At 38.7% G+C, this 129153-nt stretch overlaps 6 protein-coding genes and 1 non-coding gene across 14 annotated transcripts; 3 read left to right on the top strand and 4 right to left on the bottom strand.

The window, feature by feature from the left end:
* Positions 1 to 29961: 29961 nt before the first annotated feature.
* MBF1C (multiprotein bridging factor 1C) lies at positions 29962 to 30538 on the bottom strand. Its single transcript, XM_078571942.1, has one exon. The coding sequence runs from the start codon at positions 30479 to 30481 to the stop codon at positions 30026 to 30028; it is 456 nt and encodes a 151-aa protein (XP_078428068.1). The 5' UTR covers positions 30482 to 30538; the 3' UTR covers positions 29962 to 30025.
* Positions 30539 to 31966: 1428 nt separating this feature from the next.
* On the bottom strand, positions 31967 to 40498 carry KAT3 (potassium channel protein). The gene is made up of 13 exons (XM_078571941.1): positions 40059 to 40498; positions 37326 to 37541; positions 37084 to 37245; positions 36439 to 36496; positions 36055 to 36372; positions 35755 to 35994; positions 34882 to 34980; positions 34757 to 34789; positions 32918 to 33103; positions 32758 to 32835; positions 32618 to 32675; positions 32374 to 32520; positions 31967 to 32262 (listed from the first exon to the last, which is right to left on the bottom strand). The coding sequence occupies exons 1-13, from the start codon at positions 40241 to 40243 to the stop codon at positions 32159 to 32161; spliced, it is 1884 nt and encodes a 627-aa protein (XP_078428067.1). The 5' UTR covers positions 40244 to 40498; the 3' UTR covers positions 31967 to 32158.
* Positions 40499 to 41233: 735 nt separating this feature from the next.
* On the top strand, positions 41234 to 43467 carry LOC144700532 (FCS-Like Zinc finger 10). 3 transcript variants are annotated; one of them, XM_078571943.1, is made up of 3 exons: positions 41234 to 41274; positions 42600 to 43138; positions 43204 to 43467. In XM_078571943.1, exons 2-3 carry the CDS (start codon positions 42627 to 42629, stop codon positions 43316 to 43318), a joined length of 627 nt encoding a protein of 208 aa, XP_078428069.1. In that variant the 5' UTR covers positions 41234 to 41274; positions 42600 to 42626; the 3' UTR covers positions 43319 to 43467. The 3 variants fall into 3 exon arrangements, with proteins under 3 accessions (XP_078428069.1, XP_078428071.1, XP_078428070.1); XM_078571945.1 differs by having other exon boundaries at positions 41256 to 41274; positions 42595 to 43138; XM_078571944.1 differs by lacking the exon at positions 41234 to 41274 and adding an exon at positions 41621 to 41704.
* A 21044-nt stretch (positions 43468 to 64511) lies between these two features.
* Positions 64512 to 91643, top strand: LOC144700533 (RAD3-like DNA-binding helicase protein). 4 transcript variants are annotated; one of them, XM_078571948.1, is made up of 23 exons: positions 64513 to 65616; positions 67142 to 67389; positions 74020 to 74095; positions 80622 to 80703; positions 80812 to 80962; positions 81069 to 81231; positions 81632 to 81808; positions 82298 to 82416; positions 82498 to 82543; positions 84097 to 84241; positions 84319 to 84473; positions 84624 to 84715; positions 84789 to 84896; positions 85029 to 85097; positions 86225 to 86311; positions 89678 to 89737; positions 89926 to 90041; positions 90142 to 90199; positions 90315 to 90420; positions 90818 to 90900; positions 90986 to 91222; positions 91301 to 91446; positions 91517 to 91643. In XM_078571948.1, the coding sequence occupies exons 4-23, from the start codon at positions 80627 to 80629 to the stop codon at positions 91596 to 91598; spliced, it is 2277 nt and encodes a 758-aa protein (XP_078428074.1). In that variant the 5' UTR covers positions 64513 to 65616; positions 67142 to 67389; positions 74020 to 74095; positions 80622 to 80626; the 3' UTR covers positions 91599 to 91643. The 4 variants fall into 4 exon arrangements, with proteins under 4 accessions (XP_078428075.1, XP_078428074.1, XP_078428072.1 ...); XM_078571946.1 differs by lacking the exon at positions 64513 to 65616 and adding an exon at positions 65981 to 66938 and having other exon boundaries at positions 73956 to 74095; XM_078571947.1 differs by lacking the exon at positions 64513 to 65616 and adding an exon at positions 65982 to 66938 and having other exon boundaries at positions 73956 to 74095; positions 90824 to 90900.
* A 13304-nt stretch (positions 91644 to 104947) lies between these two features.
* TRNAQ-CUG (transfer RNA glutamine (anticodon CUG)) lies at positions 104948 to 105019 on the bottom strand. Its single transcript has one exon. It is a non-coding gene; the product is annotated as a tRNA-Gln (tRNA).
* A 535-nt stretch (positions 105020 to 105554) lies between these two features.
* Positions 105555 to 108203, top strand: GLB3 (hemoglobin 3). 2 transcript variants are annotated; one of them, XM_078571953.1, is made up of 4 exons: positions 105555 to 105763; positions 106860 to 107005; positions 107358 to 107502; positions 107977 to 108203. In XM_078571953.1, the coding sequence occupies exons 1-4, from the start codon at positions 105627 to 105629 to the stop codon at positions 108029 to 108031; spliced, it is 483 nt and encodes a 160-aa protein (XP_078428079.1). In that variant the 5' UTR covers positions 105555 to 105626; the 3' UTR covers positions 108032 to 108203. The 2 variants fall into 2 exon arrangements, with proteins under 2 accessions (XP_078428079.1, XP_078428080.1); XM_078571954.1 differs by having other exon boundaries at positions 105559 to 105763; positions 106875 to 107005.
* A 393-nt stretch (positions 108204 to 108596) lies between these two features.
* On the bottom strand, positions 108597 to 112379 carry LOC144700535 (TSL-kinase interacting protein 1-like). 2 transcript variants are annotated; one of them, XM_078571950.1, is made up of 8 exons: positions 112320 to 112379; positions 112188 to 112252; positions 111186 to 111357; positions 110871 to 111109; positions 109845 to 109950; positions 109473 to 109757; positions 109018 to 109089; positions 108597 to 108944 (listed from the first exon to the last, which is right to left on the bottom strand). In XM_078571950.1, exons 3-8 carry the CDS (start codon positions 111333 to 111335, stop codon positions 108813 to 108815), a joined length of 984 nt encoding a protein of 327 aa, XP_078428076.1. In that variant the 5' UTR covers positions 111336 to 111357; positions 112188 to 112252; positions 112320 to 112379; the 3' UTR covers positions 108597 to 108812. The 2 variants fall into 2 exon arrangements, with proteins under 2 accessions (XP_078428076.1, XP_078428077.1); XM_078571951.1 differs by having other exon boundaries at positions 108597 to 108702; positions 108772 to 108944; positions 112188 to 112375.
* Between the last annotated feature and the right edge of the window lie 16774 nt (positions 112380 to 129153).

A 129153-nucleotide genomic window follows, 5' to 3' on the forward strand; every position in this document is an offset into this window, starting at 1 on the left:
ACCGTTTTTGAACTTGAATCTTGAAATATGAAACAGAGAGTGAATCTCCTTAAAATCTTTCTCTTCCTCTTGGAAACTCTCAGTCCAAAGTGGTTACAGCTCTTTGACGTGAAGAGAGATTAAAGGAGGCTGGGAATAGATAAAAGGACTAAAGACTCACTTGGAGGAAGACACCGCCATAGGAAGGTTTGAAGCTGCTGGAGACCCCACAAATGACCTGGTATTTCGGTAAGTCAACATCTACCCCAAAGTAATATTTGAAAAATTATATTCGAAAAATATAGGAGACAAACACAAACAACCAAAGCACGAATTTCACATCGATTGTGGAAAACTTTTCTTTTGCACATTCCATCAACAAGTTGGTATGCATCTTCTTCCAGGCAGATTTTGTTCACTTCTTTTATAAATTTTATAATTCAATAAAAATCTTAAAATAATACCTAACAGCCATAAACAATTACACATCTTATTCTACTTCTTGCTTATTAGTAAACAAAAACTATTTGCATTTTGCATAAAAAACATCTGATAACTATCATTCACTTTAGTATTTTTACAAACATATTGAATGGTCTCTTAATTACTTGATATTTTTGTCTTTTCCAAATAATCCTTAATCTGTTTAACTATTTCTTTTGGATTCTACTCAGCTATCTCCAGATATTCTTTCCTATATCTTGTTTATCCTGATTAAAAAAGAGATAAATAGTCATTAGTTTTATCCTCCTAAGATCTCTTATCCCTTTCTGCTAGTTCATCAACTAATTCTATCTCTATGAACCAATTCTTGCAGAGACGACCTTACTTTCTACTAAACTTCTTGAGTAAGATTAACATTTATTAAACATTATTTGATTGAATCAAAATTAATCATAACAACACATCAAAACACCTAGTTTTGGTTTATCACTCTCTATCTCTTACTCAATCTCTCTCTCTCTCTCTCTCTCTCTCTCTTTTCTTGTCTATCTCCCTTTCTCTTACCTCTCTATCGCTGACTCTTTCTCTCTCTCTCTCTCTCTCTGCCTCGCTATCTCCCTTTCTCCCTGGTTCTCTGTCTCTCTCTTTGGTTATTTCTCTTCACTCCCTCTCCCTGCCTCTCTTTGGCTCTTTCTCTATTGCTCCCTCTCTCTGCCTCTCTCTAGTTCTTTCTTTCTTGTGCTCTCTCTACCTCTCTATCTCCCTTTCTCTATGGTTATTTATCTCTCTTTGGCTCTTTCTCTCTACGCTCTCTCTCTCTCTGCTTCTCTATCTCCCTCTCTATAGTTCTATCTCTCTATTTGGCTCTTTCTCTCTGCTTCTCTATCTTCCTCTCTCTGGTTCTTTCTCTCTCTCTCTGCCTTTCTATCTCCCTCTCTGTGGTTCTTTATCTCTCTCTCTTTGGCTCTTTCTCTGTAAGCTCTCTCTCTCTCTCTCGCTGATTCTCTATCTCCCTCTCTCTAGCACATTTTCTCTTACTCTCTGTCTTTTCTATCTCCCTGTCTCTATGTCTCTTTCTCTCTCTCTCTCTCTCTCTCTCTCTCTTTCTCTTTTTTTTTTTTCTCTCACTGGTTATTTTGGTGAAACACGTGACCACGCTCCACCATCCAATGCAAAAACACCACCTGATAAGGAGAAGACCCTAGTTATGATTTGTAGCCATTGTCAGCTCCATGTCAACGATCCCAAATTTCTTTATTATTGATCTATAAATAGTTTATTGATGAGTGAACCACATTTTTTGATTGTTTTTTGAATAAAGAAAAATAATCCTCAAGAGTGAGCTTGAAACCCTCCCCCTCCTCTAGCATTGTCTTAGCCTAGGGGGCAGAGATAGGAAGGAACCTATCCCACCACCATCGCCCAGATCACACTTTCACCGTCGCACCCAAGCGGCGGCCATCACTAGGCCTGCGACGTCAAATTCATATCCGCATTGTAGTCATCATGCCCATGCTGCCTCCATTACGCCCACACCACATTCATCGCACCTGAAACACCATCGTTGCGCCATGCCGCCAAAATCCCACATCGCCCTTGCGTCACAGCCATCCCATCCATGCCATCACTATAGTAACCACACTACGATCACCTGGCCCCCGCCATCACTGTTATCGCTGTGCCCACACCATGGCTGCCATTATGGCCATGGCATTGTTAGTCCTGTGGTGTTGTTGCATCAAGCTTCCACTTTCACCATCAAACCCGCGTTGTCGCCATCAAACCCTCTAAAGGGGTCAGGGAGCATCGACATCCTCCACCACTGAACTAACCTAAAACTAAATCCCCCTCGCTGCAACGCGTGGACCTAAAATTGGGAATCGATCAACCATTTTTTTTGGACAGTCGAAGCTCCGTTGTTTGGCGGCGTATCGTCGCCAGCCTTTCAGAACTGAGTAGAAATTGTCCAATAAATCCATTGAAAGAAAAAGCACCCATAGAAAATTACTTTTTCTAGGAGATCGCCATAGCACCCCCTGCCGTCGCTCGCCGACGAACGAGCCCCCACAGAGGCTGGAAGTGCAATTATGATCTCCCAATAGGTTGAAAAAATTGCTAAAATCTTGGAGCTTTTGTTTTCACTGTGATGGTTGTAAGACAGTCCCCCCTTACCCTCGACCAAGGCAAGGGGTTGCACCGTCATCGACTTCTGGGGATTTAAATGTTTGATTCGGTCATGTTGATTTGTGCTATTTTTTATCCATCCTTAAGATACCTCTAGTCATCCCCACCACGTCCGTCCAGTCATCCTACATCATCTTTCTCTCCCTCCCTCATTCCCTATCTCATTCATTGTCTCCCTGCCTCCCTCTTTCTTTTTCTGATTTTCTGTTTCCCTCCCTCTCTCATACTCTTTCTCTCCATATCTCCCTGTCTCTATATCTGATTTGATGTCTTCCTCTCTCTGTCTAACTCATTCACTCCCTGTTTCCCTATTCCTCTCTCTATTTTTCTGTCTCCGTCCCTCTTTTTTACTTATTCGCTCCATGTCTCCCTCTTTCTCTCTCTGACTTGCTGTCTCTCTTCCTCTCTCTTACTCACTATCTCCCCCTCTTTCTCACTCTCTCTCATTTGCTGTCTTTTCCACTCTCTCACACGCATTCTCTCCCTCCCTCTTTTTCTCTCTCTCTCTCTCATTTGCTATCTTTTCCCCTCTAACAGTCATTCTCTCCCTCCCTTTTTTTTTCTCTCTCTCTCTCTCTCATTTTACATCCTCCCTCTCTCACACTCATTCTCTCCCTCTCTCTCTCTCTTTTCTCTCACTCTCTGCCTCTTTCTCTCCCACTCTCTATGTTATTCTGTGCCCCCTCTTCTCTCCCTCTCCCTATTCCTCTCTCACTCTCTCCATTTAATGTCTCCCTCCTATCGCTTGGTCTCGCTCTTCCTCTCTAACTCTCTCTATACCTCCCATTCCCTCTGTTTCTCAACATCCCTCTGTTTCTGATTCTCTCTCTCGCCCCTAATATTTCTCTTTTCCTCAGTTTCTCACTCCCTTCCCTTTTTTATTTCTCTATCTTTCCCTCTTGCTTTATCGCTATATTTCAATCTCTTAATAACTAAATGTTGATTTAAGAGGTCAGACAGGATACTTATAAAATAAGAGGCAGTGAGATGAGGGAAATATGAGGTAAGAAGATAATGGATACATTTTAATAAAGATAGTAAGAATATTAAGAGGAAATAGGAACAGTAGACAGCGATGATGAGATACAGAGAGATAAGTAGAAAGGAGTGAAGAGATGATACAATGAGAAATGGTGATATCAAGATAGTGTGTCTATGCATAAGTGGATGTAAGTACAAACGTCTAGGTACAATGGGATGGTGAATTACAATGCTATTTATGCCATAAAAATGACGAATATGATGACAAGAGTCAGAATGGAAGGGCTAGATGGGTACAAACTAAATAGTGATGATAAAAAATGAAACAATGTAAGGCAGGGGGACTAAACCTAGGTCCACATGCTTTACCAGGACAATGGGGATTTGTAGAAGTAGGTGACCTCTTCCTCTTCAATGGTTCTACTCCTCAATCACCCCATAAACGATGGATGAACCTTAGGCATCTCTCGACTCTCATTCTTTTAATTTCTTTAAAATTTAATAAGCAAGTTCAAAGATAATTCTTACATTGTTCGGCACCTCCTCTTATATATTAAAATGCATATATCGATAGAGGGAATAAAGATGAAGATATTCAAAGAATTTAGCTTGATCAACCTCTGAGATTGCCAAGAATCAAATCTTGATTTTTTAGAATCCTGGTTATTGATTTTATGTAAACTATTTAAACCCAAAATTGGGGTTTAATTTATCGGCCTTTTGAATTTAATCAATAATAATATAAACTTGTATTCAGATAAGTGAATTTAGCAAGTGGGTCCCCATAGGTAGGGGTAATTACGGACTTAATAGTTTATAAATAACGACTAATCATATGATAAACGTATAAAATATGGGGTTGAGATATGAGAAAATGTAAGGCAAGAGGGTGATGAAATTAAGATGATTATAGTAGATACTAGACAGTGATGATGAGGGATTTTAGAATAACAAATTAGAATGGATTATTCTAAGGGGGTGACAATAACCAGATAAGAGAGTAAAATGCCTTTATTGAACAAAAAAGTATTTTGTAATTTGATTTCTTATCCACTCATCTATCATTCCCTAAAAATGTAATTAATTACTTTTTCACCTTGGATTATTTTAAGGGAAGTTCATGTTTAAAACTGTAATCCTTTTTTCCATTGATCTATGAAAATGCTAATCAAAACTATGGGCCAGTCTCATCTACATGTAATGGTGTGACTCATGATAACATGCATTTTAAGTAGCTTAATATGACCATATTTACATGCTTTTTTGAATTTAATTAATCGTATATTTTATTTGAATTGAATTAATCAAGCTTAAAATAATTAAATTCCTTTTAGAATAATATTATGAATTTTCTGTATTTTTATGTCTTTTTGGAGATTTTTATGACAGTATATTCTGCAAAAGAACAATTTTTTGAGTCATAATATGATTTTTTTGTAATTTTTTGACATTAAATTGGGGAAAATATGAATTTTCTGTGTCGAAACATATATATATATATATATATATATATATATATATATTTTGGGCTTTTATTTTATTAAACATGAATTTTAGAATATATTTTGAGGTTTTTTTACTTAATCTGGCACATGTGATGTGGACTAAGTAGAAAAAGCTCTTTTGTAGCATTAAATACGTTACTTGGCCAGAGAAAGAGATGATTAAAATATTGATATTTCTCTCTCCTCTCTCTCTCCTTGGAATAATAAAAAATGACGGCCGGGCAACGTGGCAGCATCATAGAGTGCCAGGTGTACACGTGGGGCTCATGTGTACACGTGGCACATGCATGTCACATTTCAATTGGTTTAGAAGGATAGATTTCTGACGTGGCACACGCTGATGTGTCGCCACAATAGCTGCGACAAAAGCTATTGCACAATATATATAAATAATGAAATATCATTATTCCTTTCTTATCTTTTTTTCGAGCCGAGACGTGGCGCGAAGAGAGTCGTCGATCGTGGATGATGAGGAGGAATATCAGCCAATCATTGCATTTAATGCACATAAGATACAAAACCCTAACAGAATGACATGATGCCGTTGATGAGAATGGGGAGAGAGAAATATTTGAAGTAATCAACCTCTAGAAATCATCCAACTTCTAGGTTTGATATCCGACGATCTAGAACTCCGATCGAGCAGAAATTTTAAGGGCAGCTTCGTCTTTTTGTCCTCTATCCATCCATACAGTTGGATCTATTTGATACTCCAATCTTTTCAAAAACATCTTTAAGCTCACTTCTTCCTTGTGAGGCTGATTGAAGGAAAGTGAAGTTTTGAAGGTCCATCAAGTGTTCCTTTGTGTCTCAAGTGCTTGGGGAGGTTCAACAGAGAAGTGGGGAGGTTGATGTACAACAGGAAGATGTTGTGATCCCGATGGAATATACGGATCTAAGGTTAGCCTTTTGCCTTACATTGAATCAATTCCAACACACTTAGTTAGTTTATCCATCTTCGCCATCTATCACCTTCATCCATTAATATCCTCAATTCACTCCGTCATCGTCCCCTACCCATTCTCAGCTTAACCTTCATTTCACGTGCTCTCTACACCGTGATGATCTTGTCACACATCTCTCTCCTTCCTATTTTAACCAACACATACATTACTACGTCTCTCATTTCTACCATTGGTCTACCTCATTCTCATCATCTTTTTTTCACTGTATCCACTCACGTTTATGCCGCCTACCACACCGTTTTTATGATCCCATCTTGTTTTCCTTTCTCCTCCATCTTAATCCCAGCTTAGTAAAACCCTAATTAGCCATTTATCATATCATTGTCAACTCTCATCACACATTCACTACCGTATACTTAAGCCCTCTCATCTTTGCTTCACCCCATTGAGATCGTTCTTTCCCTAATATACGTTCCCTTTGGAGACAACCCGTACTCATCACTGAATAATTAAATTATTTATGAGTATCGGTTATAAATTTTATTGATTAAAGTCAAACTCTCAACGACGTAATTTTTACCCAAATTTTGAGTAAAATACTTTTAATAAACAGAAAAGTATTTAATATGATTTCTTATCCACTCATCTATCGTTCCCTAAAAATGTAATCAAATAATTTTTCACCTTGGATTATTTTAAGGGAAGTTCATGTTTACAACTGTAATTTTTTTTTCCATTGATCTATGACAATGCTAATCAAAACTGTGGACCTGTCTCATTTACATGTAATGGTGTGTCCCATAGGATCATAACTTGGAATATTCATGGTCATTTGGGTTATCAGGAGATCATGTGGGAGTAGCAGGAGACCATGCGTACTTTTTCGAAGTGAGGGATCTGGCTAATTGTTGGTACCTGGTGTTGTGCGGCTGCTGTTGTGCGAGGAGTGTGTATGTGTTGGGATGTGAGCACATGTGTGTTGGTAGGTTGACGATGACTGATTGTGAGATGTAAAGGGATGAATCCGGTTCCTAAGTAGGTTATGGAGGATAAGAATGGTCAATGTCAGGAAGGAAGTTGCACACATATCAGTTTGTGTTTTTCCTAGCTGAGTGGTGATGGTAATACGTAACTCATGAGTCAACCTTAGAAAATATATTATTGAATATATGATTGGAGAGGAATTGATATGTTGAAATCAATTTCTCATAAAAATACCTATTGGTATGAGAAGTTATAATAGATGCAAATGGGAGAGAAGAAAAGAAGGGAGAACAGGTCCAGCTCTCATATGATGTGGAAAGCACGGATGTATGTCAAGGATTTGATGTAAGAGAAGTTATATGGGCCTCATATTACATCAACTCCCATAAACTTTAGATTTGTATCTCACTAAGTGGGACCCATGAAAAATTATTCCAAATCCACATTTTAAGTCACACTTAACCTGGCATTAGAATTCCTTTGACTGCCTTAAATGGGCTTTGGACGTCTTTGGGTGGTGTCTTGGAATTTTTTCCTGGGCCTGGTTATTCCTTGCATGTTCTTTCCTTCCCCAAGTTATGTTTAATTCATTAGAAATTCTACTATATACCCTTTCGTTCAATCATACATAGGTGTGAGAACCATACACCTTGACTTCAAGGATGTCAACCAAGATTAAATAACAAAATTAACTCATATCATAATAATAATTTTATTAAATAAATAATTTGTGTATTTCATCACTCACCGTTAATTCTACAATGCTTCATGTGCTGAAGAATTATTCAAGGCACTAAATTTTACAAATACATTCATAAATGCATGATTACCAAATAAAAAGATAAAATGTTAAAGGAATGATGAACTATGGGTAAATATTATGACATAATATTTCATGGATATTAGTAACCAAGTTGAGGAACACTCAAAGAAATTCACTCTGATGTGAGACTATAGGGTCAAGGAAACCATTACAATTGTGACCAGTTTTCTTATAACCAGTCTGGTACATCCCAATCCCATTAGAAATCTCACAATGAAAGTTAAATTGAATGACATAATTAATAAATAAATGAAGTCAATAATTCATGATCCACAATCATCGATTCATTCTATGATTAAAATAAAAATCTACTCGTAAAAAGTAATAAGAAAATATACAGAGAATGAAAAATATATAAGCTATTGTATTGAAAGAAGTACACATGATTTATTTTCATGGAATTATCACAAATAGAGAGTCAAAATATAGATTTTATGAGCATAAAATTTAAAATCTATTGATGCAGTTGATTTCCATTGATTTTTTATCCACATGAATATTACTATAAAAGGATTTAGAAAAAATGACCAGAGTTTTTGGGTTTTTTCTCTTCCATGGAAGCAATTCTCATTCCATGAATATCTACTGGTGTATTTACCAATCAAGCCAAACAAATAAATTGTTTTCTTCCTAAAGTGATTCAACATTTCATCTCATATTTTCTGCTAGAGAAAAAGAAATAAATTATTGATATAAGCATATTTAACAGATTCAAAAAAGAAATATTGATCGCAAAAAAATCCTGCTGACAAATATAAAATGAATATATGTGTCATTACCCAACGAGGAAACATACTAGTTTTATATTCATATTTTTTGTTAAAACTTTTTTGATGTAGATATTTTTTGACAAATGAAAAATATTTAAACACTCTCTGCTTAGGAACCTTATTATGGGCCTCCTAAAGTGGACACTTTTTAAAAGTGATATTTCATTTTAATAGGAATTTCTATGATATATAGAGTTTATTATTGATATTTGTCATCATAATAAATAGAAGATAGAAAAATTCATGGTCTAATTTATTGAAGTTTTTTTAGTATGATGATAATAAAATAATTAAGTATTTGCTACGTGTAACCTAAAAATGCATGCACTTTTGTACATGTAATTTATGACTTGTATCATCTTTAATTTTCTTCTATCTATGAAATTTCTATTACCTAAGGAGCACATAGACACAAATGAATGCAGTTTTTAACATATTTTGGGTGAAATTGTGAATCCTTTTTAGCCATGAAAGATTATAATGGATTTGATGCAGATATAGAGTAATCAAATAAATATAAAGGAAAGATTACTTTTTAACTGAAAAGATAGAAATATAAATGAAGGATGTGAACAAAAATTCCTTGATCATAACCTTGATATCTTTTGAAACCACATTACCCCACTTTGTGATGTTCATGTGTAGATCCTAATACACGGATGAGAGCCTTGACTTCTTATTGTGATCAAGTTATCTGATAGGTTTTAATTTTCTGGTATAATAGATTCTATGTGCATGATAGTCCCCTCTCAAGTCTTTTCACTCATCCAGGATAATAATCAATTATATGTTTAGGGAAATATTCCATATGAGTTGCATGTGTAGTCGTAGAATGCATGTGTGAGTTGCATAGTTTGTACCATATAAAAATCAATTATCTTTAATGCTTAAACATGTCTGAACTAATGTAAACCCCTTTACTTACAGTTGAGTTTGCACAATCCACTTTAAGCATTCATCAAAATACATATTTAGGCATTTTACTGAAAGGCACTAAGATTTAATCATCAAGGGTTGTTTTTTTTAAGGCCCCCCTTCCCTAAAATGTTTTTTGTGGTGGATGGAAGGAAAGAGGGAGAAGAGTAAATTTGCTTCTAAAATTTCTGCTCGGTCTAACTGTTGGATCATGAGATATTGAGCTTGGGCTTCGGAAAAATCTGAATCATTGGATTTTTTCTCTTTTCTCCATAGTGTCATTACCATCACCTGAAGTCTCATGCTTCTGAATATGCAATATTTTTACAGGATTGACAAAGATCTTCAAACCCAATTATCCAATCCTATAGCAATCTACAACATGCCCCAAACCATGAGTTTAAGAAATTAATCAAACTTTTAATGTATGACATGGTGTAAGGCCCCAAAGTATGTGGCATGCTCATACGGAAGCCTGTGTGCGATCTGTGTGGGGAAACCAAGGATACTTGGACTCAGGGTCACAAAGACTGAGTCTTTCATGTAACCGCAACACACACCATGGGTGGTGACGTCCGTCTTTGATCTTGAAACACAACGGTCACATGGTGCTCGTGCTTGTCATCTCTCACAAGTGATAGATAAGGGGGAATCCTGGCACAGATCACCAATTTCAACACTGCGATTGATGGGTGATACCCTGCCAGGGGGCAGGGCCAGACCCCTTTAATATCAAGCTGCGTGAGTGCTGCGACGGAGGTGGCCATGGCATGCGGAAGTGAGACACATGTGGACACGTGGGGTGATGTGGCAGAGCGTGAGCGCCAAGTATGGCGGCAACAACAAGGACCGAAGTAGAAGAGGTGTCAATGTGGGTATTGGATGTGCATGGATAATCAAGTATGGGCTCTAATCATGGGGTAGTACAGGTGGATGTTGAGGCATGTGGTATGATTGAGTGGCTGGTGCGCTCGGCCTAGCGGGCACGGTTGGTGCAATGGTGTGCCTATAAATGCACGCATATGGCTTTTGATCCCCAAGGCATAGGAGCTCTACAACCCAGCAATGCAGGCTTTGCCCCATCTCTACATTCATGTATGGGGGTAATGCCCATGTAATGGCTATGCCCACCAATGTATGGGTTTTCTTTAATCTGAGCATTGTTGTTAGTTTTAGATTTGACCATGTCACACATGGCCATACAGATTGTTGTGACACATAAGCTGATGGGAAATGTATAAAAATTTTTCTCTAACTCTCTCCCTTTGTGTTTTTGACTTTTATATTATTCTCTCTCATATTCATTTTTTTCTCTCCTCACCCAGCCACTTTCTTTGACTTTCTTCTCCACTAATCTCTCTCTTGATATATGTTCTTTCATTCTCTCCACCGTTTATCATTATTGACTTCTATACCACTCTCTTCCCTCACTCATTCTCTTTCTTCTCTTATCTATAACTGCCAAATTGACTTTTCTCAAAACCTCTCTTCCTTAAATTTCTACCACGATTTTCTTCCACTTACTCCCTTAATCCCATGTCTTCTCTCTACCACTTTATCTTAAACAATCCACCATTTTATTGCTTTTGTACGTGCATATTTTCTTCTCCTTTAAAAGGGCTATGAGAGTATCTATAAGAACACTTTTGATTGAGTTTATTGTGAATTTTTTTTTATTGGAGAAAGGTGATTCTCTGGTAATAAAGACAATGGAAATGACTATTGTAGTATTCATCTTCAACATTGATCAGCTCCTCTTGGGTTCCTTCCTCCCTCTCTTCCATACCATATCATCTTCTATCATCTTCTTGGCATCTTGTGTATCTCACAATAAACTCTTGATGACATTGATCACACACTTTCGTCTCACCCCCATAATCTCCATCTCACCTCTCATTCCTCTCTTCTTCATACCTTCATCCCTTCTCGCGCTACACAGGAGCACCTCTCTCTCTCCAACCGATTCTTTCACTATCATTATATTTGTTTCCCATACTATCCATAAGCTCCATATCAACATCAATCAGGACCATTCAGCATCAGAACAGCCAAACTATTTGCGCCCTTCTCCAAGGTACCTAATGACGCCTTAACTTTGACATAATTGTTGGTTCATGATAATTGTTGATTTGCTCTAACTTGGTTGTTGACCTTATGGATCTCTTTGTGTTAAACTTTGATTGGGTTTTTGGACTATCATAGTCATTCCCTAGCTTTTCATTATTAAGTCCCTACTTCACAAATTTAATCCCCTTCTATTGGATTAAACCCATTGGGATCACCCTGAAGTAATATTTTAACTCTATCACTTGGTATTGATTCAATAATTGCACAAAGTTTGCTATCTTGTCCCACATCAACAGCACTTATCTATTTTTGGAATATATAAATTTCCATGGGTGTAGGAATTTGGAAATAGTGAGAGGTAGGTAGATCACTTATATTGAGTACAAATTTAATATTATGTGATTGGTCTATGTGTTGATGTTTTAAATCACATTAAGTGCAATTTCATTTGGATTTTTCTCATCGAGTTACTGATAACATGCAAATTACTGTAGATATAACATGTTGTTAAACTAGGCCCATTAGCCCTTCCCTCTCCTACCTAGTCCCACATGGGATAAGTAACCAACTCTCTCTATCTCCATGCCTATATAAATGTGTGTACTCCTCTTTTACTATTCACTCAAAAACAAAAAAAGAACAGTATTCACATGGAATCAGAGCATTAGCTTGCTTCGCCCTTCTCCTCTTGTGCCTTCCAACATATCTGAGCACCCCTCTTCGTGTTGTTGGTTGCTTCTCTTCGTCAAGGTACAAAGTTCCTCCAGCCATCTCTCCTTCTTCCTCTCTGGTAGCCCTCTGACAACCCTCAGGTCCTCTTTTAGTTGCCCTCTAGTTGTCCTTTGACCGCCATTTGGCAGACGACCATCACTCACCCAAGAAACTATCGCTCCCTACTAGCCGTCATGCCTTACCAGGTCTCCACGGTGGCCGCTTGCTTTCTATGTTGCTTTGCCGGCTGTCTGTCTTCCAAGCCACCCTTTGGCCGCCTTATTGACTACCCCTCTAGTTGTCTCCTCTACTGCGCTCCCAAGTTATTTGGTCTTCATTTAGATTGTTGTTCACATTTGGTGCATTTGAATCACTGATGTCTCATGTACCACAAGCGACGTCAATTTCTCCATTCAAATCCACTACTCCTTATCATTCCATTAAGGCACAACTCACTCTCCCAGCCTATGTATTAAATTGACACAACTAGGCCTCATGGGCCTCTGACTTCGAGCATTTTTTCACCTCCCTAAATATACTTTAAAATTTGGCAGAGGATCATCTTGTAGTCACATCTCCCACCTTTGCCTCATGAACACAACTTGAATCAGCCATCCTTACGTGGCTAATAGTCCATCCTTTCCTGCAAGCTGCAAGCAAGGGGACTCCACTCTTCATACTCACTTTGCCAAAGTCCAAGCCTTGATTCAGGAGTTAGCCATCTATTATCCACCAACCACTAATCTACGTATTTTTGAGCGATGTTGTCAATATTTCATATCTGATACGTACTTGGTTGGACTTCATCTATGCATCTCCACTCACATTTGGGGCACTGATAATCTCAATTTTAGGGTTTAATTCGTCGTTGGTAATTGAGATTATTCAATAAAAATTATATTTAACTGTACTTAAAAATACTTAGTTAGCGATGAGTATGGTTCGTCTCCATAGGGAACGATAAATAAGGAATTAATTTTGTACCCTAGTGATGATCAATGAGAGGATAGATGAAGACCAGATTGCTGGAGATGAGCAAGTGATATCGGTTAAAAAAAATACTTAAGTTATATGTTAATTTAACTTAAAGAAGAGAGTAAGTGAATGTGACGGACACGGTGATGAATGACGGTATGAACGAAAATAGAGTTAGGATGTGGAGTGTTACAATGGCGAGGATAGAGATACAAGAGAAGAGAGTAAAATGTGAGTGAAGATACGATGATAAACCCTAGTTACATCAACTTATGGTGTCAAGAAAGAGACAACGTAAGGCGAAGACACTTACCTTGGGTCCCTACGTTCTGCCAGGAACACGACAATTTACATGTGCCAGTAAGCTCCCCCTTTTCTCCAATGCTTCTCCCCACACACCAAGGAAACCAAGAACACTCTTGATGGATCTCAAAACTAAGTATCTTTCAATCAGCTTACACAAGTAGGAAGCAATTTCAAGATTAATTTTACAAAGATCCAGGCCTTTGTTTATTGATCAGAGGGTATGGATAGAAAAAGAAGGGAAGAATAACCAAACTTGAAAATTTCAGCTCAATCAGAGTTTTAGATCGAAAGTTATGGCCGTTTGAAGTTGAAGAAATCCTAACCCTTGAAATTTTCTCTCTCCTCGTCACCGTCGTCATTTTTTTGTTCACATTGAGAAGTCAAAGCGCTCCAAATTCTATCCTTTTTGTATTCTGTGTGACATTCGTTGTTTTTTGCTTCACATGAACTTAGGAGAAAGAAAAGACAAAATAAAAACAAATAAAAAAGGATAAGATTCTCGACTGACGTGGCGGCATGTGAGCGCGCGTCACATCAGCGCGATATGGCTTTTTTCTAAATATTTGGTGGACACGTACGCGCCACATCGCTGTCGTCAGAATCAGAAGAGAGAGAGCAAAAGTTAAATTTTGTCTTATTTGTCTCGGTCTTCGTAGCATTTATTTCAAAAAATCCATCCTTTTTTTCATTTGTCCACGTTGTGTCCTACATCAGAAATTCAAAATCTCATTTGTTAGCAATAATTGCAATCATCGCTTCGCAAATCACAAAGTGATGATTGCGTGATAACATGATTGGCTGACGCCAATCATTACAATTATTTCTAATTTGTCGGTGTTCGACAAATCGAATGGTGACATGTGGCGGCACAATATAAAAGAGCTTTAAAAGTTCATATTATTTAAAATAAAAACACAAAAAATACATATAAATAAATATTTTGACTTAGAAAAATCATATATTTCCAACTTTAATGTGAAAAAATTCAAGAAAAATCATATTTTGTCTCAAAAATTGTATTCTTTTAGAATATGTGGTTAGAAAAATCCCAAAAAAATGGATAAAATTTAGAAAATCATTCTAAAAATAGATTTAATCATTTTAAGCTTGATAACATACAAATACGAGTAATTTAATGCAGATAAACATATAAATATAACCATATAAGGTACTAAAAATGCATGTTATCAGGCACCATCCTCTTTGGTGAACGGGTACTTGATATTTCTCATATCTTTTACATTGATCTTCGTTTGACTACAAGTACATCACATGTTCCGGCCTTTGAAGTGACAATGTCTTCGTGGAGTATGATGCCCTTCGATGCTCTAATGGTCTTGTGGCTCTCCAAGCTCCCTTCACTATATTTGTATAAAAAATAAAGCATTCAAATATTTGATCGAGCATTCAACTCTTACATATCATGTACTGATGAACTTTTTCTATAGTTTATTTTGTGAATCAGATATTTTAATGACACTAATACTCATTCTGCTGTAAAACTCAATGAAATAACTTTTGTACCCATAAAGTCCATACCTATGTGTATGTGAGATTCACAAGCATTCATACATTAAAAATGTATCGCATATCATCGAAAAAAAAATATTAAGAAATCTTTGGTACTATCTTATTTTATTAATGATTATTAGATACTTTTAAATTTTATTTTATAAAATACTGATAAAATTTAAAATTTTACCACAAAATGATTGTGAATATGTTCAATCTTTTGTACAATGAGTCCACGGTTTTTCAATAGGAATCTTAACAGACATTAAACTTTTTCCATGAAATTATTTTGTTTGAAATATGCATAGAAAATAAGATGAAATAATGAGTATGAATTTAATTAGGTGGTCAAAGGTCTTTAATTGACCAAAAAAAGAATTAATCAGAGAAACAAAGATCCACATATTCAATGGATTAATTGTAATATAATGTATTTAATTCTTCATTAATGTTTTCATTTAAATATCTAATCATGTAATATTAGAATTTTCTTTATAGATTGATCTAAATTTCAACCTATTCATGGATTTAGATATTTTATAGAAAAGGATGGAGCCTTTGGTTTTGGCAGAAAGTTCTCCCTTGATAATAGATCATTTTGTGTAATGTTGTGCCCGATGGATTTTAAAAGATCTCAGTTTTCCAGTGAGTACAAGAAAACTATCTGGTTTTGCTAATTTTTCTGACGGATCATGTACATTGACAATCTATGAACGAGCAAGGAATAAAGGGGACAATATATTCATATGTATAAAAATAAATCATGTCTGACCAGAATGAGATGGCACTGCTTTCACTTGTTCTTGAGCTTGTGCGTTAGAACTTTATAATCAACACGTCCAATGCACCAGATTATTATTTTTTATGTTGACTCAATATGTTATAGGTCTACCTGGAATGATTATATGCCTTCTTGTATGCCCATAGACCCACTAAGCCTTAAACAAATTTTCCTCATCTGACGACTCTTTAAGCAAGATATCTAATCTGATTAGCAGATTTCTTAAGCCCACTCATTTGGCCATACTTTACATCTCACTATAATAAATTACAATAAATTATATCATTAAAAATAATTAAAATCATTAAACAGTTAAAGACTCTAAGGATATTTAAGATTATTTTTACCTCATTTCATTACATATAATTTATATTTATTTATCTAAAAACAATATAAAATGAGGAAATTTATGTTTATGTATAAATATTTCAAATATATAAATTAAATGATTATATTTCATTTACTATCATTTCACAATTGAATTAAAAAATGATGATAAATGGCATTTTAATAAATACTATAAATGTATTTTATCAATAAAGATAACATACTTCCTTTGGGCATGAAGTTTAGTAGCATCACAAGTGGGTTAAAAAACATTTTGTTACAGAAATTTTAAGTGCCAAAATCATATACCCAGGATGATAGTAATGATCATATATTTAATTTGTTTCAATATAGATACTGGTATCTGAATTAAGAAATCCAATAAAAATGTGTGACATTATTGATACCATATCTGTGTTTTATTGTGATATTTTTCCTCTATTATGTTTTTCCTCTAAGTCACGTATATTTGGAGAATGATTAAAATATTCTTTTAATGCAAATAGATTAGACACTAACGTCTTATTTGCTATGTGAATGATCATCATTTATGAAGGAAAAACCATCCAATTTTGAAGTCAACATTTTTTGGTCTGATCCATTGAACTTACCGACTAAATTCACTATGTTAGGGTATTCCATGAGCATAAGTGTTGTGTACATATATGTGATGGTTCTGATTTCAACACATCCATACATTGACTCTAAGTGTATAGCCTTCAATATTAAAATTCATTATAATACATGTGTGATGCTTATAATGAAGTCTATAAACATATGTAATGACTTGATTTATGTTAAGATCATAATACAGAGATCACAATTCTTCATGCATATATTCTAACTATTCATATTCTGGAGAAGGAACTAAGAACTAGTGTATAAGACAAGGTTCAGATAGAGGAACCATGTATCATGGTGGGGTTATACTCCAAGATTACATCCAAATCTTTTTTTGTTAAGTAACAAGGGTATTTCTCAGACCAAGTTGTGTGGTTGGTGGGGGTATACTCCAGGCCGCATGAGCATTGGGGACCAAAATATGATGGGATCTTACGATGAGTTGCAAGTCCCATGAGATGGGTGTTGGGCTCTAGAGCCCTTGACATGGTTGAAAAAAGAAAATGATTCGCAATGGAAGACTTGAACGAATCGAACGACATCATTAAAACCATTGAAACGAGTACCTTACCATAGATCGCGCCCGTGATTTCTTGGATCCTGGAGTGAGCCAAGTTGAGCTACTCAAATGTGCAGTTGCTAGATGTATCCACATGATGCTCGGCACATGGGATCTCCTCTTTATTGTTGATGAGCGCCGTTCTTTCTCCGTCGGCATTGTTACATCATCTCGGTCACATCGGGAATGGAGAGGGGATGTTGGGAGATGGGAGAAGAAGGGTAAAGGCCCCTCAACAATTCTGACCTGGGTGAATTTTGTTTAGGGCCTTCCCCTATTTATTATAAGTGGGTATTTTTCATAAAACCCCCAAAACTTAAGTATATCTTCTAACATCCAAAAGACCATTTGCGTGTGACCCGCTAGGCCCATGTATCACTCTAGTTAACGACTCTAGTGGCCCAATAACCTTTATTGGCCTTCTAAATTAATTAACTATATCAACATATAGATTATATAATGTTGGATTGTTTTAACCCAATCGATAGGTCGAATCTCCAACACGTGGGGTGCCAAGCTACACCTTGTGCTCTATAAGATACAAAGGAGTGTGTATCGACTCAGTCATGGAACTTGTTTGTTATCGATTACCATGTATGTATAGTCCCTCATCCACTTGATGCTCCTTAGATGACTTACCCTAATCGTCAAGCCCTAATCGATCATCCGAGTTAGTATTGATGCATTCAGAAATCATCGGAGAACTCTTCTCCGATATTTCACTGCCTTGGCCAAGGACTTCATCAGATCATCTTCCTTGAGCTATCACCTCTTATACCGAGGGTGGACGATCACATCTTGACTCTCAATCGTCTCGTGAACTTCTTGATGTACCCAAACAAATATCTTTTAGAATCCCATGATTAGAGACTCGTTGGCCATAGTCAAAGTGCAACCGTCCGTCCACAAGACGTCTTTGGTATCTTAAGTCTAAGGACCACTTATACAACCGCGACATGAATCGACCTGATTCATAATTTGGTATAATACCATTCAGGGATTCGTACAAATCAATTCAGTGAACTCTTTCCACTAAAGAGCAACCACTATCTATCCTTAGTGTCTCCACACTAATGGCTATGGGACCGGCCATACTCATCATATGAGTGAGGCTAGATAGTGTTATTCTATCCGGATACTTTGATGTCCTTCTCGCATATCCTTCGAATAGAAATATTTATAACACATGCTTAAAGACTAGTGATCTCCGTATTACGATTTCATAATAATTCACTAAGTTCGATCATGTATTCACGGACTTCATTATAAGCATCACATGTGTACTATAATGAATATGTTGTATTAATGAACATGGAACTAGATGTGGAATGTGTGATTGGCTTGCTGGCCACACATATTTCCATCAATGGGTGTTTGATAATGTGTATTATAATTTTTATGAGTATAATAGAGGTCATAGTACATATGTTGAAATTCTGATTCCCACTAGGAGAGAGTTAGTTTCTCTACTTTCGTAGACTTGAGGGTTCTATTGAATGATGCATTTTAGTGGGAGCTAAATATTTTGATGAACTTAGGATCTGTTTGAACTATTAATTCATTAGAAATATCTCGCGCAGGCAAAGATGTCATTGAACAACTCAATATGTGCCAATCCTTTCACTTGCACTAACTTTACTAACTAGCACAGAAATTTAAGGATTTTTATTAAGTGTGAGCACATAGCCTATGTCCTGGAGAGTGATGGCCCATCTGAGCTTGCATCAAATGCAAATAAAGGAGAGATATTGGAGTATCAAAAGCAAAGATGATTTTATCACAGTCCAATGCTAAATGCTAGCTTCTATGCATAATGAGTTGTAGAGACGACACGACGTTATGGAGCCAAGGACTATGTTACCTCATTTGGTAAAGTTGTTTGATAAAGAAAGTGGAAATCAGAGATATAAGATATAAAAGAACTTATTCAAGGCTCTCATGGCCAAATCATGTTTGGTACAAAGTCATGTACTTACGATGATTGAGGTGATAGAAAGGTTGGCAATGCTGGGAGTTGAAGTCCCTGTCCAAATGAGCACATACCTCATTCTCTGGTCCTTGATTCATTCTCCCAGCTCATTGTTAACTTTAACATGAAAAAGATTCAGACCACTCTATAGGAGCTGCTCAACATGCTTACCACTAACAAGGACAATCTTTGGGAAGACAATCCCCTGGTGCTCCTCATTGGTTAAACTAACTAGAAGAGAAAGACAATGTGTGCTGTAAGGAGAGACAAAGGAAATAAGAAAGTGAAAGCACCATCAAAAAACAAGGACAATAGCAAAAATGGCACATGCTTTCATTACGAAACAAAGGTTCATTGGAAGAGGAACTACAAGAAATACCTGAACGAGATAGCTCAAAAGAAGCATGGCGATGCTCCAGGTATCTATGTGATAGATACTTATCTTTTAGAAATTATACATCATGGGTATTGGAGATTGGATGTGCTTCTCATATCTGCACTGACTTCCAGGTGCTGACAAGTAGAAGAAACCTAAGCAAAGGTGAGGTAAAGTTGAGGGTGGGAAATGACACAAGAAATGGGGTTATCATATTGAGGATAGTGAACCTCAAGCTTCCATATAAAAATTCCATGTCTTTAGAAGACTTCTGTTATGTTCCTAGCATAATAAAGAACATGATTTATGTTTCTAGTTTGGGAAGAGTTTGGTACACTGCGACCATAATGAACAAATGTTGACCCATTTATTGCATATGATTAAATTGGTTTTTTTTACAGTGTTGGTAAGTGATATGTATTTGATGAATGTTTCTTGTTATAGTCTCCAAGTAGATGCTGCTCTTAAGAAGAGTTAACGATGTATGAACACAGCCTTCTTATGGCACTACCATGGTGGGCTTATTGGAAATGGAAGAGTACGTAAGTTTCGTAAGGATGTATACTTGGGTTCATTTGATATTGAATCGTATGCAACTTGTGAATATTGTGTTACTGATAAACTACCCAAATCACCATTTCCAGGGAATCAGGAATGTGCCAAGGGCATTTTGGAACTTTTACACTCAGATGTATGTGGTCCTATGTATGTCCAAGCGAGAGATGGTTATTCTTCCATTTCTTTCATCAATGATTTCTCCAGATATGAATGGGTATACTTAATGAAGTATAAGTCCAAATATTTTGAGAAATTCAAGGAGTTAAATAATTAACTAGAGAAACAATCTGGAAATATTATTAAAACAATTTGATTAGATTGAAGAGTAGAATACTTGAGCTCATAGTTCACTCAATCTATGAAGGATAATGGCATACTAACTCAGCTAGCTCCTCCATACACACCACAAATGAATGGGCTATCAAAACAGATAAATTGAACCTTATTGTACATGGTGATATCAATGGTGACCTTCTCAAAATTACTAGTGTTCCTATAGTGACACGTGCTTGAAATAGTGACACGTATACTGAACATGCTACTTAGCAAGCCAGTAATTTCCACATCATATGAGATATGGAAACTTTATGAACGCTAGAGTATGTGGATGTTTTGTCCATGTGAAAAGGCATGATCTAGGGCTGAAACCAAGGGCAGAGCTGTGTAAATTTTTGGGTTATCTAAAAGAAACACATAGATACTACTCTTATTGTACCCCGGAAGAAACATTTTTTGTTTCAAAAAAGGCCATCTTTGTAGATGATGAATATATTCTAAATGAAGATAGTGGGATTAAAAGTAGTCTTGGAAGAAATTCCAAGACAGAACACAAATACTATCTCATCTAATGAGCACTCAATTCATGAATATGTTCTATTAAATACCCTATATCTACATAAGTCAGGAAGAATCGTGACATAATCTGATCTCTATATTGGACATAGAGCATCACGTGAAGTTGAAACACCACTTCTTCTAACATACGATAATGTGGTTCAAGATTCTTACTCTAAGTGATGGCAAAAAGTAATGGATTCTGAATATCAGTCCATTCACCAAAATCAATTATGGTACTTGGTTCACCCTCTCGAAGGTTTAGTACCTATCAGATGTAAGTGGATATTTTTTAAAAAATAGATGTAAATAGACAAGTTGACACATATAGGGTAAGATTAGTTGTGAAAAGTTATCGTCAAAGGCAAAGAGTTGGCTATGATGAAATATCTTCCCCCATTTTCATGACAAAGGCAATAAGAATTCTTCTTGTCAGATTTGCACACCACGACAATGATATCTAGCAAATGGAAACCTTGAGGAAGAATTGTATATGATACAATCCGAGGGATATGCATCCAAGGAATTCCTAGATTAGGTGTGGAAGTTGCAAGATCCATTTATGGATTAAAGCAAGCTTCGAGGAGTTAGAATATCAGATTCTCAAAAGGAAAAAATCAAGGTGGAACAAGTTCCCCACGATGCGTATATGATGATTTATATTTTAGACATCGATATGTAATCATTTAATACTTCTATTGCATAGAAAGTGTTTTCTAGTATTCAATAAACACACTATAAATCAACATTAAACGTGTCGAGAACATCATATGGATGGATTGATATACTAATTATCGCCTAACGGTCCCCACTCCAGGAATACCACAGTGCCTTGGCTTGGGTACTTAGCTCGGGTACTTTGAGCATCTTCAATATGATTGAGTGGTCAAGATGTGATAATCGATCCTGAGTATAAGAGGAAAAAGCTCAAGAAATGCGCTTCAATGAAATCCTTGACAAAGTCAATTGAATATTGGGGAAGCGATCTCTAATTATTTGTAAAGCATCTTTACTAAATCAAATGATGAATTAGGTTTTTATAATGAACCATACTTAAAGTCATCCGAGGAGCATTAAGTGGATGAGGGACTACATGTACATGAGAGAGGCACTATACTCCATATCTTCTAGAGCATGAGGTGTCGGCTACTCGAGTTAATATTGATGGTATTAGGCAACTCAAACTATATTGATACATGGCCTCAAGGGTCACAGACAAATAGTCTTTTGGATGTCCAAAGATGTACTTAAATGTATGGGTTTTGAAGGAATTCAACATATCGATCGTGTTACATAATTATTTTATTTATATATATATTGATATTTTTATTTAATCAGGTTCAAGAATAAATTTTATTGATCCATTATATTTATTTACCAGATTGATTCGTAATTATAAATGGTCACATGCATAAAATCTTTGTCTTTTGGTTAATATACCAAAATTTAAGGAAATTTTAAAACTTTTCCTAACTAGACCAAATGGTGAGAAAATCTTCTCAGACTTCAACTGACTATATTCAAGATAAAAACATGGGTACCAAGGAATATGAAGATATTGTGGATATGATGAAGGCAACTTTCGTATGTAATTTAATGTCGTTGTAATTTTAGGTTTCTAAAAATCAAATAAATTTGTCAAAAATACAGAAATTCACTCAGTCGTAGTTAGAGTAAGGTTATCTCCATAGAATGTGAATTTAATAACTGAATTATAGTGAATGAGCAGTTATAATGCTAATAAAGATAGTGAGTATACGAAGAAATAAGTAGTTTGCAAGTAGAAGGAATATTAGGTGAATAAGAGAACTAGATAGGAGAAAATATCTGATCTTATTTATATATTTTTATAGATACTAGAAATAATAAAGAAGTAAGATATAATATATTATAGTTAAGGATGATATTATTGTAGGTATTGGAAAAGGTATAGAAGGATAAGATAGATAGAAGAATTAATTTTTGGTTTAGTTTAGAAAAGCTTAAGTGAAAAGTATACTGATGAGAGAAAAGAGAGATTGATTTGGATATATACATAGATCTAGATATTTATACTTTAAAGAGAAAATGTGATCTCTAATTCAGATGGGAACTAAGGAATTAGTTGAGTTGTAAAGAAAAAGAAAAAAAAGGATAGAGAGGCTGATAATACTAGGTAGAAAAATCTTAAGGTGTTTTAATAAGTTTAATACATATACTTATTTTAGTTAGATAGTAATAAGTGATGGATATTATGTGGCCTTCAAGCCAGAGCACACCACCATGTTTATTTAAGTTCATTGAATAAAATAATAGGTTCATTATTATTCCAGTGTGATGTTTATAATAAAGTCCATGCATATGTGCAATGACATAATAAATTATGATGATATCATAATACAGTGATCACAAGTATTTAAACATGTATTGTAAATATACTTATTTAATGGATTATCGAGATGGACATTAAATTATCCAGAGAGAATAGCACTAACTGATCCTACTTATAAGAAAAGTAAAGCTGATCATGTGGCTATTAGTATGGCAACAAGAAGGATAGATAGTAGGTACTCTTTCGAGAAAGAGTTCACTGAATAGATCTAAAGAATCCCTGAATGGTGTTTGATAAACTCAAAATTAGGGTAAAAATTACATCATCGAGAATTTGAGTTTAATCAATAAAATTTATAACCGATACTCAAAGATATTTTAATTAGTAAGTGATGAGTACGGGTCTTCTCCATAGGGAACAAATATTAGGGAAAGTATGATCTCAATTGGGTGAAGCGAAGATGAGAGGAATTGTGTATACAATAGTGAATGTGTGATGAGAGTAGATAATAAGATGATAAATGGCTTATTAGGGTTTGATTAATTTGGTATTATGATGGACAAAAAAGGAGAGTGAGATACGATTGTAACAACATTGTGGTAAATGGCGTAAACGCGAGTGGATATGGTGATAAAGGTAGCGAGAATGAGGTAGTCGATGGTAGAAATGAGAGACATAGTTATGTATGTTGGTTGAAATAGGAAGGGGAGAGATGTGTGACAAGATCGTCACGGTGTAGAGAGCATGTGAAATGAAGGTTAAGGTGAGGCTGGGTAGGGGACGATAATGTAGTGGATTGAGGATGGTAGTGGATGAGGGTGATAAACAAACTAAGCGTGTTGGAAACAATTCAATGTAAGGAGAAAGGTTAACCTTAGATCCCTATATTCTGTCGGGATCATGGCATCTTCCTGCTGCAAATTAACATCCCCACTTCTCTGTTCAACCTCCCCAAGAAATTGAGACACCAAGGAACACTTAATGGACCTTCAAAACTTCACTTCTTTTAATCAGCCTCACTAGGAGGAAGTGAGCTTAAAGATGTTTTTTAGAACGACAGGGGGCTCAATTTATATCCAACCATATAGATGGATAGAGGACAAAAGACAAAGGTGCCCTTAAAATTTCAGCTTGATCCGAGCACTAGATCGTCGGATATCAAACTTGGAAGTTGGATAATTTCTAAACGTTGATTTACTTCAAATATTTCTCTCTGCTCATTCTCGTTAGCACCGTCAAATCATTATGTTAGGGTTTTGTCTCTTCTGGGCATTAAATGTGATGATTGGCTAAGATTCTTCCTCATCATCTGCGATCGATAGCTCTCATCGCGCCACGTGTTGCCCTGGGAAAAAGACAAAAAAAGAATAATGATAGTGTGTTTTAAATATATTATTTTAATAGCATTTGTCGTAGCTGATGGGGTGCCATATCAGCACATGCCACCACAGTGATTTCCTCTTCTAAACCTAAAGAAATGTGACATTGCCACGTGTACACGTGGCGCTATGTGATGCTGCCACGTCGTCCTACCGTCATTGTTGACTATTCCAAGGAGAGAGAAAGGAGAGAGAAATAATAAATACCTCCTTTTTTATCATATCTTTCTTGGCCACGAAACAAGTTCATTGCTAAAAACTACCTCCTTTTTTATTAGTCCACGTCACCTGCGCCAGGAAAATTAAAAAAAACCAAAATATATTCTAAATTTCATATTAAAAAATAAAATCCCAAAAAATATAAATAAATACATATTTTTACTTAGAAAGATCATATCTTCCCAAATTTAATGTTCACTAATTCCAAAAAAATCATATTCTTACTCAAAAATTTATTTTTTTTCAGAATATTCTTTCAGAAAAATCCCCAAAAATACATAAAATACATAAATCTCAGAATATCATCCTAAAAATCATTTTAAGCTTGATAACATGCATATATGATTAATTCAATACAAATAAACATGTAAATATGATCATATTAAGCTACTAAAAATGCATGTTGTACCTAAAAGTCAATCGGGTTGATTCATGTAACACTAGTAGACAAAAGGCTATTATTTGACTACAACTTATGAGCCTCTAATCATGGGATTCAAACAAGTGATAATTTGGATGTAGTAAGAAGCTCATGGAGGTGATTGAGTGGTTAAGGCAGGATCATGCGCCCTAGTATAAGAGCAAATTGACTCAAGGAAGATGATGCAGCAAATCCCTAGCCAGGGTAGTGAGGATATTGGAGAAAGCATTCTCCAATGATCCCCGTTACTCATCAGTACTAATCAAATGACGGATTAGGGTTTGATGATCAACCATACCCTAAGTTGTTCGAGAGTCTCACGCGGATGATGGATTATACATATACAGTAACCAATGGTGGTAGAGGTTCCATGAGAAACTTCAAACACTACTTCATTTCTTCTAGAGTATGATGTGTAGCTTTGCACCCCAGGGGCTATAAACTTAACATATCGATTGGGTTAAATCAATCTTTAGTTCATTTATCTATATTTTGATATAGTTAATTAAAAAGGTTGGCCAATAATTGTTATTGGGCCATTAAATTTATTAACTAGAATGATACATGGGCCTAGAGGGTCACACGCATAAGATCATCGGGCGTTGGCAAATATATTTTCCTTTGTGTGGTTTTCTAAGAAAATCTAAAGTAAACTATAAATAGGGAAGGGGCACGCATTTCAAGCATTTAGGCCAGCCATAATTGAGAGCCCCCCTTTCTCCACTCTGCTCTCTTCTCCCCTCGAACAAGGAAAGTGTCTTCATGGTGAGAAGATCTTCAAGATTTTTAAGGAGAGTTGAAGAAGAAGAAGAGATGGAGACCTAAGAGCAATATGATGACGTGTATACTTCTAGAGGCCAAGCATGTGAACAGCTTTAGAACAATCTTAGAGTTGGAAATTCAAGTGTGGAACAAGGTCCCCATAAGGTACATGTTTTATGGATCGATTGAGAATCAATTAACATGCTTCTGCATCATGGAATCATATTTTCCACGGTTGAACCAAAGCATAGAAACCAACAATAAGGTGTAGATAGTAAAATATCTTTCATAAATAATTTTTAGATTTTTTTAATGAAACAAAATCGCCAGATATATCAGTATTTCTGTCGACACCTTGCAGGTGCTCGACATAATGCCTCAATGAGGCCTCAAGGTAAAATTGAATTTGAATGTATATGTTTTTAATACTTTTTATAAAGTAAAATCAATAAAAATTTTGAGAAATCAATGTCTACTTTGAATGCACTCTTAGTGCTCAACAAAATGCCTGAATGAGATCGTGACACCAAATTATGATTGAATCAAGCTTGATAAATGACTGAAATATCTTGAATCAAATTTATAGTACTCTAATACCAAGTATCAAACAGATCAAGCGAAGGAAATATTGGATCCCCCCTGATTCAGACGAGCAAGATTGGGGAGCGCTGATCACCTCCCCTAAAGTTGATGTGCTTTCTTCATTGTCCTCCTTTGTGTTAGCATAGATCTCAGCTCCCTTATCTCTTCCATGAAGCTTCCTTAAGCTGTTTGCACTAAGCCAGAGTTGCCACGATCCCACAATGTGCTTCAAAGCTCAAGAGGGACCTCTACCACCGTCTTCCTTCCTGCGATGAAGATACCTAGTTTAGTCTTCAAAATCTCCCTTTTTGAGGGGTCGAGAGAGGGTTATCTCGAACACCTCAAGGGTTCAGGTTTGATCCAACATCTCTCCAGGGGCCGTTGGATCAACCTGAGATCCCCTCCGCGACAGCCTTCTCTGGCCGGCCAATGAGGAGAATGACTGGGGGCAGATAAAGATAGTATTGCCTCCCATCTATTCCACCCCTTAAAAAGGTTCAACGGCTGCAATTAAATTGCAACAGTGGACTCATTCTCAATAGGTGTACCCCCTTTGGCCACATCAGCTGCTTCATCACCCTAGCTCGTCATCCATCTTCCTTGTGATTCACCTGTTTGTGTGGCCCCTCGTCCGCGTGAGCCGCGCCACTCAATTGGAAGGCCTGAAAAAGAAATAATAAAATTTTTAGATATTGCGAACAGACCTAACCATCTGATCTTCCTTAAGAAAATCGAACGGTTGAGATCATGTCCGTCCACTCAAAAATGACCTGAAATTACACAGGCTTCCGGCTCAGTCGGTTTGAAGCCTAATTACAATTTCTCCTTTCATTTCTTAAGATTGTGGCGTGTTAGGATTCAATCGCTTGTATTACTTCTCAGCCCAGCTTAATGTGGATCTGAAAATTTCTTAGTTATCCCATATTGGAGAAATAAAGAGTACGACACACTATAGAAACACCATTTTCCTTTAACTTTTGAAATTACTGGACTTCTATCGCATGCATGTGCAGATTTCTTAGATGGCCCTCCGTGGGCCTGTTGTTGGCCCTTCATGGGGCCTATCTCTATGCTTAGTGGGCCAACAGTTGGGCTCCTTGTGCGGCCGTACTCGCCGACAGCTGGCCGGCATGAGAGATGTGTGCTTGAGTATCGTATTGAGTGCCTTCGGCTCGTCCTTAGCTGGCCAGTCAAAAACCCCCTTTATGTATTTATTTATTTATTTATTCTTTATTGAATCCACTTACAGTTTATGGCCATAGTAATTTCTAAATATTCTCTAGATGGGATGAAAATGGTTTTCAAGCAGTAGGTAGGATTTTAGTGACAAAAATGGCCATATTAGATTTTCAACAATAAATGCATGGAGGGAAATTTTATATGAATATAAAGACATAATTAACAAAATAATGCATCTAATAATTCTAAAATGTGTATCTTTGTACTACTAAAAACCCCTTTATCAGATAGATATAGAGGTTAAGCACTTAACAGATGAAAGAGACTTATCCAAGGAACCCACTGATAGTAGGACCTATTCCACACAAGGTGATAAAATATCTGCTGATATGTTTTATTTTTTTCATCTCAATTATGTGAATAATTTTGGGTCACCAATCTAGCATTATAAATCAAACAAATAAATAATTTTGGGTTGTCAAGATTAAAATATCTAGGTATTTAGTATGTTAATTTTTAGTTATTTATATTTTCTAGATTTTTATGTATTTGTATGAATCATTTTGACATGTTTACAAGGGCTAAAAAGTTTCAAATGATGAGAAAACGAAGAATCAAACATTCAAATATATACCATGCAAATATCACTCATTTAAATTATCTATATAACTTAAGAATACCGAGGTTTTTCATTGGTTTTACAGCTGGAGCTTCATCGGAATTTTCACTGTTATCATACTTAATGTCATGAAAGAAATAAATAAAATAAGATGGTGAGTGACTGCATAAATAAATAAAATAAAATTTTCCATCACGAATGAAGAGTTGGACCTTTTGAATATTTTTTCAAACAATTTTTTAATTGTTTACGATGTTATTGAAATTATTTCAAATTCAAATGTTACGACAGCACTAGGTCCATTTAAAGTTGCAATTATTTAGAAAAATACTCTTCAAGGTTAGTACCAATAAACAGAGACTCAGAAAGGTCGTCAAAAGTGTGTGCATTGGAGTAAATGGGAAGTTTCTTGAAATACAAACTTCACTTGAAGACATATCTGATGTTCCCCATTGTAAAAGTGTTATACCCAAGAGCAAGTCTTGAATTTTTCATTTTTTATGAGAACAAAAATTAAAATGCATATTGTAGTTCAAACCCTTGACAGAATTCCCACCCCGTCAACCTTAACTGATCAGTAAATAATCAAAGGTGTGTATTCTGTAAATGCCAACTGCGCAAAAGGGATGCTTGCATTGATGGGATCAGGAAAAAAATATAGAAGTGAAATGAAAAATACCATTACTCAAGTGGAAATTGTTTTAAGGAAATTAGTATTATTTCTTGTGATAATCCACTCAAATGGTGGTGAAATGGTTTTAAAAATACCCATGCCTTCTCTTATTGTCAAAGTACTTCCTCTCTATGTGATCATCTGCATTAGTGTGTTTCTTTCGGAAAGATGAGGGATCATTATTTTTAAAACATGACATTATCTTCAGAAACTATATTTATAATATTGCGTATAAAATTTTGGGATGTTGAGGATGAAGGGAAACAAGTCAAAGGGAAGTTAACTCAACTATTATTTTTAAAATTTATTTACGTATTTTCAGAATTTATTTATCCATTTAATCGTGATATATTTTATGTTTTTTATGAATACTTTGTCATCTCAGAGGAATTTCTTTAGTTTGTTCATGCTTCACAGATGGATCAATGCCTTAAAGATTTTTTTTAGTTTACAGATTTGGAAATATCAAGACATTGATGTGAAGAATGTAACTCATAACATGGAGTACTTTTTAACGGGGAGATATGTGTTATGGAAATCCAGGCTGAACAATATATTTCTCCTTGATTCAAGCGAAGCCTTGATTATTACAAGTGTTAGGACTCAACTCCAGTAAACCATTAAACATAAATTATTTAAAGAGGGACATGACGGTCCATAAGCTTTATTTGTAACTAAAAATTAAGAAATTGAAATCAGATTTTCAGAGTTAGCCAGATTTGGTTACCGATTCAAGTTATAAAACACGACTTCATTATGAAACAGAGTCATCATCAAGCACTCAAATCAACATATCAGGCTTTGGCGATCCCCTTGCCTCGTAGCTTGACCTCCAAGATCCTCTCCATCTTCGAGAGCACCGCTTGATTCGGCACCGCCTTGCCGCTCTCATACTCCTGAACGACCTGCGGCTTCTCGCAGATGGCCTTGGCGAGATCCACCTGGCTCAACTTCTTAGCAATCCGCGCCTTCTGGATCGCCAATCGCACCTCCGCCGGCACTCGATCCAAGGCGACCGGCTCCGTCTGCTCGTCCAGCTTCCGCGCGTTCACCACGGCCCCGGACAACGCGGACGAAGCCTTCTTGTTAGATCCAGCGTCGTGCTTCTTCACCGTCTCGACCACGGCCCCCGCTCGAATCGCCTGGTTCACCGCCTTCGGATCTCGAAGCTCGGACGTCCTCTGCCGTCGCCTGTTGAGCACGATCGGCTCCCAATCCTGCGAAATCACGCCTGCCGATCTGCTTGGCATCTCCCTTTCGCTCTTCAGCTCGCGATCCTCCCGAAATTTCAAACTGATTTTCTAACTGATCCGCGGGACTATTTATAGGCGTTCGGAGCCGAGATGCTTCCAGAACTTTCAGGCCCGGTGGATGTTTCTAGAGACTCGCCCACATGGCATTTTCTCATTGGATTAAAAAAATGAGGTTTCGGAATAAATTTATTCATTGAATTTGACTTTCTTTATTTCATACGTAATTTATTCAATTATGTGTGGGGCATTATATGAAGATGAAAAGGTTAACTCTAGGGTGCTACAGTTTAGATATCGGATCCGAAAATATAAGATGTCGATATGGATTTGGTCCTAATTTATTTAAGTATCCAGGAATCCATTATTGGATAACAGATTCAAATAGGGGGGAATTTTTGTATGGTATCTGTTTCATATTTTGAATTGATTATCGTGTTTTGATATCCAGAATTAGAAAACATAGATTTGAACTCTATTAATAAACTCGTTCCAGATTTGGATAACAGCGAATTATCCATGAGAGTTTCAAATTTTAATTGTCATGTTTTGATATAAAATATCAGATGATATAAATTTTAACTCTCTTAAATAACTTATATATTTTTAATGTCAAATTATTGAATTGTTGAAATTTGAGAACTTGAGACAAGTGGGGTTGAGAGTAATAACAGTTGTGGCACAAGGCAACAATGAGAGGTGACAACAGCATCGGCCAACCGACATGGCAAAGTAATCATTGGCAAGTTATTTATGTCGGATCTTAGTAGTGGGCTTAGACAAAATTTATTATTTATTTATTGTTATTATTTCAATTTTTTATCCCATATAATGTGACTTCATAATTTTTTAGATAAAGGCATTCTTCATAATACTATGGTTGCAAATATGCTTCGGTGGCAAAATATTTCTGTCAAATCCTTCTTTACATTATCAGTAATCGTTCAGTTATGATATCATTATCCTCATTGGCTTAAAAACATTTTTATCCTGGTATTGTCCATGGCATTCGACTGCCAATATTGTTACTCTGATATCCACCCTACCAATGAAATATGAAATCAATATTGGCACTTTATTGCTTTAAAGTTAATGGATATCGTGATTTCTGATATCGAATATGCAATACGTATACTTGAATCGAGCTCATCAACCCATTGAAAAACTGAAAACATGTATTATGCATATTAGCTTATTATAAAATAAAAACGAGACCAAGTCAATTGGTTCTCATCAATTCTAAAAGTAGATCTGATTGGAGAGAACAAATTGAATTTGTATGGTATGATAAATCTATATTTGTATGTGAGAGCAAATAAAGATGATAAATATATAAATTACATATTTTTCATGTTGTCCCCAAATACATTGATTTAAATCAGAAAGAGTATATTCATAACTTCACAGATTGACTTTTCAGCAGATTTATTTATCATTACTTATATAATATATCAGATTTTTCATAATGTGTCTTGGAGACATTAATTTAAATAAACAAAAAAATGTATTCATAACTTAAGAGATTGTCTTTTGAACATATATATTCATCATACTATATATAAAAATGTTATATATAGAATGATGAATATATAACATAACAGAATTTTTCATGTTGCGCCTTGGAGACGTTACTTCAAATCAGAAAAGGGTATAATCATAACTTTACATACTGACCTTTCAACACAGGTAGACTTTGTCTTTTTCTCTCAGAACGTTCAACGCCTGCACCTGTGAACCATTGCCCATGAGAACTTTCCTAGCAGATACCCCGAACTTTGTCTCTGCATCATAAAAATAAATCAGAAGATCAGTGATACTATAATTATCAGTATCTTGACAAAAATAAAAAATAATAAAACATGTATAAAAAATAAGAAAATTTATGCCATTACCTGCGAGCTTGAGGAGCTCGTCAATGGTCTCTGGAAGAAAGACGAGCTTGCCCTTCGACCGTCCTTTAGACTCGTCCGGATGATGCCCATGAATGATAACTCTGATGCGTTTATCTCCATGAATCTGACCTTCATTGTACTCTTGTCCTGCAAAACATTAAAAAATCCCAATTTTTTAAGAAAAATTCAGGGTCCATGAAGCCCATTGATTATCTTTATCTCTGACTAAATTGAATAATAATACCTTTAATGCTGCTATCTTGGGCCTCAGAATTTGTGAAATTTTCTGCCACATCCATGTACTGAAAAAATTACAATAAGTCAAGAATAAAATTTATTAGTCACGTTGAGATTTACTAGATAAAAAATTATTGTGGCGGTGACCTGGTCATTCATGTCGGCCAGCAATTCCTTAATAAAGGGTATCTCATCAAGAACTTCTGGCTCCAGATCACGGAGGAACTACAAATGGGGGGGAAAAACTAACGTCAATATGGTCATCAGATGAAAGTTGGGAGATGAAATGTTCATTAAAATTTCAGACCTGGAGGAAGTTGCGTACGATATTTCGCCTGTCTGAGATGTTGGACAGGACGATCTGAGTGAAGTGGGCGTGACTTATCTTGATGACCTGGGAGAGCCTCCTGCTCCTCACCGTGAATGGTTGCGGAATGTTGAAGATCACGCCTATCTCCCCAGCCACCTCTGTCGCCCCCAGTGTCTTTAAAACCTGTAGACTTCGATCATCAGTGTTATGGCAAGGTGTCTATGGCCGAATATTCATGTATCCAAAGAGAGAGGGAGAGAGAAAAAGTGTGTGAGCGACAGAGAGAAAGAGGAACGGAAAGAGAGAAAGAGAAAGTGAGAGAGAAAGAGATAGAGAGATGGAGAGAGAAAGTGAGAGGGAAAGAGATAGAGAGAGGGAGAGAGAGAGAAAGAGGAACGGAAAGAGAGAGAGAGAGAGAGAGAGAGAGTGAGTGAATAAGAGAGAAAAGGAGAGAAAGAGAAAGAGATAGAGAGAGAGAGAGAGAGAAAGTGAGAGGGAAAGAGATAGAGAGAGGGAGAGAGAAAATGAGAGGAAAAGAGAGAGAGAAAAAGTGAAAGTGAAAGAGATAGAGAGAGAGAGAGAGAGAAAGTGAGAGGGAAAGAGATAGAGAGAGGGAGAGAGAAAATGAGAGGAAAAGAGAGAGAGAAAAAGTGAAAGTGAAAGAGAAAGAGATATAGAGAAAGAGAGAGGAAGTGAGAGGGAAAGAGATAGAGAGAGGGAGAGAGAAAATGAGAGGAAAAGAGAGAGAGAAAAAGTGAAAGTGAAAGAGAAAGAGATATAGAGAAAGAGAGAGGAAGTGAGAGGGAAAGAGATAGAGAGAGGGAGAGAGAAAATGAGAGGAAAAGAGAGAGAGAAAAAGTGAAAGTGAAAGAGAACGAGATACAGAGAAAGAGAGAGAAAGTGAGAGAGAGGTTGAGAAACTGCAAGAGAGAGAAAGATAAAGAGAGAAAGAAACAGAGAGAGATAGAGAAAGAGATAGAGAAAGGGAAAGAGATAGAGAGATAAAAGGAGAGACAGTGAGAGAGAATGAGAGAGAGTGAGAAAGTGAGTGAGATGAGAGAGAGAAGTGAGAGTAAAAGCGAAAGAGAGAGAGAGAGAGAGACAGTGAGAGAGAAAGTGAGTGAGAAAGAGAGGGAGAGAGAGAGTGCGTGCAAGAGAAAGAGAGAGAAAGTGAGAGAGAAGAGAGAGAGAGAAAGAGAGGAAGTGAGAGAGAAAGAGAAAGAGTGATAGAGAGAGACAGTGAGAGAGAGTGCGTGCAAGAGAAAGAGAAAGAGAAAGAGAGAGAGAGAGAGAGAGAGTTAGTGAGAAGAGAAAGAGAGAGAGGAAGTGAGAGAGAAAGATAAAGAGAGATAGAGAGAGACAGTGAGAGAGGGAGTGCAAGAGAAAGAGAGAGAGAGTGAGTGAGAAGAGAGAGAGAGGAAGTGAGAGAGAGAACGAGAAAGAGAAAGAGAGATAGAGAGAGATTGCATGAGAGAGAGAGAGAGAGTGCAAGAGACAGAGAGAGAGAAAGTGAGTGAGATAGTGAAAGAGAGAGAGAGAGTGCGAGAGAGAGAGAGAGAAAGTGAGAGAGAGAGAGCAAGAGAAAGAGAGAGACAGAGAGAGAGAGAAAGGGAGTGAGAAGAGAGAGAGAGAGTGCAAGAGACAGAGAGAGAGAGAAAGTGAGTGAGATAGTGAAAGAGAGAGAGAGAGTGCGAGAGAGAGAGAGAAAGTGAGAGAGAGAGAGAGAGAGCAAGAGAAAGAGAGAGACAGAGAGAGAGAGAAAAAGGTAGTGAGAAGAGAGAGAGAGAGAGAGAGTGCAAGAGAGAGAGAGAGAGAGAGAGAGAGAGAGAGAGAGACCTTCTCGGTTCCATTCTTGTTGATCAACAGGTCCTGTGATACGTATGATATTGGTTTAGAAATCACCAAGTAAGAAAAATGGGTGTTTAATGTTGTAGATACGACAGGTTGAATGGAACACCCACCAGTGCTCCAGAAACGAGAATGTAGAAGTCCGTAGGAATCTCGTTCTGCAGGATAATGTCCACTTTTGGCGGATAAAACTCCACATTCATCTTCGATACCTGCCCAGAAATAATCAAGCTCCATCACCATTTATCAAGCCACTCATCCAACTATCATATCTTATTAAATCTGTGTCCGTCTTCCCATACATTCATCATTTCCTATTCAAATCCATCTGTATATGGGTCAGTCTATCTATCTATCTATCTATCTATCTATCTATCTATCTATCTATCTATCTATCTATCTAATCTATCTATCTATATACTATATTTTTTTCTACTCAGCTATCTACTGAGTCAATCTATCACTCTATAACTAGTTTCTATCCATTTATCTATCTACATCTATTTGTATTTATCATTTCTTATTCAATCAATCTATATTTTTCTGCATGGCTATCGATCAAGAACCCTACCTATCTACCAATTCATCGATCTTTTCGTCTGATTACCGATTGATATCCCTATCAATCTACCACTCTACATACCTTGTTTTTGTCTGTCTATCAATTGTTCCTTACCTATCTACCAAGCTATCTATATTTATTGATAAATGTGTTTCTATTTATGGCTATCTACATGTATATGTGCATCATTTCCAATTCAACATATCTAGCTACCCAGATATATGTAAATATATCTGATATTATTCATCAGTATACCAATATATCTACCAAGATTGTTTGATCAATATATATAGTCATCTACCCATTTATTTATCTCTCTAATTATTGATCAATTAAAATATCATATCTATTTTAATCCATCCACCCATCTATGTATCTACTGCATACTTGAATCAATAAATGCATGGCAAAAGAGAGGGATTACCAGCTGGATAATGATGTCTTCTGGGAGATCCCTGAGGAGATAAGATGCATCCAACGTTTTCTGGAAGAGATGCTGCGCTATGCTGGATCTTATGGCTTTTGGGAGGTCAGCCAATATGCCCTCCTGCTGAAGCTCCTCCGTCTTGTACTTGAGCTGCAGATGCGCCATCATTTGCTCTCTCAGCTTTTCCGGCAGCCTATTCTTGCTGCCAAACCGCGACACCTCGTTTATCGCGTCCCTCTGCATGAAGTCAAAGTCAACCCTCATCGTTGACTAGTCAACTCAGGTGGCGCCGCTTACCATCAGTAGAGTTCTCTTGGCGGCTTGCACAATGAGATTGGTCATGTTTCCAATGATGTACGAGTACAGGCCAACGTTGAACAGCATGTACACGACCGTGAAGGCCTTCTCTGTTGTGTTGACTGCGTGGATGTCGCCATAGCCCGTCGTGGTCATCGTCACCATTGACCAATACATGGAGTACACATATCCCATCCAGATGCTCCTCTCCTTGAAGTCATTGACAATGCTCCCTATCCATGTTTCCTCTGCAACAGGGCTGTTCACCGCAATCCAGTAGTTCACACAACCCCCCATGTGGACGCAGAATAGCGTCACCTGCAAAGTCAACTTTCTGTAGTCAATGGGTTGACTTTATGGTCAACTGGTATGGGTCTTACTTACACAGATCAGCTTGCTGCATCTGGTCCAGAAGTAGCTGAATCGGATGTCCTTCTCCAGCCTGAACAAAAGACGGATGCGTTGACTCAAAAAGATCAGGTTAAAGATGGATGACGGATGACGTATGTCGTCATCGTCACCATTGCGTGACGAAGAATAGAACGGATGACGAAAATGACTCCCACCCCACTCTTAAGCTCTCTCCCTCTCACTCTTGTTGAGTTATTTGGCCTTTGCTGCCTCGGGTATCTTCCTGATCACCTCACCACCTTCTTTCTTTCCCTCTCACTTTCTCTAAATTTGTTCATCACCTTCTCCCTCTCTAGATCTCCCTCTCACTATCTCCCTCTCCCAATTATCTCCCATTCTCTCTTCCTATCCCAATGCTCTCTCTTTTTCTCTCTTTCTCCCAGTTCTATTTCTTTCCCTACTGCCTCCCTCTCCTAATTCTCTATCTTTCCCTCTCACTCTCTACACTCTCCCAATTCTCTCTATTTTTATTTCCATGATCATCCATCATTTTCCATCAGCACTCATCATAATAGGATGATGGATGACTAATGATGGAAATGTTTTAGTCCTGTCATCTATCAACCAGTAGAGACAATGACGGATTTGGACAAAATGGATGACTATTCAGACTCTCACCTGGAGAAGAGGTCACTGATGCGGCGCAGCCGCCACAGCCGGAGGAGGTTGAGAAAGCCGAAGGCAGTGCCGCCTTTGTGGCTGCCAGTGAAAAGGCGATAGAAGAACTGGAAGGGGATCGTGGAAGCCACATCCATAGGGAACCACATCTTGAAGACATATCTGACATGTCAATGCCAAAGTCAATGCGTTGACTTATGGGTGGGGTCCATCAAATGGATAGGGCCCTTAAACTAGCTGACCTGTGGGCAATCTTCATGTGATCTTCAACGAGGAGGTATGTGTCCTTATCCAGATAGGCCACAAAGAAGGTGACCACGATATCGATGGCAAAGAAGAAGTCAACGATGAGGTCAAAGATGAGGAGGGGCCCCGTGTTGACCTTGGGAAAGGCCAGTTCAAACGGTGCGGCCCAGGCCGAGTAGACGACTAGAACTACGAGGAACAACTGCCACCACCTGCACCATCATCACAACAATATGTTTAACTCGTTATGCAAACCTCTCTCTCTATCTCTTCGTGTGTGTCTCTCTATATCTTTTTGTCTCTCTCTCCCTCTCTGTCTTCCTCTCTCTCTATCTCTTTGTGTCTCTCTCTCCCGCCCTCTATCTCTCTGTCTTCTTCTCTATCTATTTGTAGTCTCTCACTCTCTATCTCTCTCTCTCTCTGTCTGTCTTTTTTCTCTCTATCTCTTTGTCTCTCACCCTCTATATATCTCTGTCTTCTTCTCCCTCTATCTCTCTGACTTCTTATCCCTCTATCTCTCTGTCTTCTTCTCCCTTTATCTTTCTGTCTCCTTCTCCATCTATCTCTCTGGCTTCTTCTCTCTCCATCTTTTTGTCTCTCACTCTCTATCTATCTCTCTCTTCCGCTGTCTCTATCTCTCTAACTCTCTCTCCCCTCTCTATCTCTGTCTCTCTCTCCCCTCTCTATCTCTCTTTCTCTCTCTCCCCCTCTTTGTCCCTCTCTTCAATTATCTCTCTCCCTCTCTATCTGTCTCCCTCTACCTCCCTCCCTCTCTCTCTCTGTCTCTCTCTCCCTCTCTATCTGTCTCCCTCTCCCTCCATCTCCCGCTCAGTGTGTGTCTCTCTCTCCCTCCCTCCCCCCTCTCTCTCTCTCTCTGATCTATCAATCTATTTACTTACATGTATTCTTATATCTATCTATCTACCTATATGCATCCTGCAATCTATCTACCTATCTGTATCTCTCAATGTCTCTTTCTCTGGTTCTCTATCTTCACTCTTTACATATATCTCTCTCTTCTCACTCTCTATACCTCCGATCTGAACCATAGTTGGAGAAGAAAACTAACTATTTTATCATTGACAGATTCAACCTTTGGTCGATTTCAACTCGTTCCTGGATGTTATCAAAGCCTCTTCTTTCTCTCTCTAGCGAGACCAAGCGAGAAAAAAGGGCAGGAGTTGAGATCCGGGGTTTCGCCCACAGATCGTCTAAATGAAGAGAGAGAAAGTGGGCCGAATGTTTAGAGAGAAAGATTGTGAGACAGGCGAAGAGAGAGAATGTCAGATGGAGAGAGGTAGATTGTGCGATGCATCATGCTGGCGAAAGAGAGAGAGATGACGATGATACTGAAAGAAAGATAGGGAATAGAGAAATATGATAGAAATGGGAAGCAGAGAGAGACGGAGATAGGAATGGAGAGAGAGAGAGATACTGCGAGACGGGAAAAGAGAGAGAAAAACAGCAAGATAGAGAAAGATGGAGAAAAATAGAGAGAGAGAGATACCGAGACACAGAGAGAGAGAGAGAGACAGCGAGACAAAGAGAGAGAGATGACGACAAAGATAAGAGGAGAGAGATACACAGAGAGAGGAAAAGAGAGATATTGAGAGCGAGACAGCGAGAGTGATGGAAACAAAGATAGGAGGAGAGAGAGTTACACAGATAGAGGAAAGGAGACAGATAGAGAGCGAGACAGAGAGAGAGATGGAGACAAAGATAGGAGGAGAGAGATACACAGAGAGAGGAAAAGAGACAGATAGAGAGCGAGACAGAGAGAGAGAGAGAGATGGAAACAAAGATGGGAGGAGAGAGATATTCGGAGAGAGAGATACGCCGGGAGGAAAAAAGAGAGAGAGCGAGACAGAGAGAGAGATGGAGACAAAGATAGGAAAGAGATACTAAGAGACAGGAAAAGAGAGAAATAGACAGCGTGTAGTGAGAGATGGCGACAAAGATAGGGGGAGATAGAAATACGGAGAGAGAGAGATACCGAGATACAGGAAAAGAAAGAGAGGGAGAGAGAGAGAGAGAGATAGACAGAGATACTGAGAGAGAGACAGACAAAGATAGGGGGAGATAGAAATACGGAGAGTGAGATACCGAGTGACCGGAAACGAGAGAGAGAGAGAGAGAGACAGAGATACAGAGAGAGAGAGAGACAAAGATAGGGGGAGATAGAAATACGGAGAGAGAGATACCGAGTGACCGGAAACGAGAGAGAGAGAGAGAGATAGACAGATACAGAGAGAGAGATGGAGACAAAGATAAGAGGAGAGAGATATACGGAGAGAGAGAAACCGAGACACAGGAAAAGAGAGAGAGATGGAGACAAAGATAAGAGGAGAGAGAGAAACCGAGACACAGGAAAAGAGAGAGAGATGGAGACAAAGATAGGAGGAGAGAGATATACGGAGAGAGAAACCGAGAGAGAGAGAGAGAGATTGCAGCGCGACAGAGAGAGAGATGGAGACAAAGATAAGAGGAGAGAGAAATACGGAGAGAGAGATACCGAGACACAGGAAAAGAGAGAGAGATATACGGAGAGGGAAACCGAGAGAGAGAGAGAGAGAGAGATAGCACGACACAGAGAGACATGGAAACAAAGAAGAGGAGAGAGAAATACGGAGAGAGAGATACCGAGACACAGGAAAAGAGAGAGAGATGAAGACAAAGATAGGAGGAGAGAGAGAGAGATACAGAGAGAGAGAGAGAGATAGACGGATTACCTGTAGCGGCGATCATAAGGGGCGATGAGGTATTTCTTGAGAGGTGGGTAAGCGTCGTCGACGGCGGTTCCAAAGGCCGGCAATAAACTGCTGGACACGGCGGCGAGGTTTCTCACATCGCCGCCCGAAGCTCGCCGTATGAACAACCCCGCCGGCAGCCTCGCCGTCGTCGACATCGTCGCCATCTTCTCTTCTTCCGAAGAACAACCCGCCCTTCAATTTCTCGCCACGATCCTCCTCCACTCGCCAATTTCAACTAAATAATCCGTTCTGAACCGCCATTCGAAGATTAATCACCCCAAATCAAGAGAAGAACGAGCCCGTTTGATGGCTGAGCGATCCCGCCGGGTCTTCATCCCTCTCCCATCGCCATGCGCGATTGCTACCGTCACGAGAAATCTTAAATAAAAAAGCTTCAGTCGCCACGGGAGAGCGTCGAACCCAAGAAAAATACAAACTCGACTGGTCCTTTTCCGTTTAATTTTCTCATCTCGGTAAAAGTCTTCGTCTTCGGAAGCACTAATTATTGTATAAATAATTGGTCTCGGTTTAAAATATTTTCCAAGGGGTATTTTCGTTATTTCTTACACTAATGGGCCTCCAGAAAGCCCAATAGGACACGTGTGCGAAGTCTTCCTCTCGACCAGCGCAGTCATTGAACGAATAACTGCTCTCGATAAAGCCCAATAGGACACGTCTGTTTTATTCGGCGCCCGTGACCGAGAGAGCCCACTCATCGGACGACTTAGATTATAGAGTACATTTATCGAACGGCTGTTATAGGTCTTCCTTGGCGGCCCAGCCCGCACGTGTAGCATCGAGATGTGATCCATTGAAGAATCCGACGGCTAGAATTCAGCAACCGTTACACGGTGCCACGTGTGGATTATGACTGGCTCTTCTCCTTTGGCCGGAACTAGACGTCTCTTTTTTGGACTTTTCTGAAAACGATATTTCTTGATTTATCCATTTATCGGAAAATCCAAGTTTTCAGCGCAGAAAGCGACAGTTGTCAAGTAAAGAGAGGCGGGTTTAAACACAAGAAATATAATTTATTCAGTTTTATCTGTATTTAGGAAGGAAATGAATTTCTACAGGCACGTCCGTACGGGAAGTGGGGACCACCGCTTGGACAGTAGTACAAATAACTGGCCAGAACACTTGATTGGCGTTCATCCAAGTTCCCGGAGGGGAGGAGGAAGTCTTCTTCGGCAAGGTATCAATCGTTTCACTTCTCCTGATGGCGATCTCCAGCTTCTGCTAGTTCATCATCATCATCATCATCATCATCATCATCATCATCATCATCATCATCATCATCATCATCATCATCATCATCATCATCATCATCATCATCATCATCATCATCATCATCATCATCATCATCATCATCATCATCATCATCATCATCATCATCATCATCATCACGTTCATGATCGTCTTCTTCTTGAGTTTCATGCTCATCCTGTGCAGCGGCATTCTCAATCTGTGTGGTTTTTTTTGTATTTGCCATTTATCCGGTGATTTCTGGGCTGTTTTGGCTGATCATCGCGCTTCTCCAGCGGTATAGCAGTCGTTCTCTCTCCTCTGATGGCGATCGCTTGTGTCGCTAGTTCAGATCTTCATGTTCTTCTCCCTGTGCAGTGGTATTCTCTCTCCGTGTGGTTTTTTTTAATCATTTTCATTTTTCCGGCGATTTCTTGACTGTTCTGGCTGTTTATTGCGCTTCTCCGGCGGTATATCCATCGTTCTCTTTCCTCTGATGGCGATTGCCTGGGTCAATAGTTCAGATCTTCATGTTCTTAATCATCTTCATGTGCTTCTCCCGGTGCAGTGGCGATTTATTGATCGTTCCGGCTCATTATGGCTCTTTTCCAGCAGTATATCCATCGTTCTATTTCCTCTTCCGGCGATCGCTTGGGACACTAGTTCAGATCTTCATGCTCTTCTTCATCATCTTCTATTTCTTTTCCTGGGCATCGGCATTGTTTATCTGAATGGTTTTTCTAATGTTTTTCGTTTTTCCGGTGATTTCTGGATTGTTCTGGCCGATCATTATGCTTCTCCAGCCGTATATCCATCCTTCACTTGTTCACTGGGCGGTCGCCAGGGTCACTAGTTCAGATCTTCATGTTCTTCTTCCTTTACAGAGGCATTCTCTTTCCTTGTGGCTTTTTTTTTTAATCTTTTTTCATTTTTCCGGCGATTTCATGGCTGTGCTGGCTGATCATTGCGCCAGGGTCACTAGTTCAGACCTTCATCTTCTTCTTTTTCCTGGGCAGCGGCACTCCATTTCTATTTGTTCTTGAAACATTTTTCTTTTATCCGCTTATTTCATGGATGTTCTGGCTGATCATTGCCATTCTCCAGCCATAAATCCATCGTTGTCTTTCCTCTAATGGCGATCAACAGCTTCGCTAGTCCAAAAGATCATCATCATATTCACCACATTCTTCTTTTCCTGATCATCGGCATTGTATTTCTGTGGAGTTTTTTGAATTTTTTTCTTATACTCGGCCGATCATGGCGCTGCTAGAACAGATTCAGGCTTCGGCGTAGAGAGGGAAAATGCAGAATCAAGGCGGCGGCGGATCGCTGATCGGCCACTGCAGCTTGTTCATAGGGCTATCCAAGAACACGGGAGATTCCGAAGCTTCTGGAAGCCCCAAATCCCCGCTCGACTGCAGGCTAAGATCTCCTGGATCGCCGATCTGGAACGGTGACAAGGTCGGCCTGAGTCTGATCAACGAACGAGAATGCCGATCTTCTCGCATCGTCTTCGGATCCTACGGCAGCCGACGCGCGATCTTCATCTCCAGCCCTAAATCCCACGGTCCCGCCGTCTCCTCCAAATCTCTGCCCAACGATTTCGCCGTCTCGTTCCGATCTCGGATCGAACGCGGGCTCTCTGCGCCTCGATCGATCGATCGGTCGGAAGACTACACCTGCATCATTTCCCGCGGACCGAATCCAAGAACAACGCACATCTTCGGCGATCGAATCATCGAGGCGGACGATTTCTTGAGCGTGTGCTTCTGTTGCAAGAAGAAGCTCGCCGGGGAGGACATGTTCATGTACAGGTACGCATCGCGAGACACCGCTCTCGTGCATCGCAAAACCCTCGAATTTATTGGTTTCTTCGCAGAGGAGAGATCGCCTTCTGCAGCCGGGCCTGCCGCTCGAGAGAGATCGAAGGACAGGCGAAGGAGATGGGATCTTCTCCTTCTCTTCTCTTCGATCCAGAAGATCTCTGTAAGTAGCTCTCCTGTTTTCCTGTTTTAGGAAGAAGACGGAGGTGGTGGGTTTTTATTTTTGTGGGCTGGTCATGGCCGATCATTTCGGCCCATTTAGAGGTTTATGATTAGATCCTTGTCGTAATTATATTATATTTTCATCTATTAGGCTTTCAGATCCTTGTCGTAATTATATTATATTTTCATCTATTAGGCTTTTCAGCTTAGTAGAAAACCATCCCGGTTGCGTAAAGTGAGAGGTATTGAATACTTCTGACTAGGGTTTGCCATTTTGGACTGGGGACCAGTCAGTAGCCGGTAGAACCTCGACCAGTCTGAGCTCCACTATCCTCTATGAGGATGAATCAGCTTAACCTCTAGAAGGATTAGGTTCAACTTATTCGAAATCTGAAATTTGTGTCCAAAATCAAGTGTGCCCCATATGACTAAACTGAAAATTAAATCTAAAATTACATCACCTTTACAATGTTGGAATGTGTAATTGCTCAGTTCCTAGAATGAGTATCTTTACATTGTTATTATTGTCTAAGCTTTTAATGTATACATCTGATCCTGAAAGAGTTTAAGTTTGTTATTATTCATGAATATTGGATAAGAAATTTTCCATAGGTCCCTGAGAACCTCAAATTTATGTCTTCTATATTGTGATTCGGGGATGAGAAAATGTAAGATATTGATTAAGAATATGATAAGATAGGAATGATGATAATTAAATTTAGAGAAATGGAATGATTATATGAATATAAATGCATGATGAGACTGATTAATTAGATACGGATGCATGTGGATGGATATAGATGATGTTGAGAATAAGCCAAGAAAGTAAGGCAAGAAGACTCGGTTGAAGATCATTGTATTCTGCCAAGATCAAGGAGATTTGTGAAAACGGAGAGACCCTCCAATTCTCTTTCACTTTCTAAGTTCAGTCGATGAAGAATGTGTAGAAGGCTTAAGGGATCTTGAAATTTAAAAGGCTAACCTATGCTCTAAAGTTAAGCTCAAAATTCTTTCTACATCATCAAGTATCACAAACTTAAGTCGGATCACTCCTAGCCCTCTCATTTTCTCTCTTCAAATTGCCATTGTGGCAATAAAATTTTGGCAACCTGGAAAAAAATGATAAAATATATTAAATTAATCCATAGAATATGTTCAATTCATATATATTAGAAATATATATTTTTTGGCTTAAAAATAATATATTTTGAACTTAAATGTCAGCTTTTTTTCAAAGTGTATCTGAACTAAGAAAACTATATTGATTAAGGATATGATTCCAAGAAGATCCATAAAAATATCCAAAATCCAGAAAAGTCAGAATATATTTTAAAATAGAATTTATCATTTTAAGCCTGATACATATATCATCATTTGAGTAGTAAATAATAATCTTTTTAAGATTCATAAAACACATATCATCATTTAAATTCAAATAAACATAAAACACGTATACTTATCTATTAACTATCCCCATTAAGCATCAGTACTAACCAAAATCATTGGTCAGTGTTAAATCACTACTCGTGATGCTAATATATGTAATTTTTAATGAAGTCTGTGAATGCATAATCATACTAAGTGAATTATGTCAAGATCATATATCAAGATCACTAGACTTTCGGCATGTGTTCTAAATATTTGTATTCAAAGGATACCCAAGAAGGACATCATTGTATCAGGATACACTCTCGCTCATATGATGAGTATAGGAAATCTTGTAGCCATTTGTGTGGAAACACCAAGGATAGATAGGGGGTGCTATTTAGCAAAAGGATTTTAGTTAGTTGATATGTACAAGCCTACGAATGATATTATACCAAAATGTCAATCAAGTTAACTCACATCATAATTATGCAAGCAATCCTTAGACCTGACATGCCAAAGACGTCTTATGGATGAACGGTTGTACTTTGACTATGACCTACTAGTTCATAATGATGGAATTCTAAACTTAGTTCAGATGTATCAAAAAGTTCATGAAGATAATTGAGTGGCCATGATGGGATTGTATACCTGTGGTATATAAGGGGACAGATCAAGAAAGATGATGTGATGAAGCACTTGATCAAGGTAGTGGAATATGATTGAAGAGTTCTTCAATGACTTCATAACACATTGGTACAAACTCAGATTTCCAATTAGGGTTTTACTCTTGACCACACTATAAGTCATCCTAAAAGCGTCAAGTGAATGAGGGACTACACATGCACAGTCCTTTGTATCTTTTAGAGAAGGACATGTAGACTGGCACTCGAGACTCGATCCATCGATTGGATTACATAAATCCATTGTTAACTAATTTTGATGATATAGTTAAATAATATGGAGAAAAATATCCCCAGTGATTATCCCTATCCTAGATGCGATTGAGGGAGCATAATGGCAATGATGGAGCATAAATGTTCTCTTCAAGGTGAAAGAGGATATGTGAGGTGCCAAGGATCATGCGGATATTTCTAAAGGTTGCACAGTTAAGCAGTTCGTCATGTCTCACTCAAGGATCCAAGAAATCATGAATAGGTTTCGTGTCCAAGTGATTCGATCGTTCACTTTATTAATATAGTTCAATTTTGGTATCAGTCTTCTGCTGAAAAAATCTAATTTGTTTATTCTAGAGCAAGGCCATATAACACAACTATATAATTTTTAGAGCATGAGCTATTACTTCTCACCCTATTGGTGGAAATTTTCATTAATTAGCTTTGTCTATTAAATCAAATCCATAATTAATTAATCTAAATGTGTATTTATAAGCCCAATTTTTAGGGTTTAAAATTTTCTTTGGTGTTTTTGAGTTTCGTCAATAAAATATAATCATGTACTGAAGTAAATTTGGCTAGACACGAGTACATATCGTCTCAAGACATAATGATTATTAAGTATCAGTATTATTTGAAATTTGATAGGGGGATGAGATATATATATAATATGGGGTTGAAAGAGAAGAAAATGTTAGTTGAGATGGAGATAAATTATAATAAAATAAATATCATTATAATAGATAGTAGATAGTGATAATAAATATGGTTATAATATATCATTATACTGCATGTGTGATTCTTATAATTAATTCTATGAATACATGATCCAACCTAGAGATTTATGATGAGATCGTAATATGAAGTTCACAAGCCTTTAAGCATGTGTTCTAAATATTCTTACTTGAAGGATACTCGAGAAGGACATTAAAGTATCCAAATAGAATAGCACTATTTAGCCTCACTCATATGACGACTATAGTCGGTCCCGTAGCCATTAGTAAGGAGACAATAAGGATAGATAGTGGGTGCTCTTTCATAGAAAGAGTTCACTAAATTGATCTGTACGAATCTCTTAATGGTATTACATTGAATTCTCAATCATGTTAATTTACGTCACCGTTGTGTAAGACGTCCTTAGACCTGAGACACCAAAGATGTCTTGAGGAGGACAAACAATTGTACTTTGACTATGACCTACGTGTCTCTAATCATGGGATTCCAAATGGTTCTAATTCGAGTGCATCAATAAGTTCACGAAGACAATTGAGGGGTCAAGATGGGATTGTCCACCCTTGATATAAGAGGTGATAGCTCAAGGAAGGTGACGCAATGCAGTCCTTGGCCAAGGTAGGGAAATATCGGAGAAAAGTTCTCTGATGATTTTTGAACGCATCAGTACTAACTCGAATGACCGATTAGGGTTTGACAGTTGACCATAGCCAAAGTCGTCCGAGGAGTGTCAAGTGGATGAGGGACTATACGTACACGATAACCGATGACAAACAAGTTCCACGAGTGAGTCGATACACACTCCTTTGTATATTATAGAGCACGAGGTATAGCTTGGCATCCCACGTGATGGAGACTTATCCTATCGACTGGGTTAAATTGATACGACATTAATTAATATATATGATGATATAGTTAATTAATTTGGATGGCCAATAAAGGTTATTAGGCCGCTCGAGTCATTAACTAGAGTGATACATGGGCCTAGAGGATCACACGCAAAAGGTCTTTTAAATATCGGAAGATATACTTAAGTTTTGGGGGTTTTATGAAAAATACCCACAGTATAAATAGGGGAAGGCCTTGAACAAAATTCACGCCGTCCAGAATTGTTCAGGAGCCTTCCCCTTCTTCTCCCTTCTCCCCACACCCCCTCTACATTTTTAATGCGATCAAGATGACATAACGACGGTGACGGAGATTAAAGGGGGCTCGTCAACGAGAAGGAGAAAATTTGACGTGTCGAGGACAGTGTGGATACGTCTAGAGCTTGCACACTTGAGCAGATCAACTTGTCTCACTTCGGGACTCGTGAAATCACAGATGCGATCCGTGCAAAGGTACATCAAATTAATGGTTTTATCGATGTCGTTTTATTCTGTTATTTTTCTTCCATTGCATGGAATCCTCGTCTTCATCCATATCTAGGCCACTAGAATCCAACACATTTAACTCCCTAAAAATCTAACATTGTTACCCTTTTTAAATTTCTCCTCTTCTCCTCTTCTCCTCCATGCCATGCACCTACCTTTGAATGTACCCCAAACATGAGTAGCAAGGGCAACTAACACAAGCTTACGCACATGCAGCCTATGCACACAAATGCATGTCGTTAATATCTAAATGCCACCATCAACATGGGTTTGTTTGTACTTTATGATCCAATATCACATGCACATAACTTTAACCACTACTAAACGCCCATAGAGTAATTTATTAATTTATTTAAATAAAAATTTTATAAAATACTAAAAATAATATAAATACTAGTTATTGGTTAATATCATGAAGTTCACTCATATAATTGTATAAATTAATTGTATCATCTAAGAATCAGCAATTAAATATATGCCTCCTCGTGGATCAGTCACTTTCTCGCCCTATATTCGTTACATATTAATTAAGGTGAAAATTTAAATATGAGGTAAGGTTAGGCTGTATGATTAGTTTACTAATTTTCTGGTTCAAATCATCTACTTTTTTTATATTTCATGTTTACCTTCCATGACTATTTCATAAAATTAATCTCGGTATGTTATATATTATGCCAAAAGTAAATTACATTATGCTGTAATATTTTTTATTTTGTATCTGATTTTATTATTTTAAAAATATATTGTAAGAATGACATACCATAAGTTTTGGAGGGAAATTAGGTATAACGGATATGATGGTGTCCACCTTAAGAAAATATTACCAACCCTGCTTTTCAAAATAAAAATCAGGATTATAAAATGGACAAAACAACTATTTTCATTACAAAAACCCCCCCACAATCTTTTTTCCCTCTGCTTTTTCTTGATTTTAGGGCTTCCATTCTTCTACTTTTCTTTTTCTTCAAGTGAGGGTTGAAGCAAGATAAGTCAATGCTTAAATAACTCTACTTGACTTCATGTCACTTAAATAGTTTTATTATTTCATATTTCCATGCTGGTAGAATTTAATACGAATTATATGAGAAAATTATCAATGACCTGGAGCATTTATAGGCAATAATTTATTAGCCAAATGGGCTTAAAGGGGCCAAATCAAAGAGCTATCGCAGGAAAAAAATATTTGAACGCTTAGCCATCAAGCAATGAAAAAAAGAGGCAACAAATGGCAACGAAAGATAATAGAAAACATAGGAGGGGTTTTTTAAGCAGTTATCCCTTATAGTTAAAAACTCTATTTTAATTCTATTTTCCCTCGTTCTAGACATGATCCAATAAAAGAGTGGCCATCAGTACAAGGCTCTATAGGATCCAGATTGTTTAACCATCTAGATGTGAGTTTTCTGATGTTTTCATTCAATCTCTTCTCTTATTTCAATTCAAAAATGGCTGATCCTGGCAGAATATAAGGATCCATTCTTGAGATAATGGACTAAGGGGTCAAGAGAAAATGGTTAAGGTTTTAGGAGCTTAGATCTACATTTTCTTATTGTTTCCCATCTGTGTCCCTCTTCATTCCCGGAGTCTCATTTACTAAGTCTTCACTTTCTCTTTCTTTCCTCTTGTTTCTCTCTATGAACCTTCATCTATATCTCTATTTTATTATCCTAAAATTCATTCAAAATTAATCATTTCAGGTCCAAATTTTATTCCCATCATATTACTGACTATTTCTTCACTTTCTCCATCTGTTGCAGCATGGAATGGCATTTGGAAAAATAGTAATACATATTTCAGAAAGTTTTATCCCATTTATACTTTAAAATAAATTTTATGAAAACATAAAAGATTGCAAAATTTCAATAAAATCCCTAAAAGTATATTTTCACCTGTCACAAGTATTTTATTTCCAAGCTTAAGAAAAATTGTGGAATAAAATATATACCTCTGGTTGGATGGACCTCTTAACCTACTTTATTTATAGACAATTTATTTTAAAACTCTCATAATTTTTTTGCTGAGTCAAAATTAAAATAAAAATATAAAACACTAAAATTTGGAGTTATCATGATGACTGGCGTAGAACTCTATACATTGGGAATATGATTTATGTTACGCACATGTGTCCCAATGCCAATGTTGTCATTCAAAACAAGGGAATTAATACAAGAAAAACAATATGCCAAATACAAACTGAAAATATTGAGACAAGAAAGGTTTGAAGGCATAGTAAACTTAAATGTGGGTCTAGAATCTGAGTTTTTCTCAACCAGCTTACAACAGTAATTTTATAGATTTAATTTTTATATAAGTTTATTCAATAAAGATAATATAATTTATTAAATGATAAATTATAATATAAATATTGCTGCATATGTTTAATGAATCACACTAATGTGAAAATTTATAAATATCATATACATCACTGATCCATAAATTTAGGTTGAAATTTAGAGAATTAAAATCAAGGTGAACATAAAATTACCATGTAGAAATCAAGAGATACCATCACTTCCTGTTATAGTCATTTGTCATTGTAAATTTGTGATATCCAAACAGGAACAATGACAAGTTGATGTGTGTGATGGAAATATATGTGGCCGGCAAGCCAATCACACAATCCACATCTCATTCCATATTCATTAATAGAACATATTCATTATAGTGCACGTGTGATGTGTATAATGAAGTCCATGAATACATGATCGGACTTAGTGAATTACTATGAGATCGTAATACGGAGATCACTCGTCTTTAAGCATGTGTTATAAACATTCCTATTCAAAGGATACATGAGAAGGACATAAAAGTATACGGATAGAATAGCACTATCTAGCCTCACTCATATGATGAGTATGGTCGGTCCCGTAGCCATTAGTGTGCCTACACTAAGGATAGATAGTGGGTGCTCTTTAGTGGAAAGAGTTCACAGAATTTATCCGTACGAATCCCTGAATGGTATTATATCGAACTGTCAATCAGGTTGATTCACGTCACGGTTGTGTAAGTGGTCCTTAGACCTGAGACACCAAAGACGTCTTGTGGACAGACGGTTGTACTTTGGCTATGGCCAACAAGTCTCTAACATGGGATTCTAAACGGTCTTAGTTCTGGTGCATCAAGAAGTACACGAAGGCGATTGAGTGGTCAAGATGGGATCGTCCACCCTCGGTATAAGAGGTGACAGCTCAAGGAAGATGATGCGATGAAGTCCTTGGCCAAGGCAGTGAAATATCGGAGAAGAGTTCTCCGATGATTTCTGAATGCATCAGTACTAACTCGGATGATCGATTAGGGTTTGACAGTTGACCATACCCTAAGTCATCCAAGGAGCATCAAGTGGATGAGGGATTATACATACACGATAACCGATGACGAACAGGTTCCACGAGTGAGTCGATACACACTCCTTTGTATCTTCTAGGACACGAGGTGTAGCTTGGCACCCCACGTGTCGGAGTCTCGACCTATCGATTGGGTTAAATCGATCCGACTTTAATTAATCTATATGATGATATAGTTAATTAATTTGGAAGGCCAATAAAGGTTATTGGGCCGCTGGAGTCGTTAACTAGACTGATACATGGGCCTAGAGGGTCACACGCAAATGGTCTTTTGGACGTTGGAAGATATACTTAAGTTTTGGGGGTTTTATGAAAAATACCCACTTAGTATAAATAGGGGAAGGCCCTGAACGAAATTCGCCCAGGTCAGAATTGTTCAAGGGCCTTCCCCTTCTTCTCCACTCTCCCCACACCCCTCTCCACCCCTGATGTGATCGGGACAAAGTAACGACGCCGATGGAGATCGAACGGGGCTCGTCTACGAGAAGGAGGAGATCCAACGTGCCGAGGATCGTGTGAATACATCTAGAGGCTGCACACTTGAGGAGCTCGACTCGTCTCGCTCCGGGATCGAAGAAATCACGAATTAGATTCGTGTAAAGGTACGCCGTTTTAATGGTTTTGTTGATGTCGTTCGATTCGCAAAGAGTCTTCCGTTGCGTATCGTTTTGTGTTGCTCGTCAATCTCAAGGCCACTATAACCCAACAGTGTGGACTTATATTCAAATGAGAATTCATATGGTGAAAAAATCCTCCACTGGCTATGATCCTCGAGTAACAACATGTGTACTTATTAATTTGAGGACTTCACATAATAAAAGGGGGGATTGTTCAATTTCACCCAAGACTTGTAAGTTTTAATTTTGTTTCACGAAATCGTGAAGAGAAGGAAACTTACATGTTATATGGGTAATGCATTGTGGTACATGTATTTATACATTTACTCTCATATCTACAGTCCAACTATTAGTGACTGATAATGTGCATTATTATCGTACATTTATATCAGATTTATCTCTGAACATGCATTCAAATATTTAAATTAATCCCCTGCTATATTTACCATTAGTTTTTTTCAGTATTACACCACCCCATAAAATATCATGAACTGTTCATTTCAGTAAGATACTCATTGAAAATATATTATGTCATATAATTAAAAATGAATATGGTGCATTAGATTGGAGAGAAACAATACTCTGCAAATTTTAAAGTGTTAAATGTTTTTTTCTGAACTTTTCTCCTCCACCTCTTCTTCAGATCACTCAGGTCACTCACTTGGCCCCCTTTTTCAAAAAGTGAATGAGGTTACCAAACCTTGGTGTCAACCACAGAGGTTGCTGAAGTGCCCCCTTAGCCTAGTTTAGGGAATCCTCACAATATCCCTAAACCTTCTTAGGATGATAGATAGAGTAACAACAATAAAAGATTTTATAAATAATATTAGTATGAATTACTTTCTAGATGTTTGACTTCCCCTAATGATTTTCGTATTGAATATTTAATGTGTTTAAATATCCACATCAACAACTTAATCAAGTTTTCGCAAGTCTTAGTGATCCTTCCACAAGGTTCCTCTTGACTTCACCCTAGGCCCAATAATACTCCTTTACATGGCTCAATAACTCTTTATTATGTCCACTATCTTGATCCATTTATCCCACATTAAATATAACAGATCTTGCTAAAAAATCACACACAATCTAATATGATAAGGTCCTGAAATATTTTCGCCAAATCTTCCTGAAATATATACTAATTAATTCCTCTATTTAAATCTATAGAACTCCCTCTCACCAGTATCAATATGAATCCTCAAAGTTTCATTTACAAAGTCTCCTATTCGTTGAACCATCAACAAGCTTCTCACACTAGATTCAAATTAGATTTGATTTCCTATGAAAAAACTTCTCGAATAATCTTTTTAAAATCAACCCACAAGTTTATTCTTTCTAATAGCCAATGCCTCAATATTCCCATGATAAATCTTTCTCAAGTGGACTCGTCTATCCAACAAATTTTGTTAATGGCACAAACCTTAACTTCTCCCAAATGATCACTCCCTTAATGATTTTTAATTATGTTTCCTCCTTTTTTCCAGTCCACAAAATTTCATTTATAATCTATCATTATGTCGAGTAGATGGGTTAGGAACCGTGCACGTGGTAGATGTGTACCTTGAATGCTTGCTGATAACACCCTAATTTTGGTCTTTATTTCATGTTATTAGCATGATTTATGCATTTAAAAGACTTAAAATTGGGTTGTTATCATATATTTACATGAAAATAATGCTTTCAAGTAATTTCTGATTTTCCCTAATTTTCTGTTAATTATATGAATTTTTAAGGATTTTTTGAAGCTCAAAATAATTATTTTTGGATGAAAATGGCACATTAAAAATTTTATTTCGACATTTATCAACATGGGAATGAATCAGGGAATTTTCTAGAATTTTCTAGAATTTTCTAGAATTTTTTACAAATTTTTAGGAATTTTCTGGGATTTATTTCAAGAAGAAATGCATTTATTCTATTAAAAAAGGGCATATTTATAATAGAAAAAGAAGTATTTTATTATTTTCAAACTTTCAAGGGCCTTTTTGCAAACTTTCGTTGCAAAAAGACCCTGAAAACAGCTGTCGGTCGCCATTGCAGGCGTAAAGATCCAATTTAAAAATTTACAGGGTTTTATTGCAATTTTTAATATATATTTTTAATGTTTTAGGAGAAATCGGAGGAGAGAGAGTGCACCAGGGGCATATACGCAATTACTTTTGGGCGGCGTCCAAAAGCAATTCCAGGCTTTTTAAGGACTTTTCTGCAAAAAGGAGGATTCAAAATGCGCCAGCCAATGAGAGAGCGACACGTCATTGCGTGTTTAAAAACGAAACTAATAAATAAATCAATTTTAAATCCAATGGATTAAATTGGTTTAAAATTGATTTATTAATAACTTTTGATCCTGAAGTCCGATTGAGATGATTTTTTTATGGATTTGTTTGTCTTGATCCCCTCTTTCTATCTGTATGGTTGGATCATTCAGATCTAGCCTACATTGATAGATAAATATTAAATACTAAACGGGGGTAAAATGGTGATTTTTACCATATAACCTAAGTATAAAAGCTAAATTTCGAGAGGGGGAGCTCATTATGGAGGGTGCTTCATCACAGCTGCAAGACAGAGAGGAGTCCCAGCCCGGATCAACAGTTTTGGTATTTTTTTCTTTCATTGTATTCAAACTTTTGTGCATTTTGAATGAAATAGGTTAAGTTGTTTGTTTCTTCATCTCCATTCTAGTCTGAACTTCTAAATCGCTTGGCTTGAGCGGCATGTACAAGCCCTGATTAGGATTGAGAGGAGAAATTGAGAAATTTTACCTGGGCATTCAATTGCATTACAAAAGAAAATTCTAAAAAATTTAGTTTTAATTCTTAGAATTCTTAATTTCCCCATTTTAGTTCTGAATTATCAATCTGCAAAACTCAACCCAACTCATTTTAAGAACCCTCTTTCAACCTCTCTAAATGACTTCTTGGATCCTTTAATTAGGATCAAAGAAGGAAATTTAGAGCCCTTAATTCTTCTAGTCTTCTCATCTCTTCTATCCCCCTCTCTAAATTCTCACCTAATTAGGGTGACTTGATCCTCATTGAAGATCAAATTCACTCTAATTAGGATCTAAAACACCAAAAATAAAATCAATTGAAATTCCTACTTGCCTCCCTTGGACGACACTCATACTTATCAGTATACATATTAAGTAGAGTTTTATAAATTTTATTGCATAAGCGAAAAATTCACAACGACAAGGGCTAAAAAAATTGCGTAATTTTCACCCCTATTTTCGGCTTATCACTTGCATCCTCTTCTCCTTGTTGTATTGATCTTCTCACCTCATGATCTTCTCTCATCCGACCTCCTCCTCTGACTTCATGCATATCAAACACACAAAAACAAGGGAAAAATGGGCATACCAATAAAAAAATAACCTCCTCATTTATTCCTTCTCTTTACATACTTGCTCAATGGAAACAACAAGTAGCCTTCTTTACAATGGGGAATTATTTTCTTCGCTCCCTTCTTCTTTTTGCAGGTTGAAGAGGTTGAATCTCAATATTACCCTAAAAAGTGATGTTTTATCTCGTCCAAGTCAGGGGCATAAATGGAAAGAGAGTGTCCTTTTTAAAAAGGCGTGTGGCAGCCTCAAATGGACATATTTTGAATAAAGTAACTCTACGATGAAATTTTTACCATTTTGTTCTTCTTAACATGCTCAAACTTCTAGAGGGCATTCATGAAACTTCTCGCGAACCTCTTAAGTTCACATGGTTAGGTGAAACTGTTCACATCAGGATAAAATTTGTTATAAAATAATAACATGTTAAGATAAACAAAATTTTATGGTTGTAGACCTTTGTCTAATGTAAAAGATCTACCTTATTGAATACTCATCAAACAAATATGAAATAAATTTCATTGGAAATATAAGTTTTAAAAAACATATTATGTGGTAAATACTTGTTAGATCTATAGGTTCCTATCTAAACCATCCATTTAAATAGTGTGTGGTTGACCCAAATCAGAACCCCAAGATCTACTTGTCAAGTTACTAGTCATAAAATTTTGAGATAAAACTTTTTAGATACTTAATCAGAGATATAAAAACGTTTAGTTCAGAGTCACACTCTAGTTTGATACATAAACTCTTATAGGAAATGTTTAATTAAATCAAACATAGACCGAAAACCTAAAACCATATATTGGTGAATGTTTTTGACTAGACAAATGGATTTGACTTGATCGAACTCTGGGATTTGATGGTGCTTTCTGTTGGGCCATGTGCTTTTGTTCGTCCGTGGAAAACACGATTCCATTGATACGAAAGCGTGTTGATCGATTCATAATCGATCTTTAAAATCAAACATTGAATGTACCTTTTGGGGAACTCGTTCCACCCTTGACTTTGCCGCTCTGAAATCATTCGGAAGACATTCATGTGTCCGACCTCTATAAGTATCTACACGATCACTCGACGCTTGGATCTCCATGTCTTCTTCCTTAACTATTCTTGAAAATCTAGATGATCTTCTCACCATGAAGACACTCTCCTTGGATGAGTGGAGAAGAGAGTGGAGAAAGGGAGAGGCTCTCAAGTCTGGATGGCCTTGGTGCTTGACACGAGAGCCTTTTCCCTCTTTATATTTCACTTAAAGTTTTTCTCAAAACCCCTAAAAGCAAAATATATCCACCAACGCCCTTATGACCTTGTGTGTGATCCTTTAGGCCCATGTATCATTCTAGTTAATAACTTTAGTGGCCCAGTAACAATTGTTGACCAACATTATTAATTAACTATGTCAACATATACATTAAATAAAACATGATCGATTTAACCCAATCGATAGGTTATGTTTCTAGCCTGTAGGGTGCCAATGATGCCGGACGTCGTCAGAGACGTCGACCGGTCGGTACCTTGTATGATGGCTCGATACTGATAAATGATGATGGTATCGAACGTCGATGGTGTTGTCATCCGACGGATCTAAAACCCTAACGGGTGGATGTAACTACGATGCGTTGAATGCCTTACACGTCATACATGCAGGCTCCGACTCGAGGGAGGCGTTGAGCTCCAAGCTTGTACGGTGTCGATCGGGTGACGGTGATGGTGGCCTCTCGAACCTCGTCAGAGTGATGAAGGCGTCTATGGCCGAATGTTATCTATACATAGGGCTCGCACATAACGGGCGTACTCGTTCGTACCGATAAGACACTCAAATACCGTTCGTAGTTTGCCCTCAATACCTCTCTCACCTACCTAGCCCAAGCACAGTGGAGTCAAGACGAATTGATACTGCAAGAGATAACTAAACGAGCGATGGGAGAGGACAGCGTACCTCGATGTCGTTGGCGTGGCTCGTCGTGCAGGGGGAAAGTCATTGACATTGCGATGGTCGAAGCGGGTGTGATGGAGGGGCGCTGAAGAGTGATGGCGGCTCGACTGGCTATTCAGCACAAGAGCTATCTAAGGGAAGGAAGAAACGTGGAGCACAAGCGTCACTCGGGGCGACGACCCTTGGGGTGGCAAGGAACGACAATCTCAAGGCGACGACCTTCGGGGCGTTGTGGGATGACGATGCTCGGGCGGCAACCCTGGGGGCGTCATGGAGGCGGTGGCAGAGTCCGGCAGAGTTTGATGGAGGCACTAGGCGTGGGCAACGCCCACCGGAGGCACGAGGCGCAGCGGTAATGTCCCTGCGATGAGGCACGACAGCAGTGCCCGGCGAAGGGGCGGGGCGCGGTGGCGATGCCAAGTAGAGGCACCCGGCGGATGCACTGGGCATGGTGGCTGCAGCCTCCGACGGTTGCACCGGGGGGGGGGGGGGCCCCGGTGACGCTAGGAGGCAGCGTGGGTCGTTCACGGATCAGCGCCACTCGGGCGGAGGTCTTCGAGCGTCGTCAATCGGCGGCGGACGGCGGGAGGTCCAGAGGCGCCTCGGGGAGGTTACCTGGGGTCCCGGCGGTGGCACCCGATGCGGAGGCACCGGCCACGGCGGCGGCATTGGCGGGGGGGCACTGAGTGGCGCAGCGTCGGCAGCCTAGGGCCTGGCAGTCGCGGCGGCATTCACCAGGAGGTTCCGCGGCCGAGGCTCATAGGTGTTGGGTTCTGTGCTTTGGTTCATCAATGGAAAAATGTGTTCCATGGGTGCAGAAGTTGGTCGATCGATTCTCAATCGATCTATAAAACAAAAACATTTGTAGTACCTATTGGGAAACTCGTTCCACCCTTGACTTTGCCGCTCCGAGATCATTCTAAAGCCATTCACGTATTTGGCCTCTAGAAGTGTCCACACAATCACTCGGCGCTTGGATCTCCTCTTCTTCACTTCTTCTTGAGAATCTTGAAGATCTCCTCACCATGAAGACACTCTTCCTTGGATGAGTGTAGAAGAGAGTGGAGAGGGGAGGGGCTCTCAAATGAGGCTTGCATGGGTGCTTAAAATGAGACCCCTTTCCCTCTTTATATTTCACTTAATGTTTTTCTCAAAAACCCTCCAAAGAGAAATATATCCACCAATGCCCTTATGACCTTGTGCGTGTGACCCTCTAGGCCCATGTATCGTTCTAGTTAATAACTTAAATATCCCAATAACATTTATTGATCAACCTTATTAATGAACTATATCAACATATAGATTAATTAAATAAGGATCGATTTAACCCAATCGATAGGTTAAGTTTCTAGTCCGTGGGTTGCCAAGCTACACCTCGTGCTCTAGAAGATACTGAGTATTCTCGAACTCTCTCATGGAACCTTTACCGTCATTGGTTACCGTATATGTATAATCCATCATCCGCGCGAGACTCTCGAACGACTTAGAGCATGGTTTATCGTCAAACCCTAATCCATCATTCGATTAGTACCGATGCGTAATGGGTATCATTGGACAATGTCTTCTCCAATATCCTCACTACCCTGGCCAAGGATTTTCATACATCGTCTTCCTTGGGTCAATCTCCTCTTACATTGAGGGTGAATGATCCCGTGTTGACCACTCAATCATTTCCATAAGCTTCTTACTACATCCAATCTATGACTTATTTGAATCCCATGATTAGAGACTCGTATATCATAGTCAAAATGTAGTCGTCCACTCACGAGAATGTCCTTGGTGTCTCAGGTCAGTGGATCACTTATAAACCCGTGACTTGAATCAACCTGATTGACGTTTAGGTATAATACCATTCAGGGATTCATACGGATCAATTCAATGAACTCTTTCTCCAAAGAGCACCCACTATCTGTCCTTAGTGTCGCCACACTAACAGCCACAGGATCAGCTATACTTATCGAATTAGGATCAGCTAGTGTTATTCTATCTAGATAATTTGATGTCCATCTCGACTACCTCATTCTCGTTATCTTTATCATTGTATCCACACTCACTCACACCACTTACCTTGCCATTGGTACGACCCCATCTTGCTATCCTTTCTCGTGCATCCTAATCCCATAGTAATCAAACCCTAATAAGCCATTTATCATCTTCTTATCTTGTCTCATCACGCATTCACTACCATATACATAATTTCTCTCATCTTCGCTTCACCCACTTGAGATCGTACTTTCGCTAAGATCCGTTCCTTGTGGAGATGACCCGTACTCATCATTAAATAATTAAATTATTTACGAGTATCGGTTATAAATTTTATTGACTAAACTTACATTTTCAATAACGTAATTTTTACCCAAATTTTGAGTTTATCACCAACTCATTCTACAATTCGCTAGCAATGATTTAATTTTTCTTCTTGGCTTGTAAATAATTATATCATAGAATGGTCCAACTTTGAATGAGTTCTACATTTTGATTAAATTATTATAGACTTCAAAAAGGTAAATTCATCAAAATATATTCATTTACTTAAGGCCAATGCCACTCCATCTCCATAAAGGGGATGAACTACGTCTTATACATGTCATAAGATCCTTGATTCATATTTCAGGACATTAAAATATATGTGGTACCATTTTGGGATTCATTATGTAATTACTCCCTGTGATTGGACATTCAGAAGTGTACAATGTAATGTATACAATGTGATGATGTTAAAAAACATTTATTTTAAGATGTTTCAGCATCTGGATGCTCTAACTGAAATATAAAAAATGCATCACTGTTGAAATAATATTTAGTAAATTTATTTATATATTTTTTTGAGGGCATTTGACAAGCAAGGAAAACGAAAGAATTCAAAGTAATTATTCAATTAAGCTGTCAACTTTGGAGTTTTCCTCGAAATGGCTATAATTATTGTCAAAACTAACGTACAACTTATTTTAATGCATATGAAAAAGTGGGTTGGGCCTTCCCCTGCCCATGCACACCCTCCAATATGTAAAATATAAAACCTATTCATGTAAAAATTTAATCAAAGATACCTTCGTACTGTCCAATGTTTTTGGTTTTGTGTAAATTTGAGATCCAAACACACCTTTACAATGAGTAAATCAAATTAATTAAAGGGAGTGAAAATTTTGAGTCAGAAATAGGCTCTTTTGTTTTATACGAAGCATGTAAAGCTTTGAATTAAAAAACGACATGATTTTCAATATGGTAATCTGGGTTAAAAAAACTCTTCATAGCGCATTATCCTATTGCGTTGTGGATTTAATTGCCATTCTGAAACATGTTTTCCACTTTTTTTAGAAAATCAAAAGGCTTTTGAAGTAAACCTTTGTATTTATGGTTTTTATCCTATCCTTCAAACATAAACAAACATATCCATACCCTGAATTCAATTTCACATTATCAGTTTTACCATACACTCGTGGATCAACCCTCTCTCACCCCTGGATTGATTAAATTCATGCACAGTACATAAACATCTTAACTATGTTAATCAATGAGTTTTTAACTAATATAATTTAAGACCAACATAAAACATTTCCTCTTCTTCAATATTTTAAACAAACTTTGGGCCCACTAGATAGTCTTCTATTTCCTAAATTATAAATATATGACAGATGATTAAAGAGGGATGTGGAACTATAATTGTTGATAGACATTTATTATCGACGTAAGCTTATTGGATAAATATTTTATTTAATTAAATAATGCCTCTTATTGCAATAGAAATAAACAAGTGTAGGTCAAACTCTGTCTTGCACATAAGGATGAGGAATGAGGAGGGCATTGAATATGAACTTTCATACTTCCTTATAGAACTATCATTTTAAACTAAAGGTACATTAAAACAAAATAAAATTAAAATGAAAATGAAAGATAGTGGAGAAATTTGTGGTTTCAGCTCTCGATGGATCATGAATGCAGTTGTCAAGGAACAGACTGCCTGCCACATGGAAAAAATTTCAAGCAGTCTAAATTCAACTTATTCCAATTTTTATTGAACATAAATTATAAAATATATTATCCATCATGATTTATGATAATCATTTTTAAAAAAACTGAATGTACCAAGTACAAACAGAACTTCTAATCCAAAATCAACACGAGATATGATGATCTTACTTTATTCTCATGATTTATGGCACTGAAGTATAAAGTAAAATGGAACATATACTATACAATACTATAATTTTTATTGCTAAAATATGACACTAAAAGTTGTGAATATTTTTTCATTGGAGAGAATATCAACGGTAAAAACATCAGTTGGATGTATCTGATTAACAAAATGAGGATATCCAAATATTTTAAGCCTCATTTACTTCCACTAAATGTAATTTGCATTATATAATTGAATATAACATATCTTTTCAGGACTATGAAAATGTATGTCATAAGCGTAGACTAGATTGTTTTTTTGAGCCATGTTACAGGAAATAAAAAATATTGAGAAATTGAAAAAACTAGAGACTGCTAGAACAAAATTCTATCTTATGTGATTATTTTTCTCTATGTTTTTTGGCAAGTCAACCTACAATATAGTTTGCCATTGACCGGTCAAGGTTGCACTAAAACAAATAAAGGGGCTAAACTAAAATAATTTGTTTTTTAAAGTCAAATCAAAGGGCTGTAGTTGAGAATTTAATAATTTTGTTCAAAAAAATCTGCCCTGCATAATCTTATTTCTTGAGTTGTATTCATGTTCCCTTTTCGTTTTCATCATTATAATTGTTAGAACCCTAAAGTGTGATTTTATGACAAAGATTTGTTTATATTTCAGTATGATATTCCACCTAATAAATGTCCACACAATTTAATATTATATTTGAGTGTTAATAACAGATTTTTTCTGTGATGACTAGTATTTACCATTTATAACCACCAGTTATAGTGATAAAATATAACTCGTGAATTGTTAAATTTCAAGTGTAATCGATGCAGGATGTGGGTCGATGGCCTAATGACGCCAGGGTTGTGTGCATTCGTTGCTGGATACTTGGATGACTGTTCAAAAGTCCCGAGTTGACAGTTGACTTTCATTGAGTTGACCATTGACTGGTTTAATGAACGGGAATGTGTGTGACCAGGGAGAGACTACCTCAAGAGAGAGAAAGATCTAAAAGGGAGAGAAAGAGAGGTATGGCCAAAGGCCGAGTGATATATATATAGAGAGAATGAGAGTGCAGTAGGTGGAAGAGTGTCATGGAAGGAGAGCTTAGGAGAGAGAATTTTCAGTAAAGAGAGAGAAACAATGGAGAGGGAGAATGTGTCAGAGAGAGAGAGAGAGACAGAGAGAGCGTGTGTGAGAGAGAGAGAGGAAAGGAGAGAGAGGGAGTGCTACTGAGAGAAATAGGGCGGGAGATAGAGACAACGGGGGAAAGGGGATTGTCTGATTGTAGTTAGACTAAGCGTGACTAGAGGGAGGGCATCCCCTGAGCGGCGCGGCAGCAGCGACGACAACAATGGCTGAGAAGAAACCTTTGGGAAAAATCTATTGCAGGAAACTTTTATTCAAAGCAAATTCACGATAAAAAACAATGAGAGTTTGGGATCTTATAGGTCCAAATAGTGGGAGAAAGAAAATAGGAAGAGTGCTACTCTAACATCATTGTTCATCCATGAACACGTACATTGGTCATTCGTGTCAGGGTCATGGGTGCGTTCATCCTGAAATGTCCACCGATAACTCATAATCAATAGTTCAATACAGTAAAACAAGTGAGACTGGATATTTATATATTATAAATCCACAACATGCAATGCACAAAACTGCACAATGTGATATTTATATATATATATATATATTATAAATAATATCTATTATTATTGCACTAAATAATATCATTTGAGGGAGGCAGATGAGTGAGATAAGAATCTAAATGCTAGAGAGATGTGGAAGGAGAGAGACCAGAAACTAGGGAGAAAGAGGGACTACAACTTGTTTATTCTCAAAGAAAACCGCACATAATTACATGACACCACATCAAGGCCCAAGGGTTCTGGGGGTTGCGCGATGTGTGGTTCAAAAATTCATGCTGCATTGGCCAAAGACTGTGGAACTGCCCATCACATGAAGATAGTGTTCGCCCATCCCGATATCGGTACCGGGTGCCGGTATCGGGACAGATGTTGTATCGGATACCGGAAAGGCAATTTCTGGTATCCGTTTTTTTCCGATATCCGGATGTCGGATATTGGTATCAGATATCGGTTGCTACAATGTCGAAATTCGATACTGATATCCGTCTCGATGTCGAGATCCGCCTCCGTCTCAGGGGGGAGGATGACGATATCGGATATCGGGTGTGGATATCGGTTTTCGATATCCAACACCGATATATTTTATAAAAAATATTGTCATTCATTATTAAAGAGCGATTAGGCGAATCAACTAGCGGTAGAGGGTATTTAGAGCTTTTTAATTTGTTTATTGGCACCTGTAATACTTATAAGTCAAACTTTTTTTTTCTTCCATATGGGATAACAGCAGGATTCCGAGTTTAACAAACTCTGAATACTTTAACCCATATGGAAGATAAAATAAATTTCGGGTTGTCTTTATTAGATCAAGTATTAATACCATAAATATATATTATATATAAGCTGATTATAATATAAAGAAAATCTATCAATATAATATTATTTCGTTTAACATATATACCTTGTGTAATATATACAGCGCACTATTTTATACATCTTCCATATGGGATAACAGGATTCGAATTTTAATGTAAACTGAGAATCCTGTTATCTCATATGGAAGAAAATAAAAATATTACACTATACATATTAATCGAGTTTGATAGCATATTAAAACGCAAGTCAATAGATTTAAATAAACCATTCAGTCGATACCGGTACCAATATGTGGATACCAGTTGTGATATCCAGATATCGAAAACTGATATCCGGCATCCATCGCGTCTCTCTACCTACGGTGTCCGGTACCGATATCTGTCTACCCCTCAGAGACGGATATCGTCCGATATGCGATATCCGATATCCGGCACCATCCCATTTTTTCCCGGATATCCGATATCAGTTGTCCGATATTGAATGACGGACGGATATCGGTTGGGCGAACCTTACATGAAGAAGACCATCCCTACTTTCACCATCCCCCCTCTCCTTATCTTTATCTCTCCATGCATCTAAATATAACTTATACTAACAAATCAGAGTCACTAACGAAAGGTGTTTTGATGGAGGACCATCCAAACGAACATGCCCCGATCCGTCGCCAACCACGTCATGAAGCCGGAGCAGAAATGAAGAATCTACAATTCCACTACTAAGCTTGAGAAGCGATTTCATCGCCTCGGTACACGTCAATTACGTCCAGATGTAATTTTTCCTGTTTTCTTATTGTCGTCATTGTTAGACAGGCGGGAGGCCCCTCCTGCGCGAGTACCGGCCTCCTTAATGTTTTTTCTTTATTAGAGTTTGATGTATTGTCTTCTTTAGGGGGAGAAAGCCTTGTTGGGTCTATCTTCCCCTAAAGAATCCTCTTAAGGGGAGCCCAATAGGCTCTCCCTTAAAGAGGAGGGGGGGCCGATAGGCCCACCCCCTCCACAACTACCACTTCCCCAGTATAAGAAGGGAAGAGTGGACGTGGAGGGGGAGCCAAGTCATTGTGTTCAGAAAACCAGATCTCGCTGTTCACTATTGGCAGTTATTATTATTTTTCCTTTAGTCCATCACTCTTGTTCTTGATAATCGACTCGGTCCAACATCGCTTCTGGGGAGGAAGAATTCGTCTAGAAGAATAGAAGGCATCCCTTCATGGTTGTTCGTTCGGACTATCATTCACATTGGTCGAAGAGTATTCTTCCTTCAGCAAGACTATCGCCTGGTACATTTGGATTTACCAGTGACGGCTGCATAACCGTGAGGATCGATTAAACTTACTCTGGAGTTCCGATCTACTTGAAGATAACGATCGTTGATAGTCGCTCAACAAAAATTGCTCATCGTTATTGTTGAGAAGGAGAAGAAAGTTCTTCATTTTGGAACTCGATGCTTGAGATTCTCTCCCTCAATCTCGCTAGAAAAAAAACCGGTCGCCTTACTCTGGAATCTCTGAAGGTTATTTTTTTTATTGTCCGTGACTATTGATTCGACATCCATCGACTGCCCGTTCGGTCGGCGGTGAACGAATTTCTTGTCGTCTCTTCATCAGCCTGCAACGGCCAAAGGGCCAAAGAGTCAAATTTCTTTGAATCACTCGTTATTGTTGCTCGCTCGTGCTGCCTGCGAACCGTTCGAGCCGCCGCAGAAAACCTTCTGCTACCCAATCGAGAAAACAGAGTGCCAAGATAGAGGCGACAATTTCTATCGGCGCGGGAGCAGAAAGGGTTTATTATTGCCTTGTCATAGTTTGGAAATGCAATCCTATCGCTCACGGTTGGAGTGGTCTCGATAACCAGCTTCGATCAACCTTGTAAACATACAAGCGCCGAGCAAGTCTGTCAATCTGCCATCCTTTGGTCGACTTGGAAAAACAGCGATCGTTCATATTTTGCTCCGTTGAAAAATTGTGGGTCTTTAACAAGCTGCTGATCATCTCCCGCTTGGCACTCTTGTTATACGAACGTGATCAACACGGATTCAGAGTGCCAATTTTCGACATTGTTTACTCCTTTGCCACCGTCTATCTATCGTGATCGGCCGACACACTCAGGTCTTTACCTCTCCCCTTTATTCTCGCAGTGTTGATTAAGTTCGTCAGTGCCGTCTCTAGATTGTTCATTGCCTTTCGAGTGAATCTATACGTGAATTTAGGATTAGCCATTTGTCTATTGGTAGTGGTTCTCATTGACGGTGCCTGGACTGTTCGTTCGCGTTGACAGCGGTGACTCTCACGGACGGTGAACGTTCACCATTACGCCTCGTTTCGTCGGTGATCGATATATTTCTCGTTTTTATTATTATTATTATTATTTTCACATCATCTTATTATTCCGCGTCATTTACAGTGTATGGTGTGTTTATCATCTTGACGTAACACGAAGTATCATTGCGGATCGTCGTGTTACACCATGTTTCAATGAAAAGAATGTGAAGAGCAGAGAGGGTCAAATCATCATCCGTCCCGTCCACCTCCTCATCATCTATCCATTCTGACATCACAGGCAGAAAGAATGAATTTATGCCCTCATCCTGTACCGTCACATCCCGTCCCTTCCCACAACACGTCCCGTTCGTCCATTCCCGTCCCCTCCGCCCCCGCACAACACGCAACACATTCCCATTCCCGTCCCGTCCACTTCGTTATCATCGATCCGTTCTGACATCACACTTAGATAGAAAGAAGTTATGCCCTCATACTGTCCCGTCCCGTCCCGTCAACATGTCCCGTTCCTTCATTGCCGTCCCGTCCCCACACAACATTTATTGTTCGTCTATTCCCGTTCCGTCCCCACAACACGTCCCGTTCGCCCATTCGCGTCCGTCCCCGCACAACACGTCCTGCTCGTCCATTCCCGTCCAGTCCGCACAACACGTCCCGTCTGCCTGTTTCCGTCCAGGACCTGGCACAACACGTCCCATCTGCCTGTTTCAGTTCCCGTCCCGCGCAACAGGTCCCGTCTGCCTATTTCCGTCCCCGTCCCGGCACAACAGGTCCCGTCTGCCTGTTTCCGTCCCCTCCCGTCACAACGCGTCCCGTCTGCCTATTTCCGTCCCCCCCCGTCACATCCGTCCCGTCTGTCCACTCCATTCTGTCTCGTTTCGCACCGCCCGGTCTATTCTATTCCGTCATCCGTGCCCATGTATTGGACGGAAATACCCCTGGTTGGCGGGAAGAGTGCGCGAACTTCTTAAATCTGTTCGTCCTTGTTGAAATGGTTTGTTCTTGGCGCGAGTTCTCTAGGGTTGTACCGGGAGTTTGTCGCAGAGAAGATGCCGATCTATAGAATCAGGGGGATCGATGTTGATTTCCCGTTCGAAGCGTATGATTGTCAGATTGTCTACATGGACAAGGTCATTCAATCTCTGCAGGAGGTACATTCAAGCTTCGAAGATGATCATCTCGTCGTTCCGAAATTTTCATGTCCATTTTCGAATTATCTTCGTGTGAGGTCCGATCGTGGGAAGATCAGCGAGAGAAAAAACATGCGGCGTAATCTTTCGCAAGATTCGTCGACGCTGTTTTGAATGTTTTATCTTGTAGACGCGTCAATTAATTGTGCGCGAATATTTTCTAGGGCTGTAATGCGTTGCTGGAGAGCCCTACTGGAACGGGGAAAACTCTCTGCCTGCTGTGTGCTGCGTTGGCTTGGAGGAAGAGTTTGGGGCCTTTTTCTAGTGAGTTTCAGAAGGAGAAACTCAGTCAAAGCTCTGATGATGCGGCTTCATCGCAGCGTCGATCAAGTTATCCATCCATTGTATATGCGTCGCGCACCCATAGTCAATTGAAGCAAGTCATTGGGGAGTTGAAAACAAGCAATTACAGGTTATTTTCCTACGTAAAAATTATTATTTTAGCAAATGTTCATTTGACTCGTTCGTCCAGTGGACGCGTGTCCACTACTTTGGATCCAATTCTTTTTGATGGAATTATTTCATGCATCTACATATATGTTGGTTTTCCAAAGTAATGGGTCTAAACTGATGTCAGTAAAGGGGTATTGCAACTGGTTGTCCACTTTATTATGCACCATATTTAGAGGGCGTTTATTGACCTTATTGAATAAAACATTTCTATTAGAGGGCTCCTCTCTTTCTTTCACAAAGTGTTCATTCATTAAAAGCATTCTAGATTCATGTAAATGTTTCAGTCTTATCACGTGTTTGATTTTTTGTCCCCAAAAATCATTAAGGAAGATCACCCAAAATGATGAGCCTCTCGATGTGATGACGAGATAAGATCGTTAAGTACACGTAAGGCCCAAAGGGGTACCGCTCTTCTAGGCCGCAGCCCTTTAAACCATGCAGAGGTGAGGCTCGCCAATGCTTGTACAACACCGTCCAGTGATGCCTCTTTTCTATTGAAGATAACCTTGTTCCTATGCAGCCATTTGCCGAGAGCACTGCAAAGGGCTGACCACGCCCCTCTAGCCCCTGAATGCACCACCTTGCATATATTATCATGTATTTGATGCTGGATGGATAATTTATTTTATTTATCCTAAATGGGTTTTATTATGGATTGCAGTCTTGTTATTCATGTGGTCCTGATTATTTAAATTATTGTATATTTGAAGTAATTTCGTGATGGTTTAATTCTGGTTTATCATTTATACATTGAGGAAGGTTATGTTGGAGCATTTTATCATGAGAAAGGAATTGACCTTTGCCTTTACTAAAATTCCAACAACCTGGTAGAATTTAGCTCGAGGAAACTGAAATCGTCCTTGTTCCATCAATAGTTCTTACCAGAGGATTTAGAACCTAACCCCAAACGACTAGCATCTCTGCAATTTATCTGGCAAGGATTGTGATACACGACGCATCTTCTCCGAAAAGTACCATAGAAAGAAGAGAAAAAGCCACCAATAAGAAGACCTCGTGCTGACTAGTACAGCATGTGTGAGAAGGATATAAATAAGCAGAACTGGGAGGGAGGAGCAGCACTTTTTGGCATTTTCAAGATTTCGGATGCAAATTGCAGCTGGAGAGGCTGGGGGAGCAGGATCGGGCCTGCGATTCCAGAGGGGGAGATCTTTACTCGAGATCTCCATTATTCCATTCCGCATTCTCACTTTCGTTCCCACCTTCATCTCATCCCTTTCTACATTATTCATGGTACGATCTACTGATTTCCTGTACATCTACGGCATTCTTGGATATTTGGCGAGTTTGATATACTTCGATCCATATATTCTTTAAGGATCTTCTTAGAACAATACCAATCTGGTTGCATGTCCAAAGTATTCATTTTTACACGACTCAACACAAGCGTCCATTTATTTTTTGTGCTTATGTCAAAATGATAAAAGTTTATGAAGATCAATCTTGGATCAAGAGGACCGAATCGGAGAGGAAGAATCGGGTCTTATAAAAAGAGGGAAAAAAACAGCTGAAATGTATTTCGTTTAAGTTTAAGAATAAATGAGGATTGTACTGGGCTAAAGGAACCATGGCCCAATAAAAAGGTACAACGGCTTTGTTAACGGGTAGTTGACGCCTCCAACTGTATGCCTCCGCTGACATGTGATAGGTTTAACCCATTAGCAAAAACATTTGGGGAACAGAAAGTTTTCTCTTCCAAATTTGTGCTTAATATTTCCTAATGATTATAGTTCATCATAGCAAGTCTGGAGTTTATTATTCATTGTTAGAAGTAGGGGCTTTAATGTAATTATCCTTTCTTAACGGTTGATATCCCTAAATAAGGGTGGGGAATCCCATATATTAAGTGAGCTTATTTTTTCTTGAATGCTCCACTCCCTGGACGGCAGAGTTCCTTGTCCGCCCTACTCTGTTATCTCTCATTTTCTATCCTCTATTCCTTTTTTTGCTCCCCTCTGCGCTGTATCTTCTCTCCTATGCAGTTCAATATGGTAACGTATCAGTGATTTCTGTCAGTGGCAGAAGCCAACTTTCTTAAGTTATATCTCATCCCCGATGAAGTTTAATATGGTAACATTTCATTGATTCTGCACAACTATCTTTGGCTGAATTCATCGGATTGCTCCAGAAACTTTCTCCCATGTATACCGCTGCAGAAAAGATGCCACTAATAGATATAGTAGAAAATTCCGTGATATCTTCTGACGGAACCTCTCCTGACCAAAACTTGATTGTCTGCATACATCCTCAACCTATATTACTGCTGGAGTCAGCAATAGCTTCCTCACTGACTTTTCTTATTACTTGATCTTCTTCTGCTGTCTTCATCAACATACTGCTGCCAGTGACCATGGCAACCCTTCTTTGGGACAGGACCTGAACTCCCTGCACGTCAACTGTCACTCTCGATTATTCTGCAGATTACTGTGACATTTTTGAAGGCACTTTTAGGCATTTGTTTTAGCTGCCCAGCTTTCTAGCTAGCAGCTTCTAGTTCTTCCGGTGACTCCGTCTCTAGCAGCGGCGACCCTTCTTTTCCAGCAGCAACCTTTCTTTCAGGCGATGGTGCCATTTCATTTCCCAGTGGGCAGCGATGCCTTTTTTTGCTTCCACTTGGGGGTTGGTGACTCCACATCTTCCCTTGACAGCGTCTAGCGACATCAGGCAGCCAGCGACACCTGTTCATCTTTTGGTGAAAGCAAGATTCCAAAAGCTGCAAAGTCATTTTTGGTTTTGTCAATGGCGGCTTCTCATTTTCAGGCTGCGGCAGCCTCAGTTGCCAGCTCTCATTTTTATTTTGGTTCTCTGGCAAGGGGAGGTGTCAAACTGTTAGGGTTTGTAGAATGTAATCTCATTCTAATCACAAAGAACCACTGGTTTACACGCCAGCTACTGCTGAAGATGTGAACATAGAAAGTAAACAAGCAAGTAGTTAGATAACATACAACAGGATCCCAATTGATGACAGCCCAATATTAGGTACATGATGTAGTAACAATTATGTTTGACAACCCTCCTCAAGAGAGCCTTGAATGTTGACCATGCCAAGCTTGGAAAGCAATGTGGAGAAGGTTGAAGCTGGGAGACTCTTGGTGAAGACATTATGTTGCAAGACAAAAGTGTGCATTGGTGACTGTGAAGATGGTGGCGATGACAGTGGTGACGACTATGACAAGGGTGACACAGGGACAATGTAGATGATAAATAGTGAGGACAGTGACAACAATGGCAGCAGATGCAGATTGGGAAGAATGTGACAATAGTTGTGGGTGGGCAGACAGGCAAAGGAGTGCCCAAGGGATAGAAGATGTCGAGGGTGGTAAGCAAGAGAAGGAATGCCTGTGTTGTCACCCTACTTTGGTTAGAATCTGAAGCAACTTGGGACCAACTGACCTAGAAACGAAGAGGTGAACCTACAGTTAGGGAATCATGGTCCGTTGAAGAAGTGTGGACAGGTTAGCGCTGTATGGACTGAACTGAGGCCTGCTGGCTCTTTTGTTGTTTCCCTTGCTTAATCTCTTCTCTTCCTCTCTCTCTCTCTCTCTCTCTCTTGCTCTCTGACCACGGCTGGAGGTATCAGATACCTTTGATGAATGTTCTTTTCTTTAAAAAAAAAATCAGATACCTTTGATGAAATATGTTTTATGATCCCCATGTAGATCTAACGAAATCAAGAGATGGGATGAGGGAAAGGGAAGAGAATGGGAGAGATGGTAGAGATAGGACAGAATAAGAGAGAGCGATAGGTGGACAAACCCTCAAGAACATCCAAATCGGGAGTTCTTGCCCTCTCGACAACCAGATGATGCTACTCATGCCAAGAAGCCACAGAATGATTAGTCATCAAAAGGTGTCTCTAATGACCTTACAAGAGGGTATTTATTACCCTAATATTTTCAAGAATCAGTTATTTTCTCACTAAGCTGTTGACTGAGCCTTGTTGACCAGGTCGTGTGTGACAAGTCCTTATCAGTTCTCTAACAAAATGCCACCTCCATAGCCAGAATTTATCAAAGTCGTCTTGGGGATTTGATATCAAACACAGTAGCAAGAGAGAGGCTTAAATGTTTGGTGTCCCTCATGTCCCTATCAGTGATAATTGTCAGCTTCCTGCAGATCCTTGAAGAGGATAAGCAACAGGTGACACTTCTTATTCTCCTTTGTTTCTTCTCCACCTGTCCAAATCCTAACCACCAAGAGAAAGACCGAGAGAAGCAATTATCCAGAAACATATGATTCCATTAGGTTTAACGTGAGTTACCCATTACTTATACTGGGTTACATTGACTGGGTCTCCGAGGACCTGATATGATGGATCAAGTGTAAACAGATCCCATAAGGGTAGTTATACAATAACCTTAAATACAAGGTTTAGTGGGGGAAGAGAGTATAAAGAAAATAAAATTGTTGCCTGCTGACAATAACAATGTCGTCACCGCAGAAGGTCTAAACTATCAGCATAGAAGGTCTAAACAACGTAGACTACTTTGATAAATAGGGTTTGATCACAGTTGCTCTGTGTTTATAGCCTTAATAGCTTTAATGAATTGCCCAAACCACATCAGGGGAGACTTTTTAGGTCTGTTGAGGGCCCTACTTTAACTTGGATACAACACCTGAGTTGCTAGGTGTATACCCTGGATGTGCCGCCATGCAAACCTCTTCCTCAGCTTTCCTGAAGAAACACATTCTTCACGTCATATTGTTGGATCTCCCAACCCAAATTTCCTGAGAGGGCAAGTTGAATCCTATTACTGTCAATCTAGACCATGGGAGCAGAAGTTTCAAAGTAGTCTATGCTGTAAAATTGGGTAAACCCTACAATGAAAGGAGCACTGGTCTAGTGGTTAAGGGCTTCCCTCTCACCTGGGAGGTATTGGGTTCGAAACCCATTGGGCGCTAGGAATAAAAACATATATTTTTCTTTTCGAAAAAAAAAATTGGGTAAACCCTGATTGCTACCAGACCGGATTTGTATTTCTCCAGAGTGAAATCTACATCATAATTGGGTGTACACCCACTTTCAGCCCACTGCCTCTTTCCCAGAGTGGAAATGAACCTATTTCCTTGTATTATTTTTCTGAACGGCGGCCATCTCATGGAATGACGCCACTATCTGGTACATAAGGGGGGAAAATAACAATCTTATTTGCGGCAAATAGGGGACGACCAAAATCAGGTGTGTCGTGAGCTTCAGCTTCAGCCTTGGTACATTTGGAGGTGGATCTACCTGTAGAAACAACTCGAAATCACCTCTTACTGCGAGTCCACCCCATACTTATGGGGTTACAGTCTGGACCCTAAACTCATTGGGCCCAATAGTGAAATAAAAGGTAGGCCCCTTTATAATAAGGGAAATATATACTGGAGAGGAGCTTCGGCTGACAAGGTACGTAAGTGACATAGTGACGCCTATGTCTAACACAATAAGAAAAAACCACGAAGAAGACATATTTCCTGATTCTCAACTTTGTCATGTCAGTACTGCCACATCAGCTCCTATGCTCTCACCCACTCTCCTCATCACCATCCCAGTCAGCCCAGTATTCAGGGGAGCAGTCTTGTTTTTGGTCTACAAGTGAACTGATCAAAGTCAAAGTCAGCGCCCAGCCAGTTAAAAAATGGCCAGCCAGTTAGGATGGTCTAGAAGCAGATATGCTGCCCACCTCTCCATTTGTCAATTGCTTCATCATTACTGCAATCTGTGATGATTGACAGCAGATTTCATCAACAGATTGCAACACCTTGTGCTCCTTTTCTTGCTGTTAAATTGGTTCCTTCGTCAGATATGGATAAGTGATATCTTCCTCCATTGCATCCTTGTAGCGCTTGGCTATTTTGCTGGATATTTTGTCTTCATCTCATAGCATCCGTTCTTCATTATCTATGTCTTTCTCTGATCAAGTTCTTCCTCTGGTGATATTCTTATGGTGTTCGTTCTTCGTTGGTAACTCCCCGCCCATCTTATGGAGAGTTTACTTTTTCCTTTTATTTCGCTCCTTAATCCCTCTTCTCTACGTCTCCTCCAAGGTTCAGGTGGAACCCATTCATCCGCTTGAGATGGAGTGGTAGAAGTAGAGATATTACAATTAATTTCCCTTTTTAAGAATTTCAATCTAGCCCTCTAGTTTAAATAAATTTAGTTTATCTTCATCCACCCAACTGTCTGGGTAGTAAGGTCATAACTCCCGCTTCCTTGCTCTATCCTCTATTTCTTCTTTTTTCCCCTCTGCAATGTCTCTCCTTCTCTATGAGTTTCAAAAATCTTGGTGTTTCACGTTTCCTTTACTTCTTTTGCATTAGTTTTCCATCATGGGGAGGACAAGTTTTCTCATTGAACTTTGGGAATGGGAATTTTTTTTTCTCTCAGTATATCCTATCCGCATTATATCCTACGATCTTGCGAGATGTTGTGAACCATAGATTATTATTTTCTTCGACACGATTGAATTCTTTTTATCGGGTCGTTTATTTTAATTCCTTTTATTTTAATTTCATATACGGTAGACCCAAAATGGGGATACTGGGTTCTCGTGAGCAAATGTGTATACATGATCAAGTGAAAACGCAGCAAGGGAAGACCCAAAATAATGCCTGCTATTATCTTCGGAAGAAGCGCTCATGTAGGCATCACAGCCTAGTCTCTGGTAGGGCTCTTTTTTATGATGTGTCATTTTCAGCTTCACTGAATTGTGTGTTATTAGTTGTTTTTGACGCTTATCATATTTTATTAACTTGAGTTTATGTATGAGTATTTTTTTTTTAAAATATGTATAAGTACAATTATAAAGGGGTTAAGGTATGAATAAAAGTCTGAATACTATCCTGCGTCTCATTTTTATTCAGAGTTTAGTTTTTCAAAGTCTTTTTGATTTCACCATCCTTGTATGTTATTGTAGAACAGCTTGAAAGGCTGTTGAAGTTATGGTGACAAAAATAGGCTGAGTATAAATTTATCTCCCAAAATATGATTCAGTGGCATGGACACAGATTGAAAAAGATGCATATTATTCATCTGGTGAATGTGAAATTTCAATTTTGCTGCTTCCAAGTAATGACAATTTCATCATTAACCATTGCCAACAGTTGCAATTAGTAATTTTTCCAGTGGGGCCCAGACTTTAAAATGTATGGTGGTCCTTTTTAACTGTCGATTGGGGCATTCTCGTCCTTTTGCTATTAAGGGCAGTCAAGCCCTTCCCTCCATGTTTCCTTAAAATAGCGCAGCCCTCCTTCTGGGAGGGCAGACTGGAAGTTGTTTCTTAAGTGACTGTTGGTTTTCCCTTCCCTCTCGTCTCTTCTTATATCCATGCTCTGTCTTCCTCTACGATCCCCGTCCTCGTAATCGTCTCTTCCTCGCCGCGTCTTCAGGCGGCTCTTCCTCGGCCGATCCCTACCCCCTCTGCTCGGCCTCCTCCCGGATCCTTCCCGCTTCACCTCTCTAATGCGGGAATTTCTAGCTTGCCTCGCCTTCTACCCTCCTTCCGATACGAGCCTAGATCCAGGTTCGTATCTGACAAATTCAAGAGAGGTCGAGAAGAGAACAAGAGAACCAGAAAAGAAGAAATTTTCTATTCAAAACAGTTAAAAGTAATTTGTTACAACTCTATCGCTTTTTATAGCAGCCGTCTAACGGCTAGTTTAACGGCTAGTAATTACTAGCCGTTAGACTCAGTCGGTGGGCCCCATTGACGCAATACACTTATAATGGGCCCGATAGATCTCTTTTAGTCTTGTATCACTTCTTCTTGGGCTTGGGCCACTTTCCTTATATTCCAAGTGTATCCTTAACACTCCCCCTCAAGTGCAGGAATGAATATTCTTCATTCCAAGCTTGAATCTCAGATACTGAGTTTGTTTGATCGGTAATCCCTTAGTCAGAGTATCTGCACATTGTTCTTCAGAGCTCACATACTCAGTCTTCAAGATTCCTTGTTCCAAGTGGTCCTGTATATAGAAGCGGTCGATATTCACATGCTTCATCCAGTCATGATCAACTGGGTCGTGGGCTATACTGATAGCTGATTTGTTGTTGCAGCGGATAATTATTGGTTTTAGAAATGTGATCTTCAAGTCTTCCAACAGATTCTTGATCCATATGGCCTCATCAATTCCCTTTGACATAGCTCGAAATTCAGCTTCTGTGCTAGACTTCGACACCACACTCTGCTTTTCACTCCTCCATGTAACCAAATTTCCTCCTAACATCGTGCAATACCCCGTGGTGGACCTGTAATCAAGTCGAGAGCCAGCAAAGTCAGAATCAGTGTATACAATACGATCAATCTTACCTGTTCTCCTATGTGCAATGCCCAGTCCTGGAGTTCCTTTTAGGTACCTGAAATTCTGTTAGCAGCTTGAAAATGTGAACTTCTAGGTGAATGCATAAACTGACTTAATACGTTTACAGCATAACATATATCTGGTCAAGTATGTGATAGATACAGTAGCTTTCCTATTAGACTCTGATATGAGTTAATTTCTACTTTATTGTCATTCTCTCTTAGGGTTAACCTATGGTTCACTTCAATAGGTGTCTCATTTATGTGGCAGTTCATATGTTTGGTTTCATTTAGAAGGTCTAAGATATATTTTTGTTGAGTCATTAAGATACCCTCACTTGATCTTGCAAATTGTTAGTAGATTATTTGGATAATGTTTAAAAAACATAGTGCGTTCTCCATTACATTGACTATATCCTAAACCCTTCATTGCTTGAGTAAATCTTCCAAACCACGCCCTAGGTGATTGTTTTAACCCATACAATGATTTTCGAAGTCTACATACTTTTCCTCTGTTGCGTTGGTTTTCATATCCTGGGGGGATATCCATGTAGATTTCCTCCTTCAAGTCTCCATATAAAAACGCATTCTTGATGTTGTATTGGTTTAATTGCCAGTCTAGATTCGCTGCTAAGGATATAAGTGTTCTAATAGTGTTAATTTTTGCAACTGGAGCAAAGGTTTCTTGGTAGTCAATTCCATGTCTGAGTGTACCCTCTAGCTACAAGTCTTGCTTTATACCTTTCTAAACTTCCATCTGATTTATACATCATAGTGTAAACCCATCTACAACCCACAGATTTTTTATCTTTGGGTCTGTCAACAATCTCCCAAGTATTATTTTGTACTAAGGCTCTCATTTCTTCATCCATTGCTCCTTTCCAATTAACATCACTCATTGCTTCTTGTGGAGTCCTAGGAATAGGTATTTCCTGAATCTTTGTCAGGAATACTTGGTATTTGGGTGACACATTTTTATAGGTCAAGTAGTTCGCCATTGAATATAAGGGAGTGGACACACATTTTCGAGTACCTTTTCTTAAAGCAATTGGCCAATGGCCTTCTTCATCAGTCAATGTCCCTTCAACTACCACTCCCCCTTCAGTGGATACTACTCCCCCTTCAGTAGATTCTTCAATTGGTTCTTCTCCCCCTTCACCCAAATCCATAACTTCTGATTGTCTCCCCTTTTTCCTTCTTTGATAATATTTTGGGTATGGAATGATTTTAGACGATTCTCCACTTTGATCAATCATATCCTCTGCCCTTGGTTTGGATTCTGTTCTTCTTGTACTAACTTGGGGAATTATTCCTACTCCACTTTCAAATATTTTCAATCTAGCTGGAGGTTGTGTAAATTCAGAGTCAATATTCTCAATATTGAGTATGGAACTAGTGTCTAAGTATGATTCAGTACCTTTCGGTTTGTAATAAAATGATTTTTCATCAAAGACTACATCTTTGGTGACTAAGTACTTCCGAGTAACAGGATGATAGAATTTATATCCTTTCTGTGTAACAGAATATCCCACAAATACACACTTTAGTCCTTTAGTAGACCACTTATTTTATTTATGTGTATGATTATACACATAACCAACACAACCAAATATTCTAGGGGGTAGGCCGGTTTTTAGTCTTACATTTGGGTAATAAGTCTCAAGCAAATCAAGTGGACTTTTGAAGGCTAAAATACTTGAAGGAAGTCAATAAACAAGATGTGTAGCTGTCATAACTGCAAAACCCCATAGATTTGTGGGAACATTCCCTTGAATTAGAAGTGTACTTCCTTTGTCTACAATGTTCCCTATTTTCCTTTGTGCTACTCCATTTTGTTGTGGGGTATATGGACATGATGTTTCATGTTTTATCCCTTCAGACAAGAAAAATTCAGTAAGTTCGTTATTGAGGAAATCCTTTGCATTATCTGTTTTTAGTCCTTGGACTTGATCACCAAACTGCCGTTTGATATGATTACATAATCCTTTCAAGTTTTTGGTAACCTCGTACTTATGTTTTTGTAAGAAAATCCAGCTATATCTGCTATAATCATCTGTGCATACTAGGAAACAACGATGTCCTAGTATGTCTGCTTGTGGAGATGGCCCCAGACATCACAATGGATGATCTGGAAAGGCCTCTGCAGACGTGTAGAACTTGGTGGGTATGGTACTCTCCTAAATTTTCCTAACTGACATGCTTCACAGACCAAGTTTTCAATCAAAACATCCTTAAACAAGTCTGGGTACAAGTGTTTAAGTAGGTGATAGGATGGGTGACCCATCCTTTGGTGAGTTTCCACAATTGTCTCCTCAGGAGATAGCTTCACTGCAGCAACCTTTGATTTATCTCCTGGGTGTTCCATGTGTAAATAGTAGAGTCCTTGATGAACTCTAGCAAGTCCAGTCCTCCACCCCGAGCTCCTTGTGACATAAATAAGCATCCACGTTATCAAATAGAATATTATATTCCTTACACTTGGCTAGTTGTTGTACAGATACTAGATTCATAGACAATTTAGGAACATGTAACACCTTTTCTAGAATACCAATATGCTTGATGTTCAAACTTCCAATGCCGATTACGGGTAATAATGTACCATCAGCTGTTTGAGCATACTTACCTGGGCGAACTTCTTCATATGTTATAAAGAAATCTTTTCTAGATGACATGTGATCCGTTGCACCTGAATCTAAGATCCATGCATTTGATGGATTTTTAGTGAGTAAAGTAATGTTATGAAAAATTTCTCCCTTACCAGAATTGGCGAGCGAAGTAGATCCAATGACTGCTCCAGAGTTTATAAATGATTTTATACTTTGTAGTTCCTGCATCATCTTCTGGAAGTCTTGGGCTGAAGGAAGAGTAGTCACAAAGTTTTGAGTTTCTCCAACTTCTCCTGGTTGCATCATAACATGAGCTCGTGCAATATGAGGTGGCTTGCCATGGAGCTTCCAGCACTTGTCCTTGATATGCCCCTTCTTCTTACAGTAGTTGCACACAAGATCTTCTCTGTTTGTCTTTTCTGAGTCGCCCTTCGGTCCTTCCCTGTTATGAGTTTTTGTTATACGAGCTGTCCTCTCAATGGCTCCTCTAGCCGAGTTAAGTCGTATTTCCTCTTGCATGACCTTAGATACAGCTTCATCAAATGTAGGGTCATCTTCTCTATTGTAGAGTTGGCTTCTGACCGTCTCAAATTCTGGCCGAAGTCCTTGCAAAGATTGACATAGTCGATTTGTTGCCTCATGTGCCATTGCTACTGGATCAGTGGAGGGTGGTCTACAATGATCTAATTCATTGTGAATGTCCCTCAGCTTGTTTGAGTGGGTCAGAACATCCATATCTCCCTGTTTGAGTGTATAGGCTTGTATGATAAGATCAATGATTTTGGCCTTGTCATTCTTCTTGGAGTGGCTTCGATGTACAGCTTCCCATAATGTTTTTGCAGTTCCATATGACGAGTATTGGACTAATTGCTCTGCAGATATTGAATCCAACATCCACCCAAACACATACTCCTCTTCTACTACCCACCTTGGGTAATTCGGATGAGTATCAGGTGGACATACCTCTGTAAGGTGATGCACTAACTTTCTGGGCTTTAGGGCAGCTTGAATTGTTCTCTCCCAAAGCAACAGATTCTTGCCATTAAATATGTTGCACTTTGCCATCACTGGAAGTGTAGTAATCCATCTATCGGTAAGTACCATCTGACTTTCCGATGATGGCATTACTCCTTCGGTAGAAATCTTAGTCATGTCTTCTCCCATGAGTTATGTAGCTTGACAAAAAATACTAACCTCAAGAAGAAGCAATTCTCGGAATTGGTCCTCAAGTAGGATGACGTTTGATGCCAGAAGATTCTTCAACGATCACTGGGTAGGCTCTGATACCATGACAAATTCAAGAGAGGTCGAGAAGAGAACAAGAGAACCAGAAAAGAAGAAATTTTCTATTCAAAACAGTTAAAGTAATTTGTTACAACTCTATCGCTTTTTATAGCAGCCGTCTAACGGCTAGTTTAACGACTAGTAATTACTAGCCGTTAGACTCAGTCGGTGGCCCCATTGACGCAATACACTTATAATGGGCCCGATAGATCTCTTTTAGTCTTGTATCACTTCTTCTTGGGCTTGGGCCACTTTCCTTATATTCCAAGTGTATCCTTAACAGAATCAGGCCCAGACTTTAAAATGTATGTTGCTCCTTTTTAACTGTCAATTATCTAAATTATCATTTTTATGAAAGAAAAGAGGGAAGATCTCCCGAACTCGGTGATCATCCCAAAATTAATATTGATATATGTGATCGTGAAAAACTACATGCCCGGCCAGCCTGGCCTCTTTTCCCTCCTTTAATTCCCACTAAACCAATAGGATATACAATCCTCTGCATTATGTAGCACCAAGTCCAGCGACACAGTCTTTCCCTTCAATACCACCTCAATACGGTGCACCCATAACGTCCAGAGCACTGCAAGGACCATCCCCATCTCCAACGTCCTCTGTCCAGAGCATAGCTTCTGTGATCTCCAAATGGCCCGCGCAAAAGGACACTCAAAAAACAGGTGAGAGCACTCTTCCTCTCCTAGGCAGCACATGGGACACTCTGTTGGTGTGTCCAGGATCATGGGCCTCCTGAGAGTACGTGCCATAACTCGCCTCCTAATAAGCAACCAAACAAAAATTTGCACTTTTAACGGGATTATCTAAATTATCATAAAATGCAATTATTGCTGCGCTTCATTGGTTTTTATTCCTGCCAGTTTCATTTGATATTTATGACCTGATTGCTTACCACCTTTATTTGACTAAGTTCATTCATGGGATTAGTGCTCGATATTCTATAAAGCTGTTCAGAGTATTAATTCAGTTCAAATGGATTTTTCCAGATTACATGAAAAGCCACCCAGAGATAGGAAACGAGCCCTTGGACATTGAAGATTTGGTTGACATTGGAAGAACTCTGGGGCCGTACGTTTTGAAAGTCACACTATTATATTTAATCGCTCTCAAGTTGTTAAGTTCTATTCTCTTCTAGTTTTCCTTGAATGCAGCCCTCGTAATTATTGCCATCTGCAGGTGTCCATACTACATGTCGCGTGACCTTCACAAGACAGTAGACATTTTATTCTGCCCATACAATTATCTTATTGATCCTGCTAGAAGAGATTCGCTTTCTGGCATTCAATGGGACAATGCTGTCCTTATCTTTGACGAAGCTCACAATCTGGTGATTTCTTGCTCTGATGTGGAGTTAGTCTCTTACTTCGTCCTGTTTTTAGTTTCCTTATATTCCGTCTTATTATTCTGTGTCATCGTGATGATCCAAAATGCAGGAGAGCGTGTGTGCTGATGCAGCCTCTTTTGACCTGCCTCTAAGATTCTTGTCGGCATGTATTTCCGAAGCAGATCAATGTGTTTCTCTTGCTGCCAAACGGAGATCTATTCAGAAGTCAGCCGAAAATGAACATGATCCTGAAAATTATGCAATTCTGAAAGGTTTTTATTTTCAACTTAAAGAACCCTGTCATTTTCTTACTCTGGTTCAGAAGTCTCCCTGCTGACCGAACATTAAATTGCTTCTGGATGGACTGGTTTCTTCATCGATTATTGAGACATATTTCGGCCAGTGTGAGAGTCGTGATGACAGATTTAGAAACAGATTCAGCGATTGTGTTGGTTGACCATTCTGAAAGTTTTGGAGTAGAGGGTCTCTCGTTAAATTTCAGGGTCACTCTATTAAATGAAATTCAACGTGTTAGTTTGTTATGAAATTCAAATGAAATTCAACGTGTTAGTTTGCTATGAAATTCAAATGAAATTCAACGTGTTAGTTTGTTATGCATGATTTATTTTCCTATAATATTCATCATTACTTAAAAGGGTATTATTCCTGCAGCTCTTTTACTTAAACTTGAGAAACGAATAAGTGAGGTGGTTATCGACTCCAAAGAATCAGGTTTTACTCGCCCTGGCCTCTATATATACGAATTCCTTGCAGAGCTGAATATCACTTCCGAGACTGCCAACATGCTGACGGGTACAATCGAGAGTTGTGTTCAGCTTCTTGAAGAGAGTAAGGGAAAGCTTTCATTGGTTTTGATTGTGTCGTTCCATCTATTACGTGAAAGTGTTTTACATCAGTAATGTTTATTTGCTCCAATCTGAGATTTATTTTCTTCAAAAAAAAATCTGAGATCTATTAAATGTTTTGAATCCTCCTTTCCCTCTTCACGATTGTTTCCTTCACTGTTGTTTGCTCCTCTTACTTGATATCGGAGAAGGCAAAACTAGTGGAGTGATAAGCTTTAGCGGTTTACACCTGAAAAAGCGCGTGGAGATCACAGATCCCTTGTATGATCACAGATCTCCTGAAAAAGAGCGTGGAGATCACAGATCTCCTGTTTAGTACATATGTCCATCTGATTCTTATTCTGATGATCCCTCTTTAAGTCTGCTGAAACAGTGTCTTATATTTCTTGTAATGCATTTTCTATGATTTTTAGTTGTTGTATAATTCAGTTTCTAATTAAGACTAGCAAATGTTCCATTGACTGTATTATAGGGCACATGAATGGTTATCTGAACGGGATGAAGGGCACCATATGCAGGCTTGAACTTATAAAGGATATCCTGAAGAACATATTCAGGGATGGTGGTAAAAGCCATGCTAATTTCTACCGCGTAAGTGGAATGTACAGAATCCCAATGAGTATTTTCTTGGGTCCACTGCATAAACTTATTAACCCCATTTCCTTTTGGCAGTTTCATGTGCACGAGTCTCATCAGAATGCCTCTGATTCCTTGAAAGGTATTTAAAAATCCTTCTTAGGTGTTATACTTATGACTATCATCATTGCTAATTTCCACAATTGCCCATAAGTATGGTTATAGCAGTCTGGGATTAGGCTGCTCTTTTGAGTCAATGATTTTATCACATAATGATACCCTAAAGTGGACTATTTTTTGTCAAGACATCTGCCTTCATCATGCTAAGGGAGTTGTTTGATTCAAAGATCCGTGAAGGCTGAGTTGATCGGTAGTCAAAACTTGACGTCTAGGTAGAGTTCCAAGATGATTTTCTAGAGAAAATGAGAATACTTTATCTAGGGATGGATCACCGAGTATTTTCCTGTGAAATCTTTCATTAAAAAGGAAAAGGAAACGGAAAAGGATCTTTCTCATTTTACATTGGCCCTGAAATGGCTTTGACGACTGATTCAAGGGATTCTATCCTGTTCCCCCACCGCATGAGATTCTTTGCTAAATGTTTTCAAGGTTCCCCATATTTGTGGTGTGTATCTGAAATATAGAAATTCTAATTCTCAGACGATACTGGGACACTGTAAAGGTCATTTCTCTGAGTCGGAGTAGAAAGGACGATGGAGACAACGAGATGAGGATGACGCCTAGTTTCTTGAGATTCCCTTTTATTGATGACAGTCTGGTTTAAATTTCGATCTTGGCCCCAATATTGATCAACATGCCCCAGATACTAACCTGATGAGAAGGAAATCTATAACGTATAAATCAACGCAGAAAATCTTGGTCGAGAAAATTTTTTGGGCTTCTGCATCTTGATATGGATGCCTCTGTTATTTATTTATCTTGTTCTGATATCATGGGTACTAATGAAAAATTTTGTGTCGTCTCTCTCGAAAAATGCTACATGAGATCTTTCATAGGTATCTGTAGACTGTCTTTGATGCAGTTGTGACCTTATACAATGCAACTGATATGATTGAGACCGACTTGATCCTCTATTGCCAATGAGAATTGGCTGCGTCATCCCTTATTGTGTTTGATCGCCTGTGAGGAACAGGCTGAAAGGGAGTAGCGTCAAGTCGCCGAATCTGTGCCACACCCGACTGAAGAGCAGGCCTTTGAATTAAAGGAGCAGGCCTTTTAAGATTCATGTCTTGGGAGTTAATTGGTCTGTTATCATTAAGAACCTGACTTTTTATTGAGCTAGTTGCTCTTCCTCTTGTATTCCATCAGTAGAGGCTTATCAATGTTTCATGTTATTCAGAAAATTCCCAGTTCTAAGTTGAAACCACGACGATGTAACAATTATGTGAAACATTTGAAGAATACCACCTCATTCAATGTTAATTTCTTCGTTAAAACTTGTCAAGGGGATAAGCTGTGTGAGGGAATGTGATATATAGGGAGAGAGAGATAGATGATGGTGATCTCTCCTCTCCACAAGTATCCTGTTTTTTGATTAATTAAGAAATATTTGAGCTCCATAGCTTTTCCTTAAATTTCTTATCATCTTGATTTATGATTATTTAAAATGCTCTCTGGTTATTTTTTTGAGTACTCATTCATTTTTTATTGATCATCCCTTGGTTACTTGTGTAGGGAAGACGACATCCAGAGTATTAAGCTGGTGGTGTTTCCATCCAGGCATTGCCATGAGGGAATTTCTGGGTCTTAGCGTCCGATCAATCATCATGACATCTGGGACGTTATCTCCATTGGATTCCTTTGCTGGAGAAATGGGCATGTATGTTGGCGCCATACTACTTATTTATTGTCTTTCTGCGTTCTCCTTTCCAAACATCCTAATTTTATGTCTTGCAGAGAATTCCCAGTCAGACTTGAGAACCCCCATGTGGTATCTCAGAATCAAGTCTGGGTTGGAGTCATTTCTCGCGGGCCATCTGGTTTTTCATTCAATTCCTCCTATCGCAATCGTGATTCTATTGATTACAAGCAGGATCTTGGCAATGCTATTGGTAGGTAATGATGTACAAGACCTAAGAGTAATACAAAGATCCACCATTCTTGCCTACGAAATGATGATTAGATCCCTGAAGAATTTCTAATAGGACATGCCCATCAACTGGTGTTGCTAGTTGTTGACTCTGTGCTTTGTTACTTGGCAGTGAACTTTACGCGGATAGTACCTGATGGTTTGCTCGTGTTCTTTCCATCGTACTATTTTATGGACCGGTGCATTGAATGCTGGAAGAATATGGTATGATCATGATGTATGAAAAAGATTCATTTGGTGCGCATGTCATCAACTCGTTTTTTATTTCTGATGTCAGAGTCATTCTGGGTCAAGCGGCTTGAATACAATTTGGGAGAGGATGTGCAAAAACAAGCAGCCTGTTGTCGAACCCAAAGATTCGCAGCTCTTTGGCTCATCAATTGATGCAAGAAATGGCTATTTATTTTTTCTAATTTCCTTTTTGATAACTCACGAATTCATACTTACTTTTGCGCATGCCTTCGAATTTAATTTTGTAAATTTTCTGTCGGTTTGAAAAAAAACTTGAACATTGCAGGATTTTCAGGCTAAATTGCGGGATAAATCTACGTCTGGTGCAGTGTTTTTCGCGGTGTGCCGTGGCAAGGTCTTTTCCTTAGTCTTGTGTTTTCACTTTTCGATTTTATTCTTGCACAACTTGTCTTTCCCTCTACTTGTACTCTCAGGTGATAATTTTATTTTCTCAGAATTTTTGAGCGTCTGTGTTATGATTTCCCCCAATGGATCTCTGACTATACTTCACAAATATTCTCCAATAGAATGTCGTCAAGAACACTGTTTCTCCAAGGAACAGAAAAGAAGAGTGAGAACTTTGATGAGTGGAAACAGGATGGGAACAGGACGTAACAGAAGAGAAAATGAACGAGAGACTGAATCAGATCTTAATGGATGAACACTGAGGAGAGGTCAGATCAACCCTTGCTCATCAGGGCTCAGAGGATCTCCTCATCCACTAGAAGCCTGCTCCGCGGGTCTTGAATTTGAATCGATGCCTTCCCTGTTTGCCGCCAACCCTTATTTATTGGAGGCGCCTCAAGCCTGCCTTTATTCCACACTATCACGTTGGCCTATGTTTGACTTGTAGCATGGCTTTGTCTCTTCTTTGAGCTATGATAAATCCATAAGGGGACCATATCAATCTGCGTAACAGTGGTTTCTTGCAGATATGGCTTGTGTGTTAAGAAACTTAACCTGCTGTACTCTTATGTAATAGCCACCATTGGTTTTCTCTGTCCTTCGAAATTTTCCTTTGTAGGAAGAAAGAGAGGAAGCAGTGACCTGTTGCAGGAACCAGCTTTCTAAGCTGCTCCATAAGTCCATTTTATCTGAATTCTTTGTTACCACCCCAAGAGTGGGAGAGGGGTATTTTAGTCCTTTAGCGTTGAGTTTGCATAATTTGGACTTAGGGATAGAAGAGAGGCATATTCACTAGTTGTGGGTGGAGGTGAGAGTGCACTCTTGATGGGCGTGAATACTTGAGGGCCTTTTGCTAGTTTCTGATTCTTTTTCCATCTTGAGAGCCTTTACTTATTGTTACTAATTTTTCCCCTCTTGATTCTTCCTCCCTGTGTGTCTCTCTCATTCACACTGCAATCATCAAGAGTCCCAACATAGGTTAATTTGTATTTCGACCCTACGTTTCAAAAATAAAAGCCTATGTTTATGTCGCTATTCAGCGTGCTTGAAGTTCACGTTTAATCTGTGATTTTACAGGTTAGCGAGGGTCTTGATTTTGCCGACCATGCTGGGAGGGCCGTGGTTATCACTGGAATGCCATTCTCTATGATGACAGACCCAAAGGTTTGAAAACCTACTATTTTAATGGCATTCTTGTATGCTTTAATGTGGTAGTTCCTATGTTTCAGTTTGGTTCGTGCGATTTTTGTAGGCTTAAAATTCATCTGACTTATCTCTATTGTGATTTTACGATTAATCATGTTATTATAGACTTATCTCTTGGTCCTCCCAATCTTTCCACTTCTAGAACTATCCAAACGCGCACCTCAATGCCAAAAGCAGAACTGTGAATCTGATGGAAAGAACAAGAGAAGGAGAAGGGGAAGAATTGGAAGTGAGAAATGAGGATTGTGTAGTGGAGTAGACACACGTGATATATTTAGGCTCAGGGCCAAATTGGTTCTTACTGGGTGAATCTTCAAGGACTTAGCGGTGAGGATCTTCCTTCTGGTCTGCTCTTAGGGCTGACCTTTTATACTAGAGAGGCAGGTTAGTCACTTATAACCCTCGTGATGTTTCAGACATGTGAGAGCTCTTTGAGTTTTCTCCCACATGTGGGTGAGGTGTTTCTTGCAATCCATTGCCAAAGATTATTGGCTCCTTAATACTATAGAAATCACAACACTGCAAATTTACTGCTTGGGTTTGCATGTCCTAGCGACATCGACGTGTGATGGTGATTATTCTCAAGGGTTTGCCGATGACTTTGCGAACATCAACATGAATCAATGCCCATAGCCACCGTCGGCCGTCTGTGCTTCCCCTCAATGTCATCGTCATCACTGACTAGAATTTAAGTTGACGGCTGTTGCAAATGGACGGCATCAACCGTCAGAATCAACCATGTCACGATCCTTCCCGGTCAGTCTCCATCTGCTATGGTTTGTTGGAAAAAGGAATTAAATTGATCACTTACCATTGGCCCCATAATCTTATGAGGTTACATAGTGGGACCAGGATAAATGGGTCGTGTACATAAGTGGAAATACAAGCAAGAAATAAAAAGGAAATAGAAACACAAAGTCAATGACAAGTCTCTCTCGTTGATAAACCACCAATGGTTGATGTGTGACATTGACAGTGATGATGCTTTACGGTTCACCAATGAATTCATCATCATCAACGGGTGTCATCATCATCAACAGTCCATACTTCCCTTCAATGTCATCATCATCGCCTACTAGGCTGGTTGACAGGTTGACATTTTCTAATTAGAATCTTACTAAGTGGACGGCTGATGTTGATGGGTGACGTCAACTGTCTGTGATACCATGTCATGGTCAATGTCAACTGCCAATGCTTGACAGTTTGGCAATGAATTTATCAACGTCAATGGGTGTCAATGCGGTCACCGTCTATACTCCATACTTCCTGTCAGTGGCATTATCATTGCCAACTAGGCTGATTGACAGTGTTGGCAATTTTTTATATAGAATGTTGCCAAATTGACTAGAGAGTTTGATGAACAACGTCAAGTGGCTGTGATACTCCGTCACCATAAACGTCAACCGTCAATTAATCTCTTGTAATGTGTTGACGCAGTCCGATAGGTAGCAATGAAGTTGAAGTTGCAGTCCCAGGCACTCCACTCGTGGTTGTCTAAGTTCTATGTCTCCCACTTCTATCCCCATCCCTGGTGATTGTGTCTTCTGGTAGTTTGTCCAGGGGCTGATCCCCGCCTCCTCCATTCACCCTCTCTTCTTCTCGGATGCAAACCCAAATCAAATTTCACATTACATAACCTCTAGAATTGATGAGTTACCAGTTATGGACAAATATAATTATTTACACGGCCAATTTTTAACCCTGGGCTTTCGTCTAACTGTATAGTACTCATCAGTTGCAGCCTCAAAGGCAAGACATGGAAATTTTCGAAGCAAATTTAGAGAAATGAAGATGAGAGAGATCAAAATCCAATGTTGCTTCAAATTATGGACAGACAATGTAGCTCCAGTGACTAAAACATCTTTAGTCTGCTTGGGTGGGTTTTTTTTCCTGCTTGGATAAGGTCTTTGGTAACTTAGGTGGGGCTTGAGGGTTCTGCATTGAACTTTAGGGTGGTCTGGACCGTGAGCCAATGGAGTAATAACTGGATATGTAGCATGTTTTAGAGCCCATATTGGAAGAGTATGTAAGTAGGAAGAGCATGATACGTCTTGTTTAAGATCTGCTTCTTTTTTTCATGCCATTGTGATATAATAATAAACCGATAACATTTTCGAATTCAAAGACAGCGAGATTTGTATCGGTTCAAAGAACCCCGATAGTTGTAAAAATCCAAGGTCCGTGGAGTATCAAGAAAAATTGAGGGAGGAGTAGAATTGACATAGGAGGGAATGTGATAGGATACCAAGCTCCATGTGGGGGCATTCTCGTCACTTTATTATGCTTTCTCTCTCTTTATGTTAACTTTAAATAGCACAGCCCTCCTTGGAGGAGGGCAGACTGGCATTTGGTTATTAAGAAGTAGTGGTTTCTCTCCTCCTCTCGTCTCTCCTACGACCACGCGTCTTCTCCCTCCACAGTCCCCGTCCCCGCGACCGTCTCCTCCTTACCGCATCTCCAGGCAGCTCGTCCTCGGCCGATCCCTATCTCCTCAGCTCGGCCTCCTCTCCTACCCTTCCCGTTTCACCTCGCAACCCCAGGAATTCCCTTCTCGTCTCACCTTCTTCCACCTTCAGATACGGACCTCGACCAAGGTCCTTATCAGAATGTCAACGGAGATCTTGAGTAGAGACCTGCCCTTCTGGACGGCAGGCCCAATCCTGCTAACTGGCCACCGGTTAATCCCTGCAACCAATTCTTCAGAAAAGACCAAATGTCTCTGATCCCTCCCGATCTTCCTTATTTACAGCTTTCACACGCGCACGACATTATGGTGTGGGTGCTCGATGGGTTGTTCTTTCTTTCCCATCTTCCATAACTTTTGGAAAAGAAGCGTTTGTATATCACATTGTTGTGTTCCTTTTCTTTTCCTTCTTACAGGATTTGATCTTTGTTACACAATTTATCATTCTATCAATGTCTTATCATTGTATCCAAAGGCATCCACCCTGACCAGACTGTTACTTTTCAGACGTAGTTTAATCCGATTCATCTGAATCAGATAAACTACGTATGAAAGGACCATTTTTTCCTTCAAGTTTTGGAATCTTCAATACGTGAAACTGAACAAAGGATCAGCAAGCTGTGTGACTGTTTATTTTTTTGTGTTTCAATTTCTGTCAGGTTCAAACTCATGATGCAGCAGAAAATCATCCTTCATTGATTTTTCTTAGGAACTACTTAAAACTCTCCTGATGTTTAATGATTTTCTCTTCATGCACTTTTTTTCTTCTGCCCGAGATAAAGATCCCATGTATTTGTTTCTTACAATTGTAAAATTTGACGCGGATGCCTTTAGACTGACTATTTTTCCATGTATTGCAGGTTCGCCTGAAGCGAGACTTTTTAGATCAACAAGCTTCATCTCAGAAAAATGCTCTAAAGGTAATTTCAGTTGATCTTTTAATCTGGATTTCTCAGATTGAGAGATTTATGTTTTAGTGTACAACAACAAATTGTTTATGATTCTATCATTGCTGTGTAATTTTTTTGGGGTTTCACGATTAATGTCTTTGGTGCACAAAAAGAGGTTAGTAGTGATTCCATTATGGCTAATTTTCCTGTACTTTTAGCCTCTTACTGGAGAGGAATGGTATGTTCAACAAGCAACGCGGGCTGTGAACCAGGCCATTGGCCGCGTCATCCGTCATCGGCATGATTATGGAGCAATTATCTTCTGCGACGAAAGGTTGAAGAGGCTTTATATTCATTTAAACACCAATTATGTGCGTTATCCCTTCTATTTGTCTGTTACTGTATAATTAATTTCCGAATTTATTTTTTCTCAGGTTCGCTCAACGATCGCATCAAGAGAAGATGTCTCTCTGGCTCCGGCCGCACGTCAAGGTCCTCATTCTCCCCTCTTTTATTGCTGTTTTTCTTTATTATCTATATTACGGCATATTTTTTTGAATTCTACTTTATAATATAAATTGTTAAGCAATTGGTTTCGCTATTTTAGACATACTCCAAGTTTGGGGACGTTGTTTTCACGTTGACCGGATTCTTTCGCGACCAAGCTTCCCGGGAGAAAGTCAAAGAACTGCAGAAAGATGACCCTGTAAGAGGTAATTTTATTATTTTACCCCTGCATCCTACATATAGATCAAAAAATTGATGCAAACTGATGCCCCTGATTCGCATTAAAAATCTGTGGAATTCAGCCTTAGGAAAATACTTCCAAATATGGCAATTCGAACTTAGATCTTGAATAGAATTGCATTGTATCTTGTACTGATCATGAACATAGAAGAAGAAACAAAAGATAAAATAATCTCTCTCTCTCTCTCTCTCTCTCTCTCTCGGGGGTCGACTCTTACTAACAACTTGAACTTTCCCTCTCTTCTCCCGTCCATGCTTTATTTAAAGGTTCTCCCACCTTCCTGTTGTGCATCCTGCGATACGTTATTGAAAATAATATATTGCAAATTTGTAATAATTTGTAAAATTATAACAAGGATTCAGTCTCAGGACTGTCAAAATGCCCGTCTGGCAAGGACGAAGCAGACCAGGATGAAATCAAGATTCTACCCCCGCCAAGGCCCGTGGTAAGTATCCTTGTTGTCCTCCATATCCCTTCACTGACATGGTGTTTCTCAATTTTATTTAATTTTATTGTCCTTTAAATTTCAGATAAATATACCGGGGAAACGGGGGCCGATCTCTGTTGACTCCATTGACCAGGTCATCCCGGCAAATAAGTCAACGGTCAGCGCCTTGAACAATCCTTTCATTCTGTCCAACTCCAAAAGGAAGATGGAGGGCCACGTGGCAAACTCGGCACAAGGTCACGTGGCATCTGCAAACAAGGCCGCCAAAACTGAAACCGGGGCCACCGAGCAGACAAAAGGCTCAGTGTTTCTCGTGCAGGTGAATAGTTTTTATTTATTTTATTTTTAAACAAACCAAAAAAATGGCGGTCAAGTTGACCAATGCGTTGACTTTCAGGTCAAAGAGAAGCTATCCGAGGAAGAGTACAAGGAGTTTGTGGGTCTCATGAAGGCGCTTAAGATGAAAAAAATGGGTATTGTGTCAGTCTTGGATTCGATCGCCAGATTATTTTCTTTGCCCGGCAGATATTCCCTCCTCCAAAGGTACTACTGCTTCTCTTTCTCTTGATCAACCTGTTCATCAAACTCTTCTCACTGATTTGATCTGTCTCAGCTTCAGGGATTACGTTCCCTCCCAGTACAAACTTTTATACGAGAAGAAACACCTCTCCGGCGATCAAAGTACAAATATATAACCTTCATTTCCGCCCATTTCCTCAAAATCATCAAAATCTAACCCGCCCGGTAAGCCTGTCAATTTTATTTCCCTAGAAAGTAGTCACAAATTTGCGAGCAAGATATTAATGAAAGAATGATGAATAAAAAGGATGTCGAAGTCTGTGAAATTTGTTTTTTTTTACGTAAAAAAACATCCAGAAATTTGTGAAAGAATGAATCCTTTTTTTTTACCAAGAAAAAAGCTACAAATAAAAAGGACGCCGAAGTTCCCATCTTTTTTTTTCTTCTCCAAGAAAACAGCCAGAAATTTGCGAGCAATATAATAACGAAAGAATGACGAACAATCTTGTAAATATTTTCAGGGGCCGAGGAGGGGAGAAGAGATCTATCATGAAGAGATTTGAAGGGGGGAGGAGCTTCAATGGACGAGGTAAGTAACGAGCAGCGCTACGATCATGAGCACGTAGGCAATCCCTTGGTCGATAGCGTAGGCGTCGTTCTTAGGTGGGCCCGCCGGTGACGTGGCAGCGGCGGAGGCTGCCTGAGAGAGAAACAGGAGTAACCCGGCGAGCACGAGAGAGAGAGAGGCTTTGGAGATGGTGATCTCCATTCTCGGTAGAACGGACGGTCGGGATGAGATCTTGATCTCGATCAGAGATTAAGAGATGATGAGTTTTGGGGCAAGGCAGTGGGATTGAGGTTGTGTATTTATAGGCTCTCTTCGCTGTGCGAGGAGCGGGTTGGTCGAAGGTGGGCGGAAAGTTCTCATTTTTATATTTCTTGCTTTTTTTGTTTTTTTTGTTTTTTGTTTTCTTCTAGAGTGATAGTAGGTCGTTCTTGGCTGGCCGATATTATCCTTTAGCATAAATGTGTTAATTCAACCCGATTTTCGGTGTTGAGGAAAATTCTCCGAAGCAGACGCGTTTTGGAGAGTAGTGGCAATACTGAGGTAGGTTGGTTGACAGTGGGTGGATGTTATTTTATTTTTTTTCCCATGGTTAAGATGATTTTTGCGCAGAGAATATGCATATTTTAGGCAATATTTGTAGGAGTTGAGGTAGAGAACTATACGTTGGAAGATGGATGTATTTTTAATCTTTTTTTTTTGTTTTATGAGGTCTTTTGACTTGGAACTCCTGATGTTTAGCATGATGTGATTTGACCTCACATTTTGAAAGACGTTGGTGATGGATTGTTAAAATGGGAAAATGAAAGTAAGGATGGCTTAGCATTTGATTCCAAGATATGATGTGGTGGGAGATGATGATATGATGATATTGATGTCTTCGCATTATGTCTATCATCGCCATGTTCCCATCACATCTTCGTCACTGTTGGACTAGTGCCAATATGTCATTGAGTTGGTCAGAGGATAGGAATGAATTAGCAGAACTATCAAAAATATTAAATTATAAGAAGTAATTACAAGTAGTTTTCTTGGTGCCAAGATTTGTAACCAAGGCTAATCTTCAACGATGGCTATAGTGAATCAGCATCAGTACGTGGCTTAGCATTATTCATTGTCTTCATTGTGCTACCTATTTTGTGTAATTCTTAATGCATAAAATCATTTCAATTCGGCATTGTGATGTTATCGTTTGAATTACAAGACTATGGCGCCACCTGCGGTTTGGCACCCATCATCTTAATGGCAGTGTCCCTTGGTGTTGATGATGATGTTGATGTTGATTGACATTATGGCCCATTGACATTGGATAGCTATTAGTTGACATTGACATTAAGTGGGATCTTGATTGAGCTTTTTAAGGGAGAAAATTTTGAGAAAAGAAATATCATTTTAAAATTTGAAAAGTACTCTTCATTAGTGATAGACTTAGTGGTAGGGTGTTACTAATGATACTCGTATCCGATATCCGTTATCGGATATCACGATATCCGTTATCCGGAAAAATTTGAAACTTAACGGACATTGATAACGGATAAAGGTTAAGGGGAAAGAACGGATAACAATATCGATTACGAAATGATAAAGTTTTTGAGATCCGATAACGTTAAGCCCCTCTCCCTCTCTCTGTCTCTTGCTCTCCTTCCAGCTCGCTCGCTCACCCTCCTGCTCTCCCTCTCTTCCACTCTCTCTCTTTCTCTCGCATTCTCTCTCCCTCTATTGATCTCTCTCCCTCTCTCATAATCGCTCTCTCTCTCTCTCACCATCGCTCTCTCTCTCGTTCTCCCTGTCCCTCTCTCACTCTCCTTCCCTCTCTCTCGTTCTCCCAACTCTCCATCTCTCATTCTCCCCGCCTCTCCCTCCCTCTTGCTCGTTCTCAAGCGCTCTCCTCTCTCGGTTGCTATCTCTTCCTCCCTCTCTCTGACTCTCTCCTTCTTGCCTGCTCTCTCTTTCTCTCCCTCCAGCTCTCTCTCTCTCCCTCCCGTCCTCTTTGCCTCTCTCCGCCTCTCCCCCCCCAGTCTCTCTCTCTCCCACTCTCTGTCTCTCTCTGGCTCTACTCCCCCAATCTCTCTCTCTCTCTCTCCCTCGTGCTCTCTTTGCCTCTCTCTGGCTCTACTCCCCCACTCTCTCTCTCTCTCTCCCTCGTGCTCTCTTTGCCTCTCTCTGGCTCTACTCCCCCAATCTCTCTGTCTCTCTCTCTCTCTCTCTCTACTCCCCCAATCTCTCCCTGTCTCTCTCACTCTGCCCCCCCAATCTCTCTCTCTCTCTCTCTCTCTCTCTCTCTCTCTCTCTCTCTCTCTCTCTTCTCCCCCAATCTCTCCCTTTCTCTCTCACTCTGCCCCCCCAATCTCTCTCTCTCTCTCTCTGCCCCCCCAATCTCTCTCTCTCTCTACTCCCCAATCTCCCTCTCTCTCTCTTTCTCTAACTCGTCTGTCTGTCTCTAACTGTTGTTCGTTCTCCCGATCTCCTTTTCTCTTGCGATAGAGACATATACTTATTCCATGTGCGATTACTAGTATTCTATAATAGCAAATATTAATATGTTATATAAGTAATATTATTTGATATCAGATATCGAAACAGAAGAATCTGCAAAACTGAGAAACGCTCCCAGATAACGGATACGATAATGGGTAACGTATGAAACATTTCTGTTATCCGTTATTGTTATCCGATAACAGATAACGGATATCGAATACAAAATTTTCGATCACGAAGTAAAGCGAGACAAAACAATTTCCGATGTTGTTATCCGACATCCAGTTACGTTTTCATTATCTGAACGGTAGCACCCTACTTAGTGGCGGCATTCATGATGGTGATGATGATTTGACATGGCATCACCATTTACTGGGAACTCTTGATGTTTGGCATGACACGACGTGACCTGACATTTTAAATGATCCCATCGATGGATAATTTAAAATCCTAAAAGTGAGAAAATGAAGATGAGGATCTGTTTAAAATATTTTGATATTTTTATGTATGAACATTGATATGATAATATCTGTGTATTTATTCATCAATGTGTTCATCTGTGTACATGTTCATCTACGCATCAACTTTTTATCTACCTTCAAATATGTTTGTATGCATTCTTATCAATCTTTCTTTGTATTTTTTGTTGATCTACCTGTCTATGTAACTTATTTACCCATTTAATGGTTGAATTTAAGTTATTTAATATACCTTTATGGATAAATAAGTATTCATATTAGATTTGTCCTATTAATTCTTATTTAGCATTCTGACTACCAGATAAAAAAATTATTTAGTTATCTCTAACAAAATAGTAGAGGGATTTATTATGTTTGTTGATTTCTAACCATTTTAATACCCTTCATAGATTATGTTGGTTTTAATAACCATATAATTATATATTCTAAATCTGTCTAATGTATCTATCCATCAATTTATTTATCTATATACATACGTTGTATCTTACAACTTATACATGTCTACACCTTTTTATATATCAATCTATTATGAACATCCGTTGATATATATTTGTTCATTTATCTAATAAATTACTTTATGAAGTAACTAGAAGTGAATCGATATATTTTTTAATATTCTGGATATTTTTGCATTTGTTTCTATTTTATATGAATTGTGCAAAGTACACGGATAAAACCCGCGTGTCAAAGATTTTTCAAGAAACAAGTCATCTATTCCATTGGAGAAGAAGAACAGATGAGAAAAACATAAGTTTAGGTAACTAGGGCCCAAGTACTCCTATCGTCTATCTGCAAATCTGTGTCATTATTTCTGAGATAAACATACATGGAGTCTGACATCTTAAATATTAAATATTTAAACTGGTTCATAATTTGGGAGAATCATCATTTGACTACATTCATGAGATCGAGTGTTACAATGCAGTTAAACCACAATCCCCAAAAGATTTTACGTCCAACTATGCATGTGGTTTGTTTCCTTATTTAATTAAAGCGTCTAAAAACACAATGCACGATAATTCAAACAATAAGAATTATATATATTCTTATTGTTTGAATTATACGTATACATATATGTATACATATATATATATATATATATGCGTTAAGAATATTGACAAGGCAGGGAACATGTTGATTTGCAGTGAGTGTTGATTTTTGCCCTCAATATTCTTATTGTTTGAATTATACATATATGTATATGTATATATGTATGTGTGACTCTGTCTACTGTATAATAGCAGCTACCTATCAACCCGCAACTAATGAATGTGTTAGAAAATATGGATGAATTATTCATAGTTTATACAGGGCTGGGGCCAGCACCCCAATATTATAGTTCATTATTTCCTAATGAAGCGTATAGACCCTCTAACCAAAACACACTTTGATACAGTGAGGACATCCAACAAAAAATACACCTCAAATGAGCTTTGACGTTCTTAATCCTCCAAGGATTAATATTGTGTCTCCTCCTGGCTTGATCCTTGAAGCATCCTGGGTTATTTCTTTGATTCCGTCCACCAGGTTTGATAAGACATAAAATAAACTAAAGTCAAATGCTTAAGTTGATCCCATATTTTCTGTATAGAAGTTAAAGTATGATATTTAATCTCAAAATTCTCTAATAATATCACAAAGTTCAAATCTGTTGACATGTAATAATATAACTACACTCAAGTTAACCCTGAAGGTGATCTCCTACCTTCTTGAGAAAAGATACAGTTCAAAATCTTTAATCTTCAATCCCCCATGTCTTTCCACAAATGAATACTACATAGAGATGGTCCATTTGTGTAACCAAATCTCTTTTATGCGGTTGTGCGGTGCCGTGCGATTTTCACACCGCACGTCGCACAAAAAATTTGCACCGCACATCGCACAGAACCATCTCGCTCCGCACACCGCACAAAAAATTCGCAGTGCGAATGTGCAATTTTTTTACGACCATCTCACTCTCCTTTGATTTCTCTCGCCTCTTCCTCTCTCTCTTGCTCTTTGTCGCTCTCCTTTGCTTTCTCTCCCCTCTCTCTCTCTCGCTCTCCTTTAAAGAAGACACTCCCAAGCCCAAGGTACTTATTGACGGAGTTCTTGGTCTCTCATTCTATGTGTATTTATCCATCTATCTATCTATCTATCTTGAGTCTTCCTCGAGAACAGCTTTTGCTAGATTCGGAATTTCGGATTAGTGGGTTCTTCAGATATCTCCTCTCTTGAATCTCTATACATCTATCTCTCTTGGTTCTTCAGAGTTCAGGTGTATCCTCTCATCTCTTACTTATGTATATACATCTCTCTCTATTTGTATATATATGTGTCTTCTCTCTTCTATCTCACTCTATCTGTCCCTGCAATCTACATATTTATTCTATTGATACTTCCTCCAAGAGGGATCTCATCTCACCAATCTCTATATATCTCTCTTGGTTCCCCTTAAGTAACATATCAATATATCTGTCTACTAATGTATATGATCTCTCCCTCTCTCTCTCTCTCTGTTTATCCGTGTATCTATGTGTCCCCTCTCTTCTTTCTCAGTCTATCTATCTCTGTAATATAACCATCCATCTATTGATCTCTCTATCTATCTGTATGTTCTATTGAATCTTCCTCAGATTAATTCTTCCTTCCATCATATCTCTATGTATCCATCTATCTATCTCTCTTGTTTCTTCAGATATCTCCTCTCCTCTCTCTTACTTATGTATCTCTCTCTCCGTTTATCCATTTATCTATGTGTCCCCCCTCTTCTTTCTATCTTGGTTCAAAACAGTTATTATATCTGTCAACTTATGTATATGCATCTCTCTCTCTGTATATCCGTGTATCTATGTGTCCCTCTCTTCTTTCCCCGTTTGTATACCTCTGTAATCTAACCATCCATCTATTGATCATAATATCCAGAAATATAGATAATTTCATAATTGTGATGTTGACCGAGCAATTCGAGTTCATGGGAATGTTTATGTTTGTCTTAGGACATCGATGCGAATGTTTCAAAGTAATTGTCATTTTTCATCACATTTTATGAACTCTATCCTTGTCAACCTAGTTACACACTTAAAAAATATTTTAATATGCCGTCAAAGTCATTATCAGACAAGGTTCAAAATTCAAAGTCAAACTTAAAAATGCATGTATCAATGTGTATTTTCCTCTCGATATGATTTTTTTTGATATTTTCTGATAATCACTCTTTTTTATCCAGTTTTATGAATGCTTATGGCTCTAAGGACCTGTTTTGAGATTGTCATTTCAATATTTTATGAATCAAACGTTGGCAGCCGTAACAAGTGAAACAAATGTTCGATGCTCAAACTTAAAATTTACTGTTTTCTTTTTGTTCGCTGGCATCGACCACAATACTAAAAGCGAGTGGTATATATCATCAGTTCGACGATTTTCAGTTGTGCATTCAATATATATGTGTGTGTGTGTGCGTGCGCGCGCGCGCGCGCGTGTGTTGCACGATAGTCTTATGGCTAAATTGCTCATTGATTTCATTAGTTCAAAAATAATATGAATGTATAATTTCAATCAAATTATGATTATTTGTCCCAACCTCTTGGATAGATTATGTGTAAATCTCCCTTATGATGTTGTTAATGTCGTTTCCTGTTCACCATCCCCTTTATGAGCTCATGATGTCGTGAATTTATTTTTATTCTCACCATCCACATTATAATCCGGAGAATTCTAGGATGGAAGTTGGTACGTCTTCGAGTGTACCTAATGCTGTAGAAATGTCTTCAAAAGATGAATCATATCATAGTAGCCCAAACACCAAATAGAGAAAGACTCGCCTTAATGCATGTGATGTGCTAAGGCACTACACATATTTGGGTGAGAAAAAATTCAAATGCAACTTGTGTGGTCTCATTGTAGACTGTAACAAGTATCAAAGCAACATTCCATTGTGGAGGCATCTGGAAAAGTTACCCCCACAAAACGTGTCAAACTTTGAAACAAAAGACAAGTTGAGTGACATAAGAGAGGATAATGGCAGACTTTTTTGACATCGAAGACAATAAGAAACAGAATTATGCCAGGCGTACAATAGAGAAGACCAAAGAAGAGCTGGTGCGCTTCATTTGTCTTTCTGATTTACCATGGGCTATTGTTAGGAAGATGTACTTCATAGGACTTCTCCGTTACATTGCCCAAGAAGAAATATCAGTCTTGTTTGTTAGGGCTATCACGCGAAAGCGTTTTCTCTCTATCAAGATATGAAGAAGAGCATTTGAAGAAGATTGGCCGACGTTGCACGAGTGTCATTAACACTTGACGCATGGACTTTGGAAAAAAATATTGCATTCTTAGGTGTGACTTTGCATTGGGTGAACTTTGAGTGGAAGTTGTGCGAGCGTGTTCTAGGCATACACCAATTGAAGGGGTCCCACATTGGAGAAAACATGAGTGCATGCATCCTTGAAATATAAGAGGAATTTGACTTGAAGAAAAAGGTAGGGGTTACTTCATTAAATAGGGTATCGCTGACTTTTTCTCTGTTCCATTATATTGACGATGCAATTTACGCAGGTGTGTGCAGTGACCACAGACAACACATCGAATAATAGAAAGAGGATGAGTATTTTGGACAAACATCTGAAGTTAGTGACCCCTTATCAGTGCAAGCAGACATGTGCTTTGTGTTGCACACGTAATAAACCTTGTGGTCCATGCGGGGATGAGCTCCCTACGTGTGATAGAGGCGACATCAGAGTCACTAATAATAGATAGGATGATATGGCTGGTATGAATGATACACAACAAGCAACACACTTGCTGCATTCAGTACATCTGCACTGGGTGATGTCATACTCCGGCTCCAAGAGATAGTCACAAGAATACGAGGTTCAACACAACGTGAAGAATGCTATACAGCGTTATGCAAATAGTTTGGCCTACCTAACCATAGAAAGATTCCCTTGGACTGCCCAACAAGATGGAATTCTACGTACGACATGCTAGTAGCTGTTGTCGAGAAAAATGGATGTTATATATATCATTGTGTTGAACCTTTTAAAGAAACAAGTGTTATGTGATGAGGAATGAGAAATGATTAAGGAGTTTGTGGGTATATTACAACCCCTTCAATTGGCTACTACAGTCGCATGCCGATCAAAAGCACCTTCAGAAAATGAGGCCATTGTTCTCCTCAGAGCAGTGAAAAGACACTTGAATGGTGTCATGAGTGGTATTAGAGAGGGAAGGATATTACGAGTCAACAATGTTATATCCACTAGACAGCGGACATTAGTGTACAAGGCTTGTGAGGCAATGAAAACCAAATGAGCAGATATGCATCAATCCTCACTTGCAACCAAGCCTTCACTGTTGCTACCCTCGTTGATCCCTTCATGAACCTACAGTTACTTGACCGTAACCACCGGGACAAAATAGTCGAGTATGTGCAAAGCTTATTGCATAACCTTGAGACCACCGGCGATGGAAGTATGATTTGTTCAGATTCTTCTGGATGTTTTTGACCGGAGTGGATGTCTACAGCTTTCTTCAGTGAAACACTAAACAAGTTGTTATCAGACAGTGAGCAGACACCAACAATTAGTCCAGGGGCACGAGCTTGATTAGTACATGAGCTCACCTCCTCTCAAGGGGACAGAACCATTGCATTGGTGGAAAGTAATATGAGAACACTCATATCCAAGGTTCGCAATGGTTGCAAAGGAATTCCTATTGACGTACCACAAATCAGGCATGTAAATGAAGTCATTTAATGAAATGAAGATGCATTTTTCTGTTAAATTCCATGTTTGTGCAATTTTTCATCCATTATGCAAAATGTCCCATTTTTAATGAGTTTTTGCATTGTTAAAAAAGTATTATCAAATTATTTGATTTAGTAGAAAGAAAATAATAAAATAGTAAAATAAAATAATAATAGTAATAATAATAGTTACAGTAATAATATATATATAAGAAATAAAAAGTGGGCTCCTAAGGGAGCAGCCAATGCACAGCCAAAACAAGCGCATAATAGGCGCCACCCGCAGCCACAGCCAGGCCGCAGCCACGGTGGCCCCCCCAGCGCAGACGCATCCTCGCAAGCCCCTCACAACAGCCCAAAAGGTTATACTTTGCCAGCGCCCAAGGTAAGTAGGAGTTTATTTCATTTCATGTTGTTTTGAACAGCAAAATTTATATATGGTTCGCACTTTTTAAAACCAGCAATATGGGGTTAGTAACATTATTTTCAAAAGTGATCGGATCGGGCCAAGGATGGGCCAGAGTATGATCGCGGCCCATCAGGCTGCGATCTTAAGAAAAATAGTATAAAACCAGACCAGGCTTCGAGCCAACCTGGCCCGAAGCCTGTATCAGTTCGGACTTTTAGTAAAACAGAGATATAATCTTGACCGTTGATCTTCTCTTTGAAGATCGAATGGTCAGGATCAGTTTAATATGTTTTCTCTTTTCTTTTATTTCTAGGCAACAACTCAGCGCGGAGCTTCGACATGGACGAATCGAAAAGGGGCATGTAGACACCTGAAACTAACGTGGCGCAGCTAACAGTGCAGGGTCCACTAGACATAAAGAGGGTCCATGGCTACGATTTAATTGTAGCCGTCGAACCCTCTTATCTAATATCAGACGGTCGAGAATCATTCGACCAATTTTTTTCTCCCGCCGCTGTATCCATCGCTGGAGACTTCACTCCGGCGACGAGAAGGTGGATTTCTGCCGAGTCATCACCGGCGACGACGGCGGAATTGTCCCATACCGGTCAGGAAGGTCATTGGACCATTCCTGACCTATAAAGATGATGTAAATCGCCTGAAAGGGATCTTTCGCTGTCAAATTTGAATTGCTTGTTTGAAATAAAAAACGACGGAGGGGAAGATCCTCTGTCTTCTTCTCGTTTCTCCTCAGTCTCTCAATCAACGACTGTGATAGATCCGTGGTCTGAAAGGAGATTAGTAAGAGAGAAGAATGGAAGAGAGAGAACGAGATTTCTTACCTGAAGGACGACGCCACCAGAACGGGGTCTGGAGCCGTCAGCGACCTCCATTCATCGTCAAAATCCGGTAAGTAATTCGATTTTACTTTAGTTTAAATTGATATATCATCTAGTATAAGAGAGGATTGAGGAATCTTCCTCAATCCATTTCTCGAAATCGAAGTAATTCGATTTCCAGCAAAAGAATAGAAAGAACAGAAAACTCATTCATGTGTTTCCTCAAACACTTGATGTGCTTGTCTTCTAAACAATTTTTACAGAACCATTTTAAATATTTTTTAAACAAATTAAAAATCGATAAAAATATATAATAAAATCTTGGAAGATAAAATTCCTACTCTATAAACATCATAAGATAAAATACCTAAAAAATCATTCTCGTTCCTTATGAATATCCATATAAATCCATTTTCTTCGTTTAGGCATTTTATCAAACTACTTTCCTCCGTGTATGGACCCTTGAAATTCTCCTACTAAACGACCTCTACAAATTCGCCAAAATTTTCCTAAAATCATTCACATTCCTCTACTACAAACATAGTTTAGGCCTAGATAAAATCTTTAGAGATGACTTCCTTTATAAATCACTACTAAATACTTCCCTGTTCTCTTTTAGACATTACAACAAACACCTAGCGGTGTTTGTTCACTCTCCAACTCATTAATTGAATTTGACTCTAAGAGTTAATCCCTTCGGAGACAACCTTACTCACAACTATACATCCCTTAATTTAAATTAAAATTAAAATTTAAAAATTAAAATTTTTATTTGATGGAAGTGAAAATAATAACGACACAAAATTCACACCCCATTTTTGCTTCATCACCTATCGGTCTCCGTGAGGAGTGCGACCTCTGAAAGATTCTTCTCTGCCGGTCGTGCTGTCATCAACTACAAGTGTTCCTGGTTGAAATCAAAGAGCATCAAATTCCTAATGACACTCAAGTGTTGGTGGCGAGCGGATGACAATGATGACAATGATATCAAGCAAACAGACGAAGATAGCGATGAAGACCGGAATGTTCATTAAGCTCATTTCTTCCTTCAACTTGTTGAACCATTTATACATTTGTTTATGTATTGAAACTAGTTGTGGCATTTATTCTTCAATTAAATCTTAACATATTTATTTATGCCAATTAGTTAAATTAAGAGGACTGACTAAAATAAATGTTCATTTTAAAGACTAAATACTTATAAACAATCTATTATTACTATTCACAAATCTGATGACCATAAACTATTATTATTGTCACATAATTAGTAAAGGTTAATTTCATAGTATTAAATAATTTATTCAGAATAATTATTGAAGAAGATACCAAATGACGATAAACTATTTTATTTTAACAGTTTATTATTTATAAAATATTTACTCATGGAACAGGAAATATTTATTGTATATTAGTAAAAATATTTGTGATGGAAATTAAACCATGAAATATCCATTGTATAAAATAATGAATATTTTATTCCATATAATTATCGAGTACATACCTAATGATGATAAACTATTTTTATTGTGATGTAACATGAAATATTTACTAAAAATATTTGTGATGAAAATTAAAACATTAAATATTTACTGTATATAGTAATACATATTTTATTATGAATAATTATCGAGTAGATAAACTATTTTTATTGTGACAATTTCATAGTTGTAAGAAATTTACTCATGGAACATGAAATATTTACTGTATATTACAAAAAATATTTATGATGGAAATTAAAACATGAAATATTTACTGTATGTAATAATAAATAATTTATTCCAAATAATTATCGAGTAGATACCTAATGACGATAAATTATTTTTATTGTGACAATTTCATAATTTTAAATAAATTTTCATGGAACATAAATATTTACTGTATAATAATAAAAAGTGGTGAGGGAAATTAATCCATTAAATATTTACTTTATAATAATAAATAGTCATGGAATCATAATTATGAGAATTTTTTAATAAACCTGGAATTGATAATGTTATCATTTGTTGTTTAATTTATGTAATTAGCACGTTTTATCCATTCAAATAGTTTAAAATAGGGTTTTTATAAAATATTTACATCTTAATTATTATTCCACGTGAATCCTGATTTTTCCCTATTTTTAGAATTTTCACAATTTTTGGGCAACCTATTTGAGGAAGAAATGATTTTTTAAATAAAAAAGGGATACAATTATAAGGAAAATAGGATTTCCAAGCAATTTCTAAAGTCGGAGGAACTTTTCTTAAAATTGTGTTACAAACATACCCTCAAAACAGCTCTCGGTCGGGCGTTGCAGGCATAAATATGCAATAAAAAAATTCTACGGGCCGAATCAAATAATACCGCTTTTGTGTAAATCTGTGCGATGTTCGGTGCGAATTACCGCACAAATTCGCACCGGGCATGGCATAGTGTCTTTTGTGAGTGCGAAAATTCGCTCAAACTGTGCGAATTCTTGCACCACACTGCACGACCATCTCTAATACTACATCCTCTTCTCGTCCACCCCTGAACCCTCCTATGGCCCTTATATACTGTCAACCCTGAGTTAATTGCTTGTTTTCTCAAATATATATATTTTTATGAAGAAACTCAATATCTAATAATATATTAAAAATTTAATCCCAAAGCTCTTTAATATAATCCCAAAGTTTTAACATTGTCAATATAATATTAAAAAATAAAATCAAGTACAACACGAAGACAATCACCTATTTTCTTGAAAGGAATTATACGTCAACCTTTAATCTCAAAACTCTTTTATAATGGTAAGATAAAAACCAAATCTAAACCCGTCAGTAGTACAGAACTCAAGCTCAGATTATATTTCTCTCAAACTCCCCCAAATTCACTTTTTAATGCTAACTATATTACTATACATTTTTATTCCGACCGAGTTCTTTCCGCCGCGATACACAATACGGTTAACTCTCCAAGTTTTTTCTACAAAAATAAATTTTGCTTACTCGGTTTAGCAATTTTCGGTTTATTTTAAACGAAATTCTGGGTAATTTTTGGAAAAAAAGAAGGTCCCACCGAGATTTGAACTCGGGTTACTGGATTCAGAGTCCAATGTCCTCACCACTAGACCATGGGACCGCATATGTTTAGAAGATTTAAATTTTTTTCTATATAATAACGTATTACGTTCTTCCCCCCCCAACTTACATTTTTAAACAGACCTATCATTGAGTTTGGCCTTACTCATTAATTAAAGTACATTTACTCATTAAAGAAAGTATATTTACTCATTATAGAAAGTGTACTTTCTCATTAAAAAAATTTTCCGCAAGTTTGACCTTTCTCATTAATTAAAGTATATTTACTCATTAAAGAAAGCATATTTACTCATTAAAGAGTGTATTTAGTCGTTAAAAAAATATTTTCTCAATTCAATAACTTATATTTTGGAAATTAAATAAAAATATATTTTGGCCATTAAAGAAAGTATATTATGCCATCAAAGAAAGTATATTTTGTCCATTATATAAAGTATATTTTGGCCATTAAATAAAGTATATCTCGGCAATTAAATGAAATATATGTTGGGCATTAAATTAATGTATATTACCTAATTTTATTCAGAAAAAAGTTATTGCTATCGACATTGTCAACTCATGATGTCTTGTTATTCCTTTCTTCTTCCCCAATAAATACGTCGATTGGAGGAGTCGTCGATCGATCGATCGAGGAGAGTGGAGGGGGAATGCAGTCGCTACAGCAGAAGGCGGCCGAGTGGAGCGGCGTGGCCTCCGCCGACGCCTTCTCCATCGACGAGACGAATCTCTTCCACAGACTCGGCCTCCAGACCTTCGTCGATCTCTCCACCGCCTTCTACGACAGGTCCATAAATTCTCCTAATGCGCTCCGTTTCTCGTGATTATGCAATCTAATTTAACAAATTTGACCGAATATTATCGCTTTGCAGCATGAATTTATGATTTTTCACCGCATAGGCATCTTTTGATCATATACCTTTCTACTGCCTTCTAGGAAAGGTCCATAAGTTCTCCTAATCCGCTCCGTTTCTCGTGATTATACAATCTAATCTGACAAATTTGACTGTATATTATCGCTTTGCATTTTGATTGTACACCGCATAGTTATATTTTGATCATATACCTTTCTACTGCCTTCTTGGAAAGGTCCATAAATTCTCATGATGCGATCGGTTTCACATGATTATAATTAATTTCTCGTATAATTAATTTTCAGCGCAGATCGCATTAGAGTTTGATTGTATACCGCATAATTATCTTTTGAAATTTTATCTCTCCACCGCCTACTACGACATGTCTATAATTTCTCGTGGTGCGCTGGGTTTCTTGTGATTACGCTTAATTTTGATTGCATCTCTGATTATTTTTTGACTGTACACCACACAAGTATCTTTTGAAATCGTATGCAACGTAAATATTTGATTTTATACTGCTTAAACGTATTTTGATTATACTCCCGTCCACCGCCTTCGATTACAGTTCAATTATGGCTTATCCTGCTCTGGGTTTCACATATTTATACAACGTAAATTTAATTGTGATTATATACCGCACTTGACTTTCATTACGTTTTGACTATGTACATCTAGGACAGGTCAATAATACATTTTTTTGATCTTGGTTTCACATAATTGTACTGCACGAATAAATCTAGATTTTTTTCTGAAGAAAGATAAGGGAGATCACACAACATCGGTGACCCTCCCATGGTTTAGATCTTGAATAAATCTCAATTATTTTACCGGAGGTCACGCACAAACAGATCTAAATTATAAACCACATTATTATATTTTGATCATATATCTCTCCTCTACCTTCTGTGACAGGTCAATAATGCCTTCCCAATATCTCTTCTTTTTGAAGAAATCCTTCACAAAATCTTGTTACTGAATTCACATAATTATACCACAAAAATTGATAACACCGCGTAATTATCTCAGTTTTGGCGATGGCAGGGTGTTTGCGGACGAGCAACTATGGTTTAGATCCATCTTCGGAGAGTCCAAGAAGGAAGATGCAATTCAAAATCAGTATGAGTTCTTTGTGCAGAGAATGGGAGGGCCTCCTCTATATTCTCAGCGGAAAGGTAGCCTGAATTCATACTGATTTCTTGTGTCTTAGTTTTTTCAATCATTCTGTTCATACATAAAGAATACAGATCGTCATCTTTGTCTCGAAGGGAAATCGTCATCCATCAGAAGAAAATAGAATTAGTTACTAATGTTAAAATCCATTGGATCATGACATATCTCTCCACTTTCTTAATCGGTGAAAGTAAGATCTTGCGACTATCTTCAGCCAGATTATGATCTTGATACAATGGTAGAATCATGGCCACAGTTTAGAGTTTGAGAATTATTTTAGAAATGAATAAGAGCGAGGGTATTTCTTGATGAATTCTCATTCTCTGGGGCCGTATTTTGTATGCATTTTGGCAGGACATCCGGCTCTAATCGGGCGCCACCGGCCTTATCCTGTTACCCATCAGGCAGCCGAGAGATGGTTGCACCACATGGAGCAGGCATTGGATGCAACCCCCGGCATCGACCCTGATTCTAGGATCAAGATGATGAACTTCTTCAGGTCTCTCTCTTTCTCCCTTCCATGATACACAAGCTCAACCCTATCTCTCTCTCTACCTTGACACACAAACTCAAGCTTATATCTCTCTCTACCATGACACACAAACTCAAGCTTATATCTCTCTCTACCATGACACACAATATTAACCCCATCTTTTGCTCTATAACATGAAACACATACTCAACTCCATATTTCTCTACCTTGACTCTCAAACTCAACCTTATAACTTTCACTACCATGATGCACAATATTAACCCCTTTCTCTCTACCATGATAGAACGACTAAACCTCATTTCTCTCACTACCATGCTTCATCTCTCTCTCTCTCTCTCTCTCTCTCTCTCTGCCACTTGAAGGGCTATATCTCTCCTTCTCCCTAATATACCTGTAAGTCTCTCGGATAGATTTTTCCTTCTCTCAACTATATATTGATGGGTAGCTCTAACTCTCTCTCTCTCCCTTAACCATGTACAGACATACCGCATTCTTTCTCGTGGCCGGGGACAAGTTGAAGAATCCGGCGGATTGAGCTAACCTTTCCCACAAACAACTCCACTGGCTACCAACCCAGGTGAAAAGACTAAGCCGTCAAAGTCCAGCTATAATTTCATCTGTCTCATGAGTCACCTCTCATTTTACATGTTTCCACAGAGCGAAACCCATAATTTCATACTAATTAATGCCAGTTAAACTGCAAGTTATGCACGTGTAGAAACTGCATTTGATTTCCTTTCTAGAACATCATTAGAGTAAAGTCATAGACTAACAATAGAAAAAGAAGTGCAAGTTAGTAGGCTGATACTAATGGTATCCGTAACCAGTGTTCATTATCTTTTTTTAATATCGTCTGTTGTCCCTTCTGGAACATCATTAGACTAAAGTCACAGACTCATAAAAAAGAAGTACGAGTTAGTCACATGAAGAAGTTGATATGATCGCTTGTCCTTTCTAGAATATCACTAGAATCGGATATGAATTTTAAAAAATGTGCAAGTTAGTCGCACGAAGAAACTGCAATCAGTGAGCATTTATCATATCATCTGATGCCCCTTCTAGAACATCGCTGTAGACTAAAGTTGCAGGCTAATAAAAAAGTTCAAGAGAAATCGATCATCTTTTTCCGGTTCATTTATTTGGGTTTTAAATGAGTACATACATGTTCATAAGCGCGCTGCATATGTTTCCTTCTTCATCATTTTCCTGGGGGGTATTATTTATTTGAAACCCTTCATAAGTAGGAGAATTGGACTTGGGAGTTAAAGAGGTTACCTTAGGTAGTCAAACGGTTTGGAGCGGGGGGGGGATTGAAGTCACATGGACGGAGCGGTCTCAATAGCGAACAAGGAGGAGCTCTGGAAAGGGTCTAGACCGCTGGGAGAAGGGCCATCTTGCCCTGTCATTGGCCTCGCCAGCCCGCCGTACTCGAACGGACCTTGGGAATCCTGCATTCCATCGCGATGTTAGTTTAGTTAGGCGCGGCGCGCGTTGGAAGAGAATTTCAATAGGTTTACTTACCCAGCAGAAATTTAGTAATCCCAGAGCGGAGACTGGTTGCTGCTCTTTCGGCGGTTCTTCGGATTTCTGATCCTGCCACACAAGAAAGTAGAGAATTGAAGAGAAAAAAAGAAGCACAAACGGAGACTGGGAAAAGAACGGGAGAAGCGGTGTAATGGGTGGATGGACTGAAAGATCATCTAGACCGATTTACAGAGCTTATAGATCAACTAGATTGAAGGAGAAGATAGATTGATGTATATCAGAATATGGTGCGAGAGAAGAATAGGCGAGAGCAGCTGGGTGGAAAATTTGGACTGAGAGAGAGACTAATAAACCATGCATTCTACCGACGAGCCTCTTTTGTTTGAATGAAAATAAGATCAACTTGCCAGATAAACCCGATTAACTGGTATATATTTGTAGAGAGAAGATAAAAGAGCGAAATGAACTAAAAGAGAGAAAGGAGACAGAACCTGAGAAATCTGGTCTTTGCAAGAAGCTGCCTTGGGGAGGGGGAAGGCGTGGCGCGTTTCCTCTGCTTCCCAGATGGAAGGAAGCGCCGGAGGCTGAGCCGACTCTTGGTTCCGAGCGATGTAGTTGGCAATCGCCACGTCAAAAGAATCGCTGTTGACAACATGCTTGCCGCCCGTTCCTTCTGTCGGGTTCACGTTCGAAGTCTCTCCCAGCAGTTGCCCCACGCTGACGCCTGTCACACAGTCAGCCCAGGATAGCAGACTGTTACCTACCCCTTCTTTGACCTGCCGCACGACCAAAAAATAAAGGAAAAGTTCAATATATTGCAGGAGGGAGGCAAGTACTTGAGAGATTATCCTCCGGGGGAGTACCGTTCTGTCGGATCCCGTTTTGTCTTCAAACCTGCTTCTCTTGGCGGATCTCTTTTCTCTTGTTTCTGTTCGCCGAAGCTTCTCCGTTTTGCAGCGCAGACCGTACCTTTTATGTAAGAAGAAGAACCTGGCTTTATAAAATTATAGAAACACGCTCTTTTTTCCTTCCCTTTTTTGTTTAATTAAGAACACCCAAGAATCTGTCGATGTCTCTACCTACCTTTTTTGTCTTTGTACAGTGCTCCATAGGAATATAAACGAAAATTTTCTTACAATTATTTCCCGAATTAGATTTTTTCATACGATTCAGTCGAAGAAAAAGATGAAGAGTTTTCATTTCTAGTTTTGCGTATTTCAGACTTCGTTTTAGATGTAGGGCCAGAATTTAGGTGAAGTCAAAATATTTACGCAGATCCTCTTTCTGGATGCTGCAAAGGAAAAAACTACAACCCGTTTCCCAAAAAACAATAAAAATAATTTCAATTATAATATTTCCATGTTTTCTCTTCAAATTTATAATGAGAACTTTTTTCAGCCAATTCAATCGATAACTAATATGTTTCTTTGATTTCAAATTAAAAGATCGTCTTTAGTCAATACAATAGAGAAAATACTATTAACAGGATAGAGAAAAAAATAATTAATGGAAATTTTAGTCCATATCAGAGCATCGAGGGAGACAATCTTAATATCATAGATCAGGGAATTTCATAATCCCAGTAACATGAATAAGAGAATCAGAACTAAAAGAGGAAAAAAAGCTATGTTTGAGAGATATCGGACAAGATAGACAAAAAAAAAGTATAAGGTATTCAAAAAAGATTCAGATAATCCACCACAAGAAAACATATAAAGAACACCTATTTAAAGATCAAGAAAGAAGCTTTCCCTGATAATTCGTATTAAAAAAATATTCCTCGAATATTAATGCTTTAGAAGACCACATTTGTAGATTTTTTTATTGACGTAGATTATTCAATATTGAATCTAAAAAAATAAGCCAGAAGCAAAGGGTGGAAGGCGTACTTCAAGCGAAATACGTGCGGCCGTCCGACAGCCTCGAACACGTCACCGGCGCTGGTCTGCATATCGTCCGAAGTCCAAGTCCGCCCATGAATGAGTTCAAGTTCTGCACAATCGTATGGGGATAGCACGAGCTCGCGAGGTGCTCTGAAAACGGCCCACTTGGAAGTGAGATGAGCCAGAACTGACCCTATCTTCTTCCTGGGCCGTAGAGTCAGCTCCAAGTAAGGATTATGACCGCCCTGCGCAGTTTAAAACATAAAGAGCTCAAAACTTGCAAAGAAATATAATGTAAAGTTTTTCTTTGTTTTATATTACCTCCAGAAGTAGTTTGTGGATTTCGTCGTCGACGGGGAACAGCTGAAGTTTGAATTTGTGAGAGGAGTGATGGGGAAGTGGTCCGTGACATTTGGATTTCTCAGATGCTGTTGTTTGGATTTTTGATGATGGTGTTGATGATAATTTCATGGTAGAGGTTTTCTAGACAATCCTGCACACAATTTTAAAAGTTTTAAATTCTGATTTCAATTAAATCTGGCATAATAAGGCACCAGAGGGTGTGGTTTCGACATTCATCTTTTCTTAAGAGGTACTGAGGAAAAAATACTTAGGTTAATGCTAATAGCCAGAAATAAGATGTAGCCAAACAGGTAGGATGTCATACATAGTGTCAAAACGTGAATTATATCGGGTTATGAAATACTGCCATGTTAGCAAACGATTTTCAAGAAACTGAATTTACATTATGGGTATTTTTAAAAGCTGTTTCTACATGGCTTAGGGCTTCGCGCATGGCCTATGCATTTTTTGGGGGTATCCTTCGCGTGCCCGACGATTTTCTTTCGCGATAACTTTCCACATGATAGCATTGATATCAAGGGTTAATGTCTGTTTCTAAAATCAATTTTGATGAGATGTGACTCTTTCCTTTGATTAAATCAATCCTTCAAATTCAATTTAACGGGATGAACAATAGCGCATGTAACTTTGACAACAAAAAAGCAATAATTTCAAGAAAGACGAAACAACTATGAAATCAAGTACGCGAAATTCGGGAAAATAACATCCAACTTGAGAGACAATTCGCACATTTCGAATATCATTCCGGGACACATTCCGGATCTTCAGCAGCAACAGATACTTTAAGACCGTCGCAGAATTAGAATTTAAATGCAGAATTTGGATCAGTAAACTGCCCGGAAAATATGATCAGATCACGATAAAAAAAGAGTAATCGCCGCATCATGAGGTGGCGCACGGAACAAAAATAAGTAAACAGCCTGAGTCAGACGCATGAGAAGGAAAACATAAAATCAAAACCTTCTTCCGCCGGGATCGCTCGGTTCCTCGCGCACAGCGGCTCTCCGGATTGCGACCGACGATTGCTGAAAAAGATCAACAGGGAGATTACTAATCAGCAAGTCATCGCAGTTGAGAAGAAAGAGAACGTGCCGTCGCCGGATCAAGAGCCCGCGTATTTTGTCGAACCCCTGGCGAAGAAATGACTCGAAAAAGACCACTTCGAAAAATTTCTCTGGTATTTATACAGGACGAAGAGGCGGCTATTTCAAAAAATTTTCGTTCCCGCCTTTTTCTAATCTGTTCCACGTCAGCACGGCCCCCCGGGATGACGTGAACAAGTCGAATTGTTTATAATCGTCATCGTCATCCATCGATGATGGGTGAATAATGAGGATGAGGGGCAGCTCTAACTGGACGACTACGGAAGTGTGGAAGTATTTTACTGACACTGTCGCCGTCGTCCATGGATGACGACCAAATGACTTCTAACTAGATGACTACTCGCTAATGTAAAAAGTCAAAATAAATAAAATGAAGCGGACCTCCATGTATGAGGAATAATGTATATTAAAATAATCTGGGATGTCCATCTTGGAAAATAAAATTTAATATTCTAAGGGTTTCATTACACTTAGCCTGAGTAAGAAGCTCCTTCCTGGGTAGACACAGATACATGTCACCTGTCCGCTTCGACCTGAAATCTCTACTACTATAATAGGAATACATGTACCCTTCTGGCCTCTGATTGGCTGACAAAAGAGTGAGAGAGAAGAGAGAGAGTGAGACCCTGGAGAATACATATCAAGAGAGATCAAGAGAGAGAGCGAGTCATTTTATCGATCCGCAGCCGTCTTATACCCGTCGTTTATCAATCAACTGTCACGATGAATTATCAAAGCGCATTCCTTTCTAGCCGTCGGATTGAATTCTAGGTCAAGGTATAACGTTCCACTGTGCCCTCGCTCTTTCTCCTACATCTCTCTTCATGTTCGTGGAGGCTGGCCGCCAAACCCTAGCGTGTGCAACCCCGCCGGCGCTCTCGATTATACTCACCTCTCCTACCCGCACGGCATTCTCCTTCTAAAAGTTCACAAATTTATCTTGGGTGATCTCTCTCAGGAACGCTAATTAGAGGTAATCGACATGGCCGAGGGGGCGAAGACTGCCATCATCCCCGAGTGGGTTATGAAGAAGAGGAAGCGCGTCGAGGCGTGGGCATCTGCCAAGAAGAAAGATCTCAAGCAGCAACAGAAGAAGAATGTGGAAAACCGCAAACTTATTTTCAGCAGGGCTCTCCAATATGCCAAGGAGTACGAATCCAAGGTGGTACATTCATAAGATGGCATACGGTTCATTAGATAGTTTGAGATTACCCATTTCGTATTGTTAATCTCCTGATTTCTTTTGGATTTTTAGGAAAAGGAACTGATCTAGTTGAAGCGGGAGGCCAGATTGAAAGGTGGACTCTTCGTTGAGCCTGAGGCTAAGCTTCTCTTTATCATTCGAATTCAGGGGTGAGCGCAAGTCTTTCACAAGAATTACCACTGCTATTTTATATCGGAATCTATAATGCTCTTTGCACCATTTCTCTATTTAATTTTTTGTCTGTTGCACACATTAGTTCCTTTCACGAGTCTGAATTTCATCAGCCTTTCACATAGGACAGATGATTTTCAATGGCCTTATTTTTTTCCATCTTTTAATTATTTACTAAGGTCATCAGTGCTCTAAAGAATGCCAGTGCATTTGATTTGGTCAGATTCTTTGTCATCAAAGGAGTTGCAATCATCGGCAGTTGAGCCAATTCTTGCCCAGTATGTTGTAGGGTTGAGTTTGATGTGTTGGGCACGCAGCCGAGAGACGAAGTCGCTGTCGAGAGACTGACTGAGGGGCCCTAATTTTTTTCCTTCTCTATTGCCCTAATTTCTGCCAAGCGAAACCACCGGATCTGAATTAAATCAAATGTGTATCCTCAGATCTGCAGACGATACTGCGCAGAAGTGGAAGAAGAAGAAAGAGTGGAGAGGGGTCTATTTCCCCCTTTTCAACATCACCATTGCTTAACATCAGGCGGTCTTGCTCTCAAGATATTAGTAAGTTCTTCCCTTGGATCAAATGAACGACACAATCGGTATTTTCAGCATCATCAACTGTGGTAATTTGACAGGTTTGAGTTTGATTTCAGCTTTGTTCATCTTCTTTTTAATGATGTAAGGTGGCAGCCGGCAGAAGAGACAACATCGCCGAGTAAAACTGAGGTGAAAGGGTTCTACATAGTCGATGCTGATGTCCCAGCAGATGATTGGGTCAACAACGAGTTAAGAATTGACGATACGAGTCAACAAGGATAGCATATGTTGACATGAGTCAAGAAGTGACCACATTTTTCAGCAATGAGTTATTCAGAATGTATTTTATGCAATGATTTAATATTGGTTCATCCTTTTTGTTGATTTTTGAAGTTTTTCAAAATCTGGCAATGATTTATTGTTAACATTTATGATTTAAAGAATTCTTTAAATCATCACCAGATTTACTGTCCTGCTTCTTCATAAACTGATTTAAAGAATTCTTCATAAACTGATTCCCTTCTCTCCCAGGATGAGGACGGCCCTACTTTCTCTCTCTTCTCTCTCTACCCCAAGTGAGCATTGCGAGCAGGCCCCACTAGTTAACATAGAAGAGAATTATGATGAAAATCACTAAATGATAAAATATATTCAAAATTAAATCGAACAATAATACCACCAAAAAATGAACACAAAATTTTGGTATAATTCTTAAATACCTAAAAGCCGGGTGGTGGTGGGAAGGGGGAACCGCCAGGGATTGCATTTAGTATAAAGTATTTCAAGTTTAGTGTATAAAACATAATAACTACTTTAACAAAATAGTCAGTCATTGGTTCTGTTTGACTGAATCTGGACAGGTCAGCCAGTCCAGCCTACAATGATAGGTTGGCAGACTAAAAAATGGCAAACGCTATGGGTGAAAATGAGAAGATGATGTCTTAGGATGATGAGGCTAAGACAATCTATATTTTTCATCTCTCTCTCTCTCGTTGTCATCACTCTAGTTTATCATCTCTCTCTGTTGTCTGTCTAGTTTATCATCTCTCTCTTGTTCCTCATTTATCTCTCTCTTGTTTCTCATCTCTATCTTATTTCTCTCTCTCTCCCTCTCTCTCTATCATGTTGATCATCTCAGTATATATAGTGTTTCAGATGTCTCGTTTATTTATATGTATGACCCTTGTTTCTCTTTCTCACCTAACTCCCATATATATATATATATATATATATATATATATATATATATGTCACCTCTCTCGAGCCAGTTTTGAGCACGACATGATTTGGATTTCCACCCTAGTAGCAACCCTTTGCTATGCAAGGGGCATGGTGGAGTCAGAAATCTGCCAACATGGGGTGAATTTACCCATTGAATCACTTGACCATTCCAAAGATGAGGGAACTACACATTACTGAGGTCTGACTATATCTCTTTTGTTGGTAAAAAATGGCTAAATGACATGGACATGCTAAGGATAATCCATGATGTCTTTGAAGACAATTTGAAAAACTAAAATGAAAGGGTTTCCTACCTTTCTCTCTACATGACCTCTTTTATATTTGTTTAATCTAACCTGACATAACATACGATATATTTGCATAAATCTCTCTCTACATAGATGTAATGCCCTTTGGTCTCTGTCTCTCAGCCTATGTCATTCAAATCTTTGAATGTTTTGGCAAACTGTCCTGACCACTGGTCAGACTGTGTTCTAATAGCTTATGTATAATCTAATGAACATTTTGCAATATTTTAGTTCCGGCCCATTATATGAAGTGAAATTTATAAGACCCAATCTTTGTAAAAAAATAACTCATACGTCTGAACATACGATTGAAACTTTTGAATAGTGAAAGGGAAATTACACATGGATGACTTATACAGATTATTGTAAAATTACAACATACATCCACATAGTAAAGGATCAAACGGATAGAGAAAAAAAATAATGATTATCTCGTAGAATGTTGACTGAAAAATAATTGTTACATATAAGTAGCATGAACAAATTACTGGTTGAAACATAATTCTAGCTTTTGTTATGTGGATTCCACATACCAAAAGGTAGAAAAATAAATAAAGGAGCTAAAAAAATCAGTATTTGGGGGTTTTATTTATTAATTTCAAAGGGATCAAATACTAGAATATTGTGTTTCAATTGGTAAAAGATGCTATAGCTTGAGTCACAAAGTGAATCATTTATATAATTTTGCATTCACTAGATCGTAAGGACCAACATATATTTAGAGTTTTATGCATGACATATAAAGTATGATGAATACTGTATTTCTGTTATATGTTATGCAAATTGGTTCCATACATCATGAATAAATAGAACTTGGGTTGAAAATCTGCATGTTGGAACTATATGGACAAAATCAAAAGATGGTGGATCAGTTTGAGAATAAATAACATAAATGAAGTTCTTTTGAGAAGACTCTACTAGAAAAGCTAATGAAATTCACCTAGAGGTTACTATTTTAAATAAAAGAAGGTGTCTTGAATTTTAGCAAATATTAAAAAATGACATGGTTTTTGAATATTTTAAATCCAGTACACACTAGGAATAAAATAAATGATACGTGTCAGGCATGCATTTTCTATCATTCTCTATGATTTTAATCATCTTTAGAGAAAAGTATAATAAGGTATAACTAATAGTAGTTAAATAATAAAATGATGTTCCTCCTGTTCATCATGCAATGTCATTGAAAATTTTGACCTCATCTACTGACACTTTGAACATCTAAGATTTAACCCATCCATTCAATAAAATTAATATGTGTTTTTCATTCACCAAGACCCACCCTCTTTTGTATCCAGTTTCATTCCCAAAGTAAAATTCTATTCGCTAGCAGTAGTTACATTAGCACAAAGAAACTTTCATGACAAGTTTGAAATCTTTGGAAATTTAGAGGCCCTGCCCTTCTCCACCAATCCAACAACTTGCCTACATATTGTCAGGGAGATGATATATGAGATAACATGTAAATTATTTGGTTAATACTATGAAATTTAATTTTTTGTGCATTAAAATGATCATTTATGTGTGTTTCAAACCTGAAATAGTTCACTCTATTTTGAAAGGGATATTATGATTTTTAATAGTTATAAAAATGATTTTTCGACATCATATTCTTAAGGAATTTATTTATGAATTGGAATATATTTTATGATTTTTTGTCATCATTCTCAGAAATATATCAGAACGTTTATTCAATATATATATATTTATATAAATTTATGGCTTATATTTTATTTAACAAAGTTTATTTGATTTTTTCAGTCATAAATTTTCACCCTGCCATGTGTTGCCATTCGATTCCACCCAATGTTGGCCAATCATATTTTTGGCAATGATTAACACATCTAATCATTGAAAAAGGTGTCATTATTGTATCACAAATAATATTGCCATAATGGAGAATGATTAATTCATAGAAAAATTATTTATTTAATTGTATGGGTGACGTGGATCGATAGGAAAGTAGGCTGATTTAAATCACAATAGATGCTTGTGAAAAGACCAAAAATAAAATATTAATATATTCCTTATTTTATTAAAGGAATAGTCAGAAGTTTTAGCTGCATGCTATGTGGCGTGTATGCAGCGCGTACACACATACATAAAAAAATAGATTTTAATTCTTCATTTAAAATTTTATTACCTTTCTATTTCTATGCACATGACACGAATCATTCTCGAAGCCTCCAATTGTCATTGATACAGAAAAAGACAACCAATATTTAAAAGGGAATAATAATGAGGAGAGAGAATACTGAATCAAATAGAGAGGTGATTTCTCCAACTTCAGACTTTGATATCTAATGAACAAGAAGGCCAAATAACCTAAAACTTTGAGGGCAGCTTAATCCTTTTGATGTCGCACGTCGTCAAGGATGTCATCCAATCGGGTATTGAGATGATGCTCTGATATCAAGGTGATGCAGAACAACGTTGGTGGCATCGTCCTGATGGCACCGAGTTGATGCTCGGATACTGGGGTTGATAGCAGACATCATTGAAGGCGTTGTCCATCGGGTATGGATCTACGGAGATGCGACTACGTGATGCAAAGACTCCTAGGTTGATGTAGCCCAGAAGTACATTTTATGAGGCCTATTAGCAAGTTGTGGCCCAAGAAGGAGAGTCTTCTAGAATTGACAAGATCTGCAAACATATACCTAGAGCCCCTCAAAATCCTCTGACAGGATTTTCTCTAACAAGATCTTCTGACAGGATTTTCTCTGACAAGATCTTCTGACAGGATTTTCCCTGACAAGATCTTTTGACAGGATTTTCCTTGACAAGATCTTCTGAAAGGATTATCTCTGCCAGATTCTTCTTCTGCAGGATCTCTGCTCTAACTTGTCAGATCTGCATATCTTCTGTTTTGTCCCATCAAGATCTTCTTGAGCCACACAAATATCTCCTGACATCTTCTACAGGCCCAGAATCTACAGGATATCTCTGCTCAGGCCTGTAAAGCTACTTATCCTCTGATTTGTTTTGTCATGGGTATAGTCATTATAGACGACCCTACAATTCTTGTGGCATATATAAGGCGCCCATGTACCCCTGAATGAGCATTATTGAAATCTATTGTCTTGTTGAAACTGTTGTTTCTCCCCTCTTGTGGACTCAAGGGTTGGAGAGGCTAGTTTTGTGGATTCAGGACTTAGCTCTTTCAAGTAGAGCAAGGCTTGTGGACTCAAGTCGTGTTCTTACATTGTTCGTGTACTAAGGCTGCGTGTCACATGGTCAAATCTCAAGCTAGGTTTCTTGCTCGGAGTTACCTTTTGGAGCAGAACACTGAGCAGCCTTGATCTCTTGCAGTAGAAGCTTGTGCAATTGCTTAAGATCACTTGAAAGGGGTTGGAGGAGATGTTGGTGCTAGGCACCATCAGTGAATAGGGTCATTGCATTGATATCTTAAAGAGTACATCAAGATTACATGGGGGAAGACGAGGGGTGTTACAAGGAACGAGACGAGGCGCCTTGCGCCGAGGTAATGTCGCCACACCGCCTCAAGGCCGCCACTCCGCGCGGGTGCGGTCGCTCTGCTGCTACACAAGCGCGCCGGGCCGGGCGCCGTGAGCCAGCGGGCCTGGCGATCACCCATGCCACCCCTGCCTTGACGATCACACATGCCACCAGCACCCATGTCAACACTCTAGCGCGCAGTCTGCGACGCTGCCGCATTCAACGCCCCCAGCTGGGCACTGCGCGCCCGCTGTGTCGTCTCGGTGCTCTCTATGCGCCACTTGCCTTAGTCTCCTAGCGGGATGTCTCCCCACCGCGCGCCCCGCACACGCAATGCGCTGCCCGCGCGGCCGCTGCGCGACATCCCACACAACTGCGCGTGCTGCACCCGCAGCATGCCGCCCCGCCTGCGCATCCCGCACCCGCGTGCAGCGCTTCCCGCTCCCGCGCGCAGCGCTCGGCGCTGGCGCGTAATGCTAGCGCCCGCGCGTTGCGCTTGGCTTTGGCGCGCGGCGCTTGGCGTGCGCGCGCACACGCTGAACAGCCCGCGCAGACCGTACCTGATCCGTCTCGCTTTGGGCATGGATGGGCATGTGCGCAGTCTGCCGCGAATCACCACCGACAGTGGCAATGGCCTAATAGATCAGGTATTTGGATATCACTATCCATTATGACTCAGTCCTTAAAATGCCGTGAGCCAAAATACAATGGACACGCCCTCCCAATAAGCATGCAGGCCTCTGGGCAGATAATGCCGCCTAGTTAGGGGCCTAACACTGCGTCATAGGTGGATGTACGTGCAAGCCCCGACTCGTGGGGTTCGCAAAGCTCCGGATTTGGGGCGGGCGATCGATGAAGGTAACGGTGACCTCCTGACCCTTGTTAGAGTGACGACGGTGTCTACAATGCCGAATGGACTGAATCCATGTGTGCTCTCTTGTAACAGACAGGCTCGGGCCGTACCTAGGGAAAACACTCGATAGGTTCTCTCGTGTATGTTATCGTCTCACCTATTCTAACCCGAGCGCAGTGGAGTGCACCTGAAAAGTATACGACAGAAGGTAAATTAACTTGGCAAGCTAGGGGAGCGAGGTACCTCTCAAGTGGCGTTGCCCAAAGTCATAAAATATTTGTCGATGTAGGAAGCCGCGCGGTTGGATTCGGTGGATTTGTGCCGGAGAAGGGAACAATGTCGCTCGACTAGTGGCGATGTCGCAGCTCAGGAGGCGTGACGTAGGGAGGAGATGGGGAAGGAGAGGAGGCTCGCGGGAAGCACGACAGTGATTGACAGTGCAGCACGGTGTAGTGGGCGCGACACACAATCAACAGCAGCGCGACGGTGCCGCGACTGCGGTGCAACTCAATGAGATCGACGATGAGCGACAATGGCACAACAACGTCGTGGTTTGGCGACAGATGACAACAGTGATGTGATCGGCAAATGCAGCAGCGGCGGCGTCGCCGACGTAGGGAGCATCGATGGTGGCACGTCAAAAGTCAGTGGCGGCACGACGAGCATCAGTGGTAGCGCGGCCAGCGTCCATAGTGGTGCAGCGTCAGCGATGGGTGTCGGAGGCGGCGCGGTGGGTGTGCGACGCTGGCGGCGAGTGTGTGACGCTAGCGGCGGGCGTCGGTGGTGGCAGCGGTCAACGGTTGTGTCGCGGACGTCAGCGGTGGCGCGCTGGCGCGGATCGGTGTCGACACAGTGGACGACGAAGAACCAGAGTCGGTGGCAGCGACGGCAACGGCGGCAGCGGCGGTTGACGGTGGATCAGAGTCGGCGACTGCGGCGGTCGACGGCGCCATCGCGGACACGGGCGGTAACATGGCTGTGCAGATCGGCATAGAGATGGCAGACAATGGCGGCGCGGTTTGTGTGGGTGGCCACGGCGAATGGCGGCGCTTTGATGGCAGCGAGCGATGCGGGTTGCGGCACAGCATGGGCGCATATGGCAACGCGGTGTGATCATGAGCGGTGCTGGGTGCGGCATGGACGTGAGCGCGGTGGGCGGCCGCGACCTGGTTTGTCAACGGCGTTGCGGAGCGTGCGGGTCGACCACGACGGGCAACGGCGACGAGTCGCGGTGGCAGACTGCTTGGGGGCTACAGGTGATTGGAGGGGGGGACGCGGGAGGGCGGCCGGCACCACACGTCGGCGGTCCAAACGCGAGGGGTGCTCGGACGACGGCCACGGGCGGTGGACAGTGGCGGTCCGGCGGCGATTACCTTCCCTTTCCTCCTCTTCCTCCTCTTTCTTCTTCTTCTTTCTCTCACACAGTCACACAACCGTAAAATGGAATGGATCCCTTTCTAAAAATAATTTGACTTTGACCAAAGCATTAGGGTGCCGTAGGGTTGGGAAAAAATGTTTCGTTCATTTGCAAACATGCAAACGAATGAACACAAACACGAAGATGAACAGTCCCACGAACAAGTTCGCGATCGGTTCGCAAACAGACAAACCGTACATGAACAGGTGGCATTTTTGAAGTAATGTTGTTTTCAATATAAATTATCATTGTTTTTACTAAGAGAGAGAGAGAGAGAGAGAGAGAGAGAGAGAGAGAGAGAACGGGGATCTCTCTCTCTACTGCCCTCCTCTCTCGTCTCTCGTGACCCAACCTCTATCCTCCCTCCCTTTCTCCCTTCCTCTTTCACTCAGTCTCCCTGCTCCCTCTCTTGTGCCCCCTCTCTCTCTCCCCAAACCTCTCTCCCTCTCCCCACCCCCCTCTCATGTGCCCTAACATGTGCGACCGTGCCCCTCTCTCTCTCTCTCTCTCTCTCTCTCTCTCTCTCTCTCTCTCCACCCCCTCTCCCCTGCCTCCAGTCTCTCTCTCTCTCTCCACCCCCTCTTCCCTGCCTCCGGTCTCTCTCTCTCTCTCTCTCTCTCTCTCTCTCTCTCTCACTCCCCACCCCCTCTCGTGTGCTTCTCTCCCCCTTGCTCCCTCTCTCATTTCTCTCTATCTCTCTCTCCCTCCCACACCCTCTCGTGTGCTTCTCTCCCCCTTGCTCCCTCTCTCATTTCTCTCTATCTCTCTCTCGCTCCCCACCCCCTCTCACGTGCTCCCCTCCTCCTTGCTCCCTCTCTCTCTCTCTCTATCTCTCTGATCATACATTTTTTACCGTTTTAAAAAAGCGAAGCATTTGTGTTCGTTCGCGAATGAACACGAACGAACCGAACACAAACACGAACTAAAATTTTCATCTGTTCGTTTGTCGTCGAACAATGTTTGTTCGACGACGAAACACGAACTTCCCATCCCTAGGGCGCCCACTCCATCCCTTATATGGGGATGGTAATGGGCCCCTTGAAAGAGGTCCAACAAGGGGGGCCCATTAGACATAGGGGCCCCCTTAAAAACCCAAAACCAAAGGGAAAAAAAACATAGACAAAATAGAAAGAGGGGTCAAAATGAAGGGCCTTGCGGGTGGATATGACCTGAAACATGTTAAAACTTACAAGCATGGGTGTGTCTACGCCTTTGCCTTGGTGTGCCAATCAAGATGGGCTTGAACCGGTGGCTGTCAATGACGACGGTGTGGGCTACGACGATATCTTTGATTGAGTGGGACTGCTCGTTCCATCACCTTCTCTCTGTCCATTCATACCTGCTAATCTTTAAGTTTATTAGGGGTCTCTCTGGTTTTTATTGTCATGATTATCACTTTGAAGAGGGAAATCACGAAGATGGAATAAATAAAAGAAGAAGAGTCTCCTTCTGAATTCATCTTAAAGCCAAGGTGAACATGTTTGATTATGCACTCTTGAAATCATTCATTAGGAAGAAGGAAATATCAATGAAGAAAAAGAGTTAAGAGAAGAAAGGGAATTCAGGAATTGTAAAACATAGAGGTACATAGAGAATGGAAAGATCATAAAAATGGGGTTTTGGGAGGGAAACAAAAGGGGGAGAACTGGAAAAATAGGGCGGAAAAAGGAAAGAAAGAAACAATGGATTAAATATGTACTTGGAGGAAATTGTTGAGGATTAAATAGTGACGAATAAGGGAGAAAAGATTGTAGATTTGATGAGAAAGAAAGAGAGATGAAACAGCAGTTCAAGGGAGAAGGATATAAAGAGGAAGTCAAATATAAGGGAGAAAAATCAAAGAGAGAGATCGAGGGGATTTCATTCTTCGACTGATTAGTGGGCAGCTATCAGTTAATTTATTGGGGTTGATTACCAAATATCTCTTATTGGGCCTCTTATCCATGATCTATCAGTCGACCTTTCATCAGTTGATCTTAAGTGGGCTCTTCCTTAAGTGATAATTGGATATTTTAAATATATCTTTTTGGGCTGATTTGAGAAAATCTATTTGGCCCACGCTAAAATAGTGGTTATCTCAAACTGCATTCCAACCTTTTCGTGGTGACATGTCACTATGACCATGGAAACTATGACATCAAATGCTATTGTTTGTCTTCTTGTGTTGTTTTGAGTAAAATATTGGAGAGTGATAACAATAGACCAAATTCCCTCGCCCTGTCATTTGAAGAAACAACCCAGATCATGCCACCACCATCATCATCAACCCTGAATCAGTGATTCAAAATTCCTTAACTATATAAAGATTCCACTTCTAAAGATTTCTTAACAATGTTGAAATTGCAATTATTTTTTCTTTCCTCCAAGGCCCTATAAACAGGCCATTGCTACATTGGATTATTTGGTGAATTTTAGAACTGAGTTTTTTTATTAGACTAATATTGGCATGATTTAATGTAAATTTACTCATGTAGTTGGTGATTAAGGTTATGCAATAAGATTTATGATGTCCTTTCTAAAAAATATTAGTATAGGATGAGAAAGGGTTGATCCACATGGAGGATTAACGTAAAATCTGAACCGTACTTCTTTTATTTTAAGAGAACAAAATTAGGCGTTAACTAGGATGATGAGAAAGTATGATTGAATTTATGGTGAATGGTTAGAGAAATTATGAATTGCTCCCGAAGTGATGAGTTATGGGGGTTAAAATGCTTAACCCTAATTGATCACGATCCTTTTGATTAGGGCCAAGATCTTGAAGGGAGGTCGAATGACACACTCAATAGAAGAATATTAAGGTTAAATCTACAGCAGTTTGGATGACAGAAAGCTGAAGAAACCCTACCTATTTCTTATAAATTTTATCATGCACTCTTCAATCATTGTGATGCTCCCCCTCAATACCTCCTCCTAGTAAATGCATATTTTTCCCATGATCTGTGTTTTTGAAACAAAAAATAAGAGTATAAAGAAAGGGAGAATAAATTCACCAGATTAACTCAAGAAGGTGCATAAAATTTGACTTCAACAGCTTGTTGTGTCCTTCCTGGCCAACTAAGGTTTGAAGTGTTTTTCTCATCTTTATCGGCTTCATTTTGGCAATCCAGCCATACAGATGGGAATAAGGATAAGACAAAACTACCCTGAAAATTTTTGGGCAATCCGACAGTTGAATCGTGAGATATCAAGGTTTAAACATGAATGATTCTGGCGATCCAATTTATCCTCCTCTCTCCAGCCACTGCAAGCTCATTTACCATTCTGTGAATGTCATTCACCCATAAACTTTAACATCTCATGATTGTCGTGATTGGTGCAGGATAAAAACTTTCAGATACTCAATTTAATTCCATGCATATCTCATGATCCAAATGCCACGTACCCATCAATAAGGTTGTTAGATAACTAGATAGAGAGAGGAATATACCTGATCCATGGCTGCGGGCGCACCACATGTCCTCATTTTGGCTGAGACAAAACCATTAAATACAAAAATGTTAGTTTATATTTAATTACTCCACGCTTCTTCCCAAAACCACGTGCATTTATTCCAAAAAAAATCTTCCTTTTTTTCATTGGGCTATGTCACTCAATGTTCTTTTTCAATTAAATGCAGATTGGGTTATTAGTATCTCTCTCCACATGTCCTGCAAATCATAAAGAAAAAAATGATTAGCTCATAAACTGTTATTCTGACCTCACAAATTGCAAAATCAAAATGATGTGGCACACAATTACTAGCTGAACACAATTGTTAATTACATTAAATACAAAAAAATTCATGACACAAGGCAGAATTACACATAGAACCAACTTTACCTCCAAAAACTGTATTAAATGCTAAAAAAATCAATAAATATTATTTTCAACTTTTGAAATTAATTTCCCAGTAAATCAATCTTCAAGAAACTCAAGAAAAACGTGAGAAAAAACCATAAATCAATAAATGCCTTGGATGATTCAAAAAAGCTATCATGATACATGTATAGTTAATTCTGTCCTGAATACATGCCAGAAAAAGTGGTAAAAATATCAAAGTATTTAAAATCCATAAAATTAGAAAAATGGCTATCTTAATCAATTGAAAACGTGATAACATGAAAATATGAGCATTTTGGTGTAGATATTTATGATTATGTGTGATACTTATATGGTAATCTGCATGCTATCACTTTTCTTCTATGCCTTTCCCAATACTTCCCCCTCTGCCACTAACGTCACTTGCCACTGGTCGTCAAGCCAACCATATTTTTATGTCATATTTAAGTTTGTTGAAATAAAATTTTTTTAATAATAATATTATTATTATCATGTGACATTTATAATGAACCCCTTTAGTATATGGAATGACTAACTGAATTGTGACTATATAATATAATGATCATTAGTTTTTGTAATTATTTTATTCAAATATTCATATTCAAAGGGTACTTGTGATGCACATAAAAAAATTCAATGATAACAATGATGTATACTCCTAATAATAGGGCTATTATAAATTTAACCATATTGAATGCCTTGGATAGGATCATAACAAATCAACAAACCCATCCCAGGTTTTTATGGGTCTGAGGATCTGGGCCAAGTTTGTCCCAAAAAACAGCTGAAAGAATGACCAATGAAGAATAGGTGCTTCCAACTCCTCCCAACTTCAAATACCATAGGTGCCAACAACTATATTAAATATCTCAGTATAAATCTACAGTACCTTTATTAACATAAATCTACAGTACCTTTCTGGTAAAATGGTATGGGTTTTTCCCATAATTTTATGTTTAGCGCTCATGATTTAACTAGTCTTGCATTACAGAAAAAAGTTATTTAACTATGACATAATTAGTGATGAGAATACTATATTTTTTAGTAGACTAAATTCCAGATTCATACTATTGAGTAGATTGTGTGAAGTTAAAATTCACTCATAATAGAGATTCTGAATGGGTCAATATCTATTTTATCACACCAATTACATCTTCATTTCATTTCCACCATTCAATCAATCCCTCCTTCAGTTGATAAATTATGGGAAGCATCATCACACTCCACTCAATGTGTATTAAATTTCCTATTATTCCTGATAAAGTTGATGTTTTAAAGTTATTTATTGATGTTTGATGGAGTTATTTGTAAAATACAAACTAATTGATAATACACTAACCTGAATACCTAGATAATTGTATTTATTTTATGTAAAGTGGATACACTTTGTCATTAAAATGTGGTCCATTTTCATTAATTTGAAATTTCATCAAGAGAAACATGAAAATCACCATTTGTGTATGTACTTTAATTCATATTTATACGTCTCTTTTAGCTGGCCCATATTTGAGTCTTCTGGTTGGTTCTCTCATCTATTTTTCATTCGCCACGTACACAACCTCTGGCCACCAAAGTTTGATGATCCCTTTCTAAAATACCATCCAATAATTAGAAACTAGAAGTCAACACTTAAATGGAAGATCATACATAAAACTACGGAATTCAAGTTTTGGGGAGGGCGAATATTTCAGGATTTCTTTGAGGTGGTAGAGGGATAAGTCCTTGTAGGCCACTAACTATAATGGTACCTAGTGCTTCTGACAACTAATTTTTAACATGCTTAGAGATCAGTTAATTTTTTAGTAAAATTTTTACTTGATTTTGGTTGATTATAAGGTATGAACCTTAAAATTTTAATGATGGAAAACACACCATATAGTATTTTTAATATCTTATTTAAATCTTATACCTATTTCTATTTTTTTTCTTATTTTTTTTACTACCATAACCATATTTTCATTTAAATATAGAAATATCTCTTTAAGAAGCCTTTTGAGGTTTACTCTAACTCAAATGTGTGATTCCAAGGTATGACCCTTAATCTTTTATTGAATGCAAGTGCATCATCTGGCATTTTAATATATCCTTTAAATCCCATGTAGAGTTGGAGTTATTTTGTGAATTTTATTTTATTGGCCTAAACACATTCCAAGAAGCCTTTAAATTTTGAATTTCATCCTATCCCATAGCTGAGGATGGGTTAGAGGTTTGTATTTCATTCTCCTGCATCCAATGTGGGCTCAACAATACCAAAAAATGAGAGAATGTTGTCTGTAAAATAATGAGTTGAGAGAATAGGTAAGTCAGCAATGCCAACAAATTATAGAGATAGAAAGTCTATGGGATGTAAGCTGCCAAGAGGTAGAATTTTTTTTCCAGACAGCAAAGGTAAAATTTTAACGACGACAATAAAGTCTGATCATGATATTCTGTGACTGATATTTGAAAAAATTCACACTGGGATATAAAATATCTAACGTTTCATTTAATATATTAGAAAACCAATATGGTGATTGGAACCTTACTGAACATTATGCTCACTTTTAAGAATCCTAGAAACCGCCCATGAGCAAGAGTCTTAAATCAACTTCAACACCATTTACATATAAGTTTAATCACAACAAGATTTATTATAAAACTATACTTTTTTCAAAAGATAGTTTGATTTCTCATGAGTGTGAATTTCATAGATTAAAAATTATAAATTAATCACCACAAACACGAAACATTTTATCTAGGGTAAAAAGGATTCATCAAGTCTTTCTCTTCATCATGACATGTTTGAAGTACTTTGAGAATTTTAAATATTTGAAATATCAATGTGTTTATCTCTCCAAGGACTCAGATCATGTGACCCAAATCCTAATAAGTTTTGCCTGTAAGGTACAAATTGACTCACCCATGATAAGCTTTGATAAATGCATAAGTGATAATATATATACACTTATATGTAACTCTTATCTTCTACCACAAATTGGAGGGACATCAGATTAGTTTATTTACGATCAATAGATCACAGTACACAAAACATTTATCACATTAATATTGTGCTCATACATAATAGTTTAACCTTGGAACATACTTTCAAAGGTTCATCAAAGAATTTATAATTCGAGTTCATAAAATGTATAGTCATTGTATCCATCTTATTAAACCCTTGATAGTGTACCAATTAAGCGAGATCAATAATGTTATGCTCAGGTAACATTAAAATCATTGATTATTCATCAAAAAATGTAGGCCAAATAAAATGGGTTTATTCATGAATAATAAGGCAAATTTATCTTACTGTATTGTTCTTGTGTTTTAAAATGAGCCATTTAACATTAGCCAATATCTCTTACACTGATAAACCTTGTTGGTGTTTTTTGTCTAATTGTATAGACATTTGCCTCATCATCTCAATAGTACAAACAGAGCTGATGATTTATGGCAAACTTATTATCAAATAAGAAGCCATAGTGCCTTGTAAACTGGAAGATAATTTGTGGAAGGATATTTCCTGAGATAGACACCCTGATAATTCAGCTTCAGCAGGTGCTGGACGAATATCACTAATATTTTTGCACAAGGAACCGAAACATTTTGTAGAATCAGACTTTACACTATTGTACAACATGATTTGCATAAAATTTCCCCAATGGCCCTTCTATAAGAGAGATCTGATGTGAGACGCATGGGAGGTCTCCCAACTAAATTCGTATTGACTGAAGAAACACTAGTTAATTATAAATACATGAAATTAACCTGGTATGTACATATCAAAGCTTATATACCTCTAATCTTTTATATTCTTCTTCATACTTACGATGCACATATATAAATATGAATACGA

Source organism: Wolffia australiana, chromosome 3 (assembly GCF_029677425.1).
Source record: "Wolffia australiana isolate 7733 chromosome 3, ASM2967742v1".
Classification (NCBI taxonomy): domain Eukaryota; kingdom Viridiplantae; phylum Streptophyta; class Magnoliopsida; order Alismatales; family Araceae; genus Wolffia; species Wolffia australiana.

Excerpts from the sequence above, each read along its gene's own strand:
- MBF1C (XM_078571942.1), bottom strand. The coding sequence starts at position 30,481 with ATGCCAAGCAGATCGGCAGGCGTGATTTCGCAGGATTGGGAGCCGATC.
- KAT3 (XM_078571941.1), bottom strand. The coding sequence starts at position 40,243 with ATGGCGACGATGTCGACGACGGCGAGGCTGCCGGCGGGGTTGTTCATA. Across the intron at positions 34,790-34,881 it reads TTCTCGTTTCTGGAGCACTG|GACCTGTTGATCAACAAGAA; the intron begins GTGGGTGTTCCA and ends TACGTATCACAG. Across the intron at positions 32,263-32,373 it reads CGAGCTCCTCAAGCTCGCAG|AGACAAAGTTCGGGGTATCT; the intron begins GTAATGGCATAA and ends TTTATGATGCAG.
- LOC144700532 (XM_078571943.1), top strand. The coding sequence starts at position 42,627 with ATGCAGAATCAAGGCGGCGGCGGATCGCTGATCGGCCACTGCAGCTTG. Across the intron at positions 43,139-43,203 it reads GAGGACATGTTCATGTACAG|AGGAGAGATCGCCTTCTGCA; the intron begins GTACGCATCGCG and ends GTTTCTTCGCAG.
- LOC144700533 (XM_078571946.1), top strand. The coding sequence starts at position 66,837 with ATGCCGATCTATAGAATCAGGGGGATCGATGTTGATTTCCCGTTCGAA. Across the intron at positions 82,417-82,497 it reads GCCATGCTAATTTCTACCGC|TTTCATGTGCACGAGTCTCA; the intron begins GTAAGTGGAATG and ends TCCTTTTGGCAG. Across the intron at positions 91,447-91,516 it reads AGATATTCCCTCCTCCAAAG|CTTCAGGGATTACGTTCCCT; the intron begins GTACTACTGCTT and ends GATCTGTCTCAG.
- GLB3 (XM_078571953.1), top strand. The coding sequence starts at position 105,627 with ATGCAGTCGCTACAGCAGAAGGCGGCCGAGTGGAGCGGCGTGGCCTCC. Across the intron at positions 105,764-106,859 it reads TCCACCGCCTTCTACGACAG|TTTTGGCGATGGCAGGGTGT; the intron begins GTCCATAAATTC and ends TAATTATCTCAG. Across the intron at positions 107,503-107,976 it reads AAGATGATGAACTTCTTCAG|ACATACCGCATTCTTTCTCG; the intron begins GTCTCTCTCTTT and ends AACCATGTACAG.
- LOC144700535 (XM_078571950.1), bottom strand. The coding sequence starts at position 111,335 with ATGAAATTATCATCAACACCATCATCAAAAATCCAAACAACAGCATCT. Across the intron at positions 109,758-109,844 it reads AAACGGGATCCGACAGAACG|GTCAAAGAAGGGGTAGGTAA; the intron begins GTACTCCCCCGG and ends GTCGTGCGGCAG. Across the intron at positions 109,090-109,472 it reads GCAAAGACCAGATTTCTCAG|GATCAGAAATCCGAAGAACC; the intron begins GTTCTGTCTCCT and ends CTTGTGTGGCAG.